Below are 144,179 nucleotides of genomic sequence, written 5' to 3'. Positions count from 1 at the left end.
TTTTTGCCAGTTCCCTCTTACAGCAACAAATGTGGTCTGAAGGCTGCTATTCAGTTTGTCTATAAATTGTGTCGGCTGATCTGTTATGACTGCAATGTAATGAATCACATGAGGTCCAAAATGCACTTATGTCAAGTATCTGATATACTGCATGTCAAAATTGTTCGAAGATTGAGGGTATTTCAGAAGCAGACGGATTACATTAAACTATGTGATTAGTCATATTTAGGTAACTGAACAAATTTTCAGACCAAGTATCATTACTGCCATATGTGATACACCCTCATCGCCACAGTATCTGTATCCTTGCATCAATTCAAATGTCACTTTTCAAGACAATATCTCAAGCGGATTGCAGGGAGAGGTGAATTTCACTTTGAGGTACTTGTCAGGGAAACTAAAATGCCGGGCCATTGACAATCTTAATGATCATTGTAACTGAGCAATAATGGGTTTTGTGGGAAATAATTCATGCACCTTTTAAATGAGGTGACGCTGGGCACTACAAGCAACAATATAGTGATATTATAATGAACAATTATCTCTGTTTTCCTGGGGATGATGCTGAGTACAGTTATTGCTATCATTGTCCTGCTTTATCCCACCAGAGAGTTCAATTTTTTAAATCTTAAAACCTGGACTCTGAGCTAATTAAGAAGTATATATGATCAACAAAAATTTAAGTTGAAACTCAAGGAATGTCAGAATATGTGTGGCTGCACATTTCAAATTAGGCTTAATCACTGCATCTGTGGAATAAAAATGCAGAAATGTCAATGCTGGTGGTAATGGCAGGCTTCTTTCTGCAGAATGTCTTTTGTCATGAATAAAATGAATAAAATACTGGCAGCAGACAACTTTTGAAGGGAGTGATTAGTCTCCAGACTCAGGTACAACATTATGTATTTCCCTCACCCTCTTAAGATATTTTCTGCTATTCCCACAGATATATTTTAGTTTTGCATTGTGCAATGTTGTTGAAAAGTGTCTGGGTATGTATGTATTTGTGAAGTGGCTGGTTACCTGGCTCCAAGGCACAGAAGCACAATACAGTATAACATAACACGCAAATATATCCATGCAAGTGTGGTGGAGACAGGATCAATCAAGACATTCCAGAGGGCATTAGATGATTATTTAAATAGAAAAGGCAGAGGAATGGCACTAAGTCATGATGCCTGTTTGGAGAGCTAGTATAGACACAATGAGCAAAATTCTCCATCCCGCCCCGCCACATTTCTGCCCCGACCCGCCGGCGGGATGCTCCGTTACACCGGCCGGTCAATGGGGTTTCCCACTGTGGGGCAGCCCCACGCCTTCGGGAAACCCCCGGGCGCCGGCAAAACGGAGACTCCCGCCGGCGGAGAATGACGCCCAATGGGTTGACCGGCCTCTTTCTGTGATTCTATGAAGTGAAAATCAGACTTTAGAAAGGAAAGTGTATTTCAATGAAAAATTATCAGGGAAAATATATCTGGGCAAGAATGCCAACATTTCATATGTGACTATTGCTGGTTGAGACAACTTGTTGCTAATGACTATTAAGATGAGATGCCAACTGCAAGTTCAGCAACCTTGGGCAGTAGAAGTGCCATAGCTACATATGATTGGTAATGAGGGAATATTCATTCAAACACACAACATTTTGGTCCAATTCGCGTCATTTAGTGATTGGAGTTCAATGGCACCAGTGGTAATGAGATGTTATAAACTCCTGATTAGTTAACACTGTTTCCCTTCACCTAAAAACAGTGGGAGAAACTATAGCCTCTGCTTAGAACATAGGAACAGGAGGAGGCCCCACATGTCTGTTACCCCCATGAAATGAGATTATGAATGACCAGTATCGCACTTCCATCTGCCGGGTGTAATGAGCCAAATGGTCTCCTGCTGTGCTCTGTTGCTCCAAGATTCTATGATTGGTCTAAAGGCTCCAACTTGGGCCACCCAGGAATACCCCAAACTGCTGCTCGAATGGAGGGGCGACGAGGAAGAAATATCTGTTCCCCAACTGCCCAGAATCACAATTTGAAGTTTGAATGGGGGAGAGAGCCTGAGAATCCCAGACTCAATGGCATTTCCAAAATCCAATGTTACCATGAGCTGTGCAATTTCTACACTTTCCTCTTTGAAGATCAAGCCTGTATTAAACACAAAACTCAAGTATGAAACCGTAAAAATGCAGTTTCATTGAATCATTGAATGCGACAGCACCAGAAGTGGCCGTTCTGCCCATCGTACCTATTCTGGCTGATCCATACAGCTCTGCAATTAAACCCAATCCCCTGCTCCATATTCTTGTTTTTTTTCCCCCTTCATAGAACATACAGCACAAAAACAGACCACTCGGCCCTGCTAGTTTGTGCTGGTCTTTGTACTTCCCATGACTCTCCTCCCATTCCATCGGCCCCATCTCAGATTTTCAGCAAATCTTTCAATTCCCTTTTCTCTCTTGTACTCACCTGGTTTCCTTTTGGAAGTATTTAAGGTACCTACCTCAACCACTCCCTATGTTGATGAGATTCACATTCTGATCACAATTGAAGTATGTTCGAATGATGTACAAATATTATGTGCGCAACAACAATTCTACCATTATTACAACTCCTAAATACAGGCTGACACACACCTTTCCACAGGCATTTAAAAAAACTGAGGTTTGGGGATATTCAAAGTCTTTCTCCCAGTTCTCACTAACTCTTTTCTCTTTATCAGAACGACTGAGGGAAGTAGCAGCTTCAACACCAAGAGTGGTAAAAGATAATAAGGTTTATTTCCAAAAGTTGTGATTCAGCCTCATTACAAAGCCACATGAGAGAAGTGAATGGAAATAAAGGTGGGGCTATTTCTATAATGTGAAGGTGAGTGTTAACTCCAGGTTAGCACCGGGCATCAAGTTCAAATTCTGCTGGGACACTTTTACAATTTAAAATAACTGTTTGATAATTTATTAAAAGAATGAGGACTAATGTGTAAACTCATTTTGTTGTTGTAAAAACATAATAAAAAGGTAATGTTTAATCTTTCTTGGTCATCAGTGTCATCAGTGTAACAATTTGACAGTTACAAATCAAATAAAATAGTTGCTGTAGTATAATGTTTCCCACGTACAAGCATAGTGCAAGACATGGGAATTTTTTTTTTTAGCGGACCTTCACACCCATGCTATTTGTTACACTTTGGAAAATAGTGGAGGGAAGTGGTGAAAGGATTCCCAAGCTGACTATCAGCCCACTGAATGCTCCTTCCATGGCCAATAATGTCCGGGAGTAAGACCCGAGCCGGGAACTTCTGGCCCAGCGGTAGATGCGCTTCAACTGCACCACAAGACTTCCAGGTGACATGAGAATGGAATAGCATGTTCAGACAGCTAGCACAGGAAGATGGGCTAAATTACACAAATAACACAGAATTCCTTGATTTGATGATATTTCAAAACATGGGAGTGATGTAATTTGGACCAAAGGCCACCTAGGTCAGAGCATGGAGCACCTGACAGTCAGCATGGGTTAAAATATGATGTTGGTGGTTGACCCAGAAGCTACATTATTGTGAAGCCATTGGGAAGAACAGTAAGATTCAGCCACATTCAGGAAGAAATAGAATTGCTGTGCATGTTGTTAAAACATGGATCCTTGTTAGTTTCTTTTCACTCCCTCTGCTGGTACATGTGCGTATGGTTGATTCAAGTGGACAAAATGCACAATTCAATTTTCAATACACTGCAATTATTGTGTCTCCAAAGCATTGGTGACTACATTTCAAAAGTAGTCCATTCACTATGAAATACCTTGGGCATTCGAGGGACATGAAGGTTGCTGCCACTCTGCAAATATATATGAAAGTTACCGATTTAAAGTACTTTCAATTTTAACAAGCAGTTTGAGATTCACAATGGAGGTAGTCTCATAGCAGATCACTTTGCATACCAGCTAAAATACACGTACAACCATTGTATAGTTAGCCTTTTAATCTTATTGATACCGGCAAAGAGCTGAATTACACTTTGTAAACGCAAATCCCGAGCTCCAGCATAAAGAGGTAATAATTCAGATAGAGTAGGTGAAGGAACTATATGATCTTCAACAAAGATTGAGTAAGGGTGTAATGGTGATTATTTTATTTCCATTGTCTAGGTTAATTCATCTTCATTGGTGTCACAAGGATTTGCTGTTTATAAGAAAAAATTGAGATTCCAAAAATCAAGAAGGTCGCAACTGGTATAATTATTTCAAAGGATCTTCACTGCCCCTTGATAGAATTGCAATTGCTCAACGATTGGCTTGTGTGCAAGGAATGGAATTTCTTTCATAGCTTGAACAGTTTGTACAATGACGTTCCCAGTAATTGTAACATCACCTCTGGTGCATGGAAAGTCACTCTAGGTGCTGGCTCTGTCAGGATAATGCAGCACTTTATTTTTATATAGTGATGCACTGCTTCTTTTGTCTATAACCCTTAAATCACCATTCTTCAACTACTGCTTTCAACAGCCTTCACACTGGGCTATTACACTGTAGCATATCTGTGTTAAATCCAATTGAAAACAACAAAAATAACACATTGAAGGGTTTTTGCAGAGGATATCGCAAAGTGGATTGTCTTCTTCTGAATCTCATCTTCTTCAGATTTTCCTGGTACTGCTCACTCTTATATTTTTATGAAATACCGTTGATTTAGAATGATTGAATCAGAGAATCTTAAAACATAGGAGTCCATTCAGCCCATCACACTAGTTCCAGCTCTTTGAAAAAACTGTCCGATTTAATCCCCCACATCAGTTGTTCCCCCACAACCCTGCAAATTAATTCTATTCAATACATGTCCAATTTTCTTTTGATAATTCACATGGCATCTGCTTCCAACACCATTGAGATATTGCATCCCACACCTTAATAAACCCTCTCCCCTCTCCATGAAGACATTTCTCGTCATTTCTACTCCAGCTACTTTGTCAATTGTTTAAATCTGGTTATGGACCCAATTGCCAGAGGGAACAGTTTCTCCGTACTTTCTCCGTCAAAAACCCTTTTGAACACATCTATTAAGTCTCCCTTAACTTCCCCAGCTTCAGGGCAATCCTAACTTCAAAACTGTCACACAAAATGGATGTTATGAACATAGGAACATAGGAATTAAGAGCAGAAGTAGGTAATTCAGCCCCTTGAGCCTGCTCCGCTATTCAATTAGATCATGGCTGATCTCTCTCTGGTCTCAATTCTCCTCCCTACCTGTTTCCCATTTCCCTTTAACCCATTTTAAAAATCAGAAATATCTCTATTTCTTTCTTGAAACCATGTAATGACTCAGACTCCACCGCACGATGGGGCAGCGAGTTCCACAAATTCACCACCCTCTGCAAGAAGTAGTGCCTCCTCATCTCAGTTCTAAATCTACCACTTGTCAACCTACATCTGTGATGTCTTGTTCTAGATTACCCCACACGCGGGAACATTTGGGGCGCGATTCTGCCGGCCCATGCCAGGTGGGAGAATCGCCGGGGCGCCGCGCAAATCGCGCCACGCCGCCCCGACCCCCGCAAGCGATTCTCCCACCCCCCCCCCCCGAAACCAGCGGCGCGCGATTCGCGCCGGGCCGCTCGGAGAATCGCCGCAAACGGCGAGCGGCGATTCTCCGGCCTGCATGGGCCGAGCGGCTGCTACGACATGACAGGTTCCCGCTGGCGCTGTCCACCCCTAGTCGCTGCTGGCAGGAACTCTGCGGGAACGTTGGAGGGGTGGCCTGTGGGGGTTGGGGGGGCTCCTTCACCAGGGGGGGCCTCCGATGGGGTCTGGCCCGCAATCGGGGCCTACAGATCGGCGGGCCGGCCTCTCCCCCCCCGGGCCTACCTCCTTCCGCCCGCGGTCTCAGAACACCGGTGCCATTTTGGTGAGGGGCTGGCATGCGTAAGAAGTTCCCCACGCATGCGCAGGATGGCGCGGCCTAACTGCGCATTCGCAGGTTGGTGCGGCGCCCATTTGATGCCACATAAGGACGTTGGAGTGGAGTGAACTGCTCCAGCGCCGTACTGGCCTCCTGTGGGGGCCAGAATAGGTCGGGAGGATCGCCCCCAAGGTCTACATTTACTTTACCAATCTCTTTTAGTATTTTATATACCTCGATCAGATCCCCCCTCATCCCTCTAAACTTCAGCGAGTATGAGTCAAAACTGTTTAATCCTTCCTCATACATCAGCCCCTTCATCCCCGGAATCAATCTCGTGATCCTCCTCTGAAGTGCCTCCAACGCCACCACTTCCTTTATCAAATAAGGAGACCAAAACTGGACACAATACTCCAGATGTGGTGTCACCAACATCCGATACAATTGCAACAATACTTCTCTACTTTTATACTCCAGACCTTTTGCAATAAATGCTAGTATTCCATTTGCCTTTTTAATTATATGCTGTATCTGCATACAGACTTTCTACGATTCATGAGCAAAGACACCCAGATCCCTCTGCCTGGACACATTTTGAATCTGCTTTCCATTTAGATAAGAATTTACCTTTCTAGTTCTTCGGCCAAACTTATCACACTTATCCACATTAAACTCCATCTGACAAATTTTGGCCCAATCTCCTAGCCCATCGATATCCATCTGTAAAATCTTTATCTGTTCTTCACTGCCTGCTTTCCCACCTATTTTAGTATCATCTGTAAGTTTTGCTATGTTACACTCTGTCCCCACTTGCAGGTCATTTATATATATCATTTATATGAGGAAAAGTTGGGCAGGCTGGTCCTGGATCTATTGGAGTTCAGAAGGATGAGAGGTAATGTTATTGAAACACATGGGATCCTGAGGGGACATGATAAGGTGGATATGGAAAGGATGTTTCCACCAGTGGGAGAAACAACAACTCATAGACACAATCTTAAAAAAGGGCTCTCCAATTTAAGATATAGGAGCAGAATTAGGCCACTCGGCCCACCGAGTCTGCTCCGCCATTCAATCATGGCTGATAATTTTCTCATCACATTCTCCTGCCTTCTCCCCATAACCCCTGATCCCCTTATTGATCAAATACCTATCTATCTCTGTCTTAAAGACACTCAGTGATTTGGCCTCCACAGCCTTCTGCGGCAAAGAGTTCCACAGATTCACCACCCTCAGCTGAAGAAATTCCTCCTCATGTCTGTTTTAAAGGATCGTCCCTTTAGTCTGAAATTGTGTCCTCTGCTTCTAGTTTTTCCTACAAGTGGAAACATTCTCTCCACGTCCACTCTATCCAGGTCTCGCAGTATCCTGAAGTTTCAATAAGATCCCCCCACATCCTTCTAAACTCCAATGAGTACAGACCCAGAATCCTCAACCGTTCCTCATACGACAAGCTCTTCATTCCTGGGATCGTTCTTGTGAACCTCCTCTGGACCCTTTCCAAAACCAGCACATCTTTCCTTAGATACGGGGCACAAAAATGCACACAATACTCCAAATGGGGTCTGACCAGAGCCTTATATAGCCTCAGAAGTACATCCCTAGTCTTGTATTCCTCTCAACCTGAATGCTAACATTGCATTTGCCTTCCTAACTGTCGACTGAACCTGCACGTTAATCTTAAGAGAATCGTGAACAAGGACTCCCAAGTCACTTTATGCTTCTGATTTGCTAAGCATCTTCCCATTTAGAAAATAGTCTATGCCTCCATTTCTCCTTCCAAAGTGCATAGCCTCACACTTTTCCACATTGTATTCCATCTGTCACTTCTTTGCCCATTCTCCTAGCCTGTCCAAGTCCTGCTGAAGCCCACCTGCTTCCTCAATATTACCTGCCCCTCGACAGATCTTTGTATCATCTGCAAACTTAGCAATCTTGCCGTCAGTTCCTTCTTCCAGATCATTAATGTATACTGTGAAAAGTTGTGGTCCCAGCAAAGACCCATGAGGTACACCACTAGTCACCGGCTGCCATCCTGAAAAAGACCCCTTTATCCCCACTCTCTGCCTTCTGCCAGTCAGCCAATCCTCTATCCATGCCTGGATCTTACCCTGAACACCATGGGCTCTTAACATATTTACCAGTCTCCTATGCGGTACCTTGTCAAAGGCCTTCTGGAAATCTAAATAAATCACGTCCACTGGTTCTCCTTTGTCTAACTTCCTTGTTACTTCCTCAAAGAACTCTAACAGATTTCTCAGACATGACCTCCCCTTGACGAAGCCGAGCTGACTCAGTCCTATGTTATCATGCACTTCCAAGTACTCCACAATCTCATCTTTAAAATCTTACCAATGACCAAAGTCAGGCTAACCGGCCAATAATTTCCCGTCTTCAGCCTCCCTCCCTTCTTAAACAGTGGTGTTACATTAGCCACTTTCCAGTCCTCTGGGACCCTTCCTGCCTCCAGTGATTCCTGAAAGATCATCATCAATGCCTCCACAATCTCCTCAGCTATCTCTTTTAGAACCCTGGGGTGTAGTCCATCCGGTCCAGGAGATTTATCCACCTTCAGTCCTTTCAGTTTCCCCAGAACCTTCTCCTTAGTAATGCTCACTGCACTCACCTCTGCCCCTGGTTCTCCTGGAGCTCTGGCATCCCATTGGTGTCTTCCATCGTGAAGACTGATGCAAAGTAACTATTCAGTTCGTCTGCCATTTCTTTGTTTCTTATTATTACTTCTCCAGCCACATTTTCCAGTGGTCCAATGTCTAATTTTGCCTCTTTCTTACCTTTTATATATTGAAAAAAAACTCTTCCTATCTTCCTTTATATTACTAGCTAGCTTGCACTCATACTTCATCTTCTCCCCCCTTATTGCTTTTTTAGTTGTCCTTTGCTCGCTTTTAAAGGCTTCCCAATCCTCTGGCTTCACACTAATCCTCGCCACTTTGTATGCTTTATCTTTTGCTTTTATGCTGTCCTTGACTTCCCTTGTCAGCCATGGATGCCTTGTCCTCACCTTAGCATGTTTCCTCCTCCTTGGGATGAATTTCTGTTGTGCCTCCCGAATAACCCCCCAAAACCCCTGCCATTGCTGTTCCACTGTCTTCCCTGCTAAGCTCCTTTTCCAATCAACTCTGGCCAGCTCCTCCCTCATGTCTTTGTAGTTGCCCTAATTTAATTGTAATACCATTATATCTAATTGCAGCTTCTCCCTCTAAAACTGCTGGGTAAATTCTATCATATTGTGGTCACTGCTCCCTAAGGGTTCCTTCACCGTAAGTTCCCTAATCAAGTCTGCCTCATTACCCATCACCAAATCCAGAATTGCCTGTTCCCTGGTAGGCTCTGTCACAAGCTGCTCCAAAATACCATCTCTTAGACATTCCACAAATTCCTTTTCTTGGGATCTACTACCAACCTGATTTTCCCAGTCCATCTGCATTTTTAAGTCCCCCATGATTATTGTAATATTGCCTTTTTTGCATGCCTTTTCTCTCTCCTGATTTATTTTCTGCCCCACCTCCTGACTACTGCTAGGGGACCTGTACATAACTCCCATCAGGGTCTTTTTACCTTTGCGATTCCTCAACTCTACCCACAGAGATTCTATGCCTTCTGATTCTAAATTGCTTCTTGCTATCGATTTAACTTCATTCCTCACTAACAATGCAACTCCGCCCCCTTTGCCCATCTGCCTGTCCTTTCGATAGGACACAGATCCTTGAATATTTAGATCCCAGCCCTGATCCCCTTGCAGCCACGTCTCTGTGATACCCACAACATCGTACCGGCCAATTTCAATGTGCGCAACAAGCTCACTTACCTTGCTCCGTATACTACGGGCATTTAGGTACAACACCCTCAATCCTGCATTGGCCACTTCCCTTTTCACACTTGTCACTTTTTTGCTCTGCCTGAGGGTGATGTTGTTCTTTTATTTTGGTTCTCTATTTCCCCCTCAGTTATTACACCTTCTAAGTTCACATTCTGGTTCCCGCCCCCCTGCCATACTAGTTTAAATCCTCCCGATTGAATTTAGCAAACCTCCCAGCCAGGATATCAGTGCCCCTCCAGATTAGATGTAACCCGTCCTTCTTTTACAGGTCCCACCTGCCCCGGAAGAGATCCCAATGGTCCAAAAATGTGAAACCCTCCCTCCTACACCACCAGTTTAGCCACGTGTTTAGCTGCACTATCCTCCTATCTCTAGCCTCACTGGCACGTGGCACAAGGAGTAATCCTGAGATTACAAGCCTAGAGGTCCTGCTTTTTAGCTTACTATTTAACTCCCTGAACGCCTTCTGCAGGACCTCATCACTCTTCCTGCCTTTGTTGTTAGTAGCTATGTGTACTACGACCTCTGGCTGTTCACCCTCCCCCTTCAGGATGTCCTGTGTTCATTCAGAGACATCCTTGACCCTGGCACCAGGGAGGCAACATACCACCCTGGAGTCTCTTTCACGTTCACGGAAGCACCTATCTGTGCTCCTTACTATAGAGTCCCCAAAACTATCGCTCTCCTACACTTTGCCCTCCCCTGCTGAGCAACAGAGCCAATTGTGGTGCCATTGTTCTGGCTGCTCTTGTTTTCCCCTGACAGGATACCCCCCCAACAGCATCCAAAATGTTATACCTGTTAGAGAAGGGGACAACCACGGGGGATTCCTGCGCTGACTGCCTGCCCTTTCTAGCGGTCACCCATCTGTCTGCCTGCACCTTGGGTGTGAGCACATCTCTATAACTCCTATCTATGATGCTTTCCACCACCTGCATGCTCCTAAGTGCATCCAACCGCTGCTCCACGAGGAGCTGCCATTGGTTACACTTGCTGCAGATGTCATCGACTGGAACGCTGGAAGCATCACAGATTTGCCACATCTCACAGTTGGAGCACTGTACCCCGCTGAGTGACATTTAAGCACTCGTTAGTTAATTTAAAATAATACTTGAATTATTGTTAGATTGAGTTACAATTAACTATGTGGCCCTGACACTAGATTTTTACTGTAAAATTAAGACAGAGATGAGAATTTTTTTCTCTCAGAGAGTTGTGAAACTTTAGAACTCTCTTCCCCAGACAATGGTGCAGGCAGGGCCAGTGAATATTTGTAAGGCAGAGTTGGCATAATGAGGCCACAATCAGATCAGCCATGAACTTATTGAATGCCAGAGTAGGTTCGAGGGGCTGAATGGTGTACTCCTGCTCCTAATTCATCCGTGCATATATTTGTTCATATGGAAGAAATTTCTGTTCATCCATTACTGGATGTCAAATAAACAGTTTGGTCATTTAGGGACAATGGAAGGAGGTGGAGGTGAAGCAGAGCTCGCTGTACTCAGCATACATGTGGAAATTGACACTGTAGATTCCATATATTACTGATTGCAAGTAAGTTTTAGGATTGTCTGACACCTTGGGTATATCAGTGTTTCTTGTTAAGTTAAACTCTCCAGAACAAGAAAATAATCAACTGTTTGGTCCAACACATGCAAATATTCTCGAATGTTTAATCATTTACTAATATGGTAAGAATTGAATTCCATGTGGAGCAATGGGTTGAATAAATTTGAAATGCTTATGTAAATGGGGTCATTGAAAGAAATGACAGCAAGTGAAATCCATCATATTGCTGCAGCGAAAGCCTGAAGAGACAGAATATGATGGGTTCTAACTAAGAAGTCAATGAAATCATACTCCGAGGGTTACTCACCAGTGACTGATTGCTTTACATCCATACATGTGAACATCACTTTTGTGTTGGAAGACTTTCCCTACTGTGTTAGGTTGCCCGCTGTCCAATTAAAACATGACAGCCTTGCAACATTCCTGTTACTGCTTCCCACTGTTCGAAAGTCCTTTAACAATCCTGGAAAATCAGAAGGGGCCTTTCATGTCTGGAAACAAGGACATGCACTGACAGGCAATGTTTAGATGCAACGTGCAATTAATGACAACATCTTTCAACGTTCAACTGAAAGCAAACTCAGGCCGACGTCAATTGTTTGCAGAGTTTTGCCCTTGCATTGTCAGACCCCCCTGCTGTTTGGCTCCCATGGGAGTCTGACTTTACTGGCTGTTTGCAACTGAGCAAGAACAAAATTGGCCAAAATGGCATAAATATTTCATCAAGTCTTTGTGATGTATTGGTCTTAGCTATTCTTAATGGTGCACTTTACTAGCCAATTTTTCATACATCATTAAACAGTGGCCGCGGCACTTTGTCCTGTTTTTCTGATATACCCTAAAAGTTCCCAGCAACGCAAACACTATATCAGTAATAATCTGTCAATATTCTGTTGAAGTAATTGTCCTAGTTGTGAGATTCTGCTAAATGCCTGTGCATTTTAAAAGCCAGATTGTTGATTTGAATGGAATTAGACTGCAAAATATTGCCACTATTGGATGTATACTGTCTCTCTTATTTTTGTGTCATCATGGCTGCGATTTGATGTCTGATCATCTTTTGGAGCAATTCAGATCAGATGGTGCATGTCCCCTTTTCCAGTAATTGGCGTGACAGCAGCAATAAGGGTTGGCATTAACTTGCAGTTTTGAAGAATTTGCACCTTCTGGTAAAGTAATGGATCAAAAGAAATTCAGTGACACAAGGAGAACACAAGTGGAAGACCCACTCTAGATTCCGTACACTCTGATGAATTAAATAGTTGCTTTAGGATAGGTGTTCATAAAACGAGTTCCATCTGGAAGGAAGATTTGCAAATGGAATTTTCTTTCTGTCAATTATTAGTAATTGCAAATCCCTGGTTAACAGTATTGATCTCCAGGGAGGGTGATTTTTTATCAGCCACTTGAACTCAAGAATTAAAAAGTGGAAACAAAGGCCTGATTCCCCCAAAACCTCTGAAAGAAAATCAAGCAAGGCTTGCATTTATATAGCGCCTTTCGATATCTCAGGACATCCCAAAGCACTTTACAGCCAGTGAAGGACTTTTTGAAGTGGAGTCCCTGTCTGATTGTCGGAAATGCAGCAGCCATTTTGCTATGTTGGAAATGTGGCAGCCAATTTCTGCACAGCAAGCTCCCACAAGCAGAAATGTGATAATGAGGAGATTATCTGCGCTCAGTGCCGTTGATTGAGGGACAATGTTGGCCTGGACACTGGGGGTAAGTCTCCTGCTCCTTTTAGAAATCATTGGTAGGGTTGCTAATCCTCCAGGATTGCCCTGGAGTCTCCAGGAATAAAAGAAAAATCTCCAGGTTACTGCGATGAGTAACCCAGTAGAAACATTAATGGAACTTAAAAGAATTGTGCGATTTCTTAGTTATAAAAGTGTTGGAGAGGGGGAATGAGGTGTGTGGGGGTGACGGGGGCTGTGTTTCTGGGTAGGGCAATTGAAGTTGAAAAGAGCATGTGATGAAACATCCTGGAATATGTCCATCCAGAGTTGGCAACCCTAGTCATTAGATATTCTGCATCTGCCAGAGAGGGCAACAGAGACTTGGATTAACGGCCCATCCAAACGGTGGTAGCTCCAACAGTGCAGCACTCACTCAGTACTGAACAGGAGTATTGCCTGAATTGTTTTGCTCAAGGCGAGAGGGTGGTGGAGGCAGATTGAATTGTGGCTTTCAAAAAGGAATTGGGAGAAACACATGAAGAAAATTGCAAGGCTGCAGGGAAAAGGCATTGGAGTGGACCAGCATTTTCAGAGGGCTGGCATGGATATGATGGACTCCTGCTGTGCTGTAGACATTCTATATGGGTGGGAGTTTCCTAACCCCTGGCAATGTATTTTCTGGCGTGGAGGCGCCTCACCATTGGCCGGCAAAGGGATCTTCCACTCTCGCTGATGTCTACAGGGTTTTGTGTGTCCTGTACCCTCCACCACTGCGGGAGGTCACCATCAGTGGGTAGTCGGAAGATCCCGCCAATGGGAAAGGCCAGAAAACCTTGGCCTACGGATCCCCCGAGTGGTACTTATTCGCACCACCTTCTGATAGAGAGATTAGTGCGTTATACTCACTGAGCCATAACTGAGTCATAAACATACTGGGTAACTACTGGTTTGGGATAGAATTGAGATGACTCCGTTTTTGTTAACCAAGGGTATTAAAGATTATGGAAACATAACGGATAGATGGAGATGGATGGATGGAGTTTAAATATTGATGAATCATGATCTAATTGGATGGTCGAACAGGTTCAAGGGGATGAATGTACTCCTCCTGTTCCTATGCCCTGCATGGCTGGCACCATAGTTGCTGTGACCCTTTAAATCCCAATAGAAGGGAAGTAAGCAGCCTGGCATATTGGTCATTTTAATGGGGCAAGTGCCACTGATATTGTAGCCCTGATGCACCTGTTGTGGTTAACTTAGAATCTTAGAATGGTCACACTATAGTTAGGTTAAAAAAAACATAATGTCTTGCATTTTAATAGTGCTTTCACAACTTCAGAATATTTGAAAGTATTTTACAACTAATGAAGAGTAGTCACTATTCTAATAGCACAGTGGTTAGCATTGTTGCTTCACAGCCCCAGGGTCTCAGGTTCGTCTCCTGGTTTGGGCCACTGTCTGTGCGGAGTCTGCACGTTCCCCCCGTGTCTGCGTGGGTTTCCTCCGGGTGCTCTGGTTTCCTCCCACAAGTTCCGAAAGACGTGCTGTTAGGTAATTTGGACATTCTGAATTCTCCCTCAGTGTACCCGAATAGGCGCTGGAATGTGGCAACTAGGGGCTTTTCACAGTAACTTCATTGCAGTGTTAATGTAAGCCTGCTTGTGACAATAAAGATTGTTCGTATTATTAATGTAGGAATTTCCTCTTGCAGTATAAGTTGTTGCTCCCTTGAAATTTGGTATTCTTGTATCTGTCCTGGTGAATGCAAGATTAAAAGCTTTGACAGCGTGTCTCTTTTTTAAATAATTCTCAATATTTTGACCAATTAACAGACAGCAAGCTCCCACATACAACAATGTGATAATGATCAGACAATCTATTTTTTACTGCTTTTGATTCATGGATAAATATTGGGCAGAACACCAGAATATAACTCCCTTTTTACTCCTACAAACAGTGGCGTGAGATCTTTCACATCTACGTGAATGAGCAGACATCTGGAAAGTGGTACCTCTCACAATGCAGCATTCTCTCAGTACTGCACTGATCTATCAGCCAAAGTTCAAGTGCTCAGGTTGGGTTTGAACTCCTAACATTCTGATTCAGAGGTGAGGGTGAGGGTTCGCTGACATTAACTACACCCACTCAGTACTGGGACTCTGCAGTATATTTTAAAAGCATTATTATTAAAAGGCTGTAGTGTTCAGAACTGGTCAAAAATTTAAATTGCATGAAATGGGAATGTTTTGCTGGAGATACTCGGTTCACTTCTGATTGTTTCTATCTTGTGAGATTCTTTGGCAAGACATTACCTGCAACTGACCATAATATACACTGAAAGGCAAAATTCCATACACAATAGTGGAAATACTCAACAGGCCAGGCAAAATATGTGGAGAGAGAAACAGATATAACGGGCACGATTGAGCGACCCCGTTGCACCCGGCGCGGATCCGGGCACAACAGGTGAATCGCGCACGAGCCCCAAATCGGGCTCTGCAACGGGCCGATCGCAAGTCATCTGATTTGCTCCACCCGGCGCAATCTGAATCTCGCCCACACTGGGTGAGATCCAGATCTAAATATTTATATTAGCCTAATGGCTCGTTTAAATACCTGTACGCCAGATTCACCTAGCGCCTGGGGCTCACCGGCTGTGCCAGGAGACCTCAGCAGGGCGCCATTTAGTACTGTTCCATTCAAACTTGCACCAGCCGTAACAGCACCTGGGGCAGATTTTGCCAGGCCTTTGCAGACCACTGGGTGGTCGGAGACAGGACAGTGTGGCACCTTGATTCTCCCCTTGGTACCTTGGCACTGCCAGCTTGGCAACCTGGCAGTGCCAGGGTGCCCCGGTGACACTCACAGGGTGCCAGGGGTGCCACCAGAGTTCCAGGCTGGCACGGCCTAAGTACCTGGGTGCCAGGTTGGCACTGCCAAAGGTCGGGCCCAAGGGGAACTTGCCAAATAGAATGGGGATGAGGGGATTCCCAGGTGCCTCACCAATGTTGGGGCAGTGAGGAGGGGGGGGGGTGTCGAGAAAGCCGGGGCAGGGGTAGCCTCAAAGTGGGGGGAAGAAGATCAGGGTTGCCAAACAAAATGGCACCCTGATCTGGAGGAGCATTTCCTGCTGGCGAGCTTCAGCGCACTAGCTGGAAAGCCCTCTAAGAAACATCACGAGGCCAAAAGAAGTGACAAAATGCCATTGGAAAGTGAGATGTTTCTTGGCACTGATAATCTTTCATCAAAACCTCAGTTTGTTAGGCTTGCTGTCCTCACATCCTCCTTGAATATTACTAGCACATCAACACAGGATGAAGCACCATCTTTAATAAGAATCATTAATATGCATACTGCATGCTAATTAAGGGCAGGCTGCCCCAGTAAATTTCATCTTACAAATTCCCTTCCCCTCCATCCCTCCTCTTGGTCAGAATCAAATGTTAGTGTGATTCACTACTGAGAGTTAGCGTTTTCCAGGATTAGAAACTGGAACTCCTAACCCCATTTTACCTCTTCTTTATTCCTTCTAGGGCAAGATCTTCTGGTCCCAACCACCCCGAGACCAGACGTTCCTGCACGAGGTCAACGTACCTTTCAATGTCCCATCAAATTTTACTTCCTACCCGCGATCATAGGTTTGTAAAATCTGGCTTTGGCATCAGTCGCACCTTGACTCATCTCGCTTGTTTTTTAATCATTAGTATTTTCCTACACTATGGGCTTAGATTTTCACCGACTTTCTTCATTAAAAGTAAACAGGGTCATGCTGGAGTTTCAGCATGTCCAGCCACATCAAATTTCGGAACCAAGTTTTTAAAAAAAAGTTCCCCAGTTATCCAGTTTTTAATGATTAATGCACTACTTAATGCCCCCTGGAGACAGCAGAACATTTCAAACATCTAATTGTTTGCGTGTAAAATATGTGTTTTTGTTAAGTGATTTCTTTGTTAACATTGAATTGCTGAATGAATGATTCAAGAAGTGGTGAGAGAAAGATTTCCCAATGTGGCTATCTTTATCTGCAGCTCGTAATCTTAACTCTTGTCTAACATTTCCCAACTAACTTGTTAAATGCTTATCTGGATTTAACTGCTGTTGTAAATATATTTGGAATTCAGAGTGCATGCTGGCATTATATTGGAATGAAGCTGATTCTTTGACCAATATCTGCTCAGTTTTAAACTCACCGATAGTTAATCCAGTCACTAAAGGTGCGCCAAGATTAAACATTCAGGTTTGAGGCAGGGGAGGACTGAGCCGGATTCTTGTGAATCACCAAAATTCTCTATCCCAGAGAATAGCCGTTGAGTATACTTGAGTGAGATTTCCAGATACAACTGAATCAAGGGCTGTGGGATAGGGGGGAACGTGGAGTCAAGGTCACAGCAATGTTCCCTCTCAACAGCAGAGGAGCGACAAACTGGAATGTAGCGTACACTGCAATAAACAGGCCGCATGCAACAAAGAGAAATGAGAAGGAATATTGGGTAGAAGATCAGCCATGATTTTACGGACAGCAGTCCCATGGGGCTCAATAACCTAATCCAGCTCCTCTCTCCGTTATTAAAGCAATTTACGATCCATGCCGCTATTAAACTTGTAAATCTGGTTTGAAGGTTGGAACCAGGATTGCCTCCGGATGGTTCATTCCACTTTCAGGTGGGGTTTTGACAACAGATTTTATTTGAATCTACACTATGCTCACAGCATTGCACCGCTACTGCAGTTAGAGTGTAAATGCACCACTTCGAAAACACAGAGTGGTGACAGCAATGGTGGGACATATACATGAGGCTGTTCAAGAATATCTAACATAAACTGAAGTCAGAAGCAGTGCAGGGAAAAACAAGTCTTGCATTTCTCTGGAGCCTATGACGGGTTCAGGACATTGCAAAGTGCTTTACAAAAGTAGCAACCAATTTGTGCACAGCAAGCTCCCACAAACAGCAATGTGACTGCCCAGATTATCTGCTTCTGTACTGTTGACTGAGGGATGAATATTGTCTGGGGATCCAGCCTCACTTCAGAGGTTCTTTCCCATGCACCCGATAGAACAGACAGAGCCTGTTTCATGTCTCATCCAAAAGACAACAGCTCTGTCAGTGCAGCACTGCCCCCAGTACTTCACTAGAGTGTCAGCCCTTACTTTTTGCACGCAGGTCTCTGACGATGGGACTTGACCTTGTGATCTCTGAACTGAAAATGCGAACAACTGAGCCACAGCAGATTAGCATTACTAGTGCTAGAAATGCAGAAGCTAAATACCGTGGATGCTGGAAACCTGAAATGAAGACAGAAAATGTTGAAAGTGTTCAGCAGTTCTGACAGGATCTGTAGAGAGTGAAAAACAGTGAACAATCTGGATTTTCATCAATGATGTGAGTGGCAAGAGTTGGGAAAATTCCTACCCACCTTCATGGTCTCTCATTCCCTCTATCTAAACTAGGGCACTTCCATGCCTTTCATACAGTACACATTGCATGGAACGAATGAAGCCTATAGGGACAATAAGATATGTAAAAAACAAACTTTAGAAACAAAGTCACTCATTCATTACTTACTCCTATGGTAAAACATCCTTTTACCACAGCCCAATAAAAGTGTCAATCATCCAGATCCATTAAAGTTTCAATAGCTGAAACTGCAGGCATTTGAAACTTCTTGGTCTCATGTAAATAAACATTGTGAAATTGACAGAAGAGATAGGAAATTCAGCTGCCAACAGGCAAAAAATTCTCTGGGGCTCCAATGTTTTAATACTCTAATGGATTCTGGGTTCATAGCAAAGAATAGATAGAGGCTTGGCTGAAAATTCAAAAATCCATTAGAGTGCTAGAACACCTGAGCCCCCAAAAATCATTGCTTGATTGACAGCCCTGGTGCTCTGACCTCTTTGACCAGTTTCACAATGTTTATTGATGCAAAGTTAAGGGGCAGCATGGTGGCACAGTTGTTAGAACTGCTGCTTCACAGCTCCAGGGACCCGGGTTCAATTCCGGCCTTGATTGACTGTCTGTGTGGAGTTTGTACTTCCTCCCTGTGTCTACGTGGGTTTCCTCTAGGTGCTCCGGTTTCCTCCCACAGTCCAGGTTAGGTGGATTGGCCATGATAAATTGTCCCTTACTGTCCAAAAGGCTAGGTGGGGTTACTGTGTTATGGGGATAGGGTGGAGGTGTGGGATTAAGTAGGGTGTTCTTTCCAAGGGCTGGTGCAGACTCGATGGGCTGAATGGCCTCCTTCTGAACTGTAATTTCTAGATTCAAAGATGTTTAAAGTGCCTGCAGTTTCAACTAGTGGAGATGGAAAAGGGATGAATGATTGACACTTTTATTGGGCTGTAGCGAAAGGGCTTGTTAAACAGTGAAACGGAACAAATGAATTGCTGTTTTTTCAAGTTTTTTTTTACACATCCTACTGTCACTATAAGGTCTATTGCTCCTAGACAATGTATAGTGGGTCAATGGGCATGGACGTGCCATAGCTTGGCACAGGGGTATGATGGGCCATTGTGGGTGGGTGCGGGAGGGGCATACCTAGACTTGGGGTGATATGAGGAGAGCCTTTTGAACTTACCTTTTAAAATTTCTCCTCATGCAGACTGAACCACGATTCATTGAAAAGCTCACCTGACTCCATGGATATTGCGAAGGAGTAGACCATGGAGTCAGCCAGATTGGGTGTGCAGGATGTGGACTTCCAACCTTAAAAGGCACTCCCAAATATTGGAAAGCTTGTGTATGGGGTTGTGGATCCCGGAATTGGGACCTGCTCACCATTTTTACTGTGAGTCATTCCCAACTCAAATGAAAATCCAGGGCAACATTTCAGGACATGATGAAAGATCACAGATCTGAAATGTTAATATTTCTCTCACTCCACTTATGGTGCCATCAGTGAAAGAGTTTGGCTGGATATTAAAACGTACACATATAGAAGCAGATGTCAAGGGCACCCCTGTAACCCAGAAATTTCAACTTCCCACAAAGTTAGTCACCAAAAGCTGTGGTAGAAACCTAAATGGACCACTCACAGCAAGCATACGAATGTTCCATCAACCTTGTGGATTCCTCAATTAATTTTTAAAACATTTTGAGTGCCCAGTTCATTGTTTCCAATTAGGGGCAATTTTAGGGTGGCCGATCCACCTAACCTGCACATCTTTGGGATGTGGGGACGAAACCCACGCAAACACGGGGAGAATGTGCAAACTCCACATGGACAGTGACCCAGAGCCGGGATTGAACCCGGAACCTCGGTGCCGTGAGGCAACAGGGCTAACCCACTGCGCCAACGTGCTGCCCTGGATTCCTCAATTATAATTACTCAAGAATAGCTGTGTCACCTGTACATTCATATAAAGTAATTCTCAGTAGTCACAACAATCTGGAAGGATTCCTATTCACCATCCTCACCATAAGATGCAATATCTTTGACTTATAAATGCTAGTCAAAATATGATAAGCCTTGGCGTCCTCAAGAAAAGAATTCAAAGGTCAAAGGACTTTACTGGCCATCCTGTAACAAAGTCAAGTTGGAGTCAGATTTCTGGCTTTAGTAGATTCCAGGTGTCATGGTTATGTTTGAAATAGGCACTTAGCTAAATATTACCTTGAAAGCAGGCATGTTGACAATTTGTTTTGCGAAGAACGCCTCTGTTCATAATTTAACGTAGCTTCCTGGCAGCTGTGATTTACTGTGACAAACTCATGATTTAATGAAAACACAATGCATTTTGAAGCACTGTGCTCTAGGCATCATTCTGATGCCAGCATGTACTGACATATGTAATTTGGACGAGCTTTAGTACCAGACCCTCACATGCTTCATCAATACAGATATTAGGCATTCTTTCCTTTTTGTTTGTTCCTGATGTTTAATTGCGTCGAGATGAAAAATAAACACAATCAAATAAATAACATTGTGGCAATATTACATTACACTCCCCCAAAAAATAATAATCCAATATTACAGTTTAATGCTTTTCTGTGTGAGGCGTCCTCTAATAGGAAATTCCTTAATGATGATTAATCACGGTGTAAAATAATTGCAGGGCTTACTGGAACAACATTTGACATACTTAGCAAAACAGCAGATCCGCCTCACTATATATTTCCTCATAAGCTGCCTTGCCCAATATTTAAAGGGTTGAGGTAGGGCGGCCTTCCTTGAGGAGGTTTCATTTCTCTGTTGAAGTCTCAGTGATTTACAGTAGGCAATATTTTACAGCTTCCTTATTTTCTCCTCTGGGATTGTCGCTGACAGTAAATCTCTATTAAAAATATTCTTCCATATGGTTGCATGAAAATTTTATTGCCACTAGCCTTAGGCTGAAGGTCACGGCTCAGTAACTGTAGTTAAGTGTAGCAGTTTTTAGACTGGATGAGCACAGGACTACATCTGTTCACAGGAACAGAGGTAAAATTTTATTGTTAATTCCGAACCTTGGAGAATGAATTGCACATTTTTTAATGGCACAGTTTCTCCTATGGGTAAACAGTGAGACAGTCGCATAATAATGTGCGCTGGCAACGAGGTAATGGAGGGAAATTACAGTATCATCGTAAATTTACCATAGAGAGACACCATAAGCACAGAACATAATTTTACTGTTATTGCCCAGCCAATAAACTGAAAAATCAAAGTCTGTGGTATTAAATGATTGGATTACGAAACAAAAAAATACAAGTCTGACACAAAATAAAACTACAGTAATATTGGAATACGACTGCTGTGAATCCACACCTGATGACTATATTACTGACACCTGGGCAATGCCTGGGGCACACCAACCAATCAACAACTGTAAGCTAATCCATTTCCTGTTTCTCTGCATTCCATCATTATCAATTCCCTGGACAGAGAGTAGCTTTGGGTTTGGCAGACCTCAGGATTGAACTCTTTAAGACCTAATGTAGCATTTTTACAAGAATTCCCCAAATGCTTCGCACAGTTGAAATGGGTAATATTTCTTGAGGATGCAAGAAAGTTTATTTCTGGAAGCACTTCAGCCCGGTTTGTATTGGAAGGAGGTGAGTTGAGGTCTGAACGGGGCCAATGCAAAAACTAAATGACAATCTTAATTATTTCGAATCTATTTTGAGGAAAGCAACTCATTCACAATCCAATTTTAGTTTATGTAATGATGGCAACATTCCTGGATAATTTTAGACCACAATGTCCTTTATTCTTTTCATCTTCATGATGCTGTATCCTTACATATAGCCCTGTTATGAATCAGTGAGTAGCACTCTTGCCTCACGGCGCCAGGCACCCGGGTTTGATTCCAGCCTTGGTGACTGTGTGGAGTTTTCACATTCTCCGTGTCTGAGTGGGTTCCCTCCGGGTGCTCCGGTTTCCTCTCTCAGTCCATAGATGTGCAGGTTAGGTGGATTAGCTAGTCTAGGTGGAATGCCCCCAAAAAGGTTAGGTGGGGTTAAGGGGATAGGGTTGGGCATGGCCCTAGGTAGGGTGGTGTTTCACAGGGTCGGAGACTCGGTGGGCCGAATGGCCTCCTTTCATACTGTAGAGGTTCTAAGATAAGGCTGTGGGTTCAAGTCCCATCCCAGGACTTAAGCACAAAATTCAAGGCTGACACTCCAGCACACTTCTGGAGTGGTATTGTTTACAGCTGAGATGTAAAAGATCCTATCATGCTATATTAAAGGAAAGTAATGGAAGTTAGCCCTGGTCTCTTTGCCAATACTTATTCATAAATCAACATCACACAAAACATTTCATCTAACCACGGTGGCACGCTGCTTCGCACTGCTGCCTCACGGTGCCAAGGACCCGGGTTTGATTCTGACCTTAGGTGACTGTGTGGAATTTGCAGACTCGATGGGCCAAATAGCCTCCTTCCGCAGTGTAGGGATTCTATGATTATCTCATTACTTTTGTGAGAGCTTGCTGTACACAAGTTAGCTGGCAGGTTTTCCTCATTACAACAGTGACTACACTTCAAAAAGTACTCCAATGGATGTAAAGTGTGGTGGTGATAGAAGAGACAAGATGCACTGCAACAGCTTACCAAAGCTCCTTCGACAGCACCTTCCAAACCTGCAACCTTCACCTTCTAGAAGGACAAAGACAGCAGATACTGGAACTGTATGAAATATTGGTTAGGCCACAGCTAGAGTATTGTGTGCATTTCTGGAATCCACATGGGATGTGATAGCACTGGAAAGGGTCCAGAGGAGATTTATTAGGATGTTGCTCAGGCTGGGGAGTTTTATTTATGGAGAGAGATTGGATAGACTGGGGTTGTTTTCCTCGGGGCAGGGTGATGTGTTGGGTCAATGTGGACCCCACTTGATGCAGTGTAGCGAGAGACAGACTTCCAACACTTGATAAAATGCAACACAATTTTATTTAACATCTAAACTATTATACATGTTCAACTATGGGTTGACATTATGCTGACTTGACTGGAGACCTGATACTAGCCTAACCCGACTTATTAGCTACCACATGGTGTTTGCACTGGCCAGCTCACTAACTCTGACTGTCTCAGAGGCTGGGTCCCGAGAGAGTGGGAAAACTGGTGCCCTCTGGCTTTATAGTGGTCGTGTCCTGTCTGGTGATTGGCTGTTCTGTTCTGTGTGTTTACTGGTCATCCTGTGTGTCAATCACTGCCTGTCTGCACTCCATTGTATACATAGATGTATATTATGACACAGGGGAGACTGAGGGGGACATGATTTAGATGAATGAAATTATGAGGGGCATAGATAGAACAGATAGGAAGAAACTTTTTCCCTTAGTGGAGGGATCAATAACCAGGGGGCATAGATTATGGTAAAGGGCAGGAGGTTTAGAGAGGATGTGAGGAAAATCCTTTTCCTCCAGAGGGTGGTGGGAGTTTGGAATTTGTTGCCTGAAAGGGTGGTGGTGGCAGAGAACCTCATAATGTTGAAGAAATATTTAGATATGCACTTGCGATGCCAAGGCATACAAGGCTATGGGCCAAGTGCTGTAAAATGGGATTAGAATAGTTAGGTGGTCGTTTTTCACCCATCCAGACATGATGGGCCGAAGGGCCTTTTCTGTGCTGGAGGCCTCTATAACTCTATGAGATGTATTTCAACATCACCTCCTGCAAATTCCCTTCCAAATCACACACCATCCTGAATTGGAACTGTCATTGTGTTAAAATCCTGAAACTTCCTCTCTAATAGCACTGTGAGTGTACACATAGGCTGTTTGAGAAGGTAACTCACCATCATCTTCTCAAGACCAATTGGGGGAGGGAAATAAATGCTGGCCAAGCCAGCGATGCTCGCATCCCATGAAAGAATTTTTTTAAAAGGATGCCAATTGGTGGAAATGGAGCAGTACAGTGAAGGGCTGGAGCAACCAACCTCTGACCCCTAAAGAACTCTTGCCGCATATAGATCTTTGAGGGAGTGGGTAATGGTGTTACAACATCATGGGCTAGTACATAGTCAATTCCAGTCCCACGTGCCCCAGAAGTGAAGTAACCAATCATTCTTATTTTATTTATTTACTTAGTTTTTCCAATTATGGGGCAATTGTAGCATGGCCAATCCACCGGTCAGGCCCGCTAATGATATGGAAACGGTGTTTACTGTACGTGCATTCTGGACCGCATTGACTCCACTGTCAAGGTGACGGAGTACAGCGATTTGGCGTCAAATCGGTGCCCACTGCAATTTTAGTGTCGGAACCTATTCTCCACCCAATCGCGTTTTGCAATTTTGGGGTCAGCCAGCAGAAAATCCCACCCACATTCTTCTTGCCTTAAAGACACATGTACATTAGCCATCCATAGATCAAAAATGTAATGGTAAAAATAAACAAAAGGGGAAATAAGGGGATAAAACAGGCAGGACCCTTTCAGTGATGAAACAGGAGGGTTTTCTGAACTCATGATAAGCACACAGGTGCTACTGTCAGTCTAAAATGTTCTATCTTCTATTTTCCCTGGAACTTTCCAGAGAAAGGTTTACTTAAGTGGTTTATGGAAGGCCCATTTGAGAGGGTGAACGAGAGAAGCAACTATTCTTTAGGTCATCCTTCTGTCCCAGAACATCCCAGGGCAGGAGGTGCCCAAAAAAGATTTGAGACTGAGGGTATTAAAATCCTTTGAGGAGGTTGTTATTCTAGCATCTCTACATGTGGCAAGAGTTTATCAGCCATATCAGAATTGTGAACGCACCTTATAAAATTTTTATTTGGAGATGCTTACCTCAGGGAGCTGTGACTGTACTATGGCTGGGTTATCATTGACTATATTCAAGAGTCAGAAAACCAAGGGATATGGGGTGAGGGTGAGAATATGGAGTTGAAGTAGAAGATCAGCCATCATCTTGTTGAATTGTGGAGCAGGTTGGAGGGGCTGAATGAGCATCTCCTGCTCCTATTGTTTTCTGTTCTGGATATGCCCTTGTCTACGATTTCAGAAAAACGATAGGCTCACCATTATATAGTGCCTTTCACAAGTACTGGGTGTTTCAAAGTGCCTTGTAGTTAATTAAATACGTTTGCAATGTACTCATTGGTGTAATGTTGAAATGCAGCGGTCAATTACTGCACAGAAAGCTTCCACACACAACAATGTGATAATGACCCAGATAGTCTGTTTTTTTGTGACATTGATTTAGGGACAAATGTTGACCTATAGACTGGGGTAACTCCCTTGCTCTTCATCGAAATAGAGCCGTGGGATCTTTAATGTACACGTGAGAGGGCCTCGGTCTAATATCTCATCCAAAATACGGTATTTCTGACAATGGCGCACTCCTTCAGTACTGTAAGACCATAAGACCATAAGACATAGGAGCGGAAGTAAGGCCATTCGGCCCATCGAGTCCACTCCACCATTCAATCATGGCTGATTTCAACTCCATTTACCCGCTCTCTCCATAGCCCTTAATTCCTCGAGAAATCAAGCATTTATCAACTTCTGTCTTAAAGACACTCAACGTCCCGGCCTCCACCGCCCTCTGTGGCAATGAATTCCACAGACCCACCACTCTCTGGCTGAAGAAATTTCTCCTCATCTCTGTTCTAAAGTGACTCCCTTTTATTCTAAGGCTGTGCCCCTGGGTCCTAGTCTCCCCTGCTAATGGAAACAACTTCCCTACATCCACCCTATCTAAGCCATTCATTATCTTGTAAGTTTCTATTAGATCTCCCCTCAACCTCCTAATCTCCAATGAATATAATCCCAGGATCCTCAGACGTTCATCGTATGTTAGGCCTACCATTCCTGGGATCATCCGTGTGAATCTCCGCTGGACCCGCTCCAGTGCCAGTATGTCCTTCCTGAGGTGTGGGGCCCAAAATTGCTCACAGTATTCTAAATGGGGCCTAACTAATGCTTTATAAAGCTTCAGAAGTACATCCCTGCTTTTATATTCCAAGCCTCTTGAGATGAATGACAACATTGCATTTGCTTTCTTAATTACGGACTCAACCCGCAAGTTTACCTTTAGAGAATCCTGGACTAGGACTCCCAAGTCCCTTTGCACTTCAGCATTATGAATTTTGTCACCGTTTAGAAAATAGTCCATGCCTCTATTCTTTTTTCCAAAGTGCAAGACCTCGCACTTGCCCACATTGAATTTCATCAGCCATTTCTTGGACCACTCTCCTAAACTGTCTAAATCTTTCTGCAGCCTCCCCACCTCCTCCATACTACCTGCCCCTCCACCTATCTTTGTATCATCGGCAAACTTAGCCAGAATGCCCCCAGTCCCGTCATCTAGATCGTTAATATATAAAGAGAACAGCTGTGGCCCCAACACTGAACCCTGCGGGACACCACTCGTCACCGGTTGCCATTCCGAAAAAGAACCTTTTATCCCAACTCTCTGCCTTCTGCCTGACAGCCAATCGTCAATCCATGTTAGTACCTTGCCTCGAATACCATGGGCCCTTATTTTACTCAGCAGTCTCCCGTGAGGCACCTTATCAAAGGCCTTTTGGAAGTCAAGATAGATAACATCCATTGGCTCTCCTTGGTCTAACCTATTTGTTATCTCTTCAAAGAACTCTAACAGGTTTGTCAGGCACGACCTCCCCTTACTAAATCCATGCTGACTTGTCCTAATCTGACCCTGCACTTCTAAGAATTTAGAAATCTCATCCTTAACAATGGATTCTAGAATCTTGCCAACAACCGAGGTTAGGCTAATTGGCCTATAATTTTCCATCTTTTTCCTTGTTCCCTTCTTGAACAGGGGGGTTACAACAGCGATTTTCCAATCCTCTGGGACTTTCCCGGACTCCAGTGACTTTTGAAAGATCATAACTAACGCCTCCACTATTTCTTCAGCTATCTCCTTTAGAACTCTAGGATGTAGTCCATCTGGGCCCGGAGATTTATCAATTTTTAGACCTCTTAGTTTCTCTAGCACTTTCTCCTTTGTGATGGCTACCATATTCAACTCTGCCCCCTGACTCTCCGGAATTGTTGGGATATTACTCATGTCTTCTACTGTGAAGACTGACGCAAAGTACTTATTTAGTTCCTCAGCTATTTCCTTGTCTCCCATCACAAAATTACTAGCGTCATATTGGAGCGCCCCAATGTCAACTTTTGCCTCCCGTTTGTTTTTAATGTATTTAAAGAAACTTTTACTATCATTCCTAATGTTACTGGCTAGCCTACCTTCATATTTGATCCTCTCTTTCCTTATTTCTCTTTTTGTTATCCTCTGTTTGTTTTTGTAGCCTTCCCAATCTTCTGACTTCCCACTACTCTTTGCCACATTATAGGCTTTCTCTTTTGCTTTGATGCATTCCCTAACTTCCTTTGTCAGCCATGGCTGCCTAATCCTCCCTCTGATAACCTTTCTTTTCTTTGGGATGAACCTCTGTACTGTGTCCTCAATTACTCCCAGAAACTCCTGCCATTGCTGTTCTACTGTCTTTCCCACTAGGCTCTGCTCCCAGTCGATTTTCGTCAGTTCCTCCCTTATGCCACTGTAGTTATCTTTATTTAACTGTAACACCTTTACATCTGATTCTACCTTCTTTCTTTCAAATTGGAGATTGAATTCTACCATATTATGATCACTGCCTCCTAAGTGCTCCCTTACTTTAAGATCTTTAATCAAGTCTGGCTCATTACATAACACTAAGTCCAGAATGGCCAGTTCCCTCGTGGGCTCCATCACAAGCTGTTCCAAAAAGCCCTCCTGTAAACATTCAATGAATTCCCTTTCCTTGGGTCCACTGGCAGCATTATTTACCCAGTCCACCTGCATATTGAAGTCCCCCATGATCACTGTGACCTTGCCTTTCTGACATGCACTTTCTATTTCGTGGTGCATTTTGTGCCCCTGGTCCTGACCACTGTTAGGAGGCCTGTACATAACTCCCATTATGTTTTTTTTGCCTTTGTGGTTCCTCAACTCTACCCACACAGACTCCACATCATCTGACCCCATGTCGTTTAGTGCTATTGATTTAATTTCATTCCTAATTAACAAGGCAACCCCGCCCCCTCTGCCCACCTCCCTGTCTTTTCGATAGGTTGTGAATCCCTGGATGTTTAAATGCCAGTCCTGAACCCCCTGCAACCACATCTCTGTGATGCCTACCACATCATACCTGCCAGTCACAATCTGGGCCACAAGTTCATCTACCTTGTTCCGTACACTGCGCGCATTTAAATATAGCACCTTTAATTCTCTGTTGACCGTCCCTTTTTGTTTTCTTAGTGTTGTGGACCTTGGTTTACTGAGCATTTCCATACACTGTGTCATATTTTGTGGGATGGGGACTATCGTAACCTCTCCTGAGTTTTGTCTTTTTGTGTTTTTTTGTATTCCTAAGCAGCTACGCTTCCCACTGATTACTTCACCTATTGGTTCCCTGACTTTCCCTTCCCCCCCAATCTTTAGTTTAAAGTCCTATTGACCACCCTATTTATTCTTTTCACCAGAACACTGGTCCCAGCTCGGTTCAGGTGGAGACCATCCCAACGGTATAGGTCCCCCCTGTCCCAAAACTGATGCCAGTGTCCCATGAAAAGAAACCCCTCTTTCCCACACCACTCTTTCAGCCACGTGTTAACTTCTCTTATTCTTGCCTCCCTATGCCAATTTGCACGTGGCTCGGGCAGTAATCCAGAGATTATGACTCTTGAGGACCTGTTTTTTAATTTGAATCCTAGCTCTTTATAATCTCTAAACAGGTCCTCTTTCCTAGACTTGCCTATGTTGTTGGTACCGACATGGACCACAACAACTGGATCCTCCCCCTCCCTCTCCAGTATCCTTTCAAGCTGGTCAGAGATGTCCCGCACCCTAGCACCGGGCAGGCAACATACCATGCGGGACTCTTTATCCTGCTCACAAAGGATACTATCTATCCCCCTGATAATAGAATCTCCTACAACTACAACTTGCCTATTTACTCCCTCCCCTTGAATGGCCTGCTGAACCATGGTGCCTTGGTCAGCTGACTCATCCTTCCTGCAACCCTGTTCGCCATCCACACAGGGAGCAAGTGCCTCATACCTGTTGGACAGAGTCAAGGGCTGAGGCTCCTGAGTTCCTGACTGCTGGTTCCCTTTACCTGCCTGACTTGCAGTCACACCCTGCTGTCCCTGGCCACTAGCAGGATTTAAACTACTTACTCTGACAGGTGTGACTGCCTCCTGAAACACAGTGTCCAGGTAAGTCTCCCCCTCCCGGATGTGCCTCAGTGTTTGAAGCTCAGACTCCAGCTCATCAACTCTGAGCCGGAGCTCTTCGAGCAGCCAACACTTACTGCAGATGTGGTCGCTGCAGCTCGCAATGGGATCTGCCAGCTCCCACATCAAGCAGCTCAAGCACATCACCTGACCAGCCATCACTAATTAATTAATTAGTTTAATTTAAGTTTATGAGTTTAGCTGTGTTTTTTTTTAATTTGGGGCAGTATTGGGAGTGTCAGCCTGGATTATGTTTTTAAGGAGCTGGGAGGCGAGGGCTTTACCCATGTTGTTGAAGAAGAGGCTGGCAGCAGTGACAGATCAGATGGCCGCAGGTCATTCTGAAGCCAAAGTGGCGTTAAACATTACTATGGAAGTAGCAATGCAGGTGACAATAAGCAGGCAGGACCAGAGAGCCACTCTAGACTGACAATGCAGAGACATTACAGTGCACAACACACAGGGGTTCAAAGCCACTGGCATTGCAGCTGTGAAACCCTGCAGCCAGTCTGCACACTTACTCCTTCCACAAGAGAAGTCAGTCATGCATCAGAAATAAATAAAGGGAAAGCACAGTAACCACAGACAGCAACCATACACATGATTTTGACATTGTGCCAGGCATTTTGCATATTATTGGTTAGGATGAAACAGGAGAATGGCAGATGGGAATGGATGGTATTTTAAGACCCTGCACAGGGAAGTGTTGGCAGAAATGCTTTGGGGAAAATTGCTGAGCAGGTGCAGATTCTGCTTTAAGTATTTATGCATCTTGAATTAGTGCCTGGAGTCTTCCTTGCTGAATTAGTAATCAGCACTGCTCCTCTCACCCTCTTTCAAACCACAACTCACAATATTACTCTTCAACACCCTTGTGAGACCACCCCCCCCTTCCCCTCCCCTCCCCTCCCCTCCCACCACCACCACCACCACACACTGCGCAAAGTCCCAGCGGACATTGAAGTGTGAACATGCAGAAGATGGCTATTATCTGTGAGATCCTTTGAGGGGACTGCACATTAGGGAGCTCCTTGATTAGTTAAGTTATCTGAAAAACTGCTGTAAGGTTTCAATGGTATGTTCAATAATTATCAAGAATGTAGGAACAGGAGGAGACTATTCAGTCCCTTGAATGCATTCTGTTATCAATCTCTGCTTTAATATTAATAATTGATCTAGCATCAATTGATATTTGTGGAAGAGAGTTCCAAAACACTACTACCTTTTGTGCCAGGATACAGTGGTTAGCACTGTTGCTTCGCAGCGCCAAGATCCCAGGTTCAATTCCCGGCTTGGATCACTGTCTGTGTGGAGTCTGCACGTTCTCCCCGTGTCTGCGTGAGTTTCCTCCGGGTGCTCCGGTTTCCTCCCACAAGTCCTGAAAGACGTGCTGTTAGGTGAATTGGACATTCTGAATTCTCCCTCTGTGTACCCGAACAGGCACCAGAATGTAGTGACTAAGAGATTTTCACAGTAACTTTATTGTAGTGTTAGTGTAAGCCTACTTGTGACAATAATAAAGATTATTATTTCATTAGTGGACAGTCTGGCTTTAGTATTTTGGCTATGTCCCCTATTTCTAGACCCCCCAGTCAACAGAAACAGGTTCATCTAATCTACCTTATCTGTTCCCTTAATATTTTGAGAACATCTCAAGCGGGCATTGTACAAACTTTGGATGCTGCATGTTGGACTTGATTAGGTATTACTCTGGTACTAATGACCCACATGAGCCTGGCACACAACGTCAGCACTGTAACACCGCGCCCCCCCCCCTTCCCCCCCAAGTTACTACCACCAAAGAACAACACGGCCCTCACTCGGCGAGCAGCATCTTCCAGACTGTGAGTGTAGTTTTACAAGTCAGTGAACATCGTACCTTCCAATATTAGGTTTGGAAAAGCACAACTAATTATTGACAGGTCCAAAATGAAAGATAGTTACGGATGTTTGGACAGTAGTTCTGGAGGTTTGGTTGATAGCTGTGGAGCTATGTCAGCTAGGAAACAAGTACAAGTATAAGCAGTGATTTAGCAGTGTGCCAAGACTTCACGGAAAATAGCAGTAGTTTCTATGTGTTGTGGAATTTATTTTTATTCTCACATATACGATTTGTCATTTTAATTTGACACAACATCATCATGGCTGTCAGTGTGATGGAGGCATAGCTTGTTCCAAGTGATTTAATTGCCCTCTGTTGAGCAAAAGCTTTTCATATATAAGGTGCAGAACATTTTTATAAGGTTATTAAGTCCCATTTTTTAACAAACGTAGCACAGTGGCAAGCAGCAAGCCTTATTGCATTGAATGCCTTGTGGTATTTCTTTTGTTTTAGTAATTTTCTCTCAGAGTTTGATTTTCACTCACCCCCTCCTCTCCTGAAGACATAGAGACACACTGGGGTACAATTTCAGAAGTGCCTGTAGCCTTGTAAGTATTTCTTTCCCTACATTAAAGATCATAACTTAGGAATATTGACAAGTAGCAGCAATTAGAATGTTGTGCTAAATGTATAACGTAATACAAAAAGAAATTTGAACGTTTATTGGCAGTAGTCACTTGGTCGTACAGAACCTGAGCATCACTGGAAAAAAAAGACATGCTGTTGAAGCTTTTCATTTTACACTCTTCAGGACAAATGCAAGAATGCCAAATTTCAAAGGGAGCAACAATTTATATTGCATGTGAAAAGGATGCTAATTGGTTGGCAAGTCAACTCTGATTGGAAGAGACATTGCAATGGAGAATGCACCAAGGAATTTTTGCCCCCAACGTTTTTTTTTTAATTCAAAAAAGATACAGTACCTGGATATGCTCCTCTTGCATGCAGAGGAAAGATCGCTGTGAATGAATATATGTAGCTTCTAGTCTGTAATTATTGGGAACAAGCATCTCAAACATCCTTAAGAATATATTGAACACAACTTAGTGAATGATAATTAATTCATGATATTCAGTCTGTGTCATGCCCAGGTGAGGACATGAGAAGCATCAAATAGTGACTGCAGATCACATGTTGCAACTTTGATCTATTGATTTAGTTCTATATCAAGGCAAAAAGTATTTAATATTTTAAAGATTATACATTATTTAACTCAACCAGTATCACTAAAACAGATTATTGGGTCATTATCACTCTGCAGTGTCTGGGAGCTTGCTGTGCATAAACTGGTTGTTGCGATTTCTGCATTACAAGAATGACTACACTTCAAAAAAAAAATCAGAGACTGTAAAGCACTTTGGCAGATCCAGAGGCTTTGAAAGGGATAACAGACATGCAAGTTCCCTCCTGTTATTTGTTTGTGACACAGAAAATGTAACATTTCCAACTAGCTCTTCACATAATCAAATTCAAACAAATCCCTCTGACTTCCTTCACTCCTATTTCTGCTAATTTGATTTATTTTCATGTGCAACATGTGTGGTCATTACAACATTGTTGTTTTTTAGATGTTACTTGTGTGAAAATCAGCTGCAAAATTTGCCCACATAATAACAGTAATTACACTTCAAAATGGATTGGCTGTGAAGTTTAAAGAAATGAAAGGCAGTTTTTTCCTTTCTCAATAATACTGGGTTCCACCACAGTCACTCAGCTCCAGGCTCCATTATAACTTCAATCCAAACATGTACAAAAGCGCTGAATTTCAGAGATGAGGTGAGAGTGACTGCCCTTGACATCAAGACAGCATTTGACTGAGTGTGGCATCAAGCAGCTCTCTCAAAACAAGTGTCAATGGGAATGAGGGGGGAGCTCTCCGCTGGTCAGAGTTATACCTGGCACAAAGGAAGATGGCTGTTGTTGGAAGCAATTATCTCCGTCCCAGAAAGTTGCTACAAGAGTTTATTTTCAGCTGTTTCATCAATGACCTTCCTTCCATTATAAGGTCAGAAATGGGAATGTTCACTGATGGTTGCGCAATGTTCAGTACCATTCGCGACTCCTCAGATTCTGAAGCATTCCATGTCTTCATGCAGCAAGACCTGGACAATAGCCAGGCTTGGACTGATAAGCGGCAGGAAATATTTACGCCGTACTGTGGTGTTTTTAAAAGATAAGCTTGCAGATCACAAAGGTACAAACAAAAAAGAGCTTTATTGGAATGGCGTTTAGTCAACAGGCTGTAAAGATAGACTGCCCAATTGCCTGCACAAATGGTCCATGGCATCATCAATATGTCACATGATCAGAGTCTTAAAGTGACCTTGTTCTAACAAGGAACAAACAGGAATACACAACATTTGCCTTCCCCTTTATATTAGAGGTTCCTGCAGTGAAACACAATGGTTTGGATTCTCTGCTGCCCATCACCAGTAGTGGAGTTCCCGACCCGACGGAGAATCCAGCATCGGGGGAAAAATGGGATCAGTGCTATGTGCCTACCTGTTTCCAATGCCCTGGTCCCCCTCTGGGGTTGGGATCGAGGTTCGTGCTCCACACCAGCGGGAAGATGCAAATAGAACATAGAACATAGAACATTACAGCGCAGTACAGGCCCTTTGGCCCTCGATGTTGCGCCGACCTGTGCAACACTCTAAAGCCCATCTACACTATTCCCTTATCGTCCATGTGTCTATCCAATGACCATTTGAATGCCCTTAGTATTGGCGAGTCCACTGCTGTTGCAGGCAGGGCATTCCACACCCTTACTACTCTCTGAGTAAAGAACCTACCTCTGACATCTGTCCTATATCTATCTCCCCTCAATTTAAAGCTATGTCCCCTTGTGCTGGCCATCACCAGCCGAGGAAAAAGGCTCTCACTGTCCACCCTATCTAATCCTCTGATCATCTTGTATGCCTCAATTAAGTCATCTCTTAACCTTTTTTTCTCTAACGAAAACAGCCTCAAGTCCCTCAGCCTTCCCTCATAAGATCTTCCCTCCATACTAGGCAACATTCTGGTAAATCTCCTCTGCACCCTTTCCAATGCTTCCACATCCTTCCTATAATGCGGCGACCAGGGTTGCACGCAATACTCCAAATGCGGCTGCACCAGAGTTTTTACAGCTGCAACATGACCTCATGGCTCCGAAACTCAATCCCTCTACCAATAAAAGCTAACACACCGTACGCCTTCTTAACAACCCTCTCAACCAGGGTGGCAACTTTCAGGGATCTATGTACATGGACACCAAGATCTCTCTGCTCATCCACACTGTCAAGAATCTTACCATTAGCCCAGTACTTTGTCTTCCTGTTATTCCTTCCAAAATGAATCACCTCACACTTTTCTGCATTAAACTCCGTTTACCATCTCTCAGCCCAGCGCTGCAGCTTATCTATGTCCCTCTGTAACTTGTAACATCCTTCTGCACTGTCCACAACTCCACCGACTTGAGTGTCATCTGCAAATTTTCTCACCCATCCTTCTACGCCCTCCTCCGGGTCATTTATAAAAATGACAAACAGCAGTGGCCCAAAAACAGATCCTTGTGGTACACCACTAGTAACTGGACTCCAGTCTGAACATTTCCCATCAACCACCACCCTTTGTCTTCATCCAGCTAGCCAATTTCTGATCCAAACTGCTAAATCACCCTGAATCCCATGCCTCCGTATTTTCTGCAGTAGCCTACCGTGGGGAACCTTATCAAACACTTTACTGAAATCCATATACACCACATCAACTGCTTTACCCTCATCCACCTGTTTGGTCACCTTCTCAAAGAACTCAGTAAGATTTGTGAGGCACGACCTACCCTTCCCAAAACCGTGTTGACTATCTCTAATCAAATTGTTCCTTTCCAGATGATTATACATCCTATCTCTTATAAACCTTTCCAAGACTTTGCCCACAACAGAAGTAAGGCTCACTGGTCTATAGTTTAAGGGGCATCTTGAATAGGATGGGAATAGAGGGATACGGACCCAGGAAGTGTAGAAGATTGTAGTTTAGTCGGGCAGCATGGTCGGCACGGGCTTGGAGGGCCGAAGGGCCTGTTCCTGTGCTGTACATTTCTTTGTTCTTTGTTCTTTGTTACCAGGGTTGTCTCTACTCCCCTTCTTGAACAAGGGGACACAATTTGCTATCCTCTAGTCTTCTGGCACTATTCCTGTAGACAAAGATGACTTAAAGATCAAAGAATCCTAGGCTAAATCCTATCCGGCCCAGGGGACTTATCTATTTTCACACTTTCCAGAATTGCTAACACCTCCTCCGTATGAACCTCAAGCCCTTCTAGTCTAGTAGCCTGAATCTCAGTATTCTCCTCAACAACATTGTCTTTTTCCTGTATGAATACTGACGAAAAATATTCATTTAGCACCTCTCCTATCTCCTCGGACTCCACGCACAACTTCCCACTACTGTCCTTGACTGGCCCTACTCTTAACCTAGTCATTCTTTTATTCCTGACATATCTATAGAAAGCTTTAGGGTTATCCTTGATCCTACCTGCCAAAGACTTCTCATGTCCCCTCCTGGCTCTTCTTAGCTCTCTCTTTAGGTCCTTCCTGGCTAACTTGTAACTCTCGAGCGCCCTAACTGAACCTTCATGTCTCATCTTTACATAAGCCTCCTTATTCTTCTTGACAAGTGTTTCGACTGCTTTAGTAAACCACAGTTCCCTCAGTCAACCATTTCCTCCCTGCCTGACAGGTATATACTTATCAAGGACACGCAGTAGCTGTTCCTTGAACAAGCTCCACATTTCCATTGTGCCCATCCCCTGCAGTTTTCCTCTCCATCCGATGCATCCTAAGTCTTGCCTCATCGCATCATAATTGCCTTTCTCCCAGATATAACTCTTGCCCTGCGGTATATACCGATCCATTTCCATCACGAATTGTGGCCATTATCACCAAAGTGCTCACCTACCTCCAAATCTAACACCTGTCCTGGTTCATTACCCAGTACCAAATCCAATATGGCCTCGCCTCTCGTTGGCCTATCTACATACTGTGTCAGGAAACCTTCCTGCACACATTGGACAAAAACTGACCCATCTAAAGTACTCAAACTATAGCGTTTCCAGTCAATATTTGGAAAGTTAAAGTCCCCCATAACAACTACCCTGTTGCTTTTGCTCCTATCCAGAAGCATCTTTGCAATCCTTTCCTCTACATCTCTGGAACTTTTCAGAGGCCTATAGAAAACCCCTAACAGGGTGATCTCTCCTTTCCTGTTTCTAACCTCAGCCCACACTACCTCAGTAGACGAATCCTCATCAAACGTCCTTTCTGCCACCGTAATACTGTCCTTGACTAACAATGCCCCCCCCCCCCTCTTTTACCACCTTCCCTGAGCTTACTGAAATATCTAAACCCCAGCACCTGCAACAACCATTCCTGTCCCTGCTCTATCCATGTCTCCAAAATGGCCACAACATCGAAGTCCCAGGTACCAACCCATGCCGCAGGTTCACCCACCTTATTCCGGATGCTCCTGGCATTGAAGAAGACACACTTTAAACCACCTTCCTGCCTGCCGGTACACTCCTGCAACTTTGAAACCTTACTCATGACCTCACTGCTCGCAACCTCCTGTATACTGGAGCTACAATTCAGGTTCCCAATCGCCTGCTGTACTGGGTCATTAAGACCCATTTGCATGTTATTAACAGGCTGGGCACCATATTCTCCAGACCCATGTGATTCTCCAGTCCTCCGGGTGAGGAATCAAGTGGGCGAGAATTACTACTGGTCCTGACAAACATGGCCCTGACATGGTGGATCTTGCAGTGGGCCAAAGGAGTAACTCATTAAGGGAGTTTCCCCCAAAGTCCATCAGAGGGACAGCCTCGTCCCAACAATAAAAGACCTCCCCACCATGCCCCCACCAGAGATCCCCTAAGTAAACAGGGCCGGGATTCTCCCCTACCCGGCGGGGCGGGGGATCCCGGCGGGATGGAGTGGCGTGAACCACTCCGGTGTCGGGCCGCCCCAAAGGTGTGGATTTCTCTCCACCTTTAGGGGCCAAGCCCTCACCTTGAGGGGCTAGGCCGTGCCGGAGTGGTTGGCGCGCCGCCGACCAGCGGGAAAGGCCTTTGGCGCCACGCCAGCCGGGGTCGAAAGGACTCCACCGGTCGGCAGAAGTCCGCACATGCGCGGGAGCGTCAGCGGCTGCTAACGTCATCCCCGTGCATGCGCGGGGGGGGGGGTCTCTTACGCGTCGGCCACGGTGAAGACTGTGGCCGAGGCAGAGTGAAGAGAGTGCCCCCACGGCACAGGGCCGCGCATGGATCGGTGGGCCGCGATCGCGGGCCAGGCCAACGTGGGGCCACCCCCCAGGGCCAGATCGCCCCGCGCCCCCCCCAGGACCCCGGAGCCTGCCTACGCCACCTAGTCCTGCCGGTAAGAGAGGTGGTTTGATTCTCGCCGGCGGGACAGGCATTCCAGCAGCGGGACTTCGGCCCATTATGCGATTCCCATCCCCGCCAATTATCCGGTGCTGGAGAATTCGGTAACCGGCGGGAGTTAAACCCCACAGAACCTTGATCTGCAATCCATTCATTTATTTCTCTTTGATATTGATTTACTAGGCTGCGATTGCTGACTTCTACCCCCCCCCCCCCCCCCCCCCCCCCCCCCCCAGCTATGGGCATTGTTCCATTCAACTCCCATCACGGTTTTGTAACCATGACGCCTTCAGCTGTGAAATGAAGCACAATGTTTTTAAATATCAAGCTTGATTGACAGCTCCTGGACCACATCAAACAGAGTTAAGTTAGTTTCACTGCACTGCTGATTACTTCAATGTCACTCAACCATGAAGGGAGTGGAATGGAAAGCACTTAATTCTGTTTGATGTGGTGACCCAGAAAATATTGGGGTGGGGGAGCTGAATTGCACTGCAGTGAGGGAGGGGGGGGGGGGGCGGCAGCTGTGGGATCTCGCTAAGGGGCTACCTGCTCAAAATGGCAGCCCAATAGTAGGATTCCCTAGGGGATCCCTAACAACCCTCGCCATGCGAGGCACCCTTACGGACGTTTCACTCTGCACAACCAGGGACCATGGTGGACAGTCAGTGTCCACAAATGGATTGGCTGAAAGTTTGATCAGACAATAAAGCATTAATTGAAGGTAACCCATGTGGGGTGCACAGCAAATGGCTGCCTTGCAGGCCGCGGCAATGGCAGTCCATGCCTGGACACAGGTACCATGGGGTCTCCCACAGCCCATCCCCTGGTCAGCTCCGTCACCCCTCACTGCCACCCATGGGCCTGCAGAGCCCCACCTCCCCCACCAGCCAGCCCTGCCAGCAGCAGGACCTGCAGCCCATGGTCGCACCTCTGCATGTCCTACCTCCTCTCTCTCCCTCATCGGCTACGGTGCCTATTTCCCAATTTTTGAAACCAGATGTGAAACTTGTTGTCGGTAATTTCCTGCTGTGGAGGCGGAGCATCGCGGAGGCCTGGAGAATACCGGGTCAGGCCCGCTAATGATATGCAAATGGCATTTACTGTACGTGCGGCGTAGTAGAAAGCATTGATGCTGCTGTCGAGCACTGGAGCATGGCATTCTGACGTGTGCCCGTGTCGGGTTTTGCCATGATTTTGGCTTCACAACTGATTCTCCGTCCAATCGCCTTTTCCGAGTCCGGCGTTAGCTGACGGAGAATCCTGCCCATGGCGTTTCACCCTGTTCTCACGTCGCAAAACTTGACTTTGCAGTTTCCTCTCAACAATTTCTCTTGTATTAGCCGGCTTCAGCAGATCAAATGCTCTGAATAACTGTCATTTTATCATGAGTAATGCCGGAGAACCTCTGGCTGTGGAATGTGTTGTATCCCTGTATGTCATCAGGAATTGGCTTAGTCATTTAAACAATGATCCTTGCTCACGAGTTACCTTCAATGAATGCTTTATTGTCTGAACAAACTTTCAGCCAACCCATTTGTGGCACGATGATAAGGAGCAGATCGGATGTGTTGGATTCTATTCTCCTTTAGCTAATTTGTGAATTCTTTCAAAATGAACTGTGGCCCATTGTCGCTAACAAGTTGTTCAGCGTTACTGAATATTGCAAAAATCTCACCGAGTCTTTCTATTGCTCCCTCCGAGGACATAGTCTTCATAATGGTGACTTCAGGCTCTTTCCAGTGTGCACCTACCACAATGAAAAGCATTTGTCCTTCAAATGGTCCGGCATATTCTATATGAACTGTTTGCCATGGCACATGGGTGTAATGATACTCGGGGAGGCAGGTTTCGAACCTTTGAACAAGCCGAAGACCTACCCGTCTTCTCCTCAATTTCGCTATCGAGCACTGGCCACCAACAATAGCTTCTGGCTATCTCCTTCATCCTTACTAAACCACAATGACCTTCATGAAGTTGGTTTAACAATGGCGGAATGATGATCCTCATTCCCCAGACAAGAAACCAGCCTGTATCGATAGTTCTAATCTTTGGGTAACATCTATCTTCAACTCCTTATTTCCTTCTGCGGTCGTGCCACGAAGCACCATGTCCATAATCTCTGACAGGAGTGGATTATTTCTGGTATACTTTTTAACTTGTCATGCGGTTACAGGAGTGTTATTGACCTCTTCACCGTAGAAAATCTTACTACTTGAACTCTTCATTGACAACTTGTTCGGTAAAAGTAATCTAGAGAGTCCATCAGTATTCCCATGGAAATTTGATTGCCAATTTGATTGCAGAACTCTGAGGTACAGAGGGATCTGGGTGTCCAAGAGCATCAATCATAAAAAGCTGGTGTACAGGCACAGCAAGTAATTTGGAAAGCGAAACGAATGTTGTTTATTGTGAGGATAATTGAATAGAAAAGTAGAGGCATTATGCTTCAGTCACCAGGACAACCGATCAGCAATCAAAGTATTCCTGCCTGGGTTGTATATCATCCTCACCATGTCAACAAGCAACCACCACTTGGTGAATCTGTAAGTTAAGGGTCGATGCATCCATCCCCTCCTGTTCATGGAACACCATACAGGTGAGTATACATGGGCATACATGGGAATGCATCAATTCTCTTTATTCCCTGTCTGTTTTCACTGTCTGCAATGAAAACAACTTTGTGATAATAGCGAAAAAGATGTTGCCCACCTTGCACCTTTCCATTGTGATTTCAGAGTGTGATAAGATGTTAGGCTTGTAGCAGTGGACGAGACAGCTGAACGTGCTTTGCAGACTAGAGATTCCAGATTGGCTGCTTAATTATTGTCATAAATCATGTTTTTGGTGTTTGTTGTGGTCTACCACCTACAAAATTGCATTTTCATCGTGAACCAATCCATGGTGTCTCTGTAATACTCTGAGTGCGCCTTCAAATAAACTGCATTCTGAAAAGTAATGAAAAGAAAAGTGGAGCTAAAAATAGCCTCATACATCGCCATCAAATACCGACTATTGTGAAATGTTAATCATCCCTCTGGTAATCAGTCACTGGGACACAGTGCAGTCTGTCACAGAGTTCCCTAGTCAGTGCCCATGTGTTACCTTCATGACTGAGCGATTCTGCAAAATGGGACAACAGTAAGATGTTACAGTAACATTCCTGGGGGATTAATCCACGTAGGATGAAGACTTTTGTCTTCCCTTTCGCACTTTTAATCTCGTCACTCGTGTTTTGGCGTTTCAGTGCAACTTTGTGTGATAATATTGGAAGCCCCGCTCATTGGGCAGTATCAGAGGACAGAGCTGAGTATCTGATGTTTTGGGCTGTGGAATCTTTGATGAAGAGCCGACACCAGAAATGTCAGTTCCACTGATTTTTCCGCAGATGTTGCCTGCTCGGTGCTTTCAGTGCTTTATGTTTTTTTTTGTTTCATATTTGTTGCATTGGCAAATGTTTCTTTTTATAACTCATTGCCTGTCCACCTAAGGAACCCTTGTACTGCAACTGCAGTGGCTCGCTAAGGCAGCTTCATAGCAGCTCCCAAACCATTAGCCAGAAGGACAAGGTGAAATGAAAATCGCTTATTGTCACAAGTCGGCTTCAAATGAAGTTACTGTGAAAAGCCCCTAGTCGCCACATTCCGCCGCCTGTTCTGGGAGGCTGGTACGGGAATTGAATCGTGCTGCTGGCCTGCCTTGGTCTGCTTTAAAAGCCAGCTCTTTAGCCCTGTGCTAAATCAGCCCCTGATCAACAAATATATAAAACAAAAAAGTGTGGTCCTTTAGAGGATGAGAAGGGAGATTTAATAATGGGAGATGAGAAAGCAGTTGAGGAACTGGACAGGATTTTTTGGGTCGGTGTTCACAGTGGAAGACACAAATAACATGGCAGTGACTGATGGAAATGAGGCTATGACAGGTGAGGACCTTGAGAGGATTGTTATCACCAAGGAGGTAGTGATGGGCAAGCTAATGGGGCTAAAGGTAGACGAGTCTCCTGGCCTGATGGAATGCATCTCAGAGTAACTAAAGAGATGGCTAGGGAAATTGCAAATGCACTAGTGATTATTTACCAAAATTCACTAGCCTCTGGGGTGCTCCCGGCGGATTGGAAATTAGCAAACGTGACACCACTGTTTAAAAAAGGAGGCAGGCAGAAAGCGGGTAATTATAGGCCAATTAGCTTAACTTCGGTAGTAGGGAAGATGCTGGAATCTATCATCAAGGAAGAAATAGCGAGGCACCTGGATGGAAATTGCCCCATTGGATGCAGCATGGGTTCATAATGGGCAGGTCATGCCTAACTAATTTAGTGGAATTCTTTGAGGACATTACCAGTGCAGTAGACAACGGGGAGCCAATGGATGGGGTATATCTGGATTTCCAGAAAGCTTTTGACAAGGTGCCACACAAAAGGGTGCTGCATAAGATAAAGATGCATGGCGTTAAGGGTAAAGTAGTATCATGGTTAGAGGATTGGTTAATTAATAGAAAGCAAAGAGTGGGGATTAATGGGTGTTTCTCTGGTTGGCAATCAATAGCTAGTGGTATCCCTCAGGGATCAGTGTTGGGCCCACAACTGTTCACAATTTAATAGATGATTTGGAGTTGGGAACCAAGTGCAATGTGTCCAAGTTTGCAGATGACATTAAGATGAGTGGTAAAGCAAAAAGTGTAGAGGATATTGGAAGTCTGCAGAGGGATTTGGATAGTTTAAGTGAATGGGCTAGGGTCTGGCAGATGGAATACAATGTTGACAAATGTGAGGTTATCCATTTTGGTAGGAATAACAGCAAAAGGGATTATTATTTAAATGATAAAATATTAAAACATGCTGCTGTGCAGAGAGACCTGGGTGCCCGAGTGCATGAGTCGCAAAAAGTTGGTTTACAGGTGCAACAGGTGATTAAGAAGGCAAATGGAGTTTTGTCCTTCATTGTTAGAGGGATGGAGTGTAAGGCTAGGGAGGTTCTGCTGCAATTGTATAAGGTGTTAGTGAGGCCACACCTGGGGCGAAATTCTCCCCCAACGGCGGGATGTCCGCCGACTGGCGCCAAAGCCGGCGCCAATCAGACGGGCATCGCGCCGGCCCAAAGGTGCGGAAGGCTCCACATCTTTGGCGGCCTAGCCCCAACATTGAGGGGCTAGGCCGACGCCGGAGGGATTTCCGCCCTGCCAGCTGGCGGAAATGGCGTTTGTTTCCCCGCCAGCTGGCACGGAAATGCAGCGCATGCGCGGGAGCGTCAGCGGCCGCTGTCAGTTTCCCAGCGCATGCGCGGGAGCGTCAGTGGCCGCTGTCAGTTTCCCGCGCATGCGCAGTGGGGAGAGTCTCTTCCGCCTCCGCCATGGTGGAGGCCGTAGCGGAGGCGGAAGGGAAAGAGTGCCCCCACGGCACAGGCCCGCCCGCGGATCGGCGGGCCCCGATCGCGGGCCAGGCCACCGTGGGGGCAACCCCGGGGTCAGATCGCCCCGCGTCCCCCCCCAGGACCCCGGAGCCCACCCACGCCGCCTGGTCCCGCCGGTAAATACCAGGGTTGATTTACGTCGGCGGGACAGGCAATTCCTGGGCGGGACTTCGGCCCATCCGGGCCGGAGAATCCAGCGGGGGGTCCCGCCAACCGGCGCGGCCCGATTCCCGCCCCCGCCCAATCTCCGGGAGCGGAGACTTCGGCGGGGGCGGGGGCGGGATTCACGGCGGCCAACGGCCATTCTCCGACCCGGCGGGGGGTCGGAGAATGACGCCCCTGGAGTATTGTGTTCAGTTTTGGTCTCCTTACCTGAGAAAGGACGTACTGGCGCTGGAGGGTGTGCAGAGGAGATTCACTAGGTTAATCCCAGAGTTGAGGGGATTGGATTACGAGGAGAGGTTGAGTAGACTGGGACTGTACTTATTGGAATTTAGAAGGATGCGGGGGGATCTTATAAAAACAAAAAACATTATGAAGGGAATAGATAGGATAGATTAGAGGCTGGTTTAGCACAGGGCTAAATAGTTGGCTTTTAAAGCAAACCAAGGCAGGCCAGAAGCATGGTTCAATTCCCGTGACCAGCCTCCCCGAACAGGCACCGGAATGTGGTGACTAGGGGCTTTTCACAGTAACTTCATTTGAAGCCGACTTGTGACAATAAGTGATTTTCATTTCAGATGCGGGGAGGTTGTTTCCACTGGCGGGTGAAAGCAGAACTAGGGGGCATAGACTCAAAATAAGGGGAAGTAGATTTAGGACTGAGCTTAGGAGGAACTTCTTCACTCAAAGGGTTGTGAATCTATGGAATTCTCTGCCAAGTGAAGCAGTTGAGGCTCCTTCATTAAATGTTTTCATTTAAAGATCGATAGTTTTTTGAAGAATAAAGGAATAAAGAGTTATGGTGTTCGGGAGGGAAAGTGGAGCTGAGTCCACAAAAGATTAGCCAGGATCTCATTGAATGGCGGAGCAGGCTCGAAGGGCCAGATGGCCTACTCCTGCTCCTAGTTCTTATGTTCTTATTAACAGACACATGGGAATCCCACCACCTGCAGTTCCCCTCCAAGCCACTCACCACCCCAACTTGGAAATATATCGCTGTTCCTTCACTGTCACGGGGCCAAAATCCTGCAGCTCCCTCCCTAACAGCTGATTACTACTCTGGTTGTACCTACACCACATGGACTGCAGCGATTCAAGAAGGTGACTCACCATTACCTTCTCAAGGGCATTTAGGAATGGGCAATAAATGCTGGCCTAGCCAGCGAGGCCCACATTGTATGAACAAATGAATAAAAAAACACATCAATACATCACCACCAATGTCAATGGGTTATTTTAATGCACTTTTACATTGCGCTACAGTTTCTATTTAAAAAAGAGATCTCCATTTTGCTAATAAGTTTATTATCAGCAACCATTTCTGCCATGTCGCTTTGCCAATGTGAATAGTGTAATGATGTGTGTATTGTTTTGTTATGTTTCCTTTGTAACATAAGCGGCTTCCTTGTGTTGCATTTGTCAAGGAAGGTCGAGACGTGTAAATAACGTCAACTCATTTATTTACACTATGTACACTTTTATAACTTGAGTTCGACACTACTGCTAATCCTATTGTAGCTACCTAAACTGACTAACCAGCTACTGTCTTCCACGTGTTGGGTGTGATAATGGATCAACCCTGTGCCTCTCCTCACTGACTGTCTCCACTGGCCAAAGGGGGTGATCATCTGTGTGGTGTCCTTTATGTATGGGTTGGTGTAATGCCCCCCTGTGGTCGTGTCACCTCCTTGTGTATCGTGAATGTCCATTGGTCGCCTCCCATGTAACTTATCTATTGGTTGAGTGTGTGTGTGTGTGATGTTTCTGGTGCTCCCTCTAGTGTCTGTCTAGCTTACATGTATTTACAGTGATGCACATCACCACATGTATGTCTCATTACTGACAGAGTTGACAGGTCTCCCCCTGTCATTGTGTCATCTTCTCAAAAACCCATACTTTCCCCGCTCTGTTTTGAGCAGATAATTGAGGCAGATGCTTCATTAAAGCGCTGAGGGAGTGTTACACTGTCAAAGGTGTCATCCTTTGGGCGAGGCATTAAACTGAGGCTTCTTTTTCTGATGGTTCAAGTGGATGTTTAGATCCCATTCAAATAAGAGCAGAGAATCCTCCTGGTGTCCTGATCAACATCCATTCCTCAATTAACATCAAAACTGCTCATTCCCCCCAGTTGGTGCTGTGCATACAGGGTCGCTGCATACATGTGCATGACAACAATGACTCACCTTCAAAGCATTTCATTGCTGACTAATGTCCTTTCCTTCTCTTTACCTTAGTGCAATGTTGAATTGGCTAGGGTGGGGAATGGGCAGTTGATCTGATTCAAACAGTATGTTGCGGGTCAGTATTACTCCCTGGAAGAGTGATGGTTGGAAGAGATAGATTTTGAAAATGGGAGTGATGTTAGCTCTGATGGAGTTAACTCAGAAAGAGTTCCAGAAGATACTGCTGAGAAAGCTGGTAATAACACAGGAATGTGGTGAGGAATGATTGAAATAGGTGGAACTTGTGGCTGGAGAAGATGCTGAGGTAGGAAAGGGAGGAGCTGGGTAAGGATAAGGCCAAAGTCATTGAAAATTCAAACGTGCTGGGTGACAGGAAAGCAAAAGAGGTCAGTGAAATCCATTGTAATGGGTGAGAAGCACATTGTGAGTGAAATTATGCTGATGAGGGGGGAATTGTAGCTGAGTTGTTCTTTACGTCGGGAAGAGATTTGGAGACCTTAAAACAGAAATCAGGCTTGAAAAGTGAAGAATGCAGGATATTGCTGAGCACATTCAAGTGGATCAAGTGGGAGGTAGGTAAATTTTGCCTCTCAACAAGCTGAACTCCATGGTGGCCATATTGTACTCTTAAACATCAAGGCAGTAGTGCTATCAGGCTTAAAACAATGTTTGGAGGGTAATCAAAACCCAATTACACTAACATTACTATATTCAGCTCCTCAATAAATTAACCCAATTCAAGAATTTCTCTGAATTATCTTTAATCTAGACATAATTCATATGTTAGAGACTATTCCATAGACTAGCAGTATAATAAATAATTGCCTTAACATAAAATCAATGGGTGGGATTCTCCGTCGACCGACGGCAAAATCGGCAAACACGATTGGGCGAAGAGTAGGTTCCGACGGCAGAACCATGGAAGGCGCCAGTTTCAAGGCAAATCACAATTTTCCGTCGCCTCGATAGTGGCGTCAATGAGTCCCAGAACGCATGTACGGTAAACGCTGTTGGCATATCATTCGCGTGCCCAACCCGGATTGTCCGTCTCCGATGGGCCAAATTCCTGACGGCGAGGTTCACTTGTGCTTTTAAAAATCATGAAATCAGCGTCATGGCCGATGAGGGAGAGAGAGGAAGTAAGACACCGAGCGAGCGTGACTGCGGGCTGCCGGGATGGACACTGTCCGGGCTTTCTGGGGTGGGGTGGGGGGCCTGCCAGGGCCTGGGGGGTGATGGGGAAGGGTGAATGGGCCGTGTGGCGAGGGTGACCCCCACATGACTGGGCGGTGTCCAGGCACGGACCACAATTGCCCCATCCTCCAAGACAGCCAACTTTCTGCACACCCCACCTTGACCCCTAGTACTGCACAGTGCCACTGGTCCCCCCCCCCCCCCACCTCTACACCCCAGCCCCCACCCTCCACACCACTAACCCCACACCCCAGCCTCCGCCATTCCAACCCCTGCCACCCATCTGGCCGGCACCCTCCGGCAGGGCATCATGCGGACCGCTCAAGGGAAACGCCAACAGTAGTCCCTACGGGCAGGTGGAGGCCATGGAGCATACCACAGGCAAGACTAATGCCAGCTGATGGCACCCCTGGCAGCAGGAATGGGTGCCAGGGCCAGAGTCCCCATGGTGCCGGGCACCGACGGGGCCAGGGGTGCAGGGCTGGGGTGGGGAGCATGTGGGGGCAGAGTCCGCAGTGCCAACCGGGGGAACCATATAGCCCATTGGAGCTGGTTGGGCATGGGGGTACACACCATGCTAACTTGTCAGCCTTTCACCCCTACAGACAATGGATATTGGAATTCAACAGCAGTGGTGGCCTTCTTGCAAGTCGCCGCAACCCTGGCGGATGCCCTGTGGCTGTATGAACTAGAGCTGCTCGAGGAGCATGCAGCAGCGGAGCGTGCCCCAGAGGAAAAGGAGGCAGCTGCCCAGGATGGAGAGCTGGCCACCCGACAGGCCGAGGAGGAGGTGCAGAGGAGGCATTGCATGAGGCCTTGTGTGTACCAGAAGGGCCTGTCATTCGAGGACCTGCTGGACTGTGCATGCCATCGAAGACTCTGGCTGAGCAGAGGGACAGTGCGACATATCTGCCATATGATGGCAGACCTGGCACCGTGGGGGAATGGGGGAGGGCACCCGCTCCCAGTGGCCGTCAAGGTGACGGTTACCCTGAAGTTTATGCCATAGGGTCCTTCCAGGCGTCGAATGGGGACCTGTCCACAGAGCTCGGTGCGCAGGTGCAGCCATGCCGTCACGGAGACCTTGGGCGCGATTCTCCGATATTGAGGCCAAATGTTCGCGCCGTCGTGAACGCCGTCACGTTTCACAACAGAGCAAACAGGGCCCGGGCACGACCTATTCTGGCCCCCACAGGGGCCAGCACGGCGCTGGAGCGGTTCGCGCCGCTCCAGCATCCTTACGCGGTGCCAAATGGGTGCCACGCCATCCTGCGCATGCGCGAGGAACTTCTTACGCGCGCCGGCCCCGACCCAACATGGGGTCGGTGTTCAGGAGCCTGCCGCGCCAGGAAATAGGCCCGGGGGGAGAGGCCAGCCCGCAGATAGGTGGGCCCCGATCATGGGCCAGACCCCATCGGAGGCCCCCCCTGGTGAAGGAGCCCCCCTTCCCCCCCACAGGCCCCCCCCCGAGCGTTCCCTCAGAGTTCCCGCCGGCAGCGACCAGGGGTGAACGGCGCCGGCAGGACTCTGTCGTGTCGGAGCGGCCGCTTGGCCCATCCAGGCCGGAGAATCGGTGGCCCCGCCGATTCCAGCAGCCGGGGCCGTGCCAAATATGCCGGCGCAAATGGCGCCGATTCCCCGCACCTCGGAGAATCGCGCGCCGGCGTCGGGGCGTCATGGCGGGGTTGCGGCGATTCTCCGGCCCGGCGCGGGCTCGGTGAATCGCGCCCATTATATGCCCAGTCAGCACAATACATCCATTTCAATGTGGACCGAGCCCAACAGGATGTCCTGGCAGTTTTGAATAATTCACATTTATCCTTCCGTACTCATACTCTGTAATAGTCTAGTTCCTGGAGTACAGAATCTAAATTTTGAAGATGCTCTTCTTCATTCTTTCCAGTAACTAAGATATCGGGCTGGATTCTCTGTTTTTGGAACGATGTCCCCACGCTGTCGTAAAAACTGGCCTCAATACATCATGTGATCAAACTCTTAAACTGGCCTTAATCCAGCAATCATGTGATGTGTACCCTGTTTTTGCACATCAATAGCAATTGTGAGCTCGTGCCGGTATTCAGGTTTTGGTTGATATCATATGGATTTTAATGGTCAAACTTCATTGCTGGGCTTCCTTCTGTTAATTCCATAGAGGTTGTGACTTCTAAAGCCTTTTTTTTGCTTTCAGTTAACAGCATTTGTTTGGATAGCCTTGCTTCTTAATCCACACACTAGTCTGTCTCCAATGATGTCGTTCAAGACATCTCCAAATTCACAGTATTCAGCTAATTTCTTCCAAGTAGCTTTGAATGAATTGATTGATTTACTATCTTGTTGGCTATGTTATTGAACCTCAACCTCTTGGCGATGACCAAGGGTTTTGTTGAGAAATGGCCCTGCAATATCTCTACAATCTCATCATATGTTTTGAGCCTGGTTTCTCTGGATGCACCAGACTTCGCAGGCGGTTGAAAGTTTTCCACCCTGTTCTGCTCAGGAAAGTCAGACTTCTATGTCTGCCAAACTTTTGTTCACCTTGGCAAAGTATTCAAATCTTTCACTTTATGAGCTCCAGCGCTGGGTACTTTCATCATATGTTCCCATGGTGCCAAAAGCCATTATACTATGTGAAGGTTTGCGTAAGCACAAATGTGTCACAAAGTCTTTTGTACTACCTCACTTCTTTTTTTTCCCTTTCAAACAAGGTATCCCTGATCTCAGCCTATTCCTTTCTGAGATTTGCAGTGGGCATTGCAAAACTCTCCTTGCTCTTAATTATTTGGTACTTTATTTGCTACTCACAATGGAGAAAGGAGTGTTCCACAACCTTCCTGGGAAGAGCACGTGGCAATCTTCTTTTCCATAAAAAGATTTTCCCTAACAGTTTTGGTTCCTTTGATGGTTGCAGCTATTATTTGGCACCCCTCCATTGACAGCTTTGCTGTAGTCATGTTTTCTAACTTCTTAATCCTTTTGGATGGCTGCACACAGATCGATTATTTTTCAATTTCTTTGTTACTTTCCGGGAGTCTGCCAGTGTGATTCTGACCTCCTCGTCGCCAGTTTTCTTTGTGGTATTGCAGACCACGAGGGTAAAAGCAAACCACAGCTTTATTGGAAAGGACTTCAGACAACAGTCTGTAAAGAATGATTGACTGTTAGCCCACCCAAACTGCTGATGACATCATCAATACATCACGTGATCAAACTCTTAAAGTGACCTTGTTCCAATTAGGAACAAACATGAATACACAACAATAGTTAGGTGAGGAGTATTATCAATTAATGATCTGCAATAGTCACTGTGAACAGGAGAAACTTTAAAAAATATAAGTACAGCACCACTGAAAGTTTTCATAGCTCGTGTGGCTGTGTGTTTTTGTAATTGTTTCTTTCAGAAGTCATTTACTCTAATTATATTGACTTTCTTCGATTGTATCAGACCATTGGTAATGACATTTTACCAAATTGAATCATCTGGTTGACATTATGTGAATGGGCATCGTTGAGCCAAGTTCTCCTCAGTTTTAACACAAATGGCAATACACACAATAATGGGCCAACCAGATAACAAATCCCATCACATGGACCATGGAGAAGACAAAACCAGCTCACTGAAGCACAGCTTTACACTTACAGAACCATGAAATCTTTGCCATGCCAGTTTTCTTGGAGGATTGCTGTGGTATAAATTGTGGGCTTCTGAAAGTTGTTGCCTGGTTGATCATAAAGTAAAGACAGTGATTCTCTTCCTAAGAATGTTATGACTACATCGCTAAGAATGAGATTTGCGTCTCTTTAAAATACATCAGACATAAGAAATAACAATCGCATCAGTTAAAATTAAGTTATATGAGAACAGAATTAAACTCTAAGTGACCCTTGCTGCACTCTGTACATCCCATTAATAATTCCTAATCTAATCAGCGGGGTAAAGGCACTATTGCGGGAGATGCCAGGCACTGTGCCAAACAGCCCCATTGCACTGTAGCTCTTTAGAACTAGAGATTCTTTGTTGATTATATATCCTTCATTCAAGCTCGAAGAAGATTACCTCTTTTGTTATCTGACACTGCTAATGTCATGTCCTTGTAACTGATAGATACTTTCCTCTGTAAATAATCTGAGTGCCACTGATAGAGGCCTCAGTAGACAGAGCCTGTAAACAGACAGGCGTTTGGCCTACTGGAGCTGTGTCACCATTGATAAATATACAGTACAGCGAATAGAGAGCTCACCTCTTGCAAAAACACACACTTTCCCAGAAAATTCATCACGTCACACGATGACCTGATACAATCCTTATCAGTTGCCGACCGGGCACTAAAAGTAAGTTGCTGTGATTTAGTGTCAATAACCGCTTGTAGAAATCACCTTATTTTGGAGAATTTAGTGGCTGAATGACAGACTGCAGTTTGAGTTCCAATCGATATTTGAACAATTTGCATATCACAGAAGTGTCATGTTTATTGAATGCCGGATTCAATTTACGTTTTAAATGTTCCTCTCGATTAATAAAGCAGACTGTTGTTCAAAAAAACATAATCTTTATTGGTTTTAATAATGGAAAATTCCAATAAAGAACCTGCGGTGCACAGAGGGGTGTTACCCATAGAATGGAGTAGTAACCCCAGCTTGGCGGCCTGGCCAGAGCCTGGGACTGTGACCACACTACCTTTTTGTTGAGTGCAGTCTGTTCATTTCAATGCCCCATAATTCCAGATATGTTTGCCGAGCCTCAAACAAGATGGTGCCAGAGTGTGGCGACTCTCTGCGTGCTCTCTCACACAAATCCTCTTCTTACTCCAATATGTATTTTCTTTTCATGTACTAAATGATCTGTTTGAACTGCACGCAAAAAAATACTTTTCACTGTACCTCAGTACAATAAACAAATCCAAATCCAAACCAGATGGGGCAATTTGTGAACGGTTCACCTTGGTACCTTCCGAGTTGCTGCATAAGCAGGCATCTGAGAGGGAACACTGCACATGGGAATGCTGGAAGTCTAACCGCTTACATGAGGGGAATCAGGGAAATTTCCATTTTTTCTTTAACGTCTGGGTTTTGTTTTATTCAGTTTGATAATTGATTCCACAGGTATGGTTGGCAGGCAAATGAAAGGTCATCAGCCTGAAACGTTAATCCCGTTTCTCCCTCCACAGATGCTGCCAGGCCCGTTGTGTGTTTCCAGCATATCTTGTTTTCATTTCAGACTTTCAGTACCTGCAACAATTTGCTTTAACTTGAGCATTTGTTTAGATGATGGCAATGAGGTAGCAATTAACAAATGGAAGTTGTCATCCCTTTCTGAAGTGTAAACTACCTGTATGACTGAAAGCTGGCTTTAACCGAATTTCAGGGTTTATCAAGAATTTGTACACGGGTAATTTTATTTCTCTTCAATGGATCACAATGGATAGCAACTATAGCTTTCACTATTGCAATGGATCATGGCATAAGCCTGTGGAATGTAGAAAAATATGATGAGAAATGCTGGGAATGGAAGGAAGGAAAGGAAAGGAAGATTTGCATTCAAATAGCATTTTTTGTAACCAACAGATATTTCCAAGTGCTTTACAGTGAACGAAATCCGTTGTGAAATGTAGTCACCTTCATAAAGTAGATACTGTAGCAGCCAATTGCACACTGCAAACTCCCATAAACATGGGCATAGAATTGGGGAGTGGGATTTATTGGACAAAACTTGCGAAGAGCCAACGCAGACACAATGCGTCAAGTGGCCTAGTTCGATGCTGTATCATTCTCTCATTCCAGCGATTTTCCTCAATGCTCTCCCTACTAACACTCAGAGTATAATGGACACTACACTAAATCCAGGCATTTTTGAAGCTGAACTATAAATAAGAATGCTTCAGTTACATAAAAACAGGAATGGGTTTGTAGAAATAACTGCCCTAATATTTCTAATCAGTAGCAGTTAACTACACAAAGGTGCCATTTAGCTCAAACTTCCCTCAGTGTATATTCCGTACATTGCCCTTTTTGATGTTTAAACTGTAGCTCCTGGTTGGTGCCTGAGGTGACTTTCCCACATTGCCCTGAGAAACTATCACACAGGTTACAAGCTGTAATAAATAGATTACACTATCTAAAATATAAACAGGAAAGTGACATGGGAAAGCCAGTTTGAGAGAGACAGTCGTTAATGTTTAACCACTGTACACATCAAAATACTGTAGCACCGTATTTACGGCTTCATTGGCCAAAGAAACAGTAAAAGAAACTTGTGTGTGGGAATTAGCTATTTTGATATGGAAAGCATCACAGGTGTGAACGAAGAACATTTCAGGTGCACCAAAGTAGTACCCACAATTGATTTGTGAATTTAAATAGGTTAAAAATAATTATTGCGTTGTTTCCATATCGACAGGAAGCCTGTATTTTCTGGGAATAATTTGTCACAGAAAGGATATTGTTAAATCAGTGAATTACTGGACTCGCTGTATCTCAGTTGAACTTGGCCTTTTTGCAGAACCGTAGCTTCATGGTGGCAGATTTTGAAATGGTATCACAAGTTGTGAATGCCATTCAAATGACATAGCTGGTTAAACATTTCACAATCTACAACATGCCAACCTATTAATGGGATTTTTAATGGGGAACATTTTACAGGGTAGTGGCCCAGGGTACCTGAAGCTATTTACAGCACTTCACCAAAGGCGTTTTCGACTGCTCCTTACCAGCGAATGAAAATGTTGAGGGATTCCTCTTACTGATACTAATGCAGTTTGAAGGAAGACTGCAGAGAATAAGAGAAATATGAAAGGAAATCTTATATTGGCAGTCCTGGTGAGGTCATTAAATTGTTTTCTGTACTGCAGCCAGGGCCTGATGGCATTTACCTGTTTGAGCACATTTCTCCATTGCCGATCTGAACAACTATCACCCCCACAGAGGGGAAGAAAACCTACTTCCTGCTACTGACTTACTCATTCTCCATCACATGTGAGAATACCAAGGTACTGGATGAAGAAGTGCTGCTTTCTGCTTCAGAAAATTGTTTGCACTCAGCCACTATTAAAAGGTGCAACTCCCTTTTAAAATTGTGCAGATGGGCAAGCTGCTTCTAAGGTAAGCCAATTAGCACTGGCAGCACATGACTCCAGTTAAATGAGGCCCACCCACCTAAATGCTTTGGGCTCCTATTGATTGCAACAGGCAGGTGCAGGAGAAGAGATGCTCACTACCCAGCAGCTTTGAAGGGCAATATTGGATCAAAGGTTAATGCTATGCCCCCATTTATGATGTTATCATTATACCAGACATAACCGATTCTGATGGGGAGTAAAATACCTGAAACAATAACATCACCTTTTCGTTAATCCTTTCACCACTACCTGATTCTCTGAGTCTCCTCAGCATTTTCTGCTCTGTTTCATATTTCCTGTATTTGTATCATTTGTTTTTTAACCGTCTCACACTGAGTTTGCAGCACTCAAATAGGCCACTCGGGCCAACAGCTCCATGTTGGCATTCCTACATCACAGGAGCCTCTTCCCACTCCTCTTCAGCAGATCCTTCTGTTCCTTTCTCCCTCATGTTCTATCCAGCTTCCCCTTAAATATGTCCGTATCTCAACTATGCCCTGTGGTAGCGAGTTCCACCACTCCCTGAGTGAAGAAGTTTCTCTTGAATTCCTGATTGGATTTATTGGCAACTATCTTATATTTCTAACCATTGGTTTTGGAACATTTTCAATCTTCTATCTTAATCATTTTGTTCTCACACTTTTAAGGGGTGTTGTGGAAGTTAAGTGTAAATTCTTTCATTCTCCTTCAGCCTTAATATGGCAAAAATATTTATTGGCTAATATTGGAAATGGAGCAACAGCTAATGGCTGCAATATTTTCTCATTCACTTACATCCTTACAGAAATTCACCTATAACACTTCCCAACTGAATATGGCTGTAATTTGCATGAGCTTAACCATGTGGCCTTTTTGGTCAGACAGTAGCACTTTGCCGTCACTGCATGTGCTTCAGATAATTGGACCTTCACCTCTCATTCATTGCTTGAAGGTTCTTATCTCACGTAATGGGCAGGAGCAAGGCCAGATGGCTGGAAGTCCAATGAGTCTCAGTGCACTGACTAATTTTTGAAATCTCCTTGTTTCCCAAGATTTTGAGTGAGTGAGGGATGTAGAAATGGGGCTTGGCATTTCCAAGCATACTGTTCACATGTTTCTTCTTCAGGTCTAACTCACACCGCTGCCACATTATGCCAGAAATGCATCAGATGGCTGTGCCTTCTCGAGTCCAGTCTGTCGCTGAGGGCAAAGAACGAGGAAATGAAAACTGGGCCACAGGCTCACATTCGTCTACAAAACAGCATTTGGCTCAACTGTTTTCACAAAATGTTCTTGGTATGATCATGTGCTGGTGGTCACAGCTACATGTGGTCATGGATATGGAGAGAGGTTAGAGGTGGCTTGTGTGGTGTATGAACACCAGCATGGACCAGTTGGGCCCAGGGGCCTGTTTCTGTGCTGTAAGAATGCTATGGGGCCATATAGATACCAACAATGACTCTGTGGACTTTGGGGTACCATCCCTTTCACACTGTTGCTAGTTCACAGGAAACAGGATGAAGTTTCTTGCTTCAGCAAATATCGCACCAGGCACTGATGTCCTACAACCTTCCAAGATCTCTGCACTTTTCACAACTACTATATAGCCTACAACATACCTTTCAGATTACCGAGACCACTGCCCTCCTCCAAGTCTGGTATCTTGAGCATCCCCAATTTTCATCACTCCTTCAATGGAGGCCCTGCCTTCAGCTGTCTGAACCCTAAGCTGTGGAATTCCCTCCCTAAACCCCTTACTGACTTTGTCTCTCTCTTTCCCCTTCCTCCTTTAAGATGCTCCTGAAAACCTACCTCATTAACCAAGCTTTATGCCACCTGTCCTACTATCTGCTGTTGCGATTTGATGTCAAATCCTGTTTCATAATCACTTCTGTGCAACCTTTTGGGATGTTTTATTATCTTAAGAACGTTATATAGATGCCAGTTATTGTTGAAGTTGAGTATTCCAGCAGCTTTGAAAGCCCCCCTGGCTTGTGTTAGGTATCAGGTTTCAGCTTGTGGCAGAACCATGTCCCAGTCTTTCTGGTGAATCAGTCATAAAGACAGCATTGCATAGAAAGCACTAGGTCAATGAGATTCTGGGTACATCTGGTATAACCTCACTTCATTGATCATCTTCTTCTTCCAAAGGATGTAACCAGTGGATTATTTCCTCACACTTCCTGTCGACTTGTAATATAGAACAAGATAACACACAAGGGGCGCGATTGTCCAGCCCCGCTGTGCCAGAAAAGCAGTTCGCCGAGGCACAGCATGGCCGGTGAAAGCCGGGAGACCCCAATCCCGGGATCTACCCAGCTCGCAACACCTCGGGGGATTCAACGCAAGGGGAATACCACCCACAATGGCAGTAAGCCTCACTCTAATATGCAGATTCCCAAGGTACCTCAGGCTTTGGGAGTCTATCCCTTTGCCTCCACTGGCCCCTTAGGCCATTTCAGATTTCAACACTTTGCTGTGGAAAAAAAAATCAACTCTACTCCTCCATTTACACCCTCATCAACTCTATATTTCCATTTACACTCTAATCAACTCTATACATCCATTTACACTCTAATCAACTCTGTTTCTCCATTTACACTCTCGTCAACTGTACTCCTCCTTTTGCACACTACTCAACTCTACACCCCCATTTACACTCTCATCAACTCTACTCTTCCATCTACACTTTGATTAACTCTACTCCCCCATTTACACTCTAATCAACTCCACACCTCCATTTATATTCCAATCAACTGTATACCTCCATTTACACTAAAATCAATTCTACACCTCTATTTACACTCCAATCAACTCTACTCGTCCATCTACATTCTAATCAACTCTACATCTCCATTTACACTCTACTCAACTCTGCACCCCAATTTACACTCTCATCAACTCCACTCCTCCGCTACACTCTAATCAACTCTACTCCCTCATTTACATTCTAATCAACTCTACTATTCCATTTACTCTCTAATCAACTTTACTCCTCCATTTACACATTAATCAACTCTACTCCCCCATTTACATTCTAATCAACTCTACTATTCCATTTACTCTCTAATCAACTTTACTCCTCCATTTACACATTAATCAACTCTACTCCACCATTTTCACTCCAATCAACTCTGCAGCCCCATTTACACTCTAAACAGCTCTGCTCCTCTATTTAAACTCTAATCAACTCCACTCTTCCATTATGACTATATTATCATCAGATAAATTATGATCTTGCATTTCCTGTTAGTGTCGCTGTTAATATGCTCAGTAATTTTGAATAAGTGCTGCCTAATTGCAAAATTACATTGAACTGTAGAGGGTAATTGGTCAAGCTCATAAAGTAGCTCATTTACCCTTGCTAGACGTGACATACATTCACAGAGGAACCCATTCTCTGTAAACAAAAGGAATATTTTTATGCCTTGTGCCTTTTTTTAAACCCGGAAGATTGGGAAGCCCCTTGCTTTCTCAACGGTAACGACTCAGCCAATCAAAGTCAACTTGCATCCCAACCAGCACCCTTTTCTCCTGCAGTATAAATTCTTGTGATTATTTGTAAATTGGCATGATTGCATTTGTCGTGATGAGTATAAAATGAAAAACATGAGCAACACATCATTCTTTTCAGCAACATTCAAGTTCTCTAATACCAAGCAACTATTTCAATAATATCTCACAGATCTTTCCATTCAATCTGAAATTACTTCAAGGAAAACCCTATGAAATATGTAACCCTTTCAGGTAGTCCTGACCTTTCCCTCCCACTTGGCCGGACTGTAGGTGAGATTCTCAGCAGATTATTTTTTTGCCACTGATGCCCTTTGCTAAAAGTGTGTTATCTAATGCCAGTAGCCACATATAGGAATACAGATGTGGCTTGTGAATGGTATTGGAGGCAATCTATGGATATTGTTAGGGATCTGGTTGGGGCAGGAGATAGAGAGTAGGGATAATGGATATATACTCCAATTGGCAGAGTGTGACAAGTGGTATCCCGTAGGAATATGTACTGGGATCTCAGCTTTTCGCTATATTTCTAAATGACTTTGTTGAAAAAATAATTAATGATATATCCAGCACCAGGGTTCTAGGTTCAATTACCGGCTTGGGTCACTGTCTGTGCAGAGTCTGCACGTTCTCCCCGTGTCTGCGTGGGTTTCTTCCGGGTGCTCCGGTTTCTTCCCACAAGTCCCGAAAGACGTGCTGTTAGGTAATTTGGACATTCTGAATTCTCCCTCTGTGTACCCGAACAGGCGCTGGAATGTGTCGACTAGGGGCTTTTCACAGTAACTTCATTGCAGTGTTAATGTAAGCCTACTTGTGACAATACAGATTATTATTTAAAAAACAGTCTGCTGATAGCACCAAGTTGCTTGCCATAGTAAAATGGAGGCAGAACATTACAAAGAGTGATAGACAGAGTGAATGGGCAAGACTCTGGCAGAAAGAGTTCTGTGTGGGGGAGTGTGAAGAGGTGCACTTTGAACTTAAAGACAATGGATGAGGATATTTTCTAAATGTTGAGGATCTGTGGAAGAGCATCTAAATCAGATGTTCAAGTACAAATATCACAAAATGTTAGTGAACAGGCGCAGAAGAAATTGAAAAGGCAAATGGAATGTTGGCCTTTATCTCAAAGGGACCTGAAACTAAAGGGGAAGAAGTGATTGTTTAGCCAAATACAGTTCTGGTCAGACCCCATTCAGAACACTGCACCTCAGGAAGGGTATATTGGCCTTGGAGGGAGTGCAGTGCAGATTCATCAGAATGATACAGAGGATAAAAGGATTAAATCATGAATCTACATGAACTAGGTTTGTGCTTGCTTGAGTATATAAGATTAGGGATGGCCTGACTGGGTGATTAATATGATTAAAACATTTGATAACGTAGAACAAAGAGGTATAACATTAAAATTACAGCTAGTCTGTTCAGCGGCAATGTCAAGGAAGCATTTCTTCATACATGGCTTTGTGGAAATCTGGAACTCTGCCTCCCACAAGGAGCTGTTTTGTACCAATGCCCGGTCATTAGAATGTCTTGCATTGCTAAAATTGGGTGCACAGTCAAATAGCTACATCCATTGATTGCTGAAGGTGCGCTTGAAAACAAAATCAGCCCCAATATATCTGTCTTCGATCTCCTGCAAAAAATCTCCTGCAAGAATGCTTCAGGATTTGTCTGAATTGCTAATAGGGTAAATACAGGTCAAGTGTTGTTGCTTCCAGGAAAGTGTTGTCAGTATCCTATCAGAAATTGTATATTAATTGTGTTTAATTGTATGCATGTGTGGGGCATTAACTGGGGATTCACGTGTGCTGCTATAAGCAGGAACAGACTCTGTAGTGTCTGGCCTGCATCATCAGCCCCTGGAATGCTATTTTAATTTAATTAGCTAAGATTCCTTTAAAGTTTGGATTTTTGTTGCAGTGTCCCTTTAAGGGACTGTTAATTTGTTTATTAGTTCATTTGTTTATTTTTGGATTCTTTCTAAACAAATATATAGGAGCAGACTGAAACTGCTAATGTCAGCTTGGGAAGTTGCATGTTTTTAATGTGTATCTGTGTTTCTAAAGTTTATCAAAGAGCATAATCATAGAATTTACAGTGCAGAAGGAGGCCATTCGGCCCATCAGGTCTGCACCAGCCCTTGGAAAGAGCACCCCACTTAAGCCCATGCTTCCCCCTAACCCAGTAACCCCACCTAACCTTTTTTGGACACTCAGGGCAATTTCGCATAGCCAATCCGCCTAACATGCAAATCTTTAGACTGTGGGAGGAAACCGGAGCACCCGGAGGAAACCCAAGCAGACAAATGATTAGGCTCTATCCTTCTATTCTTCAGTGTTTGGCATTGTGTGCAGCTATGGCTCAGTTGATAGCACACTTACCTCTGAATCACAAAAATCCTGAGTTCGAGAACCATGCCTGGGTTTTGAGCACTAAAATCAAGGCTGACACGCCAGTGTGGTGCTGAAGGACTGCCGCACTGTCGGCAGTGCTGTCTTTTGGATGAAATGCTAAACTGAGACTCTCATCTGCCTGCTGGGATAGATGTAAAGGATGCTATTTCACTGAGAAGGGGAGTTGGTCACTGTTGTAATGTAGTGTGCTCATCAAACTTCCAAGCAGTTTTTGTTGATGGGTAAATGTTGGCTAGAACACGGGGAATAGCACCCTGCCCGTCTTCAAAATAGTGTCACATGGTTTTTCCTGTTCACCTGAGAGGGCAGACAGAGCGCCAGTTTAATCTCTCATCTGAAAGAACGCACTTCCAACAGTGCAGCATTCCAACAGTAGGCATTCTTCCTCAGGTTACCTATTAGATTCCCACTGGCAATTTGAAATTCAAATTCTTCTGTGTTGCAATTAAGCCTTAGCGTGCCACCTCACACTCCCCTCTAATTCATTTGATTTCACATTTGAAGGTGATATTGTCCTTAGAATTGTGGTGAAATATTGGAAATAATGACTTACGTGGAGGGTATAGTGGTGCAGATTTTAAAAATCAAGTTTGTGCAATTTGTGTAGCGGAGGAATGGTGAGGAGAGTATTGCAAATATCCCAATGTGAGGTGACAAAGGTACAGTTGAAAGTAACCCGAGTGATGGTATGAGGTGGAAGCCAAGAAAGGAAATGTTCCAGAGGTGTAATCAGTCAGTGTTGGCAGTCGATTGAATGGGGGATTGTAGCTCCACTTAGATTCGAGGAAGGTAAGGAAAATGTACGTTATTGGTTTCAGCCTGTGTGAAAAACCAAAGAGTTAGCAGCTGAGTGCAAAACTTTGGAATGGAGGTGAATTAGATGGCTTCAAATTGATTAACACTGAACTGTCAAAGGTGATGTCTCAATCATGGCTTGATGTCGGATAGGTAGTCAGACAGCAGGTAGCAGTTATGGGATGGGGGAAGCGGGGCAGGTGTGGTGGGCTGCACAACTACACCCTCCATCATTTACAATATTTCCCCACAATTCTAACAACAATATCATCTTCAAATGTGAAATTATATGGATTAGAGGGAAGTGTGAGGTGGCACAATAAGGCTGGATTGCAACATAGAGAGGTAGAATATGATCAACGTACAAAGGAAGCTGACCCTATGTTTGCAGTTGTCACTGATGAACAATATACAGATTGAGACCAGGGAGAGGTCAGACTGGAATATAGGTTACTTTACAGGAGAGAGTGAACACTATGTAAGGAATAAGGTAGGTGATTGTAAATGTGGGAATATGAGCCAGTGGGAGACATGCACTGATGCTGTTTCAGGTGAGATTAAAATGGTAGCAGGGGAAGATGGTACCACAGATCTAGACACAGAGTCAGTGGAGGAAAACGTAATGGGGAGGGCTGCCATGGAATAAGTAATGTTATGTAAACAGGTATGCAAATATACATGCATGGGTATATTCTTGTACTCAGGCACCCACACTGTTGTGTTATGCTGCTTCGGATAACACATGCTGCTACTTGATGCAGTCTTAACTAAAGGATGCTCCAGACTCTGAAATGAGTTCAACGTGTTTATTGAACTATTAACACAGTTCTCAAATGAGTTTGACTCTTTGCTAATCTAACTGTAGTAACTCAGTCTAACTGTACCAGCTTGCTCTAAGCCACGTGCTGGGGTGTGATGTTGCTGATCAACCCTGTCTAACTCTCTAGATGTCTGTCTGTGGAAAGAGGCAGGGTGCGAGTGCCTCATCCTTTTTATAGTGTTTATGTCATGCCCCCTTGTGGTGATGCCACTTCTGAGTGTCCTGACTGCCCATTGGTTGTGTCCTATTCTGAGTGTTCATTGGTTGCATGTTTGCATATCATGACATCTCCAGTGGCTCACTCGGTGAGTTGACAGAGCGGGACAATGCATTGGCGATGATGAGCTCCTTGCCAGGTGTGTACACCAAATTGAAATAATACCTCCGGAGTTTGAGCAGAATTCTCTGCAAATGAGGCATCATGTCATTCAGGTCCTTTTGGATGATGTGGACCAGAGGCCTATGATTTGTCTCAACAGTAAATGTTGGTAAGCCGTAGACATAATCATGAAATTTGAGGATGCCGGTGAGAAGACCTAAACACTCCTTCTCAATCTGCGCCTATCTGGTCTCAGTTGGTGTCATTGCCCGTGACGCGTATGTTACTGGTACCCAGGATGACGTGTTGTCTCTTTGAAGCAACACCGCCCCAATGCCATCCTGACTCGCATCTGTGGATATCTTGGTCTCTCGGTCTGGGTCAGAGAATGCAAGGACGGGTGCAGTGGTGAGCTTGGCTTTCAGCTCCAGCCACTCTGTTCAGTGCTCCGCCTTCCACTCAAAGGCAGTTGATTTTTTCACCAGGTTGCGTAGGGCCGTGGTGTGTGTGGCCAAATTTGGGATGAACTTGCCAAGGAAATTGACCATTCCCAGGAAGCGTAGTACTGCCTTCTTGTCCTCATTGCCTCGATGGCTTTAATTTTGTCTGTGTCCAGGCGCACACCGTGTTGCGAAATCTGATCGCCAGGAACTTCAGCGTGAATGTCCCAAAACAGCACTTGCACCTGTTTAGCTTGAGGCCATGTTCGTGTGTGCATCGGAATACTTTCTTGAGTCGCGACACATGTTCCTCTGGGGTTGTGGACCAGATTATGATATCGTCAACGTAGACACGAACCCTTTCTATTCCCTCCATCATCTGTTCCATGATGCGATGGAAAATCTCCGATGCCGAGATGATGCCAAATGGCATTCGGTTGTAGCAGAACCTGACAAAAGGTGTGTTGAAGGTGCAGAGCCTTCTGCTGGATTCTTCAAGTTGGATTTGCCAAAATGCTTGGGATGCGTCCAATTTTGTGAAGAAGCGCGCGTGTGTCATCTCACTCATGATTTCTTTCCTCTTCGGGGTGGGGTAATGTTCCCGCATAATGTTTTTGTTTAGATCCTTGGGGTCAATGCAGATGCGTAAGTCCCCCGAAGGCTTCTTTACGCACACCATCGAGCTGACCTAGTCCGGTTGGTTCAGTCACCTTGGAGCTGATGCCTTTTTGTTGTAGGCTCGTGAGCTCTGCCTTCAGGCGCTCTCTCAGTGGAGCAGGGACACGTCGTGGTGCGTGGACCACTGGCTTAGCATCAGGCCACAGTAGAATCTTTACTCGTACAGCAGCGTGCCCATCCCGCTAAATACATCTGGGTACTGGGTTTGGATGTCGCCGATGCTGGCCTGAAGATCTGAATGGGACGGCGTTGTGGTGTAGACCCTTTGAATGAGGTTCAGTTGCTTGCAGCCGTGCGCACCTAGCAGGGACGCCCTGTCTGGTTTAACAATCTCGAAGCGTAAGCTTGCTTGTGTGTGTCAGTGGGACACCTGCAGATGGCAGGACCCCAGTGCCTTGATTGCCTTTCCATTGTAGTCCAGGAGTTTGCAGGCAGCTGGAAGGATTGTGGGGGGCTTCTTGATTCTCTTGAAGTCCACCTGCTAAATCAGGTTGGCGGAGGCACCTGTGTCCAGTTTGAACTGGATGGGGCAGTGGTTGACCTTCATCACTGCATGCCATTCGTCCTCGGAATCCACGGCCAGGATTGATTGGACTTGCGATGTGTCTTGTGTGGCATATTCGCACTTCGTAATAATGCCCACTCGGTAAGTGTTGTCCAGGTATTCATCATCTGCATCCGTTGCACTGCCTGGATCAGAGTCATGCATTCGGTGTTGCACACTTCTGATGCGCCGCTGTTGGAACTAGGAGCACTGGCTCCTGACTGGTGGTGCAGATCTGCACAGGGCTGCATAGTGGTTTGGTTTCCCACAGTTTAAACAGCTTTTGCCTCTTGCAGGGCAGTGTTTTAAAAATGGGCGGTGCTGCAATTCGCACATGTCATGATGTCGGCATCATGACACTCAGTGCGTCGTTGCGCATGCACGGTGTGGTTCTCGGACGTCTGCACCAGCGCAGTGCGTTTTACGGCCGCTTTGTGTTCCCGATCGCATTGCGCATGCGTCGGACCCCGAGAAGAGCGCGCAAAATGGCCGCTTTCGTCAATGTGGAGGCGCTGCATCCGGGAGATGGCCTGAACACTCTCCACCTCGTGGGAGTCTTGGTTTTCACTTTCTGCCGTTTTGTACTGTGAATAGCGATTTTTAGAGTGCTCATGCACAATACACGTTTCAATCGCGACTGGCAGGGTCATGTGCTTGTTTTTCAACAATTGCTCTCGCAGAGGATCAGAGTGGACTCCAAAAACAATTTGGTCTCTGATCATGGAGTCAGTGATATCACCGAAGTTGCAGGATTCCGCTAGCAGTCTAAGGTTAGTTGATAGGAGTTGAAGGTGGTTACCTTGCATCCTCTGCTTGAAGATGTAGCGCTCAAATATTTTGTTGGTGTCCACCTCGCAGTGGCTGTTGAATTTGTCCAGGAGGGTTTGTTACTTCGTTTTGTCCTGCCCTTCGGAAAAGTGAAAGGAGTTGAAGATCGAATGGTCACCCACAGTGGTGAGTAGAAGAGTTATCTTCCGAGCAACGGTCACGCCATTGAGGTCGGATGCTTCCACGTATCGTTGAAATTTCTGCTTGAATGATCGCTAGTTGGCAGTAAGTTTGCCGGTGGTCCTGAGCTGATGAGGAGCCTGAATCTTGTCCATTGTGCCTGTATTCAGTAGCTGGTTGTCACGGATCTTGCTGAGTTGAACTAAATAGATTGAACAGTCACTCCTAGTATCATGTTTGTTATGCTGCTTCAGATAACACAGGCTGCTACTTAACGCAGTCTTAACTAAAGGATGCTCCAGACTCTGAAATGAATTCAACGTGTTTGATGAACTATTAACACAGTTCTCAAATGAGTTCGACTCTCTGCTAATCTAACTGTAGTAACTCAGTCTAACTGTACCAGCTTGCTCTAAGCCACGTGCTGGGCTGTGATGCTGCTGATCAACCCTATCTAACTCTCCAGATGTCTGTGGAAAGAGGCAGGGTGTGAGTGCCTCATCCCTTTTATAGTGTTTATGTCATGCCCCCTTGTGGTGATGCCACCTCTGAGTGTCCTGACTGCCCATTGGTTGTGTCCTATTCTGAGTGTTCATTGGTTGCATGGTTGCATAGCATGACACACACGAACATATGAACAGGATGAGGCCATTTAGCCCCTCGCGCCTATTCAATGAGATCATGTCTGATCTGTGACCTAACTCCATATGCCACCATTTATCCCAGATCCTTTCATACCTTTGTTAATTAAAGTCCATCAATCTCAGTCTTAAAAGGAACAATTGATTTAACATCAAGTGCTGCTTGTGGAAGAGCATTCCAAACTCCTACTACCCTTTTTGTGCGGAAGTGTTTCCAAATTTCACTCCTGAAAGGTCTGGCTCTAATTTTTAGATTGTGCCCCTTAGTTCTGAACTTTCTAACGAGAGGAAATAGTTTTTCTCTATCTACCCTATCTGTTGCTCTCAATATCTTGAAAACTTTGATATAATCACCCCTTAGCTTTCTACATTCCAGGGACCCCTAGTCGATGTAATCATGCCTTGTAATTTAACCCTTTGATGTCCAGGTACCATGTGGGAAATCTACACTGCCCTCCCTTCAAGGCCAATATATCCTTCCTGGTTGTGGCCACAACTATCGCCAAAATTGTTCGGGCGCTGAAGGAGGCCATTCAGCCCATCATGCCTGCACTGGTTTGCCACACTAGCACTTTTATTCATGATTCCCTGTCACTCCCCTTCCTTTCCCCCATACTCCTGCACATTGTTTCTATTCAAATAATCATCTAAAAGCTCTCTTAATGCCTTGGTTGACGGTACCTCCTCTGCACTTCCAGGCCATGCATTCCACTACTCAATACTCCAGTTGTGGTCTAACCAGGGTGTTGTAAAGCAAAAATACATGCAGCATAATATACATGTGTAGAAATACATGCATGCTCGTATGGATTCCCATGCGAATACATTGATGCAAAGAAAGGATAGAAAGAACTTCCATTTTTATTGGGCCTTTCACAACCTCAGGATATCTCCTGACGGGGGGGAGTTCCGGTGCCAGTGGGTGGAGTGGGAGGGGGGTGTTGGCTCTGCTCCTAGGGTGGGGTCGGGACTGATCCACTCGGTGGGGAGGGAGGCTGCTCAAATTGGGGAGGGTGGGGAACTTAAAGTCAGGTCTGCAAGTTGGGGTGTTCTGTGCGGCTGGGTTTGGGTCATCCCATGGGGTGCGGGGGGGGGGGGTTGTTGGAGGGGGGATTTGGGAATGCCCTGGGGGTTGATTAGTTGGGGGTGGGGTGGCTGGTGTGTGTGGGGTGTCCCCTGTGGTGTTCGGTCTGTGTGTTTAAAATAGTTATGCTGAAATCAGAAGTGATTTTATTCCTTCTAACTCTTTTAGAGTAACTGTTGGTGCAAAACTGGCAGAACTATGCAAAGTTGGGGATTTAAATCTCTATGGCAGATCTTTCCCAGCACAGCGGTAGTGTCCAGAGGAAGTTAGCCCTTCTGGACAATTGTCGCATCAAGCCATACCTGGGAACGTCCAAGAGAGATTCCCCAACCCATCTTTGGGGTACTCCCAAATCTGGTGCTGAGGAGCCAGGAAGTTACGGGCAATTAGGATCAAAAATGGTCAACACATTCTGAGAGAGTTTGAATAGTTAAAACAGCCCATAGCTGGCCATGGTAAGGTTTAATTTCAAAATCATAAGAGATGGAAGTTTCTGATCATGCTGTTAAGCAATTTCAAGTTGGACGAGTCTATTTGTGAAGAACAACGACAGATCCACTGCTCAGCGTACAGTCTGGCCGTATGTTGTAATATTCTCACCGTACAGCAAATGGGATGACCTTTAAAACAATACAAAAAGCCAGTTTCAAAGCACTTCACTAAAGGCTAGAAGGTGAAGGTTCTAACCTTATTTGCTATAAGTATATTAGCAGTGAAACCTCAGGAGTGTGTGGAAAGGAGCTGCTTTTGGCACACAGGCTCCAGCTGCTTGTAAAAAGCCGCAGGAAGTTATTACTTTCTCACCTTCTTGCATGACTCATAGTTCAAACCGGCTCTCCTTGTGTATTGCAGCTTAAATGAAGTTCAGAAAGCTGGGAGAGAATGACAAGTGTTTTGACCTGACTGAGTAAGAGGCAAAGACTTACAAGGCTTGTATTTTGGTTTTCCACAGACGAGGACATTTACTCGCAGATAATGTAAGTTAGGAAACACAGTATGTGATAGGAATAGATATTTTCAACATCCCCACCTCCCTCTCCAGATGTTAAACACCACCTCCCCTTCCCCCACACCACACACCCTTCCTCCAGAAATTCACCCACTTTTTCCATGGACACGAGCTATCAAATGGTACCTCAGCATGCAATGTTTCACGTGAGCCAATTGAGCCAGAGGAAGCTATTTAACTACATATTGCAACACAGGTAAACCCAACCAGATGCCCACATACATGGCAGCTAACAGCAACAGAGGTAGCAACCATGAGTGAGCTCACGGGTAAACCTGCTCCACTGTCTTCCTCAGAATTCAAAGGCTAATTGTTGTCCAATCAATAGAAACTGAACTAGATTATACTTTTCTGGAAAACTCCATCGGATCTTCCTAATCTTTAAGACTGACCTCCCACTGCCCAGTGTACAAACAGTGACATCGGGTTGGGAGCATAGACTTTTTGAAAAAATCATACCTGATTTGTTTTCAAGATGTTAGCCTTGGTTCAGTGTGCACTTACCTCTAAGTCGGAAGGTTTTTGAGTTCAAGCCCCACATTGAAGATTTGAGCACATAACCACACCTTTCGGCCAAGATCTTCAGTTGAGCTCCTCTCAGATACATGACCCCATGGCACTGCTCAGAAAAGGGCAAGGGACTTCTCCCCAGGATCCTAGCCAACTTTAATCCCTCGACCACCATCACTAAACCAGATTATCTGCTCATTTGTTTCTTTGCTGGTTGTGGGAGCTTGCTGTGCACCAGTTGGCTGCTGGATTCGCAACAGTAACTGCACTTCAAATGTATCTCACAGGCGGTGGGGCATTCAGAGAATGTGAAAAACGCTATATAAATGCGAGGTCTTTCCAGCTCATTTTGAGAACTGCTTTTCCAAACTGCACATTCACCCAATCAATTTAAGTAAATCGAATGACGGCAGAGATGAATGGGAAAAAATTACAAGTTTCTGGGCTGTGGGACAGTTGAAGAACCTTCATCTCTGCTAATAGCAAAAAAGGAATGTAAACTGGGTAAACGGTGAGGTAAACATTACTTAAAGAGTCACAACTCTTAAAAATCTCTGTACTTTAGAAACATACTGCCCCCTAGAGCAATGATTGTGGACTTGGTGGAAGAAACAATGTGGACAGGTTTCTTATTCAGCTGGAGTGAGAGGGATGAAAGTTCAACAATAAGGTATGAGACGGACAAGAAGGTTGTGCACAGGTTGTGATCTCAAACAGTCAATTCTACATTGGAATGGTGGGATTTTTTGCATTACTTTGATGCAAGACCTGTGCTAACACCACTCTTTGAGATTGGGATATAATGGAGATTTGATATATATATAATGGAATTAAAGAATGGTTACAACACAGCAGGACACCATATGGCCCTTCATGTCCATGCTGGCTCCCTGCAAGAGCAACTCAGCACCCCTGTCTTTTTCTCGGAGCCCTGAAAATGTCCTCTGTTCAGATGGTTATCCCATTCCCATCTGAAAGCCACAATAGGGTGGCACACTGCGGCCTCACAGCACCAGGAATCCAGGTTCAATCCCAGCCTTCGGTGACTGTCTGTGTGAATTTTCATGTTCTCCCCGGGTCTGCGTTGGTTTCCTCCCGGTTTTTCAGTCTCCTCCCATAGTCCAAATATTTTTTTTAATATAAATGTCTTTTGTTGGGTTTTTGAACAACTATATTTACAGTTATGTACACAGAATAAAGTGTATATATATATATATATATATATATATAGAAGAGAAGAAAACAAAAAAAAACCTGGTAGGATATTGTGCACTAGACTAGCTCAACAACAGCAACTCTGTACAGTTAGTAATTTTATTTTTGACACATAAGTCGGCACCTGTTTGTGGGAGGGGGGGGACGGGACGGGACTGGGGCGGTACATATACATTTGGCTGCCGGAGAAACAATTACATTAGTTATGTCCAATACGGAGAGGGCAATACGCGAATGGATCTGGTGTCGGTGTTGTTACTTGCTTCTCCCGGGTGGTTTTCGCTGCCGCTGTTGTCTCGCGTTCACCTCCGCTTTCGCCCACATTTTCCTTGTTCTCTGTTACTGTATTGTTGTTGTTTCCCATGCTCTCCTTCCGGCTATCATTCGGCTTGCCTCCATCCACACTCTGGTTCCCCTCTATTGTTCCCTGTCTCCTCCCTCTCCCCCCCCCCCCTCCCCCTTCTGCCCCCCTTCCCCCCTCCCCTTCTCCTGTGGCTCGCCTTTCTTTTCTCTTAGGTTTAGCTGTTCCACGCCCCCCCCCCCCACTCCCCGGTCTATCCCTCCCTCTTACGCCTTGGCTACTTTCCCCTGATTCTTGGCTACCTGGCTATCCTTCTGCTTGTTCGTTGGCTACAAACAGGTCCCGGGACAATTGGGTGAATGGCTCCCACGTCCTGTGGAAGCCGTCGTCTGACCCGCGAATGGCAAATTTGATTTTCTCCATTTGGAGAGATTCCGAGAAGTCGGACAGCCAGTCTGCAGCTTTGGGTGGTGCTGCAGACCGCCAGCCGAACTAGATTCTACGGCGGGCGATCAGGGAGGCAAAGGCAAGGGCGTCCGCTCTCCTCCCCAGGAATAGATCTGGCTGGTCTGATACCCTGAAAACCGCCACTTTCGGGCATGGGTCCACCCTCATCCCCACCATTTTGGACATTGCCTCGAAGAAGGCTGTCCAGCCCGCAAGTCTGGGGCAAGACCAGAACATGTGGGTGTGGTTGGCCGGGCCTCCTTGGCACCGCTCACATCTATCCTCCAACTCCGGGAAGAACCGACTCATTCGGGTTCTTGTTAAGTGGGCTCTATGTACCACTTTTAGTTGCGTCAGGTTGGGCCTTGCGCTCGTGGAGGTGGAGTTAACCCGATGCAGTGCTTCGCTCCAGAGTCCCCACTCTATTTCAATCTCCAGGTCTTCCTCCCATTTCTTTCTTGTTGCGTCCAGTACGGTGTCGGCCCTTTCTACCAGTCGCTCATACATGTCACAACAGTTCCCATTATCTAGGATGCTTGTGTCCAGTAACTCTTCCAGTAATGACTGTCGTGGTGGTTGTGGGTAAGTCCTTGTCTCCTTTCGTAGAAAGTTTTTGAGTCGCAAGTAACTTAGCTCGTTCCCCCTGGCTAGCTGGAATTTCTCCGTCAGTTCGTCCAGTGTTGCGATCCTGCCGTCCGTATATAGGACCCTAACTGTCAGTGTCCTTCCGTCCTGTCCCCACTTTTCCACAGTCCAAAGATGTGCAGGTTAGTTGGATTGGCCATTCTAAAATTACCCCTTCATGTTCAAAAGGTTAGGTGGGGTTGTGCGGATAGGGCCAAAAAGTGCACCTTGGTTAGGGTGCTCTTTTGCAGGGTCGGTGTAGACTCGATGGGCACAATGGCCTCCTTCTGCACTGTAGGGATTCTATGATTCTATGACTGAATCTGCTCTCAGGCAGTGTGTTCCAGATCCTAAGTATTCAGTGCAGAAATAAATATTTTCTTCCTTTCCTTGGTGGTTCTTTTTCTATTCTGTGTCCTCTCGATCTCAATCCTTTCACGAGTGGGAACAGTTTCTCCCCATCCACTGTTCAGTTCCCTCATGATTTTGAACACTTCTGTCAAATCTCCTCTCAACCTTCTCTAATGGAAACCGTCCATGCTTCAATCCACGTAACTAAAGTCTCTCACCCCCAGAACCATTTTCACAACTCTTTCCTGCATTCTTTCCTATATGCTCACATCCTTCCTGAAGTACGGTGTCCATTAGACACAATCGGCGGGATTCTCCGACCCCCCCCGCCGGGTCGGAGAATCGCCGGAGGGTGGCATGAATCCTGCCCCGCCGGCCGCCGAATTCTCTGGCACCGGAGATTCGGCGGGCGTGGGAATCATGCCGCGCCAGTCGGTGGGCCCCCCCGGTGATTCTCCGGCCCGCGATGGGCCGAAGTCCCACTGATTTTATCCTGGTCCCGCCGCCGTGAATTGAACCACGTCCCTTACCGGTGGGACCCAGCGGTGCGGGCCGGCTCCGGGGTCCTCAGTGGGGCGCGGGCGATCTGGCCCTGGGGGGGTGCTCCCACGGTGGCTGGCCCACGGTCGGGGCCCACCGAACTGCGGGCGGGCCTGTGCCGTGGGGGCACTCTTTTCCTACGTGCGGCAATCAGCCTCCGCTATGGCCGACGCATAGGTGACACCCCCCACCCGCGCATGCATGGGGATGACGTCAGCAGCCGCTGATGCTCCCGTGCATGCACGGATTTCCGCCGGCCGGCGGAGTCCCTTCGGCCCCGGCTGGCGTGGCACCAAAGGCCTTCCACGCCAGCCGGTGGGACGGCAACCGCTCCGGCGTGGGCCTAGCCCCTAAAGGTGAGGGCTTCGCCCCTAAATGTGCGTAGAAATGCGCACCTTTGGTGCGGCCCGACACCGGAGTGGTTCACGCCACTCCATCCCGCCGGGACCCCCCGCCCCGCCGGGTAGGGGAGAATCCCGCCCAGAATTCCAGTTATATTAGGGGCGTCATTCTGCGACCCCCCGCCGGGTCGGAGAATCGCTGGGGGCAGCCGTGAATCCCGCCCCCGTCGGTTGCCGAAGTCTCCGGCACCGGATATTCGGCGGGGGCGGGAATCAGGCCGCGCCGGTTGGCGGGTCCCCCCGCTCGATTCTCCGGCCCGGATGGGCCGAAGTCCCGCGATAAATTGCCTGTCCCACCGGCGCGGATTAAACCACCTTTTGAACGGCGGGACAAGGCGGCGTGGGCGGGCTCCGGGATCCTGGGGGGGGCGCGGGGCGATCTGGCCCCGGGGGCCTGGCCCGCGATCGGGGCCCACCAATCCACGGGCGGGCCTGTGCCGTGGGGGCACTCTTTCCCTTCCGCCTCCGCCACGGTCTCCACCATGGCGGAGGTGGAAGAGACTCCCTCCACTGCGCATGCGTGGGAAACTGTCAGCGGCCGCTGACGCTCCCGCGCATGCGCCGCCCGGGGATGTCATTTCCGCGCCAGCTGGCGGGGCAACAAAGGAAGTTTCCGCCAGCTGGCGTGGCGGAAATTCCTCCGGCGCCGGCCTAGCCCCTCAATGTTGGGGCTCAGCCCCCAAAGATGCGGAGCATTCCGCACCTTTGGGGCGGCACGATGCCCGTCTGATTGGCGCCGTTTTGGGCGCCAGTCGGCGGACATCGCGCCGTTTCGGGAGAATTTCGCCCATGAACTTTAGGTAAAGAAATTATTACAGTGCTGCACCAGTTCCCAACAGTTGCTCGGATACCAGAGAGAAGCCCCAATATTGTATTTAATTTGCAAGACTGTGAGGAAAGGATACTTTGCTCCAAGTGTGATTCCACACACAAATAGGGAGATGGTATACTAAATCAATGTCTATTATTAACACAGTATTAAAGTAACTTTAACATCATAAAGGAAATGGCTTACAATTACCCGTTAAACAATGACAATGAAATACTAAATCCTAACTGGCATCTTTTATCTCCACTCAAGCAAAACACATCTCAGGTCAACATCCACTTTTAAATATAGTTAGCAAACCCAGGAATACTTGGCGGCATGGTAGCACAGTGGTTAGTACTGTTGCTTCACAGCGCCAGGGTCCCAGGTTCGATTCCCTGCTTTGGTCACTGTGCGGAGTCTGCACGTTCTCCCTGTGTCTGTGTGGGTTTCCTCCAGGTGCTCCGGTTTCCTCCTACAAGTCCCAAAAGACATGCTGTTAGGTGAATTGGACATTCTGAATTCTCCCGCTGTGTACCCAAACAGGCACCGGAATGTGGGGATTAGGGGCTTTTCACAGTAACTTCATTACTGTTAATGTAAGCCTACTTGTGACAATAAAGATTAGAAAACTTGCTGTAAAGAGATGTCTTGGATAAACTGCTTTGAGAAAAAGAAATCCTTAATGAAACAGTTGCAGGTTCTTAACTATGTCAAATGATTGTTTAACCTGCCAGCCTTTTCTGAAACCACTGTTCTGTTCACAGGCAAAATCTTTTTAACTAAACTGTTTTGAAAGAAACTGCTGGTCTGTTCATGGACAAACTAAAACTCAACTCCAAAACTCAACACCCGATTGCTTCAGCCTCTGACTCCTCCTATTAACTACATTACCTTACTAAAGCTAAACACAATGGGCAGTATTCTTTGCTCCCGTGTGTTCCTCGGTGGCACGATTCTCTACTCCTGCTGTTTATCAATGGAATTTCCCATGGAAGTCATCTCAGGCCCCTGAGAAACCCATGGGTGGGGATGCGCTACCAGTGGGAACAGTGAATCACAATGACCGGAGAATTCTGGCCAATGCCTTTAATTATCTACTCCCCAGGGAACCTTCTTCATATAAGTAAAATTCCATTAACCCAACTTCAGCAAACAATATAAATGGCTGGAATGAATGATGATATCACTTTTGCGATGCTTTAATTGAACCTCTGTAGCCTAAGTGTCTGCTTGTCTTATAAACCAGGATTTTCAAAAAACATGGGGCGTCATTCTCCGACCCCCCGCCGGGTCGGAGAATGGCCGTTGGCCGCCGTGAATCCCGCCCCCGCCCCCGCCGAAGTCTCCGCTCCCGGAGATTGGGCGGGGGCGGGAATCCAGCCGCGCCGGTTGGCGGGACCCCCCGCTGGATTCTCCGGCCCGGATGGGCCGAAGTCCCGCCCAGAAACTGCCTGTCCCGCCGACGTAAATCAAACCTGGTATTTACCGGCGGGACCAGGCAGCGTGGGCGGGCTCCGGGGTCCTGGGGGGGGGCGCGGGGCGATCTGACCCCGGGGGGTGCCCCCACGGTGGCCTGGCCCGCGATCGGGGCCCACCGATCCGCGGGCGGGCCTGTGCCGTGGGGGCACTCTTTCCCTTCCGCCTCCGCTACGGCCTCCACCATGGCGGAGGCGGAAGAGACTCTCCCCACTGCGCATGCGCGGGAAACTTTCGGCGGCCGCTGACGCTCCCGCGCATGCGCGGGGAAACTGACAGCGGCCGCTGACGCTCCCGCGCATGCGCCGCATTTCCGCGCCAGCTGGCGGGGCAACAAACGCCATTTCCGCCAGCTGGCGGGGCGGAAATCCCTCCGGCGTCGGCCTAGCCCCTCAATGTTGGGGCTAGGCCGCCAAAGATGCGGAGACTTCCGCACCTTTTTGCCGGCGCGATGCCCGTCTGATTTGCGCCGGCTTTGGCGCCAGTCGGCGGGCATCCCGCCGTTGGGGGAGAATTTCGCCCATGACTACAGCAGTCACACACACACTAATGCAGGCTTTTAACCCTTCCTGCGTCAAATACAAATAATATGAAATATCTGAAATTCCTACATTCATCACAAAATTGAACTCCTTCTGAGGCACAAACAGGCCTACTAGGCAGTGCACAGTAGGTTTAGTTTTAACTATTATGTTTAAAAGACGTCCCAAATTGAATTGAAACAGAAAATACAGGACAATCTTGCAGGTCTGGCAGCATCAGTGGAGACAAAAGGTAGTTAACGTTTCGAGTCGAGATGACTCTCATCCAGACTCGAAACGTTAGCTCCCTTTTCTCTCCACCAATGCTGTCAGACCTGCTGAGATTGCCCAGTATGTTCTGTTTTTTGTTTCAGATTCCAGCATCCGCAGTAATTTGCTTTTATCCAAATTGAATTGCGGCATTGCTTTTTAATTTCTGGTGACCTAAAATAAATGGTCCTCTGGTCAGAAACAAAATACTGGGGATGCTGGAAACCTGAAATTAAAAACGAAAATTGCTGGTAATACTCAGCAGGTTTGATAGTGGGCGGGATTCTCCGGTTCCCCAGCCGAGTGTTTCTCGGCGATGTGCCGTTCACTGCCGCTCGTCAATGGGATTTCCAACAGAAACCACCCCGCATCACTGAGAAACCCACGGTCGAAGGGGTGCTGCCAGCAAGAAAAGTGAATCGCAACAGTTGGAGATTTCCGGCTAGTATCTGTAGGGAGAGAAGCAGAGCAAACGTTCCGGGTCGATGATCCTTCATCAGAGGGTAACAAGCAGACATGTTCAATATCATATAAAATATTACAGAAACTGGCCATTCAGCCCAACTAGCCCAATGGTGGTGTTGATACTCCACACAAACCTCTCCCCACCCCCTCTTCATCTCGTCCAATCGACATATCCTTCTACCTTTCCTCACTTATATGTTTGTGTATCTATGCAAGTCATTTCAATCATTTTATCATGTTGGGCCGGAGTCCCCAAACTGGGGTCCATGGACCCCCAGGGATCAGTGAAGTGCCTACAGAGGATCCACAAAGCTGACGGCCGCCACGTGACTGGTAAACACCAGTTTGAAGGCTCAAAATGAGCCTTTCAGCATCCGGTGCGCCATGAGGCCTTTCTTTGATAGGCCCATTTGATTTTTTTCCATCCCACCATTGCTGGGCAAAATTCATGCGAGGCTGAGGTGAGGCAGGACGAGGTGAGGCAGGCTGAGGTGAGGCAGGAGGCGATTTGATCGGACATTTAGCAGCAATGAGGAGAGGCAGCACATGGCCTACAGGCAGCCTCGACAAAGCAGCTGGTGGGATTCTGGCCTCAGCAAAGGAATGGTGGGGGGAGAGTATTCGCCTCGGAGAGAGGTAATGAGTGTGTTTGTACCGGTGGGTGCATGTGAGGGAAAGAGAGATAAGTGTGTCCGATATGAGAATCAGCTTTCCAGCACATTGCTCCCATTAAAAATGGGAGAGTGAAAGAAGTGGGTTTCGATTTGTGGGGCACTGGCATCAGTACTGGGGAAAGTGAGATGGTTCTGAGATGGTTGGCATTCCCCGATACTCTTCATAGACCACGAGGGGTCCCAGTGAAAAGCATGCTATCGTTCAGGTACATGGGGCAAGAATGGGCAGAGTTTTAGTGCTGGTCTTATCACACCCGACTCGGGATGCGACAAGGCCGTTATATCTCGCATGACGCTCGTTATGCCTCGTGAGCTATAATGAGATCTTGTGACTTGTCGTGATCTGGATCCTGCCCATATTCAAGTGAGTAGTTCGCCTCACATGAATATGTCTATGCCGACGATGCTCTGGGCAGGGTCGTACCCTGGCACGCCCGTTGCCACCCGGGCACTGTCACAGTGCCAACCTGGCACCCTAGCAGTGCCACCTGAGTGCCACCATGGCAATTTCAGGGCTCCCAGATGGCACTGCCAGACTGGCAGGAACACTGCCATGGTGCTCAGCTGGCAGTGCCATGATGCCCAGGTGGCATTTTAGCCATGCATGCTGGGGATCGGGCTCGGCGGTGCCTTGCCCTTATGAGGTGGGGTGCGGGGACCCCCTAATTAGCAAGTTGGGGCAAGGGGGGCTTTGGAGGCCACAAGATGGGGGGTCAAGAGATCAGGGCGCCATGGCTCGTTAGTGCAGGAAATGAGTCTAAGTCGGTCTTGGCGGGCGTTGTTTGCTGAGGCCCAGTAAAGAAGCAGAGTCCTGTTTAATAGCAGAATCGTTCTCTGCAAGTGCTGGGGATCAGCCCGCTGAACACGCCCAAAATGGGACTCTATTGTTTTTCCATTAAACTGCGCCCTTAATCTCTGTCCAGCTGATTTCAAGCTATCAGAGCCACAATGAGCAAAGAGGGAGAATGACCTCCTATCCTTGCGGGATCCAGGGCATAGTGCAAAACAAATGGAGCAAAGGAAGTTTCTTCTCAGGCCTTATTAGTAGTGATTCAAGGTTGTTCATACTCTTCAGGCAGCTCGCCCAAAAGAAGGCATCAGTGGTCCACTCCTCAATAGCACACTCGAGGCATCAATGTTGGACACCTCATTGGCAGTGACCCCTCAGTAAAATACCGGAAGATGGGATTTGAATATGTAATGGGGGGAAAAGGGCGTGAAGGCCGAATGGTGACTCCTGTGGTGTTGGAGAAACCTCCTGCTCCCCCTGGCTCTGCAGCATGAGGTTTGTTTACCAAATTAAAATGTATTTAATGGTCCAAAATTTACGGTCAGCAGAGAAAAGACAGTGCTTGCCATTTATTACAGCTGTTTAGTGGGCTTTTCTGTGGCAACCTATAGGAATTAGAAAGGCATTTCAAAATCGTGTCCTCCACAGGGGATCCAGATAACATGGCAAGCAACAGTGCATCTCCTTATCTAATCAGACTGAAGTCCTCACTGAGACACGTAGGGTCTGAACCAGGGAGTGCAAGTTAAAACATTTGATTCAGTACCAAACCATGTATACAAAGTAAAATAAGAGGCACAGAAAGATAGAATTGTGGGAGAGAAAGAGGTAAAAGTCAAGGAAACAGTAAAAAAAATAGGGTGGGATTCTCCGGTCTCCGAAGCTGAAATTGCGTTCGGCGATTGGCCGTAGAATCCATATTGGTGCCGAAATCGGGGGCAGCGCCGCTTTTGCGATGCTCCGCCCCCTCGAAAATTGCTAAACTCTGTGAGTACACCGCATGCCGACGTGATGGCCTCAGGACGTTACCTGAGGCCCTCCCCCTGATGCTCCGCCCCCGATGGGCCGGGTTCCCGACGGCGTGTGGCGTGTGTGGTATTTTTTTTCGGGAACTGCGGACTAAGTCTGCACGCTAGAGACCCCTCGTCTCCACCCTACAACCTGCTAGCCCCCCATCAGACGGAGGATCGGTGGCCATTTTGCGCCATTTTATCGGTCGTACAACGCTACTGTTCCCACACCGGCATCAGCACATAGTCTCCCCAAGGGAGAATCAAGCCCATAGTTTTTAGAAACATAACAATTAATATCAGAAGGAAGGAGACTGCACACTTATAAAAGATGAGTGGTTGTTTGGCAGAAATTATGACTTGTCATACTCTTAAAAATTAATTTATATCTGAATTGAAAACCCCAAACATTTTCCAGTGTGTTTTAGTAAGTAGTTTATGGCTGAATATTGTAATTTCATGCCCAACATGTCTTTCAATGCTGAGTCCCTCAGCAAAGTACTGATATAGCACAACACACGGAGGAACAGGTCAACCCAGAGAACAACATCTGCATCTCCGCCTTTAACCATGCGTGTGCGGATTCTGGAAGTTGCAGTACAATTTATTCTGGAATAAAGATGAGTGTTGATAACCTCATCGTTATTCTTAACTAAAAATCTATGTGGTCGCAAAAATCCTCTGAGGTATTCCATGGGCTAACTCAGTGCCAGTACAGATTGGGCACTGGCTGCTCCATAGCTACATCGGATTGTCCCGTATCTGTTTAATGCCCAATAAATTACAATGCATATCAATTTCCTCTGCATTCAGTTTAAGAAGGTCAGTAAAATCATCAAATATATTTCAGCTCTTTCTTCTCATAACCTAAGGTTTGAATGCTTTATGATGCTAAATAGGCAGATTGTGGTGTGTATCATGGCCAGATTTAAACAACTCCTCATCTTTTAATAGGAACCTGCTCTGCGGTCACTGAATTTGTGTTTCAGCCTTGAGTGTGTAATAAACAAACGGCCAGAATTGATGTATCATCCAGTAAAGAGCTTCTTTCAAACCACTCAAATTCAATGTGGGTCAGAATTCATCACTTTTGCTTGATTCTAAATTAAAACTCAAAGAGTTAAAGGTGCTTTGTTTCTTGAATTCAATTTCTGAATGTGATGGAGATGTACTGGCTTGTCGAACTTAAATCAAAGTCATACAGTGGTGTTTTTTCAGAGCTGAAAGCTGAGCTCGAATCTCAGGGTCCTGTAGAAACATTGCAAGACAGGGCAGTATTATGTAGTGTAAGAGTTTCTACCTCAAGCAATGTGTTACTGCCAGTAGACCCATGTCAAAATAGTCCTTGCAGAAAGATCGAGGCGACACTCTGATCTCTCTGGGATAAATTTGATCCTGTTAAGCCTCTACCTGCTTGTTTTATTATCAATGAGGTTCCTTTAAGCAGAATTTGCACATTTTTAGAATACTATACTAAAACGTGCATTTGAAGGAAGTTGTTGTTTTAAAAATCAATGCTTCTCGTGAAAATTAATTTTAAGCCGTTACCAACAACAATCAAACATCAACGAGATTGGTCAGAAGGAAACTTTTAAAAATTATTTTTGCATCTCCCCATTTATATTTGACCTAGCCAGAATTCTCTGGCCGTTGGGATTGTCTGGGCAGAATACTCGGAAAATGGGGCTATGGCCCCACGCCCGCAATAAAGCGGGCGCGAATCACTGGAGTTTCCTGGAGAAATCCAGAGTGATTCTCTATTTTGAAGGGGGCTTACAGGGCCCCGCAGTATTCCACACAGCAAGCCGGCCCCAACAATATAGGCCCGACCTAGATTGCGCCCGCTCGCCTATTGGTGGACCCCGATCGCGAGCCTGGCCGTCCTGGAGGCCCCCCCAGTGATGGATCCCCCCGCCCCCCCACCAGGGCGGCCACAGACTGGGTCCGCAGCCACCACTCCGAGGTCCTGCCGGGTGGAACCAGGGGTGGGACTCTCCGACCCCCCCCGCCGGGTCGGAGAATCGCCGGGGGCTGGCGTGAATCCTGCCCCCGCCAGTTCCCGAATTCTCCGGCACCGGATATTCGGCGGGGGTGGGAATCGCGCCGCGCCGGTTGGCGGGCCACCCCCGGCGATTCTCCAGCCCGCGATGGGCCGAAGTCCCGCTGTTGGAATGCCTGTCCCGCCGGCGAGAATCAAACCACCTCTCTTACCGGCGGGACAAGGCGGTGCAAGCAGGCTCCGGGGTCCTGGGGGGAGCACGGGGCGATCTGGCCCCGGGGGGGTGCCACCACGGTAGCCTGGCCCGCGGTCAGGGCCCACCGATCCGCGGGCGGGCCTGTGCCGTGGGGGCGCCCTTTCCCTTCCGCCTTCGCCATGGTCTCCACTATGGTGGAGGTGGAAGAGACCCCCTCCACTGCGTATGCGCGGGGATGCCGTGAGCGGCCGCTGACGCTCCCGTGCATGCGCCGCACGGCAAAGTCAGTTTCGCGCCAGCTGGCGGGGCACCAAAGGCCTTTCCCACCAGCTGGGGGGGGCGGAAATCAGTCCGGCGTGGGCCTAGCCCCTCAAGGTTAGGGCTCGGCCCCTCAAGATGCGGAGGATTCCGCACCTTTGGGGCAGCGCGATGCCGGACTGATTCGCGCCGTTTAAGGTGCCGGTCGGCGGACATCGTGCCGATTGCGGAGAATCCCGCCCCATGAGTGAACCACGCCGGCAGGAACCTGGCCAGCTGCCAGCTGAGAATCACCACGGGGGCCTCTTTCAATGGCCCCCGACCGGCGCCGCGTCGTCTGCACGGGACTGGCGGTGATTCTCTGGTCCGCGGAGAATCGTGGGAAGGCGTCGGACCCGATCGCGGGTCTGATGCCCCATTCTCCGCCCCCGCGTCTAGCTTGGAGAATCCTGCCACTGCTCCTGCCGGCGGGTTTCCAGTGCCGCGGGGTGACTTCAATGGGAATCCATTGACAAGCAGCAGGAAGGGAGAACCCCGGGGCCAGCAAATGGCGCACTGCTGGGAAACACACGGCTGGGAAACTGGAGAATCATGCCAGGAATGCATTTAGTGTACAACGCAGAAACAGGCCATCTGGACCAAGCAGTTCATTCTCCATTAAAAGCTCCTCTTTTCTGCCATTTATTAGTAGGTTTCCCTTGATGTGAGGCAAATTTATGTTCTCTGCATCACAGCTCTCTGCCTGTGTTATGTTTTTATTTGATTCTTGGCATCTACACTAGCAAAGTTTGGTTAAGAAAATATCCTGAACTTGGGCGAAATTCTCCCCCAACGGCGCGATGTCCGCCGACTGGCGCCAAAGAAGGCACCAATCAGACGGGCATCGCGCCGGCCCAAAGGTGCGGAATGCTCCGCATCTTTGGCGGCCTAACCCCAACATTGAGGGGCTAGGCCGACGGCGGAGGGATTTCCGCCCCGCCAGCTGGCGGAAATGGCGTTTGTTGCCCCGCCAGCTGGCGCGGAAATACGGCGCATGCGCGGGAGCATCAGCGGCCGCTGTCAGTTTCCCGGCGCATGCGCGGGAGCGTCAGCGGCCGCTGTCAGTTTCCCACGCATGCGCAGTGGGGAGAGTCTCTTCTGCCTCCGCCATGGTGGAGGCCGTGGCGGAGGCGGAAGGGAAAGAGTGCCCCCACGGCACAGGCCCGCCCGCGGATCGGTGGGCCCCGATCGCGGGCCAGGCCACCGTGGGGGCACCCCCCGGGGTCAGATCGCCCCGCGCCCCCCCCCCCCCAGGACCCCGGAGCCCGCCCACGCCGCCTGGTCCCGCCGGTAAATACCAGGTTTGATTTACGCCGGCGGGACAGGCAATTCCTGGGCGGGACTTCGGCCCATCCGGGCCGGAGAATCCAGCGGGGGGTCCTGCCAACCGGCGCGGCCTGATTCCCGCCCCCGCTCACTCTCCAGTACCGGAGACTTCGGCGGGGGCGGGATTCACGGCGGCCAACGGCCATTCTCCGACCCGGCGGGGGGTCGGAGAATGACGCCCCTGATTTTGTAAAAATGATCTTGGGCGAGATTCTCCGACCCCCCAGCGGGTCGGAGAATGGCCGTTGGCCGCCGTGAATTCCGGCCCCGCCGCCCGCCGAAGTCTCCGAAGGGAGAAAAGTCGGCGGGGCGTCAATGGCGCTGCACACCTCGGAGAATGGCACAGGTGGGCGCAAGGCAATGGATTTTGGGGCTGCCATTATTCTCCCATCCGGATGGGCCGAAGTCCCGCCGACGTGATCACGGGTCACGTCGGCGTAAATCAAACCACCTTTCAATCGGCGTCAACCAGTGCTCAAGGTTTACGCCGACCAGCGTGGAGGTGGGTGACGGCCTGGGGGGATGGCCGCTGGAGAGGCGATGGCGTGGCCGCAGTCTGAATGTGTGGGGGAGAGGTGTGTGTAGGGTTTTGTGTGTGTGTGTGCGGCGGGGGGGGGGGGGTGGTTAGAGTGGGCTGGGCTCCGGGGGAGTGCTGGGAGGGGGATGAGTGCCGGGGAGGAGGATGGGGTCCGTGCCGGGGAGGGGGATGGGGTCCGTGCCAGGGAGGGGGATGGGGTCCGTGCCGGGGAGGGGGATGGGGTCCATGCCGGGGAGGGGGATGGGGTCCATGCCGGGGAGGGGGATGGGGTCCGTGCCGGGGAGGGGGATGGGGGGGGTTCGTGCCGGGGAGGGGGATGGGGTCCGTGCCGGGGAGGGGGATGGGGTCCGTGCCGGGGAGGGGGATGGTGTCCGTGCCGGGGAGGAGGATGGGGTCTGTGCCGGGGAGGGGGATGGGGGGGGGGGTTCGTGCCGGGGAGGGGGATGGGGTCCGTGCCGGGGAGGGGGATGGGGTCCGTGCCGGGGAGGGGGATGGTGTCCGTGCCGGGGAGGAGGATGGGGTCTGTGCCGGGGGGGAGGATGGGGTCCGTGCCGGGGAGGGGAATGGTGTCCGTGCCGGGGAGGAGGATGGGGTCCGTGCCGGGGAGGGGGATGGGGTCCGTGCCGGGGAGGGGGATGGGGGTCCCGGCCGGGGAGGGGGATGGGGGGGGTTCGTGTCGGGGAGGGGGATGGGGTCCGTGCCGGGGAGGGGGATGGGGTCCGTGCCGGGGAGGGGGATGGTGTCCGTGCCGGGGAGGAGGATGGGGTCTGTGCCGGGGAGGAGGATGTGGTCCGTGCCGGGGAGGGGGATGGGGTCCATGCCGGGGAGGGGGACGGGGCCCGTGCCGGGGAGGGACGTGGGGGGGGGGGGGGGGTGAGTTGGTCCACCTGGCCAGGTGCCAGCCTCCAACAGTCGGACCCATGCGGTCCATGCCACCTGGCTGGGGGGAGGAAGGGGTATGGGCAATGATGACATGTTGTCGTGTGTGTGTGTCCCCCCCCCCCCCCCCCCCCCAACCAGGCTGTCATGTTTTCCGATCAGCCAGCGATGTTGGCCGCCGTGGCGACAGCCGCTAATGTCCATGTTGTCCTGGATGAGGAGGAGGAGGAGGAGCGTGCCAGAGAGGCGGAGCAGGCTGCCGCAGAGGGGCAGGCGGCAGCCGGCCAGGCTGGAGGGACACCTGACCAACAGGACGAGGAGGGGGAGGAGGACGTCGCGGCCCAACGGCAACGGAGGCACCCGAGGACGCCCCGTGTGTACCGGCCCCGGCAGTCATACCAGGACCTCACGGACCGAGAATGCAGAGGAGACTCCGAATGAGCCGGGAAACCGTGGCACACATCTGCCACCTGCTGGCGCACCTGTCACCGCGTGGCACTGGCGGGGGACACCCTTTCCCCGTGTCCGTCAAGGTTACGGTGGCCCTGAACTTTTATGCAATGGGGTCATTCCAGGCACCGAGTGGGGACCTGTCCGGCATATCGCAGACATCGGTGCACCGGTGCATCCGGGCAGTGACAGACGCCCTATATGCCATGGCGCACCGTTACATCCGCTTCCCTGTGGACCGGGCCAGCCAAGATGCCCGGACCGTGGGCTTCTCTGCCGTGGCCGGGTTCCCCATGGTCCAGGGCGCGATTGATGGGATGCACGTCGCCGTGCGGCCACCTGCAGATAACAGGGCCGTGTTCACCAATAGGAAGGGGACCAATTCGATGAACATACAGGTGGTCTGCGACCACCGCATGATGATCCTGCACGTCTGCGCCCGTTACCCGGGCAGTGTACAAGACTCATACGTGTTGTCGCGGTCATACATCACCGGCATGTACGAGGGATGCCATCCCCGGCTGAGGGGCTGGTTGCTTTGCGACAGGGGCTACCCGTTACTGATATTTGCCAGCGTGGCCCTGATGTGATGGACCTCGCTGTTGGCCAGAGGGTAACCCATTCAGGGAGCTGTCACCAAACTCCAGATGAAGGCCACCCTACCTCCCCCCACAATGCACAGCCAGCCCATCCCGCCCCTACCAGACCCTCCCCCCGCCACTACTGCCCCCAGAGACCACTAAAACAGGACACCCCAGAGACCCCTTAAATAGGAAGACCCCCCTGAGAAACACTGACTGGGGAGATACCCAGAGACCACCGGATAGCAGCCCCCTCAAGGCTCTCTGGATAAGGGGATCATCCCCAGTGACCCCCTAAATTGGGAGATCCTCCAGAGACCCCATGACTAAAGGGACCCGATAGGGACCCCTAAATAGTGAGACGCCCCAGGGGCCCGGCCCCCTGACTAAAGGGAACCCCCCCTCCACACAGACACCTCCAGAAAAGAAACCCCTGTCTGGAAGCCAGAGAGCAGTCTCGACAGGGTCAGTGAAAAAAAGTCACTGCTGTAACACTCACCTGGGCATACACCTGTTGGCTCAGACTGAGGAAGCAGGACGTGTCCATTCCTGGAAAGAGAAAAGCATTGACGTGTGTTTAAACCCCTTGGATCATTTAGCTTCCACAAACACATGTGTCAGCCTGGCTTCATTCATCTTCCTTGTGAATGAGTAACTCTAAATACTGTAAACACAATGTTTACAAACATCAACCACATCAAAGAGAGTAAAGTGCATTCCAATCACCCCCTTCACGTGTGAATGATTTTGAATTGCTGAGCTGGAAATTGGGAGCATTTAGCTCTCTTTGAAGTGGTTGAATCCAGGTCTGGATCTCATCCAAAAACTGACGGGAAACACCCTGCCAAACTCACACAAAACAACATTTAGGCCTTGGGGAGGTTCTTCCTTGTCTAGCCCATATTTCTTTTCAGCAGTGGGGAACTAAGCTCGCCTAGAGACCATCTCCTCAGAGGTTGGGCATTATTCTGGAAGAGTGCCCCAATCTCTAAGTGAGCTTGAGGATCTCCCACACCTCCACCCACAGGCAATGCCACCCCCCAAGTGAGGACACCCTGCTGTGGGGTCACTGTGGGACCCCCTTTTTCAGGCCCCCCACACCCCTTTAAGCACCCCCACTTTCAGGAACCTTCCTCACTCTCCCAACCTTATGAAACCCTTTCATACTCTCCTTCACCCCCCACCCTTCATACCCCTCTCATCCCCCTTTCATGGGCATGGCCATCCTCAGGCCCTGGTAGTGCCAACCTGACACCTGGGTACTGACAGCTTGGCATCTGGACAATGCCCCTGACACCCTGGCAGCGCCAACTAGCCATCGCTAGAGTGTCCAGTGGCAATGTCATGCGCCCAGGTGCTGGAGGAGTGCCAGGTTGCTTACCTGTCCCAACCAATCTGGAGTGACCATCACGCCTGGTTTCCGCTTGTGGAGACTAGTACAAATCGGCACCGGGTTCAGGCCTTGCTGGTGTTGCCAGTGACTCCTGGGCACCGGGAGAATGCGGTCTCAAATAACCCATGCATATTTAAATGAACCAAATGGCTTATTTAAGTGAAATTATATGGATCACGTCCAGCGAGGGCATGATCCAGATTGTGCTGGGCAACACGGACCGGGTGAATTGGACTGACCCGTGTGTGATTTCCAGTCGGTTTTGGCTAGTGCCTCCTTTCAAATATCAGAATTAATATCCATGTCTGAAAAATGCACAAGATACTTCTGTTTCTCTGTGTATTCATTTTCAGAAGAATGGCCCACCTGGTGTTGTGTCACCGTGAGGTACAGACCCAGAGCCTACAGGTAGTGAACAATAATAGACACTCGAGGCTACACGGTCCAGTGACTCAAAAGTATCTTCAGTCAGATCTGTGAAGGGAAATGTCTGCACATTCTGATAGAGGAATGGCCAGTTTGCAAGAACCAAACATACAGCGCAGAAGGAGGCCATTCAGTCCCACTAGTCAGTGCTGTTGTTTATACTCCACATAAATCTCCTCCCATTCCATCTACCTCATCTCAGTCTTTGTCAAATCTTTCTATTCCTTTTTCCCTCACGTACTAGTCCAGCTTTTCTTTTGAAAATATCTAAGCTATTTACCTCAATCACTCTCTGAGAAAAGAAACTTCTCCTTATTTCCCTATTGGATTTATTAGTAACAATCTTGTATTTATGACCACTAGTGTTTGATTTTCCATCAAGTGGAAACATTCTCTCCACATCTACCCTGCCCAACCCATTCAGAATTTTAAACTCTCCATTGGCTCTCCTCTGTCTTCTCTTCTCGAAAGACAAATTGACCCAACCTGTTGAATCTTTCTCTGGAGCTTTGAATTTTTACCTTTGAAAATTCCTTTGCAATTTTCCCAGGGCTTCCATGTCCATTTTATAATTTGGGAACCAGAACTGTGCACAATGCTCTAAGTGAAGCCTGAGCAGGGTGCCCTGCACAAGTTCAACATAGTTCCACTACTTTTGAATTTTATGCAATCAGAAAATCAGCACACTTCAACGTTCTGCCAAGTTTTCCAAAATAAAAATTGTTATGTATACAGTGATCTTGATCCTGAATTCCTGGTATGCATGGCTTTGCACTGCAAGTGTCATTTCATTAAAGTTCGTTTCCATATGCATTTTAGTGAGATTGAACATATTCAAGAAAAACAGAAAGAAATATTTATATAACACCTTTCATGACCTCAGATCACCTTTCATGACCTCCAAAATCACTTTGCCGTCACAGTTGGAATATAGCAAACATGGCAGCCAATTTGTACACAGCAATCTCCCATATACAACAATGTGATAATGATCAGATCATCTGATTGTTGGGGGAATATATCTTGATCCCAGGACACGCAAAGAAACTTTCCTATCCTTCTTCAAATTACAGCGTAAGTGAGGAACAATAGGATTTAGCTGTCCATTGACATTGCAAATCTTCAGTGCCATAATATCGAGAGACAATATGGTAATGAATAGAAAGGAAGTAAACATCCCCAGTATTGAGGCACTGGTCATGGTTAATCAGCTACGATGGGTGGGCCACATTGTCCCCAAACCTGACACAAGACTATTAAAATAAGCTCTCTACGTGGAGCTTCATCACAGCAAGCAGTTACCAGGAGGTCAGAGGAAACGTTTCAGGGACGTCCTCAAAACCTCCCTAAAAAATGCAACATGCCCACCAGTGGCACATGGTGACACAGTGGTTAGCACTGCTGCCTCACAATGCCAGGGACCATGGTTCGACTACGGCCTTCGATCGCTGTCTGTGTGGAGTTTGCACATTCTCCCCATGTCTGGGTGGGTTTCCTCCGGGTGCTCCAGTTTCCTCCCACAGTCCAAAGATGTTTTATTAAGATCTTAGGGGCTGGTTTAGCACAGGGCTAAATCGCTGGCTTTGAAAGCAGACCAAGGCAGGCCAGCAGCATGGTTCAATTCTCGTACCAGCCTCCCCGAACAGGCGCCGGAATGTGGCGACGAGGGGCTTTTCACAGTAACTTCATTTGAAGCCTACTTGTGACAATAAGTAATTTCCATTTAATTTTCTCATTTCATGTGCAGGTTAAGTGGGGTGGCAGGGTTAGAGCGAGGAAGTGAGCCTAGGTGAGGGGCCTTTTTGGAGGGTCGGTGCAGACTCTTTGAGCCAAGTGGCCTCCTTCTGCACTGTAGAGCTTCTGTTCTATGATAAGTGCAGATCTCTTGCTCGAGACCACCCAAACTGGTGAAGAAGGATCGGCGAAGGTGCCAACCATTTTGAACGCCTCTGACAGGGCCAGGTGGAGGTCGAGCGTGAACAGTGGCAGGAGAGGACCAATGAAGCACTCAGCAGATCAGGCAGCATCTGCTGGATGAAAGAAAACTAGAATCACCATTCCAGGTTGATAACCCTTCATTAAAACTGGAAGAAATTAGAGACTCCTAAAGGAGGGAAGAGCAAACTTTCTTCAAGGAGCAAGTACTTGGGAGAGATGGGGCATCGAATTAAATACTAAGACAAGGTAAAGATCTTGGCGAGTGCTGGAAATCTGAAACAAAGACAGAAAGTGCTGGAAATACATGCTCAGGCAGCATCTGTGGGAAGAAAAACAGACTGGCCCATACATGCATGCAGATGTCCTGAAGCACGCTGAACCATCATTAACTAGAGTTGCTGTAAAAGTGAACCATTCTTCAACTATGGAGTTCCAGAGTTTAGCAGGAATAGATGTTTTCTCCCTAAACACAGCATTCCACAATCTAACCATAAACAGTGCATGGAATGTTCCAGTGCATGTGTGTGGTAGGGCTCCACAGGTGTTTCCAGTAAGGGCTGCTCTTTTGTTTTGATTGCTAAAGGTTTTGGCTTTTTGCTTTGTGCAGTGTAATCCAATACAATGGTTGGAAAATGCATCTCTGAACTTTTTAATTTTAATTGTTGACTGGCCCTATTTAAAAGAATACATTAATGGCGGCCTCTTTTCTAAAAGACCTCCACAGGATTTCCACTATGCATTAACCTTAATAAGGAGAATTAAAAAAACAAGAGGACCCCTCTAAAGATTAGCAAAGTCAGCAAAAACAAAATGTTGCGAAAATTGTTTCTTTTGCAAAGCATTTGTCAGAAATCCAGTTCCTTCCATCCCAAATCTTATAGAATCTCTACAGTGCAGAAGGAGGCCATTCAGACCAGCGGGTCTGCACCGAACCTCCAAAAGAGCACTTTACCCAGGTCCACAAGCCGTCCACCTGTCCTGTCCCCGTAACCCTAACTCTACATCCCTGGGCACTAAGGGGCAATTTAGCATGGCCAATCCACTTAACCTGCACATCTTTGGACTGTGGGAGGAAACCGGAGCACCCGGAGGAAACCCACGCAGGCACAGGGAGAACGTGCAAACTCCGCACAGTCAGCGATCTAGTGTAATATATAAATATAAATGTAAGTATATAAATATATAGATATAAGTTTATATACATAGATGATTAAATTTTAAGTATGATATTCAAAATGCAAGAGACAGGTCTCAAAAATATAAAGTAAGAAATTACGCCAGAGTCCCAGATGACTATAGACTCCTTTCCCCTTTGAGGGCGAGAGCTGACTGCTGGTGATTTAACCTGAGGATCACCACACCTCAGACGAGAGGCAACGTTGAGAAGGCAGCACCTTCATGAATAACCTTAGCCGGCACAGTCTCAGAAATGTAAGATACTAATGTATGGGGGGAGCGGTTTAGGGCTGGATTTTCCAGATTGTTCCCTGACAGCAGGATCAAACGCAGGTCCCAATCCCGCACCGTCTCAGGAATAGTCACCCAACCCAGATTTCTGTCGAGCTGACCAATTAGTAGCCAGAGGATGTGTATGTCGTTCTTTTCAGGAGGGTGGCTTCTGAGGCCTAGTTTTAAAAAATTGATTTAAAAGTGGCCACCGATGCCAGGTTTCATAGAATTTTTACAGTGCAGAAGGAGGCCATTCGGCCCATCGAGTCTGCACCGGCTCTTGGAAAGACCACCCTACCCAAGCCCACACCTCCACCCTATCCCCATAACCCAGTAACCCCACCCAACACTAAGGGCAATTTTGGACACTAAGGACAATTTAACATGGCCAATCCACCTAACCTGCACATCTTTGGACTGTGGGAGGAAACCGGAGCACCCGGAGGAAACCCACGCACACACGGGGAGGACGTGCAAACTCCGCACAGACAGTGACCCAAGCCGGGAATCGAACCTGGGACCCTGGAGCTGTGAAGCAATTGTGCTATCCACTATGCTACCGTGCTGCCCCTAAAGGCCCCGTGCTGCAGGTTGTCATCGTGGAAGGGCAATCCCTCCACCGATTGCCATGATGGATATAAATGGGCATGTTCTGAGTGAGATATAGCACCGTCCTCGCACCCGGGGCGGCGGCGGAATGGGGAAGAAGAATGGCAAACTGTTATGCCAGCCGCCAATGCCCTTTATGTCACTATTCCCCCTCAAACTTGGGGATGCAAGCTGGACAGTAATTAAAATGGAGCATGATTCTTAACCATTAACAATTTTCAGTTGGTAGCGCAAATCCTAAATACACAGATTAGGCTCCAGTAAATTTATAGGAGCCTGACAATAATATTATCCGAGAGAAATAGCGCCTTCTCCGCTCAGCACTAATCATCCAGGAGCGGGATTGAGAGCAAGATGTGTAAGTGAGGAAGGTTTCTTTCAATTCCTTGAAATTTCCTTGTGAACGAGCAGTGGTTTTCTGATACCCCCAGACAGCGAAACCTTGGCTTCTCCTGCCCACAGGCTTCTTCCCTCCACCTCCGGCCCCCAATCACCCTCTCTAACCATGACCAGTTTCCAAGCTCTCTCCTCCACACATCGATGAACCTGCCCAAGCGCCGGCGATTGTTGCTGTGAATTCCCACTCCCAACCAGGCAGTAACTTGTGCTGCTTAATGGGAAGCTGCAAAATTCTATTTAAGTGGGGTGGGTGGATGGGGCTGCGGGTGGGGGGGGGGGGGGGGGTGGTGGCTGGAGTGGGGAGAGAGCACAGGGGAACCTGGTGAAAATACACATGGGATCAGTTTTACAGAATTCTGGCCAGATGTCTGAGTTGGAAACCACGGGGGATGCAGTGATCGTTATGTCGGAATCCTTGATATATGGTTCCTTCATGAAAAAACTTACAGTGCAATTGTTCATTCATAAAATCTACTTCCATGTGCATATGGGAGCGAAATATGTGATATATCAGCTAAAGAAAGACTTGCATTTGTATAACGTTCATCATGACTTCAAGGTGTTGCACGCACCCAGCAGCCAATGCAGTTCATTTTTAAAGTGTGGTCACTGTTGGAATGTAGGAAATGTAGCAGCCAATTTACACACAGCAAGATCCCATAAGCAACAATGTCATAAAAGTCTACTTTCAGCTGCTGGTGAAGGAATAGATATTGGCATGTATAATTGGGACTCCTGCTGCCTTTCAAGATAGTGGCTATGGGATCTTTTACATCCACACGAGAGGCCAAACAGGGCCTCAGTTCAACATCTCACCTGGAAGACAGTGCCTCCGACAGTGCAGCACTCCCTCAGTACCACACTGTGGGCATCAGCATAGATATTGTGGGACTTTGGAATGTCCAATAGCGACATTGTCAGTTGTGCTACAGCCAGCCTCCAGGTTGGCTGAGCAGTAGGTCAGTGGTCATAGACAAGGAGGTGAGAAAGGAAACCAAAATTATGGGGTTCTGTGAAGTGACAAATGTAGACCTATAGGGGGCATTTTCCAAAATGGAGTCCAAGTGTTCGCGCCGTCGTGAACGCCGTCGCGTTTCATGACGGCGCAAAACCGGCACGGGGACGACCGATTCTGTCCCCCACAGGGGGCCAGAACGGCGCTGGAACGGTTCACGTCGCTCCAGCCTCCCTTCCCGGCGCCAAATGGGCACCGCGCCAACCTGCGCATGCGCGGGGGACTTCTTCAGCATGCCGGCCCCGACTCAACATGGCGTTGGTGTTCAGGGGCCGGCCGCGCAGGAAAGTAAGCCCGGGGGGGGGAGAGGACGGCCCACCGATTGGTGTGCCCTGATCGCGGGCCAGACCCCATAGGAGGCCCCCCCGGGGGATGGAGTCCCCTCCCCCCCCCCCTCCACAACCCGCCCCCTGACCCTTCGCGCAGAGTTCCCGCCGGCAGCGACCAGGGATGAACGGTGCCAGCGGGACTGTCTTGTATCTGCACGGCCGCTCGGCCCATCTGGGCCGGAGAATCGGAGGCCCGCGCCGCATCAAACACGCCGGCGCAAATGGCGCCGATTCTCCGCACCTCGGAGAATCGTGCGTCGGCGTCGGGGTGTCGTGGCGCGGTTGCGGCGATTCTCCGGCCTGGCGCGGGTCTCGGAGAATGGCCCCCATATTCTTTACACATACTGTTTTAGAAACTTTATTGCAGTAATACATCAAAAGCTGTAAGAAGAAATTGATTGAAGGGTGAAAAAGACAGAATTGGAAAGTAATAGATTATTTGAAACTCATAGGACAAGAACTAAAATGAAAGTAGTCATTTAAGAGGCACAAGCATTCGGAAAGGTACTCATTGGATTTGCTTTTAGACTGGTTCTCAGTAAAGTGGAAAAGAAATGAGTTAGCAACCAGTTTAAGGTCAATTGGTTTTAATGCAATTTTTTTCATACTCTGGTGTGGCATGGCTAAAGTTGCCATGTCTCACAACACCGAGTATATTAGCATCACTTTAATGTGAATATTTTAACAGTGATTTTGCTTTCACAAATGTATTCTGCCCCCTTTTATGCTCTAGTTTAAAGGCAGATTCTCTTGGTTAGAGGGGGATTTTAAAGTTGAGGGAAAATGATCCGTAACAAGGCAAGTTGAAGGACTAAACAGCAAACATGCAGAGGAGGAAACGAGAAGCAATAATGGGACTGCAACAGCACATAAAGCAGCCAAGATTCAGGTTAAACAGAAGATTAATTGCCTGTGCAGAATATATTATCATGTCAATAAGTAAATTAATTACAATCATATGCATTTACAAATAGCACTTGGAGTCTCTGTAAAGATCAACCGTCCCCTCAGCAGTAGTTCGGGTTCTTGCATTATGTTTACGTCTTTGCAAAAATATGTCTTATTTTTATTTTGTCTTTCCTCTATGTTCCATGTCACAGGCCTCAACCGTGATTGAGATGGTGGTAATCAGGCAAACTACACCAAAATCTTGGCCAGCGCAGCGCTGAACCAAATGATAATTGCCCGGGTAAATAATTGCTTTCTCTACCTTATGGCAAACAATTGTCCCACCCATAATGAAGAAAGAAAGGGAGGTTGAGAGGATGGGAGGTCACAGGGTATTACACACAGCTATTTCCAATAGCACTCTCCTAGCTCTAGACAAAAAAAAAATTGCAGATTCTCAGAGCACTGAAGGAGGCCATTCAGCCCATTGTGCCTGAACAGGCTCTTTTGAAAGAGCTTTCCAAATAGCCCCACTCTCCTGCCCATTCCCCAGAGCCCTACAAATGGATTATTTTCGAGCATGTATCTGATTCCCTTTTTGAAAGTTACTGTTGAATAGCATCCACTTCCTTTTCAGGTAGCACATTCCAGATCACAAAGGGACATACAGCCAGTACAACTGTATCAGCCACAATCTCATTGTATAGCAGAACATGCTTAAGAGACTAAATGGCCTCTGCCTGTTACTAAAGAGCTTAGAAACACTGTTTCATCTTGGTGAATCTCCTCAATTACAATCCTCATTAATTTACATGTGTGCTTGTTAAAGGTCATGTATTGGTGGTTTACTTTAATAGTTAACTAGATGCTAACACTACACAGTAAAATAGCCCTGGGAGTTGGTAAAATAGGTCTGGTACAAGGTGCTATTTCTCAGCACCTTGTCATGTCTTCCACTATTTATCTCCTTCACTCTCACAGACACAACTCTTATAAAAGAGTTTTCCAATTTGTGTACAGTGTATTGCTGTCTCACTTTCCTTGTTGTATTGGAATTAAGAGAGAGAAATATCAGACTAGCATCATAATGGCAGGAAACATACTGAGCTGCTTCATTCTGAAAATATTCAAGTCGACAGGATCAGCACATGGCTTGAGTTCACTGGAAAAAAGACCTTGGTTGGAGGAGGTAATGAGGGGCAATGAGCATGTGTATTGGCACAGGACAACCCCAAGTAATGGCTCACTCCATGTTTCCCATTCGGAAACTTCCATGAACTTTTCGCGATCCATTTGAAGTGGTTCCGGGTACTGGAGAAATATTTCAAGTGAACCAAGGCTAATAAAACCTGGTCTCACCTTGTTCACCACTTAAGCCGACGGCTGACTTAGTAATCATGGGTCAAAACTTGAAAAGGAAAAGCTAACAGACTGCGTGTAACTAAAGACTTTTTTACTTATCTGGAGGCATAAATATAAGATTAGTTGCTTGGAGTTCTACAAAAACAGGGCATGGTGTGTGTCTAGAAACGTCACTGAATAAGTACCCTGGTTATTAGTTGTTCAGTTGAGTCAAGATGCTGAAGGAATTGCAAGAAATCAATACCGTTTATATTAAAGCCTTGGAGTTGCTGAAATAGCTTCAATATGTTGTTTGAAACAAATTCATAAATCTTCAAACTCCTTTGTAAAACCACATCCTGGACCCACGGTGCTCAGTAACAAAGCAAAATATAATTTTATCTAATCCGGAGCCACAACAAATTGCGATTTTGGTGAATTGAGATACTTTGGGTCAACCTCCCAGGTTTTTATGGCCTGTCCAATAATTAGATAATTGCTGATCCCTGGAAAGATTTTCTTACAAAACAGGAGAAATGGTAATCATAGGGGGACAAATATCTAAGCTTCCTATTGTCAACCACAAACATCCTTAGTGAGGAACAAACCACTGGATAAGAATATTAGGAATAGGGGGAGTGGGCCATTCAGCCCCTCGAGACAGCTCTGCCATTCAATAAGATTGTGGCTGATCTTCTACCTCAACTCCACTTTAGCACCCTCTACCCCTCTCTGAAAAGCTATTATCATAGATTATCATAGATTGTCATAGAATTTACAGTGCAGAAGGAGGCCAATCGGCCCATCGAGTCTGCACCGGCTCTTGGAAAGAGCACCCTACCCAAGGTCAACACCTCCACCCAATCCCCATAACCCAGTAACCCCACCCAACACTAAGGACAATTTTGGACACTAAGGGCAATTTAGCATGGCCAATCCACCTAACCTGCACATCTTTGGACTGTGGGAGGAAACCGGAGCACCCGGAGGAAACCCACGCACACACGGGGAGGATACGCAGCCTCCGCACAGACAGTGACCCAAGCCGGAATCGTTCAATATATAGAATGACTGAGCCTCCACAACTCCCTGGGGTAAAGATCCCCAACAATTCACAACCCCCTGAGTGAAGACATTTCTCCTCAATCCAATCTTAAAGGTTGACCATTTACTCGGAGACGGCGACCCTAGTTTTAGAATCTCAAGCCAGCGGAAACAGCATCTGACCCGTCAAACCCTCTGAGAATTTAAAACATTTCAATGAGGTGATGTCTCGTTCTTCAAAACCCCAGAAACTATAGAGGCATGATAGAACCAAAGTCCTTTCAAATTTCGACTGAGTTCCTCAGCCAAACGCCAATCTTAATTCCAGATACAAAATAAACCAAGTTGGTAAAGTGCAAACCTCCATCATGTTAAAAGATGTGTTAATTAGTAAAGAGAAAATAAACTTCTATCTGCCCTCACAACTTCTCGGGAAAGTAATTATTGTATTATTTAAATTAAAGAGACATTAGAGCGTTTGTTGATCTGCTGAATGACCCCCACCTGTTGCTATATCACAGGGTTTTTCAAACTCAGGGTCACGACCCACGGGTGGGTCAGAGGCAGGTGTCAGGAGGGTAATGGAGTGATCGGTTGCTGCATTCCAGATCACGGGAAAAGCACCCAATGGCCACAACCGTCTCTCGGTGCCACAGAAGAACCTGGCAACGTACCTCAACGGCTACCATCCGGTGGCCTTGACACCGATCGTAATGAAGTGCTTCGAGAGGTTGGTACACATCAACTCCATACTTCCAGACTGCCTTGATCCATTGCAATTTGCTTACCGCTGCAACCGGTCCACAGCGGACGGTGTCTCCCTGGCCCTACACTCATCCCTGAAACATACCAACAACAAGGACTCCTACATTAATAATAATAATAATAATAATAATCGCGTATTGTCACAAGTAGGCTTCAATGAAGTTACTGCGAAATGCCCCTATTCACCACATTCCGGAGCCTGTTTGGGGAGCCGGTACGGTACTTCATTAGACTGTTCAGTGACTACAGCTCTGCTTTCAACACCAAAACTGCAGCCAAGCTCATATCCAAACTCCAAAACCTAGGACTTGGCTCCTCCCTCTGCAACTGGATCCTCGACTTCCTGACCCATATACCACAATCAGTAACGATATATAACGACACCTCCTCCACGTTAGTCCTCAATACTGGGGCCCCACAAGGCTGCGTACTTAATCCCCTACTATACTCCTTATACACACATGACTCTGGCAAAATTTGGCTCCAACTCCATCTACAAGTTTGCTGATGACACAACCCAGTGGGTCGGATCCCAAACATCGATGAGTCAGAGTACAGGAGGGAGATAGAGAACCTAGTGGCATGGTGCAATGGCATCAATCTCTCCCTCAATGTCAGCGCCCCCATCCTTGGCGCCACGACAATCAGCGGCTTGCTGCCACACCTGGTGGACCTCGCCTGCTTGAACATTTTGCAGTTCAATCACCTCGCTTTTGGCGCTTTCCATAAACTGGGCGATCACTCATGCTTTCTTTAAGCTAATCTCTGCTCTGCTAATAATCTCTTTTGTATGGTGAGTTGTTAACACCGCAGACGAGCCTGTCTCTCAATGTGTCATTGAGTGCAGACCCGAACTCACACTGTTCAGCCGTTTGTTTTAGGCGTGCCACAAATGATTTTATTGTCTCCCCTGGACACTTATCATCGAATGAAATTTGTATCATTGCATTAACACCTAGGGCGCGAGGTGATAATGCCTCTTGACTAATTCCACAAGCTCCTCGAACGTTTTGGAGTCAGAGACACCTAAACAAGTGAGACTCTTTATCAGGCCAAACGTCCAGGCCCCGCAGACTGTTAATAGGTTTACTTGTTGCTTCTCTTCCCCCCCCCCCCCCAATCTCCCCCCCCAAAAGAAAATGTAATTGGCCTTACAAAATAGCACAGGTGTTCGAAATATAGCACCTACTACTCGATGTTGGGTTGAATGTCTAAATTTCCCAAAAAAGTGGCATTTTGACACTCATAGACTGTGCTGAACAAGTTTTCTTCCAAAAGAAAAGGCTTCCACATTAGGTCTGCTCTCTGGATTTCTGTAGCTGTAGGAAGGCACTCCGATTGAACCTTTTCGCTAATAATAATAATAATCTTTATTGGTACAAGTGGCTTTACATTAACACTGCAATGAAGTTACTGTGAAAAGCCCCTAGTCGCCACATTCTGGTGCTTGTTCGGGTACACAGAGGGAGAATTCAGAATGTCCAATTCACCTAACAAACATGACTTTCCGGACTTCTGGGAGGAAACCGGAGCACCCGGAGGAAACCCACCATCTTCCGAAAGCCACTTACAATTGGACAATAAATGCTTGACATTGCCAGTGACACTTGCTTCCTATGAATGAATAAAATAAAAATATTTATCTGCACTGTGTTCAATATGTGTTTCAGGGTTTGAGTTAGGAGGTTCATTGTTGCACGATGGAAATTCTTTAATATTCCATCTGTGGATGTGGTGGGAGCATCTAGCATGATTGGCATAATTGGTTTTCATTGAATCATAGAATTACTACAGTGCAGATGGAGGCCATACGGCCCATCGAGTCTGCACTGACCCTTTGAAAGGGTAATGTACCTAGGATCAGGCCCTCACCATATCCCCTTAATCCAGTAACCCCACCTAACATAACCTCTAACCTTTTGGACACAATTAATTGGCAATTCATTATCTTTGGACTGTGGGAGGTAACCAGAAGACCCAGAGGAAACCCACCCAGACACGGGGAGAAAGTGCAAACTCCGCGCAGTCACCCGAGGTGGGAATTAAACCCGGCCGGGTCCCTGGAGTTGTGCGGCAGCAGTGCTAACCACTGTGCACCATGCCGCCAAGGCAGTTGTTGGTTGTCCACCATTTGTGAGGACAGTTTGATCTTTCAGGTTGTATCGTGGGGTCCTCTCTAAGCACGCTATAAGTATCATGCACACTTCTTCCGAGCATTGTTCCATCATTCATTAAAACCAAGGGAACATGGTGAAGGGCATCACTACTGGTCCAAAATGGCCTTCTAGATTTGAGATGAATTAGTCAAGTCTTGGACTCCACCCAGAAATGCCGGTATAAGAACCCACTTTTCCCTCCATTTCCCTCAGCAGCTGCATTCTATAACCACGCTGCTGGGGATAAAGTTTTGCTTAATAAAGCCTTCAATTGACATTACCTCAACCTGCCTCGCGTCATATTGACGGTACTACAATTTATTAAGCAGAATTTAAATTGAAGAAAACGACGTGGGAACATGGAGCTCCGAATCACCCCGGAGTGCCTGCGCATCGCACCCCAAGCAGCTAACTCGACATCTATTTTCAAGCACTGGCTGGCATGCTTTGAGGGCTACCTCCGAACAGCCCCCGGCACACCGACAGACGAACAAAAGATGCAGGTCCTCTATTCCAGGGTGAGTCCTGACGTCTACTCCCTTATCGAGGACGAGGATGGTTTCACCGGTGCCATCACCGTGCTGAAGGATATCTACATCCGGCCTGCCAACCAGGTTTTTGCTCGCTACCAGCTCGCCACACGACGGCAATTTCCGGGGGAATCGCTGGACGAGTTTTATAACACCCTGCAGATCCTGGGTCGAAACTGCAACTGCCCGGCGGTAACAGCGAGTGAACACACAGAGCACCTGGTCCGCGATGCGTATGTGGCAGGTTTGGCCTCTTCCCAGATCCGCCAGTGGCTTCTGGAGAAAGAATCTCTGGGACTTACAGAAGCTCGGGCCCTGGCGGCATCCCTCGATGTGGCCTCGCGTAACGCCCGCGCCTACGCCCCCGACCGCACTACAGCCCCTTGGTCTCCGTGGACCCCCGCTGCGGTCGACTCTCCGACACCCCCCCCATAGCTGAGTTTACATGTGGACTCGATCACCGTGGCGAGAAGCAGTTTATCAGCACCAGCAGTATAACTACAGTTTCTGAGGCTGTTTATCTGGCTTGCAATCACAGCAAAGCTAAGAGTTAAGATTACCTCAAATTTTGGAGCAAGACTAATCTAACTGTTTGAAATGCAGCATTTTACAGACTGTCATTTGGATCTCCTGGGAGTTTTGTGGCAAACAATGATCTCTCTCTACCCTCACTCATAATTGAGACTTGAGGGAAAAGTGTCTGATTCGGTTATTAAGGTAGCGCTATACTGTCGGAGGTGGCATCGTTCAGATGATAGGTTAAACTGAGGCACCATCTGAAAATAAAAATCGCTTATTGTCACAAGTAGGCTTCAAATGAAGTTACTGTGAAAAGCCCCTAGTCGCCACATTCCTGCACCTGTTCAGCGAGTCCTGGAACGGGAATTGAACCGTACTGCTGGCCTGCCTTGGTCTGCTTTAAAAGCCAGCGATTTAGCCCTGTGCTAAACACACTGGCTAGGGGACTTTGTTCCATCGAGGGGACTTTGTTCCAGCTGTGTCTGCTCTGTTGGGTGGACATACACAGTCTGTGACCAACATTTATCTCTCAAACAATTGTTAAAGCAAAATATCTAAGTGTTGCTTGTGGAATCTTGCCATGCGCAAATTAGCCACTGTGTTTCCTACTGTACAATTTTTAAAAAATACCTCATCACCTGCGAAGCACTTTGGGCAGCCTGAGTTTGTGAGCAGCTCCAGAAAAATGCATGTTTTCTTCTCTTCTATAACATTAGAAGTCAGATGTTCATTTAATCACAGGAGAGGGACGATACTTGCTCCAGAGTTCAACGCAATCTGCTGCTGTCAGGGTAAGTCAGATCTATGAGCTGAGCATCCCATTGTGCAGATACCGGCCTGAATCCACAATCTGGGCTATAGTGACAGCCTTAAGCAATGTCAAGTGTAAGAGGCCTTCATCTCAGATTAATAACACAAAAGCAGGGACAAACAGAGACTCGTTAGCATCATCAACATATCAGCTCTAAAGTTATACCATGGGAAAAACAATTGAATCTCAACCATGGATAGCTGAAAGTTCACCCTGCACTACAGAGACATTAATCAGTTTTAAGTAAATCCAACACCTTTGTCATAGAGAAGCACCTTCAGGGACCGTTCCCTGTAGGGCAGCACGGTAGCACAAGTGGATAGCACTGTGACTTCACAGCCTCAGGGTCCCAGGTTCGATTCCCCGCTGGGTCACTGTCACTGTCACGTCCTCCCCGTGTCTGCGTGGGTTTCCTCCGGGTGCTCCGGTTTCCTCCCACAGTCCAAAGATGTGCAGGTTAGGTGGATTGGCCATGATAAATTGCCCTTAGTGACCAAAAAGGTGAGGAGGGGTTATTGGGTTACAGGGAGCAGGTGGAAGTGAGGGTTCAGTGGGTTGGTGCTGACTCGATTGGCCGAATGGCCGCCTTCTGCACTGTATGTTCTACGTTCATGTCTTTTGCCCTGGGTCTCAATGATGTCTATCAGAGGGACTGATGTGTTTTTAGCCTAAAGCAGCTGATAATTATGAAGTTAATTGGACAGGATTCTCCGTCCCGCCGCATCCATTTCTGGTGGGTTGCGCCCCCACTGGCCGCCAGCGGGATTCTCTGTTGCGACAGCTGGCCAATGGGGTTTCCCATTGTGGGTACCGTACCCCGTCGGGAAATTCACGGACGTGAGTGCACTGCTGGCAAAATAAATACATAGACATGGACATTGAGTGAGGCATACGGAGTGTAGTACTACTCAGTAAAGAAGGCGCATAGAGAGATCAGTTTAGTCCACAAGAGGGCCATTTAGGAGTCTGATAACAGCGGGGAAGAAGTTGTTTTTGAATCTGGTAGTGTGTGTTCTCAGACTTTTGTATCTTCTGCCTGATCGAAGAGGTTGGAAGAGAGAATAGCTCGGATGGGAAGGGTCTTTGATTATGCTGTCCACTTTCCCAAGGCAACAGGGGTTGTAGACAGAGTCAATGGATGGGAGGCGGGTTCGCGTGATGGACTAGGCAATGTTCACGACTCTCTGTAGTTTCTTACAGTCTTGGGCCAAGTAGTTGCCATACCAGTGATGTAACCAGATCGGATGCTTTCTATGTGCTCAGTTCTCGATTGTACTCGCTATAAACACGTGACTGTGTGGCAAGATTAACTCCAACTCAATCTATAAGTTTGCAGATGATACGACTGTGGTGGGTTGTATCTCAAACAACGACGAATCACACTTACAGAAGGGAGATATATCAATTGGTTGCATGATGTACAGAAAATAACCTCTCTCTAAATGTCAGAAAGACCAAGGAACTGATCATCGACTTCAGGAAGCGCAGCACGGTATACATTAGCACAGTGTTTTGCCTCGTTACATGTCGCAACTATTTACAGTAATTATTTACAGTCAGAATGAAGCAATTTGTCGATCAGGGGCCCTGGTCGTCCTCTGCGATTGTCGTAGCTTCGACGGTGATGCAGGCGCCGGCTCGGGCATCCGTGGCTCCGGGAGAGTGGCTTCGGCTTCTTCGGCAGCTTCATCACCCCAAGACGAGATCAGTGGAAGGACCGGCGGCTGTGGGGTGCACCGGTGGGAGGGAGGGTGGGGTCGGTGGTGGAGGTGTGGGTTGGGATCCAGCGGGCGCCAGGTCCCGTAGGGAGACCATATCCTGTCGGCCGTCGGGTAGGCGTATTGAGGGTTAGCGTGAAGGAGGTGGACCCTCTCGACCAATGGGTCCGACTTGTGCGCCCGCACGTGTTTGCGGAGCAGGAAGGGTCCAGGAGCTGCCAGCCAGGTTGGGAGCGAGGACCCGGAGGAGGACTTCCTAGGGAAGACAAGGTGCCGTTCGTGAGGGGTTTGGTTGGTCGTGGTACACAGCAGTGACCGGATGGAGTGGAGACCATCCGGGAGGACCTCCTGCCAGCAGGAGACCGGGAGATTCTGGATCATATAGCCAGTGGGACGGTCTTCCAGAACATTCCGTTCTCCCTCTCCACCTGCCCGTTTCCCCGGGGATTGTAACTTGTCGTCCTGCTCGAGGCAATGCCCTTGCTGAGCAGGAATTGACGCAGTTCGTCACACATGAAGGAGGACCCCCTATCGCTGTGTATGTAGGCGGGGAAACCAAACAACGTGAAGATACTGTGGAGGGCTTTTATGACGGTGGCTGCGGATGGGAACCAGGAGTACTCGTCAATCACGTTCAGGATGTACTTGTTGCGGTCGGTGGAGGGGAGGGGCCCTTTGAAGTCCAGACTGAGGCGTTCAAACGGATGGGAAGCCTTTATCAGGTGCACTTTCTCTGGCCTGTAGAAGTGCGGCTTGCACTCCGCGCAGATTTGGCAATTCCTGGTGGCGGTCCTGACCTCCTTGATGGAGTAGGGCAGGTTGCGGGTCTTAATGAAATGGAAGAATCGAGTGACCCCAGGGTGCTAGAGGTCCTCGTGGAGGGCCCTGAAGCGGTCCACTTGTGTGTTGGCACATGTGCCGCGGGATAGGGCATCTGGAGGCTCGTTCAGCTTCCCGGGACTGTCATAATATACACCAATATATCATGGTGCAGACACACACACTGATAGACACACAGCAAGACCAATCAACACACACAATACCGCAGCCAATCACCAGTTAGAGCACACTCCCTATATAGACAGAGGACATCAGAGTTCCCGCTCATTCGGGATGCAGCCTCTCAGAAGGACAGAGCTTACAGCTTACAGCACAGATCTTCACCATCTGCTGAGTGCATAGACTGGTTAGGACAGGCATAGGTCTTTAGTTTAATCTAACATCGTGTTAACCCACAGTGAAAGTATGTTCAACAGTTTCTAACTTAATAAAATAGTGTTGTACTATTTTAAGTGTTGGCGGCCTGTATGTGTTCCATGCATCCAGAGCACCCAACACATCATGGTACCAGCAGTTGAGGGATGTTAGAATTTCTTTGACCTACCTGCAAGTGATCTGTCTTCCACCAGCATACAGTCATCCTGCAAAATGGACAGCGTCCGCTCGCCCGCCGCCGCTCCGCATCACCGGTAACCTGGGGGCCAACTGGACGATATTCAAACAACGCTTCCAGCTCTACCTTGAAGCCGCAGACCGGGAAGCTGCCTCAGACACCAGGAAGATCGCTCTCTTCCTATCCACGGCCGGGGAACATGCCATCCACATTTTCAATTCTTTCAACTTTGCTGATGGTGAAGATAAATCAAAATTCACGACGGTCCTCCTTAAGTTTGACAGTCACTGCGACATCGAGGTGAATGAAAGTTTTGTGCGCTATGTATTCCAACAGCGTTTGCAGGGTAAGGATGAACCTTTCCAGTCCTTTCTCACCCTCCTCCGCATCCTTGCGCAGTCCTGTAATTACGGGCCCACCTCCGACTCCATGATACGCGACCAGATCGTTTTCGGTGTTCAGTCGGACCCCCTACACCAGCAGCTCCTCAAGGTAAAGCAGCTCACCCTAGCGATTGCCATCGAGACCTGCGTGCTACATGAACACGCCACTAGTCGGTATTCCCACATCCAAGCGGCTGAAACGGCGTGGCAAGGTCCCCACGAGGCAGAACGGGTCCAAGCAATCGAGCAACTCCAGGGCCTCAGCCTGGATGTGGGAGGCCATTTCATGCGCTTTTCGCGGATTCCTGCGCTTGTGCGCACCGAACGATGGGATGGCGACGTCGACGAATGTACTGCGCAGGCGCGCACCACGTACGACCGCACATGCGCGGTGGCGCAGTGAACGTACTGATGCTACAACGTGCGGCAACTGTGGCTCCACCTTATAAAGCGGCAATGTCCTGCCAAATCCCGATGATGCCGGCAATGTGGCAAACTTGGCCACTATGCTGCTTTATGCAGATCAGCTCAGCCTGCCAACTCTCGTCGCTCCAGCCAGCCTCGCAGGAATGTCCGGGCCATTCAACCCATGGTCACCGAGCCCAATTCGGACCTGCTACACGATATTGACACCGAGGACCCGAAGGCGCCTTTTCGAGTCGGTATCATTACAAAAAACAGGGTGTCCCTGAAGCAAAGAATCCAGCCTCTGTCGGTATACAGCATCGATCCGGACGATGAGTGGTGTGCCACCCTGACGGTCAACCAGAATTCGTCGCCCACCTCAGAGACTAAATTTATGAACTTTTCGATTTTTTGACTCTCTGAATTGTTTTGTTGCTTTGTTTGATCGTTTCCCTGGTTTGCATATAGTGTCAATCTCGTTACACTTGTTGCATACTGCTTCTCTGCACCAGGCACCTCCCCATGTAAATAGCTTAGTTTTCATGTACGTAGTCCTGTAAATATGTCTTCGCACCCCACACGTAGTTAGGAACATTCTCACCATACATTATTTATTGCCACACACATACATTCTTTTATAAAAGGGGGGATGTCATAATATACACCAGTATATCATGGTGCAGACACACACACTGATGGACACACAGCAAGACCAATCAACACACAGAACACCGCAGCCAATCACCAGTTAGAGCACACTCACTATATAGACAGAGGGCATCAGAGTTCCCGTTCATTCGGGATGCAGCCTCTCAGAAGGACAGAGCTCACAGCTTACAGCACAGATCTTCACCATGTGCTGAGTGCATAGACTGGTTAGGACAGGCATAGGTCTTTAGTTTAATCTAACATCGTGTTAACCCACAGTGAAAGTATGTTCAACAGTTTCTAACTTAATAAAATAGTGTTGCACTATTTTAAGTGTTGGTGGCCTGTATGTGTTCCACGGATACAGAGCACCCAACACATCAGGGATGATACATGATCTCATAGTTGTAGGTGGAGAGCTTGATCCGCCACCGTAAGATCTTCTCGTTCTTTATCTTGCCCCACTGTGCATTGTCGAGCATGAAAATAACCGACCGTTGGTCAGTGAGGAGAGTGAATCTCCTGTCCGCCAGGTAATGCCTCCAGTGCCGCACAGCATTTACTATGGCCTGGGCCTCCTTTTCAACTGAGGAATGGCGGATTTCTGAAGCGTGGAGGGTGCATGAGAAGAAGGCCACGGGTCTGCCCACTTGGTTGAGGGTGGCCGCCAGAGCTACGGCGGACGCGTCGCTCTCGACTTGGAAAGGGAGCGACTTGTCGATGGCATGCATCGTGGCCTTTGCGATGTCCACTTTGATGCGGCTGAAGGCGTGGCGGGCCTCTGTCGACAGGGGAAAAACCGTGGATTGGATTAGCGGGCGGGCCTTGTCCGCATAGTTGGCGACCCAATGGGCATAATAAGAGAAAAATCCCAGGCAGCGTTTCAGGCCTTGGAGCAGTGAGGGCGGGAGAACTCCATGAGGGGGCGCATGCGATCAGGGTCTGGGCTTATAACTCCATCATGCACTACGTAGCCGAGGATGGCTGGACGGTCGGTGCTGAACACGCATTTATCCTTGTTATATGTGAGATGAAGGATTTTTGCGGTATGGAGGAATTTTCGGAGGTTGGTGTCATGGTCCTGCTGGTCGTGGCTGCAGATGGTGACATTATCGAGGTACGGAAACGTGGCCCGCAAACCGTACTGGTCAACCATTCGGTCCATCCCTCGTTGGAAGAACGAGACTCCATTAGTTTTTTTTTTAAATAATATTTTATTGAAAATTTTTGGTCAACCAACACAGTACATTGTGCAACCTTTAGACAACATTGTAACAATACAGATAATAATGACCTTTTTTAAATTTAAACAAAAACAACAACAAATAAATAAATATTAAATAACAAAAAATAAAAACTAGCCCTAATTGGCAACTGCCTTGTCTCAGGCCACACCCCCCCCCCATCCCCCCCCATCCTCCCCCCCCCCCCCCCCCCCCCCCAAGTCCTGGGCCGCTGCTGCTGCCTTCTTTGTTCTCCCCTATCTATCGTTCCGCAAGATATTCGACGAACGGTTGCCACCGCCTAGTAAACCCTTGAGCCGACCCCCTTAGGACGAACTTAATCCGCTCTAACTTTATGAACCCCGCCATATCATTTATCCAGGTCTCCACCCCCGGGGGCTTGGCTTCTTTCCACATTAGCAATATTCTGCGCCGGGCTACTAGGGACGCAAAGGCCAAAACATCGGCCTCTTTCGCCTCCTGCACTCCCGGCTCTTGTGCAACCCCAAATATAGCCAACCCCCAGCTTGGTTCGACCCGGACTCCTACTACTTTCGAAAGCACCTTTGTCACCCCCATCCAAAACCCCTGTAGTGCCGGGCATGACCAAAACATATGGGTATGATTCGCTGGGCTTCTCGAGCACCTCGCACACCTATCCTCCACCCCAAAAAATTTACTGAGCCGTGTTCCAGTCATATGTGCCCTGTGTAATACCTTAAACTGAATCAGGCTTAGCCTGGCGCACGAGGACGACGAGTTTACCCTGTTTTGGGCATCTGCCCACATCCCCTCCTCAATCTCCTCCCCTAGCTCTTCTTCCCATTTCCCTTTTAGTTCGTCCATCATAGTCTCCCCTTCGTCTCTCATTTCCCTATATATATCCGACACCTTACCGTCCCCCACCCATTTCTTTGAGATGACTCTGTCCTGCACCTCTTGTGTCGGGAGCTGCGGGAATTCCCTCACCTGCTGCCTCGCAAAAGCCCTCAATTGCATGTACCTGAATGCATTCCCTTGGGGCAACCCATATTTCTCGGTCAGCGCTCCCAGACTCGCAAACTTCCCATCCACAAATAGATCTTTCAATTGCGTTATACCTGCTCTTTGCCACATTCCATATCCCCCATCCATTCCCCCCGGGGCAAACCTATGGTTGTTTCTTATCGGGGACCCCCCCAGTGCTCCGGTCTTTCCCCTATGTCGTCTCCACTGTCCCCAAATCTTCAGTGTAGCTACCACCACCGGACTCGTGGTATAGTTCCTTGGTGAGAACGGCAATGGGGCTGTCACCATAGCCTGCAGGCTGGTCCCCCTACAGGACGCCCTCTCTAATCTCTTCCACGCCGCTCCTTCCTCCTCTCCCATCCACTTACTCACCATTGAAATATTAGCGGCCCAATAATACTCACTTAGGCTCGGTAGTGCCAGCCCCCCCCTATCCCTACTACGCTGTAAGAATCCCTTCCTCACTCTCGGAGTCTTCCCGGCCCAAACAAAACCCATAATACTCTTTTCTATCCTTTTGAAAAAAGCCTTCGTGATCACCACCGGAAGACACTGAAACACAAAAAGGAATCTCGGGAGGACCACCATCTTAACTGCCTGCACCCTCCCTGTCATTGACAATGCTACCATATCCCATCTCTTGAAATCTTCCTCCATCTGTTCCACCAACCGCGTCAAATTTAGCCTGTGCAATGTGCCCCAATTCTTAGCTATCTGGATCCCCAGGTAACGAAAGTCTCTTGTTAACTTCCTCAACGGTAGGTCTTCTATTTCTCTACTCTGCTCCCCTGGATGCACCACAAACAGCTCACTCTTTCCCATGTTCAATTTATACCCTGAAAAATCCCCAAACTCCCCAAGTATCCGCATTATTTCTGGCATCCCCTCCGCTGGATCCGCCACATATAGTAGCAGATCATCCGCATATAAAGATACCCGGTGTTCTTCTCCTCCCCTAAGTATTCCCCTCCATCCCTTGGAACCTCTCAGCGCTATCGCCAGGGGCTCAATCGCCAGTGCAAACAGTAATGGGGACAGAGGACATCCCTGCCTTGTCCCTCTATGGAGCCGAAAATATGCCGATCCCCGTCCATTCGTGACCACACTCGCCACTGGGGCCCTATACAACAGCTGCACCCATCTAACATACCCCTCTCCGAACCCAAATCTCCTCAACACCTCCCACAGATAATCCCACTCCACTCTATCAAATGCTTTCTCGGCATCCATCGCCACTACTATCTCCGTTTCACCCTCTGGTGGGGCCATCATCATTACCCCTAACAACCTCCGTATGTTCGTGTTCAGCTGTCTCCCCTTCACAAACCCAGTTTGGTCCTCATGAACCACCCCCGGGACACATTCCTCTATTCTCATTGCCATTACCTTGGCCAAGACCTTGGCATCTACATTGAGGAGGGAGATTGGTCTGTAGGACCCGCATTGTAGCGGATCCTTTTCCTTCTTTAAAAGAAGCGATATCGTTGCTTCTGACATAGTCGGGGGCAGTTGTCCCCTTTCCTTTGCCTCGTTGAAGGTCCTCGTCAGTAGCGGGGCGAGCAAGTCCAAATATTTTCTGTAAAATTCAACTGGGAATCCGTCCGGTCCCGGGGCCTTTCCCGTCTGCATGTTCCTAATTCCTTTCACCACTTCTTCTACCGTGATCTGTGCTCCCAATCCCATCCTTTCCTGCTCTTCCACCTTGGGAATTTCCAGCCGATCCAAAAACTCCATCATTCTCTCCCTCCCATCCGGGGGTTGAGCTTCATACAATTTTTTATAAAATGTCTTAAACACTTCATTCACTCTCTCCGCTCCCCGCTCCGTCTCTCCATCTTCGTCTCTCACCCCCCCATTTCCCTCGCTGCTCCCCTTTTCCTCAATTGGTGTGCCAGCAATCTGCTCGCCTTCTCTCCATATTCATACTGTACACCCTGCGCCTTCCTCCATTGTGCCTCTGCAGTGCCTGTGGTCAGCAAGTCAAATTCCACATGCAGCCTTTGCCTTTCCCTATACAGTCCCTCCTCCGGTGCTTCCGCATACTGTCTGTCCACCCTCAAAAGTTCTTGCAACAACCGCTCCCGTTCCTTACTCTCCTGCTTCCCTTTATGTGTCCTTATTGATATCAGCTCCCCCCTAACCACCGCCTTCAACGCCTCCCAGACCACTCCCACCTGAACCTCCCCATTGTCATTGAGTTCCAAGTACTTTTCAATGCATCCCCTCACCCTTAAGCACACCCCCTCATCCGCAATTAGTCCCATATCCATTCTCCAGGGTGGACGCCCTCTTGTTTCCTCCCCTATCTCCAAGTCTACCCAGTGTGGGGCATGATCCGAAATGGCTATAGCCGTATATTCCGTTCCCCTCACCCTCGGGATCAATGCCCTACCCAACACAAAAAAGTCTATGCGTGAATAGACTTTATGGACATAGGAGAAAAACGAGAACTCCTTACTCCTAGGTCTACTGAATCTCCACGGGTCCACCCCTCCCATCTGCTCCATAAAATCCTTAAGCACCTTGGCTGCTGCCGGCCTCCTACCAGTCCTGGACTTCGACCTATCCAGCCTTGGTTCCAACACCATGTTAAAGTCTCCCCCCATTATCAGCTTTCCGGTCTCTAGGTCTGGGATGCGTCCTAGCATTCGCCTCATAAAATTGGCATCGTCCCAATTCGGGGCATACACGTTTACCAACACCACCATCTCTCCCTGTAATTTGCCACTCACCATCACGTATCTGCCCCCGTTATCCGCCACTATAGTCTTTGCCTCGAACATTACCCGCTTCCCCACTAATATAGCCACCCCCCTGTTTTTCGCATCCAGCCCCGAATGGAACACCTGCCCTACCCATCCTTTGCGCAACCTAACCTGATCTATCAGTTTCAGGTGCGTTTCCTGTAACATGACCACATCTGCTTTAAGTTTCTTAAGGTGTGCGAGTACTCGTGCCCTCTTTATCGGCCCGTTAAGCCCCCTCACGTTCCACGTGATCAGCCGAGTTGGGGGGCTTCCCACCCCCCCCCCCTTGCCGGTTAGCCATCATCTTTTTCCAGCTTCTCGCCCAGTTCCCACGCGGCTGTATTTCTCCCAGACGGTGCCCCCCCGCCCATCCTTTCCCGCACCCACTCCCCCCTTTCCCCAGCAGCAGCAACCCAGTAATTCCCCCCTCCCCCCCCCCCCGCTAGACCCCCCGCTAGCGTAATTACTCCCCCCATGTTGCTCCCAGAAGTCAGCAAACTCTGGCTGACCTCGGCTTCCCCCCGTGATCACGGCTCGCCCCGTGCGGCGCCCCCTCCTTCCTGCTTCTCTATTCCCGCCATAATTATCATAGCGCGGGAACCAAGCCCGCGCCTCTCCCTCGGCCCCACCTCCCATGGCCAACGCCCCATCTCCTCTCCCTCCCCACCTCCCCCCATCACCACCTGTGGGAGAAAGAAAAGTTACCATACCGCAGGATTAATCATACAATCCCTCTTCGCCCCCCCCCCCCACTCGTCCCACCACTTTGTCCAAACGTTCATTTTCGTAGTCCAATCATTCCAATTTTTCTTCTACAATAAAAGTCCACGCTTCATCCGCCGTCTCAAAGTAGTGGTGCCTCCCTTGATATGTGACCCACAGTCTTGCCGGTTGCAGCATTCCAAACTTTATCTTTTTTTTGTGAAGTACCGCTTTGGCCCGATTAAAGCTCGCCCTCCTTCTCGCCACCTCCGCACTCCAATCTTGATAGACGCGGATCACCGCGTTCTCCCATTTACTACACCGAGTTTTCTTCGCCCATCTAAGGACCATTTCTCTATCCTTAAAACGGAGAAATCTCACCACTATGGCTCTGGGAGCTTCTCCTGCTCTCGGTCCTCGCACCATAACTCGGTATGCTCCCTCCACCTCCAACGGACCCGTCGGGGCCTCCACTCCCATTAACGAGTGCAGCATCGTGCTCACATATGCCCCGACGTCCGCCCCCTCCACACCTTCAGGAAGGCCAAGAATCCTCAAGTTGTTCCTCCTTGCGTTATTTTCCAGTGCCTCCAACCTCTCCACAGATCGTTTCTGGTGTGCCTCCTGTATCTCCGACTTCACCACCAGGCCCTGTATGTCGTTTTCATTCTCTGCTGCTTTCGCCTTCACGACCCGAAGCTCCTGCTCCTGGGTCTTTTGTTCCTCTTTCAGCCCTTCAATCGCCTGTAATATCGGGGCCAACAACTCTTTCTTCATTTCCTTTTTTATCTCCTCCACGCAGCGTTTCAAAAACTCTTGTTGTTCAGGGCCCCATATGAAACTGCCACCTTCCGACGCCATCTTGGTTTCTGCTTGCCTTCCTTGCCGTTGTTCCAAAGGATCCGCTGCAATCCGGCCACTTTCCTCTCCTTTTTCCATCCGTGTCCAGGGGGAACACCCTTCTGGTTTACCGCACGGTGTTTTCAGCCGTTAAAATTGCCGTTGGGGCTCCTATCAAGAGCCCAAAAGTCCGTTTCACAGGGAGCTGCCAAAACGTGCGACTCAGCTGGTCATCGCCGCACCCGGAAGTCCGAGACTCCATTAGTGACGCCGAAGGGAACCCTTAGGAAGTGGTAGAGCCGCCCATCTGCTTCGAAAACAGTGTATTTGCGGTCGCTAGGGCGGATGGGGAGCTGGTGGTAGGCAGACTTTAAATCCACCGTGGAAAAGACCTTGTATTGTGCCGACTTAATAAAGGTCCGGTCCTGGGCACTGTACCTTCTGCTCCTGGTGGCAACGGGTTTGCAATCCGGGGTGAGGTTTGCAAACAGGGAAGGCGGATCGACCTTGAGGGTCGCGAGGCTGCAGACAGTGAAGTGGGGTATAGGGCCTCCGAATTTAAAGGTTAAGCTTTGGAGGTTGCATTGAAAATCTAACCCTAGGAGTGTGGCAGCGCCGAGGTGGGGAAGGACGTAGAGCTGGTAATTTTTAAACTCCCTTCCCTGGACTGTGAGGTTCGCTATGCAGAACCCCTTGATCTCCACTGAATGAGACACGGAGGCCAGGGAGATATTTTGGTTAATGGGGAGAGAACAGCACCTTACTGTGTCGGGGTGTATGAAGCTCTCCGTGCTTCCAGAGTCAATCAGACAAGATGTTTCATGCCCGTTGATGAGCACGGTCGTCGTCGCAGTCGAGAGTGTTCGGGGCCGAGACTGGTCCAGGGTCATCGAGGCAAGTCGTGGCAAAAGTAGGATGTTTTCCTCGGGCAGTGTGAGGTCATCCGAGTCGGGGTCCTGAGAGTTCAGCCAAGATGGCAGCACCCACTGGTCGCACATGGCTGGAGGTGTACAAGGTGGCGGCGCCCATCCGTCGCACGTGGTCCCCGGGGAACAAGATGGCGGCGCCCGGAGGCCGCACGTGGCTCTGGAGAAGGAAGATGGCGGTGCCCGCTGGCACGTGGTTCGTGGGGAGAGTTGTGGTGGCAGTCCCGGTTCGCCCCCGGAGACCGCGGCGACTGCCCGGGCCTGGCAAACTGCCACGAAGTGGCCCTTTTTGCTGCACTCTTTGCAGATTGATGAGCAGGCAGGGCAGCGCTGCCGGGGGTGCTTGGCTTGCCCGCAAAAATAGCACCGGGGCCCCCCGGGGTTGCCTAGCAGTCTTGCAGCACAAGCTTGTGGGGGGTTGGGGGATGCCTCGGATTCAGCCACGGGGGGTTCCATGCTGCCCAAGGGGCTGCCGCGCGGTCAGGGATGTAAGCGCGGGCATTTCGGGAGGCCACGTCCAGGGAGCTAGCAAGGGCCCGTGCCTCCTGAGGCCTAGTGTCTCTTTCTTCAGCAATCGCTGGCGGATTTGGGAAGACAGCATACCTGCAACGAATGCGCCCCGGATCAAAAATTCTGTGTGGTTGCTGGCCAAAACTTACGGGCAGTCACAGTTCCTCCCTAACACCAGGAGCGCACAGTAGAACTCCTCCAGCGATTCCCCGGGGATTTGTCGCTAGTAGATGTTGGGCGTAGACCTGGTTTACAGGGCGAATATAGTGTCCTTTCAGCAGGGTCATTGCAGCCTCGAAATCGTCCGCATCCTCGATGAGGGTGTAGATCTCTGGGCTCACCCTCGAATGGAGAACTTGCAGTTTCTGGTCCTCCGTAGGTTCAGTCGTGGCCGTCCTGAGGTACCCTTTGCAGCATGCCAGCCAGTGTTTGAAGGTTGCCGCTGAGTTTGCCGCGTGGGGGCTGAGTTGCAGACACTCCGGTTTGATTCGGAGCTCCATTTTTAAATCTAGTACAATAAATTAATGCTCGATCAATAACTCCTGAATCGAGATTGGAAACAATTGAAGGCTTTATTGGACTAGATGTTTCCCCCAGCAGCGCAGGTACAGAATGCAGCTGCTGGGGAGACACAGACTCTTATACTCCGTCTTACTGGGTGGAACCAGCAGGCAGGCTTCACCAATGAAATAGCAGTCTCAGATACCTCCCACACCAATGGTCTTACAGCATTATTCAGGGTACCGAGATACCCATAATACCGACTACTACAGTAACCAATCACTGTTTGTCGATGTACCATTTGTCAATGTACTCTGTCGATTATTTATTTGTTTTGTCTACTATGTACGTACTGTGTACCTTCCCCTGGCCACAGAAAAACACTTTTCACTGTACCTCGGTACATGTGACAATAAATCAAATCAAAATCTGTAAAATTGGTAAGAGTCAAGGTGGACATGCCGAATTTCTTTAGTTTCCTGAGGAAGTGTAGGTGCTGTTGTGCTTTCTTGGTCCTAGTGTTGACATGGGTGGACCGGGGCTGATTGTTGGTGATGTGCACACCTAGGAATTTGAAGCTGTCAACCATCTCCACCTCGGCACCATTGATGCAGACAGGGGTGTGTACGATACTTGGCTTCCTGAAGTCAATGACCAGCTCCTTAGTTTTGCTAACATTGAGGGAGAGAACAAACGGGTGCAATTCGAGGTGGGTAGCACAATCTCGGATGGGGGAAGCAGATTTGTCATGGTGAGTGGCAAGCTCGAGGGGATGAGGGTAGTTTTGGTCAATGTATATGCCCCAAATTGGGACGATGTGGATTTTGTTAAGAGACTGCTGGGGAAGATACCTGACCTGGACTCGCACAGGCTGATTACGGGAGGGGATTTCAACACAGCCCTTGACCCCGGCCTAGGCTGGTCGTGTTCAAAAACGGGTAAGGTGCAGGCTATGGCAAAAGAACTGAGGGGTTTATGGAGCAAATGGGGGGGGGTTGATCCATGGAGGGCTAGTCGGCCGACGGGGAAGGAGTTTTTGTTCTATTCACATGTTCATAAGGTGTATTCCCGAATTGATTTTTTCATCATGAGCAGGGATTTGCTGGTGGGGGTGACAGACGTAGAATATTCGGCGATCGCTATCTCGGACCATGCCCCGCACTGGGTTGATCTGCAGGTCTGTAAGGAAAGTTTTCAGCGCCCTCAATGGAGGCTCGAGGTCGGCCTGTTGGCGGACGAGGCGGTGTGAGAGGGTGAGGAAATGTATGCAAAACTACCTGCAGGTCAATGACACAGGGGAAGTCTCAGCTGCGGTGCTCTGGGGGGCTCTGAAGGCAGTGGTGAGAGGGGAGCTGATCTCGATTCGAGCACATAGGTACAGGACGGACAGGGCAGAGGAGATCTTACAGATAGATGATGTACCGTCAATTACCACGAGACGAGAATGGTGAAACAATTGAGGCTTTATTGCAGAAGATGTTGTGCCTCCTGCAGCTGGAACCAGAATGGGAGCAGTGCAGGAGAGCATACACTTTTATATGTCACCTGCTGGGAGGAGCCAGCAGGTTGGGATTTACTGTGGTGCCTGTAATACAGGGGCAGTACCGTAATACATGCAATGTGTTACCAGTGGTGTTTACCACAATAGATAGGAGATATGCGGAGACCCTGAGGATAGAGCTATTAAGGGAACGATGAAGGCTACAGACTGAGTTTGGGGTGTTGTCCACAGGTAAGGCTGTGGAGCAGCTTCGGAAGGCGAGGGGTGCGATTTACAAGCACGGGGAGAAAGCCAGTAGAATGCTGGCACAGCAACTGAGGAAGAGGGAAGCGGCCAGAGAAATAGGGAAGCTAGTCGATGAGTGGGGGGGGGGGGGGACTGGGTAGGGGATCCGGCAGGGCTGAACAATGTGTTCAGGGACTTCTATAGTAAGCTTTCCACCTTGGAACCCCCTGCGGGGCCGGAGGGGATGTGGCGCTTTCTGGATGGACTGCCCCCCAGCTACTCCCCCGGCCTGGCCAGCGGCACAACTGTCAGCACACTAAAGCAATGTTGGACCTTCCCAAAGTGGGCAGGGGATTGGTAGACGGGTTGGGGGCCCCGATCAGGACCGAAGAAATATTGGTGGGCTTGAGGGCCATGCAATCGGGTAAAGCCCCGGGGCCGGATGGGTATCCGGTGGAGTTTTACAAAAAGTTCTCTGAGATAGTGGGGCCGGTGCTGGTTAGGGTTTTTAATGAGGCAAGAGACAGAGGGGTGTTACCCCTGACGATGTCACAGGCCACCATCTCCCTGATATTGAAACGGGACAAAGACCCGGAGGCATGTGGGCCCTATAGGCCGATCTCTCTGTTCAATGTAGATGCTAAAATACTGGCCAAGTTCTTGGCGGCTAGGATTGAGGACTGTGTGCCAGATGTCATTATGGAAGATCAAACCGGGTTCGTCAAGGGCAGGCAGCTGGTGGCCATCCTAAGAAGGCTGCTGAATGTGATTATGATGCCTCCAGAGAGTAAGGAGGTAGAGGTAGTTGTGGCAATGGATGCCGAGAAGGCTTTTGACCGGGTTGAGTGGGACTATTTATGGGAGGTGTTGGGACGATTTGGGTTCGGGGAGGGCTTTATCGACTGGGTCAGACTGTTGTACCAGGCTCCGGAGGCGAGTGTGAGGACAAATAGGACGACATCTGGCTATTTTAGACTGTACCGAGGGACAAGGTAGGGGTGTCCCCTCGCCCCACTGCTGTTTGCGTTAGCGATAGAGCCGCTGGCAATTGCCCTGAGAGCTTCTAGAGGCTGGAATGGGCTAGTACGGGGGGGGGGGGGGGGGGGGGGGGTGGAACACAGAGTTTCATTGTACGTCGACGACCTGCTCTTATACATCACGGATCCAGTGGCTGGGATGGATGGGAATCCTGAAGGAATTTGGCCGGTTCTCAGAGTACACACTGAACATGGCAAAGAGTGAGTTGTTTGTAGTCCAGGCGAGGGGCCAGGAGGGTCGGTTGAGGGGGCTGCCGTTCAGGCTAGTGTCATGATATTCAAACACACACATCATGATGGACACACTAACAGGCAAATCAGAGTACACAACACCACAACCAATCACAGACAAGAACACCAACCACATAAAAAGCACGAGCACGACACCTGGAGGTCAGTAGGTCTGGGGAGAAGGAAGCATGAAAGAGCTGTTGAAACACCACAAGCAGGGAGCCCCCCACGTGCAGAGTGCAAAGACCAAGTTGTAAATAGCAAGTTTAAATAAACAAGTGTTGTACCATATGCAACTGTGTTGGCTCTTCTGTGTGTTAGAACACCCAACACCACATGGTACAGGAGTGGATCGATACCTGCCTACCAACCTGCCATTCTGGACATGGACCACACCGGCAAACCGCAGCCGATGCAAGTCACGGGGAACCTAGGCACCAACTGGAAGCTCTACAGGCAGCGATTTGACCTGTACATCCGTGCCACCGAAAAACAGAATGTCTCGGATGATTCGAAGATTGCAATGCTCCTCTTCTACGCAGGCCCCCACCCAAATGATGTCTTTAATTCACTGGTGTTCGAGGAAGGCGAAAACCAGGCCAAATATGACACGGTCATCCTCAAAATGGACCAGCACTTTCAAACTGAAGTAAACGAAACTTTCGAAAGATACATCTTTCAGCAACGCCTGCAAGGTAAGGAGGAGCTTTTTCAACCCTTTTTGACGCACCTCCGGATTCTAGCGCAGTCCTGCGGTTACGGCACCACCACAGAGTCCATGATCAGGGACCAGATTGTTTTTGGCGTTGCCTCCAGTGGCCTACGCCAGCAGCTTCTTAAAATAAAGAGCCTCACCTTAGCGTCTGCTGTGGAAGCCTGTGTCCTCCATGAAAATGCGACCTGCCGTTTTGCCCGATTTCAGGCGTCCGAGTTGGCACGGAGGGGGTCCCCAGCCGTCGAATCGGCAAGCCAGGCCGCCCACGACGTTGAACGCATCCAGGCCGTCGATTTCTTCCCGCCCCACGGCCCGGACGACAGCGGCCGCTTCCCGCGCTTTTCGCGGTCTCCCGCGCAGGTGCGCGCCAAGAATAACGGCCACAACGAGGGACGCACTGCGCAGGCGCGCCCACCGCAAGATCGCACTGCGCATGCGCAGTGGCGCAACGAACGCCGTGACGTCATGACGTGCAGCAAGTGTGGAGGTCTACACTTAAAAGGGCAATGTCCTGCAAAATACCAACAGTGCAACAGATGTGCCATGATAGGCCACTACGCAGCCCGCTGTCGTGCGGCTCAACCCATGGATCCGGCGCATCCTCGACAACCTCGCACACGAGTCAGGACCGTCCAGCCCACGCATCAAGACTTCCAGTTAAGTGATGCAGATGACCAGGATGACTTCAGAGTTGCCGTCATTGATGTCAATAAGGTCAATGCCATCAATCCAGACGATGAGTGGTGTGCCACCCTGACGGTCAACCGATCGCGCGTCGCCTTCCGTCTGGACACCGGCGCATCCGCCAACCTGATTGCTTACTCTGCAGTCCAGGCCATGAAGGTCAAACCACTCATCACACCATCCCGGCTTAAGATGGTTGACTATAACGGGAACGTTATCCCGTCCGTAGGATCTTGCCAGCTACAGGTGACTCACAAGAGGTACACGGCCACACTCCCCTTCGAAGTTGTGGGCTCATCAAAGGACTCGTTACTGGGCGCACAAGCGTGTAAGGTCCTTCACCTGGTACAGCGCATCATGTCTCTCTCTCCAGATGAGATATCCGACTTCCCGGATGCTGAGTTCCACGCGAATCTCCATTCCCTCCTCGCTCACAACCAGGAGGTTTTTGAAGGCATGGGGACATTGCCACACACGTACAAGATTCGACTCAGACCGGACGCCATCCCTGTCGTTCACGCACCTCGCAGGGTTCCTGCGCCTCTCAAAGACCGCCTCAAGGCACAACTGCAGATTCTTCAGGACCAAGGGGTCCTATCCAAGGTCACGGAGCCCACGCCATGGGTCAGCTCCATGGTCTGTGTAAAGAAGCCCTCTGGCGAGCTCCGTATATGTATAGATCCAAAAGATCTGAACAACAACATCATGCGGGAACACTATCCCATCCCAAAACGAGAAGACCTCACCAGCGAGATGGCGCGAGCCAACATATTCACTAAATTGGATGCGTCCAAAGGATTCTGGCAGATCCAACTGGACCCGGCCAGCCGAAGACTATGCACATTCAACACCCCTTTTGGCAGATTCTGCTACAACCGGATGCCATTCGGCATCATTTCGGCATCTGAAGTATTCCACCGCATTATGGAGCAGATGATGGAAGGCATCGAAGGGGTACGTGTATATGTGGACGATATCATCATTTGGTCCACCACTCCGCAGGAACACATGCATCGTCTTCGACGTGTCTTCACCCGCATACGGCAAAATGGCCTGCGTCTCAACCGTGCGAAGTGTGCTTTCGGCCAGACGGAGCTGAAATTCCTCGGGGACCACATCTCAAGGTCCGGGGTCCGTCCCGATGCAGACAAGGTTAGCGCCATCACAGCCATGCCACGACCGGCTGACAAGAAGGCTGTCTTAAGATTCCTGGGCATGGTCAACTTCCTTGGGAAGTTCATTCCCAACCTGGCTTCTCATACAACAAACATGCGCCATCTCGTAAAAAAATCGACGGAATTCAACTGGCACCAGTCGCATCAGCAGGAATGGGAGGAGCTCAAGCACAAACTGGTCACGGCACCAGTGCTGGCCTTCTTTGACGCGACTCGCCCTACAAAGATCTCAACAGACGCCAGCCAATCTGGTATTGGAGCGGTACTCCTGCAAAAAGACAGCACGTCATCATGGGCCCCGGTTGCGTATGCCTCACGAGCCATGACCCCTACCGAACAGCGCTACGCGCAAATCGAAAAAGAATGCCTGGGCTTGTTAACTGGACTGGACAAGTTCCACGACTATGTGTATGGCCTGCCACGATTCACGGTCGAAACTGACCACCGCCCCCTGGTCAACATCATTAACAAAGACCTGAACGACATGACTCCTCGCCTCCAGCGCATCTTACTCAAACTCAGGAGGTACGATTTTGAACTGATCTACACTCCGGGGAAGGAACTCATAGTGGCGGACACTCTTTCCCGAGCAGTGAGCACACCACCAGATGCGGAGGGGTTCGTGCGTCAAATTGAGGCACACGTGACTCTGACAGCAGCAAATATGCCAGCTGATGATCCTTGTCTGGCCCACATACGCGCAGAGACGGCGACTGACCCTCTGCTGCAGCGAGTGATGCGCCACATGACGGAAGGGTGGCTAAAAGGGCAGTGCCCCCAGTTTTACAATGTGCGAGATGATCTCACCAATATAGACGGGGTCCTTATGAAATCGCATAGGATCGTCATTCCACACAGTGTGCGCCAGATGATTCTTCGTCAACTACACGAAGGCCACTTGGGTGTCGAAAAATGCAGACGAAGGGCCCGGGCGGCGGTATATTGGCCGGGTATTAATGAAGACATAGCCAACATGGTGCTCAACTGCACAACCTGTCAGAGGTTTCAGCCGGCGCAACCTCCGGAAACACTTCTACCACACGAGATGGTGACGTCCCCCTGGGCGAAGGTGGGTGTTGACCTATTTCACGCGCTCGGCAGAGATTACATTGTTATTATAGACTACTTCTCAAACTACCCGGAAGTCATGCCTCTCCATGATCTGACGTCGTCCGCAGTCATTGGGGCCTGCAAGGAAACGTTTGCTCGCCATGGCATTCCAAGGACTGTCATGTCAGACAATGGACCTTGTTTTGCCAGCCGTGAATGGTCGTCCTTTGCCGCAGCATATGGTTTCACTCATGTGACATCCAGCCCTCTGCATCCACAATCGAACGGGAAGGCTGAAAAGGGTGTCCACATCGCAAAGCGGCTCCTGTGCAAGGCGGCTGATGCCGGATCGGACTTTAACCTTGCCTTGCTGGCCTATCGATCGGCCCCGTTATCCACGGGCCTCTCGCCAGCGCAGCTACTAATGGGTCGCTCCCTCAGGACGACGGTACCTTCCGTCCTGGCACCGACAACAGACCATGAGGCGGTTCTTCGGGACATGCAACTGCAGCGTGATCGCCAGAAAGGTCGGTACGACACACGAGCGACGGACCTGCCCCCCCTGTCCTCCGGAGACAAAGTACGCGTCCATCAACCGTATGGTGGCTGGTCAGCACCGGCCGAAGTCCTCCGACAAGTGGCTCCCCGCTCGTTCCTGGTTCGCATGCCGGATGGTTCCGTGCGTCGCCGCAATCGGCGCGCCCTTCGCCGACTTCCACGTTCACAGCCACACAACACGCCAGATCCTCAACAGGCTTCCGAGGATGACTTTGTGGAGCTGCCGCACATCACGCCCTTTCCATCGCCACCCATGGCCATGCCTGCACAGCAGCCGGTGGTTCTTGATCCACCCTTAAGGCGGTCAACCCGAATTCGTCGCAAACCCATTAGAATGGACTTATAATACAGTTCATATGTTTAATAAGTTGGACAATTTTACATGATAACCTGTTGTTGTTTATCGTTCCAGATGTCGTCTGACTGGACAACTGTTCAAAATTTTTTTTCTTCTTCTCTCGTTCGCATTTCTGTTATGTTATGGTACAACTGGATTCATGTGACGCACTCGACATCGCCCCATGTACATAGTTCCGTCATAGACACATGCTGCACACGACACACACACACTCTTAGATGCACTCACGTCACGATCATATTTATTACCACGTAGGCACATATCTTTGTAAAAAGGGGGGATGTCATGATATTCAAACACACACATCATGATGGACACACTAACAGGCAAATCAGAGTACACAACACCACAACCAATCACAGACAAGAACACCAACCACATAAAAAGCACGAGCACGACACCTGGAGGTCAGTAGGTCTGGGGAGAAGGAAGCATGAAAGAGCTGTTGAAACACCACAAGCAGGGAGCCCCCCACGTGCAGAGTGCAAAGACCAAGTTGTAAATAGCAAGTTTAAATAAACAAGTGTTGTACCATATGCAACTGTGTTGGCTCTTCTGTGTGTTAGAACACCCAACACCACAGCTAGTAGGGGACAGTTTTAAATACTTAGGGATACAGGTGGCGCGGGACTGGGGCCATCTGCACAAGTTGAACTTATCTCGATTGGTGGAGCAAATGAGGGCTGAATTCCGGAGGTGGGATGCGCTCCCGCTGACACTAGCGGGGAGTGTGCAGACGGTTAAAATGACAATCCTCCCGAGATTCCTGTTCATATTCCAGTGTCTCCCCATTTTCATCCCGCGGTCTTTTTTCAAGAAGGTCAATAAAATGATTATGGGATTTGTGTGGGCGGGAAAGTCCCCGCGGGTGAGGAAGATTGATGCTCGAGAGGAACCGAGGGGCATGAGGGCTGGCGCTGCCAAACTTTAGTAACCACTACTGGGCAGCCAACATAGCTATGATAAGGAAGTGGATGGTGGATGCGGGGTCAGTTCGGGGGCGAATGGAGGCCGCTTTGTGCAGGGGCACCAGCTTGGCAGCCCTGGTTACGCGCCCCTGCTGCTCCCGCCGGCACGGTACTCCACCAACCCTATAGTGGTGGCGACTTTGCGGATCTGGGGCCAATGGAGAAGGCAAGTGGGGGGAATGGGAGCATCGGTTTGGTCCCCAATCTGCGACAATCACCGGTTTGCCCCGGGGAATATGAACGGTGGGTTCCGAGCATGGTGGAGGGCTGAGATTGAGAGGATGGGGGATTTGTTCTTAGAAGGGAGCTTCCCAAGCATGAGGGTGTTGGAGAAGAAATTTGGGAAGGTGAGAGGGAATGAGTTCAGGTACTTGCAAGTGTGGGACTTTCTACGCAGACAGATTCCATCCTTCCCACGCCTGCCACTTAGGGGGATCCAGGACAGGGTAGTGTCCAGTGGATGGGTGGGGGAGGGGAGGATCTTAGATATATATAAAAAACTTTTGGGAGCTGAGGAGACGCAGGTCGCGGAGCTGAAGCTTAAATGGGAAGAGGAGCTCGGGGGTGAGATGGAAGAGGGCTTATGGGCGGAGGCGTTGAGCAGGGTAAACGTGTCCGCAACATGTGCTAAGCTCAGCCTGATTCAATTCAATGGCGTCCACTGGGCCCACATGACAGTGGCCCGGATGAGTAAATTTTTTGGATTGGAGGACAGGTGCGCCAGATGTTCGGGAGGACCAGCGAACCATGTCCACATGTTCTGTGCATGTCCAAAGCTCAGGGGGTACTGGCAGGGATTCGCGGGGGTACTGAAAACAAGGGTGGCGATGAGTCCAGGGGTGGAAATTTGGGGGGTTTCGGAGGACCCGGGAGTCCAGGAGGAGAGAGAGGCTGACGTTTTGGCCTTCGCTTCTCTGGTAGTCCGCAGACAAATTCTGTTGGCATGGAGGGACTCAAAACCCCCAAAGTCGGAGGCCTGGCTATCGGACATGGCGAGCTTTCTTGGTCTGGAGAAAATTAAGTTCGCGTTGAGAGGGTCACTGTCAGGGTTCGCCCGGAGGTGGCAACCATTTATCGACTTCTTTAATCATCAGCGGGGGGGAGAGGGTGGTTTAGGGTAACGTAGATTAGGGGAGTAGTTAGGCTGGTCCTTGGAGGAGGGGAGCTGGGTTTTTTTTTTGCACTATATTGATTGTCCTTTGCCCACTGTTTTATATTGTTGTTGTTTACTTTGCCAAAATGTCTTAATAAAATTGTTTATCAAAAAAAAACATTGAGGGAGAGATTGTTGTCGTTGCACCTTACCACTAGGTTCTCTATCTCCCTCCTGTACTCTGACTCATCATTGTTAGCATGTGTTAGTATATGTTAGCTTAAGTCATTTGGTAAAACTGATGTGTCATACTAACACTATGTAGATCACTTATTATCATACTGCTTGGGCTATTGTCCATTTACCATGACTGAATTTTAAACATGACCCAAGTTCCTTGTCATTTTTAATGAATACTTCTGTGATATTGCAGACCTGGGGCGTCATTCTCCGACCCCCCCGCCGGGTCGGAGAATCGCCGGGGGCTGCCGTGAATCCCGCCCCCGCCGGTTGCCGAGGTCTCCGGCACCGGAGATTCGGTGGGGGCGGGAATCGCGCCGCGCCGGTTGGCGGGACCCCCCGCTCGATTCTCCGGCCTGAATGGGCCGAACTCCCGCCGATAAATTGCCTGTCCCGCCAGCGTAAAGTAAAGCACCTATTTACCGGCGGGACAAGGCGGCGTGGGCGGGCTCCGGGGTCCTGGGGGGCGCGCGGGGCGATCTGACCCCGGGGGGTGCCCCCACGGTGGCCTGGCCCGCGATCAGGGCCCACCGATCGCGGGCGGGCCTGTGCCGTGGGGGCACTCTTTCCCTTCCGCCTCTGCCACGGTCTCCACCATGGCGGAGGCGGAAGAGACTCCCTCCACTGCGCATGCGCGGGAAACTTTCAGCGGCCGCTGACGCTCCCGTATATGCGCCGCCCCGACATGTCATTTCCGCGCCAGCTGGCGGGGCAACAGAGGTCGTTTCCGCCAGCTGGCGGGGCGGAAATTCCTCCGGCGTCGGCCTAGCCCCTCAATGTTGGGGCTCGGCCCCCAAAGATGCGGAGCATTCCGCACCTTTGGGGTGGCGCGATGCACGTCTGATTGGCGCCGTTTTGGGTGCCAGTTGGCGGACATCGCGCCGTTTCGGGAGAATTTCACCCATGGTTCCTCTTAACATTTACTCATTCTAGAAACATAGCACCAGGAGGAGGCCAGTTAGCCTCTCGAGACGTCAATCAATGGCTGATCTGTGATCTAACTCCTTATACCCAACTTTGTTCCATATCCCTTCAACCTTTGGATTGAGAAAAAAGTCTATCAATCTCTGATTTAAAATTAATAGTTGATTGAGCAACAATTACCATTTTCGGAAGCGAGTTCCAAACTTCTGTCCGTGTAGAAGTGTTTCCTAATTTCACTCCTGAAAGGTTTGGCTCTAATTTTTAGACTCTGCCCACAAGTCCTCAACTCTCCAACCTGCAGAAACAGTCTCTCTGTATCTACCCAATCTCTTCCGCTTAATATCTTGAAAACTTGGCTCAAATCAATCCCTAACCTTCAGCCAAGATACAGTACGAAGTCTTACAACACCAGCTTAAAGTCCAACAGGTTTGTTTTGATGTCACTAGCTTTCGGAGCGCTGCTCCTTCCTCAGGTAAAGGAGCAGCGCTCCGAAAGCTAGTGACATCGAAACAAACCTGTTGGACTTTAACATGCTGTTGTAAAACTTTGTACTGTGCTCACCCCAGTCCAACGCCGGCATCTCCACATCACTCAGCCAAGATCTCATTGAATAGAAGAACATGCTCGAGGGGCTAAATGACCTCTCCAATATTCCAGCATTTGGTAAAATTCCGCAAAAGTAGTTATGACTAAAAAAGCGAATGAGTGAAATTATGACATGTGGGGTGATTCTCGGGCCACGTTGCGCCCAGAGAAAATCCCGCCATATCTGGAGAATTGTGGTAGAACCTCGAAATGGGATTTGTGCTAGGTGCATATCAGCTTTCCATTCTTCTAATCTGCTCTAGCTGGTGTGATCAGAATCTCACCCAAAAAGGGTGACAACTTATTTGCATTCATTTTAATCTCATTAGTGAGATTAAATTTGAATGCAGCGGCCTCCCATCAGGAAGTGTCCCTTCATCAGGAAGTTACCCAGGCGCGAACCCCTAAAAGCAGGGACCAGGTGATATGCATATTGAAGGGGAGCAATGAGTACCCTCTCTACACTTATCTACAGTGCGCCAAGAGGGGTCATTCAAGGAAGGGATGCAGTGGTCAGGGGGCGCTCAGGCTGGGTTGGAAGAGCTGAGGTCAGGGGTCTTTCCTGGGATGGGGGTCGTGTGGCAAGTCTTCCTTCTGCAGCTTTAGAAATCTTTAAACTCTCTTTCAGCATGTCAGCTTCAAAGAGCTGTCATTTGTAGTTTAAAGTCTTCCCTCTGATGTGTTAGAAACCTTTGATGTCTCTTCCAGTATGTCAATTTCAAAGATCTGTCAGGTGAAGATAAAATAATAATAATAATAATCGCTTATTGTCACAAGTAGGCGTCAATGAAGTTACTGTGAAAAACCCCTAGTCTTCCTTCTGATGTGTTGGAAACCTTTGAAGTGCTTTCCCAAATTTACTTTCATTCTCTTTTAACTTTGCCAAAATCTGTGTTTGTTGAGAAGCCTAAAAGCTTGGAACTGCATTGTTTGCATTCAATGTCACAGTCCATTACCTTTTACAAGTCTCTTGATTGACACATGCAGGCTATTTCAAAGGAGGCATTAGTTTTATTTGTTTTGATAGCTCTTCATGGTCCATTAACTCTGCTTCTTCTTTTGAGCAGGTGTTGCTTCTAACTACAGTTTTTTCATCAAGGCTTTTTCTTTGTTCTGAAGTCCTTCTTAGAAAAGCCAGGTGCTCTGTGTGTCTGCCTTTTTTTTTCATAGTGGGTCTTTTCCAATGTCCTATGCCAGAAAAGCATGCCTGATGGAGGCTGTTTTCAGCCATGAAGAAACTGGCACAACTCAGAAATCAAAGTCCTCGGGTTCCTCAATGCGATCTGCTTGCAGCCACCCTTTAATTATCTGAATAGGCATTATGAGGGCTCAGAGGTTTTACGTAGCCACGGGTGGTCAGGGACATGGTACTGCCAAGCGCACCTTGGTGACCCCAAAGCAAAATGTTTCTCTCTTGTGGGGGGAAGAATAATGCCTCTGACCGGAGTGGGGGGGCAATGATGCCTCTGACTGAGGGGGCAATGAAGCTGCTGACTGGGGCAAGGGGGACGGGTATCCCTCATGCTAGCGTGGTGTGGATGGGGTAGTTTTTCTTTCTGTGGTGATGGATTGGGGTGCTCCCCTTTCAAGTTTGAAGTCAATGGGTTTCCCTTTTAGCAGTTGCGATACATATTGGCCAATATTCTCCGTTCAGAAAGTGCTGATGCCGGGACTGAATCGCGTGAGTTCTACAGCCACGGACGCAGCGCTGGTCCCGGAGCGATTCAGGACGTCCTAATGGGCTAGCACCAGCATCACATGGAAGTAGTGCAATTACAACAAACGCTGGCGTGCGATTCTCCAGAGTCATGATTGGCACTTGAGAGCCTGACAAACAGGAGCTGCATAGAGGCAGTCCAGTCCCCACACACCCTCACCCAGCCAGAGCACACCTTGGGGGGGGGGGGGGGGGGGGGGTGGGTGGCCTGGGGGTGGCACCCACATGACCAGTTCCGCTAAGTTCACAGTGGGCAGTCAGCAGCGTGCACAGCCCCATGGCTGCCTTGTAGACTGCGGCAATGGTGGTCTGTACCCATCCATCCTGACCCCGCAGCCACCTCCTGGCTGCCCCCCAGCTATTCCCCCGGCCCTGGCCAGCGGCACAACTGTCAGCACACTAAAGCAATGTTGGACACTTTTCATACCCCGTCTCTCTCCCTCAGCAGCCACGACACCTCTTTTCCGATTTTAAACACCACAAGTGAACCCCGCCGTCCGAAATTCCTCCTGGCGGAGGCAGAACATCACAGGTGGCCCGGAAATTGCCGTGCCGGCCCGTTAATGATATGCCAATGGCATTTACTATACAATATGCATGACCATGCCAGCATGCGGCGCGGAACGCATTCACGCCTCTGTCGAGGCACCGGAGCATGGCATTCCGTTGGACACCTCGATTTTTGGCTGACGCGTGATTCTCTGCCCAATCGCGCTCCGCAATTCCGGAGTGGCTGGACGGAGATTCCGCCCACTGAGTTTCAACAAATAGAAAAAAGATTTGAATGAACACATAAGCAGACTGCCTCCAAACTCTACATAAAACTCAAAATTGACCCACTTACAATTCGCACCACCCAAATTAAGGAAATTGAACAAACTTTGATGTAAAGGTTTGCATGTCGAATTTTAACCACAGCAATAGGAAACTGAATCCTTTGTTTTGACTTGCAATATTATGCGTGTCCGATATTTTAAGCCCATGAAACAGTTGAAGCTGTAAACATTTGCGTTCGTCAAAGATGTTTTAAAATCATGAAAGGTTTATGCAGAGTAAACAAAGAGAAACTGTTTCCAATGGCTTCGGGGTTGATAAGTAGAGGGCACAGATTTAAGGTGACCGTTAAAAGAACAGGGGGAAACATAATGAAACACTTATTTAAGAAACGAGTGGTCAGGATTGGAATGCACTACCAGCTAGGGTGGTGGATACAGATTCAATTGCAGCTTTCTTAAGGGAATTGGATAAGTACTTGAAGGAGAAAAAATATTGTATTGAAGGGATATGGGGAAAGAGCAGTGAGTGGGACTAATTGGATTGCTCTTTGAAAGAGCCAGGAGTAACCTAATGGACCGAATGGTCTCCTTCGCTGTACTATTCTGTGATTCTAACATGTCACTGTGACACATTAAAGGCTGAATGGGAATAAGGGGCCGATTCTCCAGCAAATCCTGCTATGTTGGGAAAATTCCGGGACAGACCCGGAACGGCATCTGCGCCAGGCGCTAGACAGTTCCCGAACGTACAGAAGTCTGAAGACTTGCACATCCAGACATAGGAACAGCTTCTTCCCCACAGCTACAAGACTCCTCAATGACTCCCCCTCGGACTGATCTATTCTCTGTCAGAAGACTATTCACGGCGCCCTATGCTGCTCTTGCTCATGTATTTGCTTTGTTTGGCCCCTTGTTCCGCACTGTAACCAATCACTGTTTGTCGATGTACCATTTGTTGATTATTCTTTTGTCTACTGTGTACATTCCCTCGGCCACGGAAAAATACTTTTCACTGTACTTCGGTACATGTGACAATAAATCATATCAAATCAAATCAAATGCTCCTGGCCCATTCCAGCCATCTGTGAATCAGATTAGCATATTTAAAACCTCATTTAATTAAGCAGGATCTGTCTCTACCCAGAATATCCCGGCTCCTGCAATTCTCTCACCCACTGGCGCAAGTGAAGTCGGCATAAATCTCTACTGGTCTCCACAAAATGAAGGCCAAAGGTGATGACCATTCCGGGGGGTTCAGAGGCCATTGTAATCCCCGGGTGGTCAGGGACATGGCAGGGCAGTTCCCCAGCCCCAGTACCAGCCTTGGCACTGCCAAGGGACAGGGCCTATCGGGGGCGGGATCTGAAGACGGCAGAGCCTGTAAGGGGGGAGGGGCAGGAAGCGGATGCATAAAGGGGAGGTCATGAAGAGGCGTGAAGGGGAGGGCGTTTGGAGACCCCATGATAGGGTGTTGCTCACTAATGGTTGGGGGGGACGGACTTTGTTGGCGATTGCAGGTGTAGCCTTTGTTGGTGAGAAGGGGAGGGGGAGGAGTAGTAGCCTGAGATCGGGGTGCCCCTTAAGGGTGGAATCCCGATCCCTGAGGAACTGGGCCTGCCGGTATCTTTGGGTCCCTTATTCAGGGTACAGTTCGCCCCAACCTCCCAAAACATTTCTCAGTGTGGGTGGATTGCGATCTGGATTGTGCTGAATCACCCGACGGGAATCGCACCTCGTTTCGCACTGGAGATCACACTTAGAAATCTTTGGGGAGAATTGTGCCCTAAGTATTGAAATGACAGAATGAACAACAAGAGACCAGTGGTGCTTTACCCAACATTTAGATGTTGCAGATTTGTGTTTATTCTGTTTGAACTGGTATTGTTCGAATGATCCATCACGCTCTTCTTTGAACTGTCCAATTTACCAAGCTGTCCATTTGACATAAATGTTGAGATTTGAGTTTCAGAAAAACCCTTTCCAAAATGTTGAAGGAAATAAAACATTGAATAATTTCTGGACACAATAATGGTAAACTTTTTAAGCATGTGACTCTTGTGACAGCAACTGTTTACTGTTCAAGAAATGTTGCTGCTTCATGTTTGACATCAGTAAGATAATGTCTGTGGTCTATACATAAAAATGTTCCTCAAATTCGTTAGATAGCACTAAGAAGGTCAATGGCAGCCACAAGGAGAAGATAATTGAAACCATCACTGGACAATTTCAGTCAGTTACAGGCCTGCAGATAAATGTGTTCAGGTACTGATCTGGACAGTTATTAGATTCCAGAATGTACAAAATCCATCATTATTTGCAGTGAATGTGCTTTTAAAGGCATTAGGGAGAAAAGCCTCATTTCTGCCAAAATTGTTTTCATATGATTGTGATGGAACATTGGCCCTGAGGTTCCAAATGGGTTCATTCTGATATTCCAAAGGGAAGAGAAACGATTGCACACATGGGACTCTCAGTAAGAAAACTTACAAGTCCAAATAACTGGAATGATTCCTGCTGCTCCAATGTGCAACCTCAGCAGAGGCCTTATGATTTTCTTCAGGCTTCCGATCAACGTGAAGGGTACTTGGTCCCCTAATATTAACGGTATTTTAACTAATCTCACTGTATTCTCTATCCTCAGGTTTGACTATTAGGATGCGAGTCTACATCTCTGTTGCGCCTGGCGCACCTTCTTCTATTCCTGGAGAATACCGGGAAAGAGCCCAAACGCAGTTCGAGCCAGGCGCTGAACAGAGCGGGATACTGCGAGCCCGCGACACCCGATGCAACCTGGTTCACGCCCTCGCTGAGCGTGAACAAGATGGGCATATTTAAATGAGTCTTTAAACTCATTTAAATATGCTCAACCTGTTCGAAGGCAGAGTCTTCCGGCTCCCAGGATTCTCCACCTCCGCCATAGCAGTGCAAGACTGGTGGTATTTACTATTGGTTTTCAAAAATGGAAAGAGGTCATGTTGTCCAGACCGGGGGGTTCGGAGACCATTGGAGCCCCTGGGTGGTTGGGGACAAAGGAGGGTATTGCCCTGGCACCCTGGCAGTGCCAATGGGTGAGACCTGAGAGGGGTCATGGCCATGAAGGGGCCTTGAAGGGAAGCATGAAGGTATGTGTGCCCTTGGCGACCTGATTGCAGACTCACCAGTTGCACCCTCTTGGCTGGAGAGCACAAGGCTCACCCAGTGAGGAAACTAACATGGACCCCAGTGGAGAAACAGGACAGGGTCCACAGAGCCTATCACGAACACTGATTGCGGCAGCACTGATAACCCCGTTGGCAGGGACGGCTGGTGAGGATAGAGACTTCCCACATTACAGGCCAGGTGCCAGTCACTAATGGGGACAGCGGTGCAGTGCGGACTACATCATCTCAAAGGGGCTGGGGGAGGGGCACATGGTGAATGTGGCACCGCAGTAAAACTCAGGGTGACCATGTGACACGGTGACATTGAATGATCAAGGGACTTCCCATCTTGCTGACATTGTCTCTCGCCCCTCACCTCCGCAGATACTTGGAAATACGGACTACAACCAGCTCTGCTCGCTATCTACCTTGCTGCTGCCGCTGTTGCGGATGCATGGTGGCGAGAGTGTTCACCAGGGAGACCGTGTGCCACCTATACCACATGGTGGCGCACATGGTACCATAGGGGTATTGAGGAGGGCACCTTCTCCCAGTAGCCTTCAAGGTGTTGGTGGCCCTCAATTTCTATGCATCTGCCCATTCCAAGGCTCAGGCGGGTACCTGCGCGGGATCTCGCAAATGTCCCTGCACAGATGTATCTGCGCTGTCTTAGGCAGCTGCATACATCACCTTCAACCTGGATCAGGCCCACCAAGATGTCCAGCCAGCAGGATTTTCCCCCATCACAGGCATGCCCAAGGTTCAGGGCAATTGATGGCTAGCATGTCACCCTCTGAGCGCCGTTTCGACATGTGGTACCCTTCATCGATAGAAGGGCTTCCACTCCCTGAATATGTTGTGACCATCAGCTGCGCATCATTCACGTCTGCGCCCAATACCCAGGCAGCATGCACAACGCATTCGTCCTGGTGCAATCTGAGATTCCCGGCACCTTCGAGGTGCTCCCTCGGATGCTATTAGACAACAAGACTAAGGGCATGGCTAATGACACCTGTGTGGAGACTCCACACCAAGGTGGAGAACTGTTATAAGAACACTCACTCAGCAACCAGGAAATGAAATGAATGAAAATCGCTTATTGTCACAAGTAGGCTTCAAATGAAGTTACTGTGAAAAGCTTCTAGTCGCCACATTCCGGCGCCTCGGGGAGGCTGGTACGGGAATTGAACCGTGCTGCTGGCCTGCCTTGGTCTGCTTTCAAAGCCAGCGATTTAGCCCTGTGCTAAACAGCCCCAAGGAGAGTCATCAAGCGGTGCATCGGCGTTCTGAAGATGTGCCTCTGATGCCTGAACCAGTTAAGGCTCACTCACTGGGGATGCTGTCATACAAGGCGGGTTCACACGGCTGCTCCAGTGCCCCGCCCCCTCCCAATGAGGATTTAAGCATGTGGGACATTCATGTGTCACAGGTGATAATGTGTCAGCCTGTTCTGCACGCTGCCCATGAGATGCGCCAGTGTCATTGGGGGACTATATCCTAGTTGCGCTGGCCCCGAGCTACTCCATAGATGGAGGGGCAGCTGGAGTGAGCTCCAGAGGCCTCAACACCACTGGCACTGCCAGCCCTGGAGGCCCACCTCGTCTGAACCATGGTGTCAATGCCGTCAGCCATGGCACACTGAGACTGGGTCATGGTCCTCAGCGAGTGAGCCATGTCCGTCACTGCCTCGGTCATGTCCCTCTGCAAATGTGCCCTGTCCCTCTGTGCCTGTGACATGTTCCTCTGTGACTGGTTATGGTCAGTCAGCACCCGGCCAATGCTCTCCATGCCATCAGCCATGCCCCTTTGTGAATGGACAAAGTTCTTCAGCGCTGCAACAATGTCCATCTGCCCCTGGGACAAGTCCACCTGTGACTGGGCTCTCCAGTCCTGCCCCTTAGCCATGGACAGCACAATGTGCCCCAACCCTTGGACATCCTGACACATGGCTCTGATGTCTTGCCACAGGCCTTCCACCACTGTCGCCACCTTTTCAGAGTTGGCCTGGGTGCCACACATTGTCGGCACCATCTCCTGGAGGTGGACTCCTCCAGCTTTACTTGCAGACGCTGGAAAGTTGCTGACACTCCCCCCTGTAGATTCTGGATCTGATTCTGCATCTGCTGCAGTGTTGGGATCATCTTTTCCAGAAGCATAACATCTGTCTAGACAACTACTGTTCCCTGGGATCGGACAGCCCTCCACCTGTCTGCTCCCTTGGAGGGGAGGCCCCCGGCTCCACCTGATGTGCTGCAGCATGTGTGTGGTGCTCACCAGAGGGTGGCCCAGGACCCTGATCATTAACATTACCCATGGGGTGATAGTCTCTGCGATGGTGGATGGTGCAGGTGAAAGCAGTGCTGAGATGTCAGTGTCTTCCCTGGGATAGTGTGCCGGGGTGTTCTGAGGGTCTGGATGGGGCTACAGCAACCCCGGATGGCCCAGCCAATGGATCCTGCAAGACAAAGACATAGGGTGAGACCCAGACAAGGAGCTTTGATCTTGGGAAGGACTGGTCTATGGAAGAGGGGTGACTCACTTGCTTAAGGGACATCGGTGTTGCATCGGACTGACTTGTTTGGCGCATGCCATTGCTATCTCAGCCATTGCCCTTTCCCCACCCTTCCCACGTGGTGCAGTGCCTTTTCCTCAGGCGGGTGCAGACCTGAATATTGGGCATGTCCCCTGTCGTCTTCTGGTGCTCTTGCGATTATGGGTCACCTTATCATTGGGGAGACGGAAAGGACATAGAGAGTTGCTGGACACATGTTTAATGGGATGGTTATAGCTGGTGGCACGTGTATGCAAGGCTCCTGGCCAAAGCGGACAATACATGTGTTGCGTGTTCGTGGAGGGTGGGTTGTAAGGGAAATGCAGGAAGGTGGGGTGTTGTTGGTCCCTAGGGGATTGGGGGCAGATGTGAGGATGGGAGTGATGCCAGGGGCACAGAGGTGGTTACTCATCCAAGGTGCTTGAATGAGGTAGTTCATCTTCTTGTGGCATTGCATGCCGGGCCTCTTTGTAAGGCTGCCAGCACTGACAGCCCACGTCACCTCATCCCAGGCCTCATTCAATATAGTGGGCTTGAGTTGCCACCTCTCCTCAATGGTGTCCAGCGTGCGTTCGAGTGAGCATCCAGGAACTTTGGTGCTGGTCTTTGTGCAGCCCTCTTCTTTGCTGGAATGACAGTCTGTGCTGAGTGAAGCGCTTGAAAGCTGTTCCAGCTTGTGAGACTCTGAACGCGAATCCTGACTCCAGTGAAACAAATGCCGGCGGAGCCGAGAATCAGGCGGGCTGCTTGTGGGCTTTGTGCTGGCTCATTTCCATGACCTGAATTTCTCCTCGCCGGGGCTGCTGCTGGCAGCATGCAGTTACCGCGATTCTCCACTGGCGGCAGCACTTAATCTCCGGAATGGAGAATCCAGGTCAATCTTTTCTAATTTCTTTCATGGAATCTTAGAATCCCTACAGTGCAGAAGGAGGCCATTCAGCCTATCGAGTCTGGATTGAGCCTCTGATAGAGTACTCTAATCTAGGCCCAGTCCCCCGCAATCTCACTTTACCGTTGGACACTAACGGGCAATTAATCATGGCTAATCCATCTAACCTGCACATCTTTGGACTGTGGGAGGAAACCGGAGCATCCAGAGAAAACCCAGGCAGACACAGGGAGAATGTGCAAACTCCACACAGTCACCCAAGGCCAGAATTGAAACTGGGTCCCGGCACCGTGAGGCAGCAGTGCTATTTCCTGCAATGTCTGGTTCTGATTTTAAGATTACAGCCCTTTGTCCTAGATGCCTCCACAAGCCAAGAAAGGTTCGATCTGCCCAAGGAATCCCATTCATAATGATAAAAGTTCAACATGGCACTCCAGCTGATAGAAATCCTTTGCGCAATGCTCCTCTTTAGAATCCAACTACAGAGGCCAAAAACATCTTCATTGTGATGGGGATCATTTTTTCATTCGACATTTGTGGGCATTGCTGGCTAGGGCAGCACACCTATTTGTCTTTGAGACAGTGCTGGGAAGCCTCCTCTTGAATTGTAGCTGCCTGTTCAGCATCGATACACCCACAGGCGGGGAGCTCTGGGCTTCTGATCCTTTAACGATGAATGAATGGCGATATAGTTCCAAGGGTGGTGTGTAACCTGGAGAGGAGCTTGCAGATGTTTCCATGCATCTGCTGCCCTTGTTCCTTTACATGGTGGAAAGTGCAGTCCTCTGAAATGTTATGGAACAGACAACAAGAATCCCCCATGGTTCGAGAGATGGGTATGATACACAAGTGCCAATTCCAAAATAATGTTGCACTTAAACAGGTTTTTATGACTATTATGGGTTATATTCTTGATTGGTTGCTTGCAGGCTGAAAGGTGAAAGGACATTGACCAGTCATTTATAGTCTCGCATTCTGAGGTTTATTAGATCAGATGCCAGAAACACTTCCTGTCCCTCCCCCAAAAAAACAATGGATTGCTGGATAGGGTGCAATGACATCATCACCACACATCCTCCACTAAGTACTGAACCTGATACATCTTGCACAAAGTGACAGCCCAACACTCATTTCAATAGCCAGTTGATAACTGTATTCTAATCAAATATTCTTGCAATCATGGAATCAATTGGCATTTTGAGGAAAGGTCAAACCTACTAAATTATGTCAAATTGGGTTAGTCAGTAAGACAAAGCATGAGCTAAGGCATTAATCAATTGTTTGTCATGATCAATTATCTAAGATATAGGGCACACCAACTGTTTATCAAACCTGATGCGATTTAACATTTCCCAGCTCAGTAAAATGCACCCCTTTGAAAAATCTCGCACGCCTTTCACTGTGTCTCTCCTTGGATCCAAATAAAGATTGGGCGGTTGCCCTTTAGTAGGGAGCATCTTGACATGACTCTCATTCATCACAGGAACCTTTTCATTGATTAAATTCAAACTCACACAAATAGATTGTAATGAAAGAACAAGAGCAGCTTTCCTACTTTCTGTGCTCTTGCAGAACAAGTGTTGTGGTTCCTTCAGGTTTGATTGTGGTTGAGGCCAAATATCCTCAGCACCAAAGGCTCTAGTACAACAAAAGCTTGAATTTATATAGCAACTTTAACATAGTGAAATGTCCCAAGACACATAAGCCAATATTAAAACGAGTGACCAAAATCTTGGAACGCTCAAATTGAAAAATAATGCCTTGGTTTAGCTGTAGGCTTCGATTCCCGGCTTGGGTCACTGTCTGTGCGGAGTCTGCACGTTCTCCCTGTGCCTTTGTGGGTTTCCTCCGGGTGCTCAGGTTTCCTCCCACTAGTCCCGAAAGACGTGCTGTCAGGTAATTTGAACATTCTGAATTCTTCCTCTGTTTACCCGAACAGGCGCCGGAATGTGGCGACGAGGGACTTTTCACAGTAACTTCATTGCAGTGTTAATGCAAGCCTACTTGTGACAATAAAGATTATTATTATTATATGGCTTGGAGAAATTCCACGGCTACGTGTATAGGCTTCCGACTTTCACAGCTGAGACAGATTATCGTCCTTTGATTAACATCATCACGAATGATCTCAACCAAATGTCTCCGCTCATTCAGAGGTTGATGCTGTTGTTACAACGCTGTGACTTCAATCTCATTTACACGCCAGGCAAATATTTGTTCTTAGCAGATGCATTATCGAGAGTGCCCATGCAAAATATCAGTAGTGAAATTGCTGAAGATGCAGATCTGCCAGGGCCGCACAATGGCACAGTGGTTAGCACTGCTGCCTCACGGCGCCGAGGTCCCAGGTTCGATCCCGGCTCTGGGTCACTGTCCGTGTGGATTTTGCACATTCTCCCCGTGTTTGCGTGGGTTTCGCCCCCACAACTCAAAGATGTGCAGGCTAGGTGGATTGGCCACGCTAAATTGCCCCTGAATTGGAAAAAATGAATTGGGTACTCTACGTTTATTAAAAAAAATGTAGATCTGCATGTCAATCTATTTCCAAACTACTTCCATTATCAGATACAAAACTACATGAGATCCAAGAAGAGACCAGGAAGGATCAAACTCTTCAAGAGGTGATGAGGAACATCAACTCACACTGGCCCAGAGGTCAATGTATGGAGTTCTACAATATAAGATCTGAACTCAGTATCATTAATGGAGTGGTGCTTCGTTTGAACACTATAGTTATACCTCAATCTCTAGCAAAGATATATTTAAGAGGATACATGAAGGACATCTCGGGATTGAGAAGAGTAAACGGAGAGCTCGTGACTCTGTTTACTGGCCAGGTAAATAGAACATAGAACATAGAACATACAGTGCAGAAGGAGGCCATTCGGCCCATCGAGTCTGCACCGACCCACTTAAGCCAGGTATAAACCAGGATATTGACAGGATGGTCAGGTGTTGTGACACATGCCAACAGCATCATTGCAAGCAAACAAGAGAACCTATGGAAATATCTGAATTAACTTCGGCACAATGGCAGAAAGTAGCTATTGATCTCTTTCACCTCCGGGGGAAAGATGATTTAATTATCATAGACTATTTTTCAAACTATCCCAAAATGGCTCTCTACTGACAAACATAACAGCAAGCAGTGCAATACTGCATACCAAATCAACTTTTGCTAGACACGGAATTCCTCAAGTCATCGTGAGTGACAACGGTCCTTGTTTTAGTTGTAAAATGCGGCAACGTCACGTCAAGTCCATTGTACTCTCAAACCAATGGCAAAGCTGAAAATGGTGTACATATTGTCAAGCCATTGTTCAAGAAGGCAATGGACAGCCAATCTGATCCATATCTCGCACTATTGAGTTACAGAGCATCACCATTGTCACATGGTAGATCGGCAGCAGAGTTACTCATGAATAGAAGGTTGCGTACCACATTTCCATACTTGGAAAAGAAGGAGGAAAATGCAGGGCTACTGCAGGAAATGCAAAACATTAAAGCAAAACAAAAGCAGTTCGATGATAGTGTCTGGAACTTTACCACCTCTGAGTAGTGATGACATTGTGAGAATAGAAGGTTCAGGCAATTGGTCAAGAAAAGCCATTGTATACTTGAAGAAGTAGCACCTCGTTCATACAACGTACAGACAGAGGAAGGGTTGGTTTTAAAAAGAAATTGTTGCGCGCTCTTGAAAACCAGAGAAGATATTGTTGTAACAATTCACCATATACATATCTGTATACACTGTTGCCCATGTGGGCTCCACCCATGGACTATTGTAAGGTATTACCTATGATGTAGCATGTTGGGGCCTGTGAGGGCTCCGCCCCTGGCTCCACCCTTGAGGGGAGGTATAAGAGCAGTCGCCCTGTAGGCAGCTCCCACTAACAGATCAGTCGCAGGCAGGCACTGTTCTAGTTGATTAAAGCCACAGTTTACTTCTACTCCTGGCTTCGTGTGAATTGATGGTCGCATCACACAGCAACCTGATGGATGACAAATATGCATCAGAATCAACAACAGCTGCAATGTCAGATAGTTCAGCAGTTCCTGAGCATGAGAATGTCAAGGAGAACATTGAATCGAGAAGTTCTGAGCACCAAGGTCAAACTTGGAGAAGATAAACCAGAGTCAGAAGAAAACCTGATGGACTCAATTTGTGGATTTGGACTATTTGTACATACTATGCTTACTGTTCTTGTGTATATATCTCTATTTGTTATACCAGTTTTGAAAAAATGTTAAAGAAAAAAATTAATTCTGTTAGACTCACAGGGTAATGATATCACATGTAAATATACTGATGATAATTTATTAATTTATTCTTTCAAAGGAAAGGGGATGTAGTGATATCATGGTTGTGTTGTAATTCGCCGACTGACCACGAGGAGTCTCATTTGTATATAAGTGAATGTTAGAGTCAGGTGACCTTAGAGTGACTCAGGAGCTGGGAGAGAGGATTCTTGTGCATGTTCATACAGTTATTCACCTGTTGTTTTGTATACAGTTTACCCACAGTTACAACCAAGGGCATCACAGAGAAGTCCATCGACATCCTGAAGATGAAATTCAGGTGTCTGGACCGCTCTGGAGGTGTCCTCCAGTATAGCACTAGGAGAGTGTCCCATATCATGGTGACCTGCTGCGTCCTCCACAACATTGCGCAACAGAGGGATGACATGCTGGAGGAGGGGGGTGAGCGCCAGGCCTTGTCCGACGAGGAGGATGCGGGGAAGAGCAGGATGGCCAGGGCATGGGGCCTGGGCAGGCACAAGAGGCCGCACAACATATGCGCCAGGGCTGATGTGCACAGGACGTTCTAATCGCCTCCAGGTTCACTGATTAGGATGCCTGGCCAGCGGTAGCATCAACATCCTGTCCCACCCCGACAACCACCCATCCTGCACCTGTGAACTCCCTCTGTGAATCCTACCTGCCTTACTGTGAGGAACGGGCCCTGGGTTGGCAGTAACAGCGGATCAACCAGATGAGATGGAGGATGATGATGACCCGCTCTGCGATGAGCTCCAGTAACATTTGACAACATCTGACTCCTTCCACAGGTAGCACTTTCCATCTGGGTGACCCCTGCATGCGAGCTGACTATGACATCATACAGTCCCACCGAGCCCTTGTAGTGGCTCAGGAGCTGGGAGAGAGGTTTCTTGTGCATGTTCATACAGTTATTCACCTGTTGTTTTGTATACAGTTTACCCACAGTTACAACCAAAGGCATCATAGAAAAGTGCATCGACGTCCTGAAGATGAAACTCAGGTGCCTGGACTGCTCTGGAGGTGTCCTCCAGTATAGCACTAGGAGAGTGTCCCATATCATGGTGATCTGCCCCTGGACTACTCCTTGGGACAGGAGTGTGTACGGTGCAAGCTCCAGGGGCTTCCCTGCCACCTGATGCTGACAGTCCTGGAAGCCTGCTCTCGTCTCAACCAAGGTCTCAATGCTCGTGGCCATGCAGTACAGGGACTGTGCCACCTCCTGTAGCACAATCAATCACTCACGAGGCGAGAAGAGATGAAGTCAATCGATGGCTTTATTACGCAGACTTGTTCCCCAGCAGCTCGGTAACAGAATGCGGGAAGGGAACGGCTGTGGGGTGCGCCGGCAGGAGGGAGGGGGTGATTGGTGTTAGGGGGATGTGGGGAGCTCCGGCGGGCGCCAGGTCCCTCAGGGAGACCGTATCCTGTCGGCCGTCGGGGTATGCCACGTAGGCGTATTGAGGGTTCGCATGGAGGAGATGAACCCTCTCGACCAACGGGTCCGATTTGTGCGCCCGCACATGCTTTCGGAGCAAGCTGGGTCCTGGGGCTGCCAGCCAGGTCGGAAGTGACGTTCCGGAGGAGGACTTCCTAGGGAAGACCAGGAGGCGCTCGTGAGGCGTTTGATTAGTTGTGGTACAGAGCAGCGACCGGATGGAGTGGAGGGCATCCGGGAGGACGTCCTGCCAACGGGAAACTGGGAAACATCTGGACCGTAGGGCCAGTAGGACGGTCTTCCAGACCGTACCGTTCTCCCTCTCTATCTGACCGTTCCCCCGGGGGTTGTAACTGGTCGGCCTGCTCGAGGCGATGCCCTTGCTGAGCAGGAATTGACGCAGTTCGTCGCTCATGAAGGAGGATCCCCTATCGCTATGGATGTAGGCGGGGAAACCGAACAGTGGAAAGATGGTGCAGAAGGCTTTAATGACGGTGGTCGCCGTCATGTCGGGGCAGGGGATGGCGAAAGGGAAACGGGAGTATTCGTCAACCACGTTTAGGAAGTACGTGTTGCGATCGGTGGAGGGGAGGGGGCCTTTGAAGTCCAGACTGAGGCGTTCAAAGGGACGGGAAGCCTTTATCAGGTGCGCTCTATCTGGCCTGAAAAAGTGCGGCTTGCACTCTGCTCAGATTTGGCAGTTCCTGGTGGTTGTTCAAACTTCCTCGAAGGAGTAGGGGAGGTTGCGGGTCTTCATGAAGTGGTAGAACCAAGTGAACCTCGGGTGGCAGAGGTCCTCGTGGAGGGCTTGGAGACGGTCCACTTGTGCATTGGCACATGTGCCGCGGGATAGGGCATCGGACGGCTCGTTCAGCTTTCCGGGACGATACAAGATCTCATAATTATATATGGAGAGTTCGATCCTCCACCGCTGCGCATTATCGAACATGAAGGCTACCGACCGTTGGTCAGTGAGGAGAGTGAATCTCTTACCGGCCAGGTAATGCCTCCAATGCCGCACAGCTACTGCTATGGCTTGGGCTTCCTTTTCCACTGAGGAGTGGCGGATTTCTGAAGCGTGGAGGGTACGGGAGAAAAAGGCCATGGGTCTGCCCGCTTGGTTTAGAGTGGCCGCCAGAACTACATCGGATGCGTCGCTCTCGACTTGGAAGGGGAGGGACTCGTCGATTGCGTGCATCATGGCCTTTGCGATATCCGCTTTGATGCGGATGCTGATTTGATGCTGAAGGCCTGGCGGGCCTCTGCCGACAGGGAAAAGATGGTGGACTGAATTAGCGGGCGGGCCTTGTCCGCGTAGTGGGGGACCCACTGGGCGTAATAAGAGAAGAAGCCCAGGCAGCGTTTCAGGGCCTTGGAGCAGTGGGGGAGGGTGAACTCCATGAGGGGGCGCATGCGTTCAGGGTCAGGGCCTATCACTCCATTACGCACTACGTAGCCAAGGATGGCTAGACGGTCGGTGCTAAACATGCATTTTTCCCTGTTGTAGGTGAGGTTCAGGGCGTTAGCGGTCTTGAGGAATTTGTGGAGGTTGGCGTCGTGGTCCTGCTGGTCATGGCCGCAGATGGTGACGTTGTCGAGGTACGGGAACGTGGCCCGTAAACCGTGCTGGTCAACCATTCGGTCCATCTCCCGTTGGAAGACCGAGACTCCATTAGTGACGCCGAATGGAACCCTTAAAAAGTAGTAGAGCCGCCCGTCTGCTTTGAAGGCCGTGTACTTGCGGTCACTCGGGCGGATGGGGAGCTGATGATATACGGACTTAAGGTCCCCGGTGGAAAAGACATTGTACTGTGCAATCCGATTGACCATGTCGGATATGCGGGGGAGGGGGTACGCATCTAGCTGCGTGTACCTATTGATGGTTTGACTATAGTGTACGACCATCCTCTGCTTCTCCCCGATCTTTACAACTACCACCTGAGCTCTCCGGGGACTATTGCTGGCCTGGATTATGCCTTCCTTCAGCAGCCGCTGGACTTCAGACCGGATAAATGTTCGGTCCTGGGCGCTGTACCGTCTGCTCCTAGTGGCGACGGGTTTGCAATCCGGGGTGAGGTTCGCAAACAAGGAAGGCGGATCAACCTTGAGGGTCGCGAGGCTGCAGATAGTAAGTGGGAGTATAGGGCCGCCGAATCTGAAGGTTACATTGAAAATCTAACCCTAGGAGAGTGGAAGCGCAGAGGTGGGGGATAACATAGAGTCGGTAATTCTTAAACTCCCTCCCCTGCACCGTTAGGTTCACGATGCAGAACCCTTTGATTTCTACGGAATGGGATCCCACTGCCAGAAAAATCTTTTGGGTACTCAGGTGGATTGAAAGAAAACAGCGTCTTACCGTATCCGGATGGATAAAACATTCATTGCTCCCAGAGTCGATCAGACATGGCGTTTCATACCCGTTAACCAGTACCGTCACCGTTGCCGTTTGGAGCGTCCGGGGCCGCGACTGGTCCAGGGTCACCGAAGCCAGTCGCGTTTGCTGCTTCGGGGTGTTTTCTTCAGGCCACGTGGAGCCGTCCATGCTGGGGTCCTTGGCTGTCAGCCAAAATGGCGGAGTCCACGGATTGCATGCGGTCGGGGGCGGACATAATGGCCGCGCCCATGAATCGCACGTGGCCAGAGGGTCTCAAGATGGCGGCGCCCATCCTCCCCGCATGGAGTCCGGGACCCAAAATGGCGGCGCCCATTGGCCGCACATGGATCGTTGGGGGGGTTGAGTCTGTGGTCCCAGTTCTCCCCCGGAGATTGCGGCAACACCCCGGGACTGGCACACCGCTGAATAGTGTCCCTTCGTGCCGCAACTTTTACAGATGGCCGAGCGGGCCGGGCAGCGCTGCTGGGGGTGTTTCGACTGGCCGCAAAAATAGCAGCGGGGCCCCCCCGGGTGGTCTGGTGCTCTGGCCGCGCAGGCTTGCGGGGGGATGGGGGGTGCCGGGGAGTCGGTCGCGGCGGGGGTCCACGGAGCCCAAGGGGCTGCCGTGCGGTCGGGGGCTTAAGCGCGGGCATTCTGCGAGGCCACATCGAGGGAGGCCGCAAGGGCCCGTGCCTCCATGAGCCCCAGTGAGTCTCTCTCCAGCAGTCGCTGGCGAATTTGAGATGAGGTCATACCTGCTACGAAAGCATCCCTGATTAGGAGTTCCATATGTTCGTTAGCCGTCACCGGTGGGCAGTTGCAGCTCCTTCCCAATATTAGCAGCGCGCTGTAGAACACGTCCAGTGATTCTCCGGGGATTTGCCATCTCATCACGAGTTGGTGGCGTGCGTAGACCTGGTTTACGGGCCGAATGTAGAACCCTCTCAGCATGGTGAGCGCCGTTGGGAAATCCTCCGTGTCTTCGATGAGCGTGTAGATCTCCGGACTCACCCTGGAATGCAGGACCTGCATTTTCTGGTCTGCCGGGGGCTGTTCGGAGGTATCCCTCAAAGCACGCTAGCCAGTGTTTAAACGTGGCCGCTGAGTTTGCTACATGGGGGCTGATTCGCAGACACTCCGGGGCGATCTGGAGCTCCATAGTCCTTTAAAGTGTGCGTAATAAATTGTAGCACAATCAATCACTCACGAGGCGAGAAGAGATGAAGTCAATCGATGGCTTTATTACGCAGACTTGTTTCCCAGCAGCTCGGTAACAGAATGCGGCTGCTGGGAGAACCCGAGTTCTTATACTCCGCTTTACTGGGTGGAGCCAGCAGGCGGCAGATGCAATCAGGATCCAGTGTCTGTCCACCAATAGCCTCTCGGCATCACTGGGTACCGTACTCCCCCTAATACATACCACCACACCTCCCTCTGAGACTGTGCCAACGTCCCTCTGTGACTGTGCTAGGAACATCTGTGACTGGCTCAGGTCAGCCAGCGTCCAGTCAATGCCCACAATCATGACCCATTGTGAATGGCTCTGGAGCGCCGTTCCCCAAGCACACCATCCCAACAAATGGCAGGGAGGAGAGCAGCACCATGATTTATGGACGTCAAGCTGGAGATCTTCCTGGACACGGTGGAGGAGAGGCGGGTGATTCTGTACCCCGGTCCGGGAAGGAGGCTGCCACCCATTGCCATTCGCCGTGCCTGGGCACAGGTGGCAGAGGCGGTGAACGCCACCAGCAACACCATCCGGACTGTAAAAAGCTGCACAACCTCCTCAGGGTGGCCAGGGTGAGTAAGCAGCTCTCTACCCCTGGCATTAGCCCACGTACCCGTAACCTTGCCCACCCACCACACCCAGAGGTCAGCCAAACCCCCACCCTGCACCATATTCCGGCACCCATACCGTCCGCCATGGCTGGGGGCCTTGGCCACTGAGGCCACCAGCTACCCACCTCCGGGGCTGCATGCACCGGACTATCTAACTGTCGTTTTCTGTTTCCCTCCCCCAGAAGAAGGCTGCCCTTAACCGCTGGGAGCGGTCCCTCACCATGGCTAAGCAGAGGGGCCTGCACGTGGTCGGCAGCCCGGAGGAAAGGGAGGTCGCCGAGGTGGAGCTCGGCCACGGGCGAGGAAGTAAGGTCCTAGTTGCGGATCCTCGTGACATGTATGTTAACCCTACCCCCCAACACCACCCCAACAGCATCATCAACCTCACCATCACCCCACCCTCACCCCCACGCTCACCCTCACCCCCACTCTCAACGCCACACTCACCCCCACCCTCACCCCCATCCTCATCCCCACCCTCAACCCCACACCACCTCACCCCACTCTCATCCCCACACCACCTCACCCCACCCTCAACCCCACACCACTTCACCCCCACCCTCACCCCACACCACTTCACCCCCACCCTCACCCCACACCACTTCACCCCCACCCTCAACCCCACACCACCTCACCCCCACCCTCAACCCCACACCACTTCACCCCCACCCTCACCCCACACCACTTCACCCCCACCCTCACCCCACCACCGCCCGCGATCTAATTATGCGACTTGCCTTGTGTCTTGCAGGATCTGCTGGTGATGGGCCGGGTCCATCGGTGTCCCCCGCCCCCAGGCAGTGCCACAGCCGGAGCCCCGGGTGCCGAGCAGAGTTGAGGGCAGTAGCACGGACGCGAGCCATGGATCTGAGACTCAAGACATCCTGGAGCTCGAGTCCGAGGATGACACAGATTTCCCACCACAGCTGTCTCCCACACTCTCCACCAGAGAGTCACTCACCCCAGTAGGGCACTTTAATGAAGAGGCTCCTGGGGCGCCACACAGCTGATCCAGTGCATCAGGTGGAGATAGGAACGCCCGAGGGGGCGGACGGTCGGAGGGAGTGCCGAGCCCAGGAACTAGCTGCCGTCCAGACGGGTTTCGGGCTTCTGGAACAGACAGTCCCATCAATCATGGAGATGCAGCTGCAGAGCCAGGGACTACATGAGGGGTTGTCGGCTAGCACCCAGTACCTGCAGGCGCAGGTGGAGGAGTCCAACCGCGTGCACGAGCAGGAGGTGGTGCCGACCATGCGTGCCACCCAGGCCAACACCACATGGGTGGTGTCCACGGTGGAAGCTTTGGAGGCGAGGGTTGTGGCTATGGGTCAGAATGTCCAAGGCCTGGGGAACTCTATGTGGA

The 144,179-nt window shown here is 48.5% G+C and overlaps 1 long non-coding RNA gene across 1 annotated transcript; it reads right to left on the bottom strand.

Moving 5' to 3' along the window:
• Window positions 1-66,628: 66,628 nt before the first annotated feature.
• LOC140428716 (uncharacterized) lies at window positions 66,629-136,750 on the bottom strand. Its single transcript, XR_011948981.1, has 3 exons — window positions 136,684-136,750; window positions 84,353-84,402; window positions 66,629-66,792 (listed from the first exon to the last, which is right to left on the bottom strand). It is a non-coding gene; the product is annotated as an uncharacterized lncRNA (long non-coding RNA).
• Between the last annotated feature and the right edge of the window lie 7,429 nt (window positions 136,751-144,179).

This window comes from Scyliorhinus torazame, chromosome 1, assembly GCF_047496885.1.
Source record: "Scyliorhinus torazame isolate Kashiwa2021f chromosome 1, sScyTor2.1, whole genome shotgun sequence".
NCBI classification, from domain to species: Eukaryota; Metazoa; Chordata; class Chondrichthyes; order Carcharhiniformes; family Scyliorhinidae; genus Scyliorhinus; species Scyliorhinus torazame.
The sequence above is the reverse complement of the archived record's forward strand: the minus strand, read 5'-3'. Positions and strand labels throughout refer to the sequence as shown.